Source organism: Rhinolophus hipposideros (assembly GCF_964194185.1).
Source record: "Rhinolophus hipposideros genome assembly, chromosome: 20".
Taxonomy (NCBI): Eukaryota; Metazoa; Chordata; class Mammalia; order Chiroptera; family Rhinolophidae; genus Rhinolophus; species Rhinolophus hipposideros.
The window spans coordinates 755,398-899,576 of record NC_138066.1 but is presented as its reverse complement, the minus strand read 5'-3'; the positions used below and the strand labels follow the sequence as shown (position 1 = coordinate 899,576).

The 144,179-nt window shown below is 46.9% G+C and overlaps 1 protein-coding gene and 1 pseudogene across 2 annotated transcripts; both read right to left on the bottom strand.

Moving 5' to 3' along the window:
- Positions 1-23,399: 23,399 nt before the first annotated feature.
- Positions 23,400-23,575, bottom strand: LOC308489268 (ATP synthase subunit epsilon-like protein, mitochondrial; annotated as a pseudogene). The gene has a single exon. The product of its transcript is annotated as an ATP synthase subunit epsilon-like protein, mitochondrial (transcript).
- Positions 23,576-86,886: 63,311 nt separating this feature from the next.
- On the bottom strand, positions 86,887-143,766 carry NT5M (5',3'-nucleotidase, mitochondrial; the record flags this gene model as incomplete). Its single annotated transcript, XM_081028944.1, has 5 exons — positions 86,887-101,465; positions 102,814-102,928; positions 128,859-128,919; positions 139,652-139,752; positions 143,497-143,766. The coding sequence occupies 5 exons, from the start codon at positions 143,764-143,766 to the stop codon at positions 101,323-101,325; spliced, it is 690 nt and encodes a 229-aa protein (XP_080885070.1). The 3' UTR covers positions 86,887-101,322.
- Positions 143,767-144,179: the final 413 nt, after the last annotated feature.

Genomic DNA, 144,179 nt, shown 5'->3' with positions numbered 1-144,179 from the left:
TCTGGGACATGGCTTGTCTTTGGGGCCACAGTTCGGCCCATTCCACCACCTTTGTTCAAGGTGCATTTTTACCTTGAACCTAGATTGGTTCAGGGCTCTCAATTGAAAAGTATGTTTTGACCTAGGTCTGGATTCCAGATTTGGCAACATATCCACTTCTGAATGGCCGTTCTTAGAGATGTCCTTCATTAAGCCAGGCCCAGAATTCTCCACCCCATGGTCGGCTTCTCATGGGTGGAGTGCAAAGGTGTGTGTGTGGTGGGGGAGGGGGCGCATTTTACATGCAGATTCTAATTGAGTAGGTCTGGGGTGGGGGTTACATTTCTAACGAGCTCTCAGGTGATGGCCACACTTGCAGTAGCGAGGGTCTGGTGAGCGTGAGAAACACCTGGACCCACCCCTCGCAATCCGGATTTAGGGATTCTCTCCGGGGATTCTCCCATTCTCTCCAGGTTGGTGCGGGCAGCCTTCAATCACAACTTGAGAACCTGGCCTGGCGGCCCTCCTCCATGCTCAGGAACAAGGGGGGACGGAGCCCAGCTGCTGAACCCCCAGAGAGGCCTTTGGAATCCTGAGGGCAAAGAATTCCAATAGAGCCAATGACCTTTCAGGAGAAATATGCACTCTCCCTGAGCCCTGCTGCCTACAGTTCTGCCTTCCAACCCCCTCTCTCAAATTAAGTTCACACTCCTGTACTCAGATGGGCCTTGACTCCACCCCCGCCCCAACTGCCTCCTCCCCCCCATGGTGGGCTCGGGCCAGATGAGGGCACATAGAGCCCACCTCCCTCCCGCCTGGGGACGCAGCAAGGTGACGAGCAGAGGGACAGTGAGACCATTAGAGAACTGAGGAGAGACTGTTGGATATGTTGAGTGACTCCCAGAAAATAGTGTAATTTCCTTGGCTGTGTACGCTGAGAGCCCTTGGCAGTGCAGCAAATGCAAGTCCTTCTCGGTGGGCACCACCTGAGGAACGTAAGGTAGAGACCCTGGGGGAGAGGAGGCTGAGGTGCTGTGGGAGCCTGGCTGGGGTCCAGGAGGTGGCGGGGAGAGGCTGATGTGAATGCAACTCAGGATACAATCGTCCCTGCTCGGGAAAGGGTGTGGCCCGCCTCCTCACCGGTGGCATAAGACGGGAACTGGCTAGGCCCGCAGACCAATGGACTCGACTGAGAATGAGGGCAGACACCTCAGAACTGTGCACCGCTTATCGCTGAATTTTGAGGTTTTTGATGCGATGGTGAGAAGGAAACTGAATGAATTCTCTTAAAAGAGCCACGCATCACATTTAATACGACCCCGACAGTGTCCAGCTGTCTATCAGCTTAATCTGACCTGAAATGGAAAGGCCGGCATGAATATCATCTACAAACAACAACAAATTCCTTTAGAAGAAAGCCATGCTCCACAGGATTCATTTATCCAGGACTTATTTATTTGTGGTTTACTGGCCCCTGTTTTGACTTTCTTCACCATTCTGTTTACACTGGGTTAATGGCCAACCGGAAGTGCTTTGCTTAATGTTTTGCTGATGTCAACATTGACTTTTCCAGGAACATTTCCAAACCAGGCATCTATGGATGGCTTCCCACACCCCTTTGTTGGCTCCCCACAACCCTACGTCCCCCAATAAGGAAGTGGCTATTTTAGGCAAAGGAAAATGAGACGGCAGAATTTTCCCCAAAGGCAGCTGGGTCTAGTTTGGAGTGAAGGAGCTGTGCCAGAAGGAGCCGTGCCACAAGGGCAGACCACAGACCCTCACCCCGATGATGGCCCTGTGTACCCAGCCCATCTGTTGGTGACTTATGAGCAAAAGAGAAGGAAGGGAGGGAGAAGAAACATAGTTATTGGTGATTGGTGCTCTTTGATATTAGGCAGAACTAGCCCAGGGGGTGACAGTCACAGAGAAACCAATTCCACAAAAGGAATTGCTTCTTGAAGTAATGAGCTCCCTGTCACAGAAGGTATGCAAGCAAAGACAGAATGAGGAGACCATTTCTATTTACTCTCTGCTATGAGAGCATAAGAAATGGACCGTGACCTTGAGGAGTCTAAGTCTCCCCTGGAGAGACAGGGTGGGATCTGACAGTAAAAGTGAATATCAAGGGTGTGTGGGTGGAAGTGGACTGTTGCTGTTTTTTAGATGAGTCTCCCTAGTGGTCCTACTTCCTTTGAGAAAGTGCCTTTCCCAACCCACGTGGCCCTGGGGGGTTGTCGGTCACATAGCCCTGTCCCATCTTACAGGACGGTTGTGTTCCACACTCCCAGGAAACCAGAGCCTAAAGGAGAAGATAGAGGGGGTCCTGAGAACCACCCCTGAGCCCAGAATCCGCCGGGTCACGTGAGCCTGTGTTCTGTGACTTGCAGAGTGCTGGCTGGTATGCTGAGCAAATATTAAATTGTGTGGCATTTCTTTCAGTGATTGGAGGCCTGCAATGGGAAAGAAGGGAGATGGAATAATTTGGAAAGTTTTCCAGCAGAGCTTGTGATGAATGATTATGTCTGGATTATCAGGAGGTGGAAAAGGATACACAAGTGACTGCACAGGAGCAGAAATGTGCCCGCAGGAGGCTCTCTGTGGGAGGGGCCCCGGCATTGATACCTAAGTGACCGAGGATTTGTAGGAGACCAAGGGAGACTCACCTGAAAAAGCAGGGCTGGGCTCAGATGACCAGGGGCTTGGAGAGCCAAGCAGGGGACGGGGCAGGAGGTGCTCTAGGATAGTCAGGTCATCAAGGTGGAGAGGGGCATCTGAGGAGTCTGCACAGGACCCACCTCCTGATGTAGCTTCCGTGATTCAAACAGCTCATGATGGAGACTCCTTGGACACTGGCTCACTTGCCAGGGCAGGCAAAGCTGCAGCCGGAAGCCCACCTGGAAGATTTTGTTGGGTTCAGAATCCAGGGACTCTTGCTGCATGTCACCAGTGGAATTGTACAGTTGTGTTGCAGTGGCCAAGACAGGAGCCACAGTTGCTCTTCACACAGGCGGCAAGTGGCAAATCTCTGAAGGCATCCTTCCTGTTTAAATCTGGACGCCTTCCCTGTCAGTACAGGAGGGAGAAGTACAAGTGTAAACATGACTTTTTTAAATCTACAAACTCACAGTGTTGAAATAGTTGGAGCAGCCCTGTAATATTAGCACGACTCCATTTGTGAAACTGAAATTTAAATTTTGTAAGAGTCACTAATGGGGTCATTGAGAAGGTCCAAGGAAGCTTTCCAAGTGACTCTGTCCCTGTGAAGTGAAGAGGAGACCATAACTTGCCTGTATCAGTTATCTACTGCTGAGTAACAAATTACCCCAAAACTTTGTGGCTTGAAACGACGATGAACACTTATTATTTCACACAGTTTTCTGTGGGTCAGGAAACCAGGAGAGGCTTACCTGGGGGGTTCTGGTTTGGGGTCTGTCATGAGAGTGGAGCTAGGGCTGCGTCACCTGAAGGCTGGGCTGAGGCTGGAGAGCCACTTCCTAGGTGGCCCACCACGTGCCTGGCTAATGGGTGCTGGTGGCGGTGGGCGGTCTTAGTTCCTCACCATTGGACTCCTCCACAGCACTGGCTTCCCCGGAGAATGATCCAAGAAGAGCAAGGTGGAAGCCACAGTGTCTCTTATGATCTCGCCTTGAAGTCACTTCTGCAATATCTTGTGGATTCCCAGGTCAGTCTCACTCGGCGGGGAGGGGATTCCACCAGGACATAAATGTCAGTCAGGAGACAAGGTTTGGAGATGCTACCGCAGTGCTGTATGGTTGGCCCCACTCAGGAGCACATAAACCTCACTCATGTGGTTTGCTTCAAGAATAGTTAGAAACTTCTCAGCTTGTCAGTGCGAGGAAGTCGGCTGGCCCTTCCAAGTATGCCAGGCCAGCCATTGTAAGCACAGTTGAGGGAAGGGCCAGGACAGGCTGCATGAGCTGCTCACCCCAGTGTTTGGAGGCTACTCCCACTTTCTACCTGCAGAGACTCACTGGTGCAGACAGTTTTTTCTGCTGCACATCCTCATCTATCTCACGTGGGTCCTGTGGGGTTGCTGGTCACACCATCCTCTGGCTTCAGGGACCCAGGTCTGGCCAGCTATGCTGCCCCATTTCCTTGCCTAGAATTATTGGTCCAAGGAGAAGGCAAGTGACCGAGCAAGGCCGTCAGAATCCCTCCATGAAATTCAGTACGTGGATTCTGGGAGAGAAAGGCTCTCTCATAATCTGAAATCAGGAGCTGAGGGTTTACTGTGTATGGCGGAAGCTGTCAGAGACTGAAGAAGGAAAGGAAAGGAGAGAAAGAGAGATTTGAACACCTGATTGGTAGATCCATTTTTGTTCTCTCCTATTACATGAGACAATAAATGATTAGTCCCCTTTTCGGGGGTTTTGCTTGCTGATCTTTGCTTCACTTCATTTGATGTGGCATTCCATCCCCGTAACTAGAAAATAACAAGTTTTGGAGCAATAACAAGCAAACGCAGAGCAGGTTTCACTTCTTTGATCTCTAGCCTATAGATACAGCCCTTCCTCCACCACTAAGGAAAGAAGCTAACAAAAGCTAAGAGCAAACAGACCTGAAAGTGAGCCACAGCTGCCTCCTGGTTTGCCCCAAATGTTCGAGCACCAAGCTGACCCTGCCCAGAATGCCTTTTGTGGGAGTCCCTTTAGTCCTGGAGCTCAGCAAGGGCAAAACTGTGTTTTCCGCTTTCACAGCCTGCGTCTGCATGGGCATTTACAAACAGACATTTGAAAATGGCTTCTTAAATGGACTAAACACATAAAGCTGTTCTTTTAATAATAGCCACTGTCGAATGAGTCCTAAGTATGCTGCCGGCCTCTGGCCAAGTGGTTTATCTGCAATATCTCATTTAATTATCACGCCAGGGGAAGTGAGGTTTCTATTATTATCCTCATTTTACAGGCAACACGACTGAGGTCCTAAGAGTTGGTAACTTCCCCAAAGGCATAGGCTGCTGGAAGGGGGACCTCCATCTCCACACCAACATGTTTTAATCCAGTTTCTTTACCCTGAAACATCATCACACCCTTCTCTCTTGCTGCTCTGGTGGTCTGGCACTCGCGAGGGCTGGAAACCAAAACACAATGTTCTCTCTGTGTTATTAGCCATTACCACCCGTAACGAACCAAGCGATGTTTCCTGAGAAAGCCTGGGGTTGATCTCTTGGAGAGCTGAAGTGGCCAGCGCCCAGCCTGGTATTTCACAGGCCACTTGTGCATGTCTAATTGTGTTTTCTGTGTCAAAAGGGCAGGCTGTCCTCGTCAGAAGCTCGTTAGGACCCTGGCCAAGGGGTTGTTTGTGATTTCAGGGCTGAGTGAGGAAAGTGCAGGGCGAGGATTTCGACTCCAGATGGGCCTCCTGCAGAGCAGTGAATCAAGGGCCCAGGTTAGCACCCACTGCCCAGAAATGGGTTGCATTTTTATACATCAATAATGAACTATCAGAAAGAGAAATTAAGAAAACAATCCCATTTACAATTGCATCAAAAAAATAATAAAATACCTAAGAGTAAATTGAACCAAGGAGGTAAAAAAAACCTGTACTCAGAAAATTATAAGAAATTGAAGAAAGAAACTGAAGAAGATATTACAAATAGAAGATAATACAAATAAATGGAAGCATATCCTGTGCTCATGGAAAGAAAGAATTAACATTGTTACAATGTCCATACTTAGTACGTACAGCTATCTGCAGATTTAATGCAATCCCTATCAAAAGACCAATGGCATTTTTCACAGAACTAGAACAAGTCATCCTAAAATTTATATGGAAACACAAAGACCCTGAATAACCGCAGCAATCTTGAGAAAGAAGAACAAGGCTGGAGGTATTACACTACCTGATAGCAAATTATACTACAAGGCCATAGTAATCAAAACAGCATAGTACTGGCATAAAAACAGACACATAGATCAATGGAACAGAATAGACAGCCCAGAAATAAACCCACATCTATATGGTCAATTCATCTATGACAAAAGAGGCAAGAATATACAATAGAAATAACTGGACAGAAACATGCAGAAAATGAAACTAGACCACTTTCTTATACTATATGCAAAAATAAACTCAAAATGGATTAAAAATTTAAATGTAAGACCTGAAACCATAAAACTCCTAGAAGAAAACATAGACAGTAAACTCTTTGACATTGTTCTTAGTAATATTTTGGGGGGATATATCTCCTCAGGCAAGGGTAACAAAAGAAAAAATAAACACATGGGACTATATCAAGCTAAAAAGTTTTTGCACAACAAAGAAAACCATTAACAAAACAGAAAGACAAATTACAGAGTGGGGGAAGATATTCTCCAATGATACATCTGATAAAGGGTTAATACCCAAAGTTTATAAAGAATTCATACAACTTAGCACCAAAAAATCCCCAAACAATCCAATGTAAAAATAGGCAGAGGACCTGAATAGACATTTCTCCAAAGAGGACATACACATGGTCAATAGACACATGAAAAGATGCTCAACATCACTAATCATCATAGAAATGCAAATAACAACACAATGAGATACCACCTCACACCTGTCAGAATAACCGTCATCAATAAATCAAGGAATATCAAATGTTGACCAGGATGTGGAGAAAAGGGAACCTTTGTGCACTTTTGGTGGGATTGCAAATTGGTGTCCCCACTATGGGAAAACTATGGAGGGTCCTCAAAAAATTAAAGATAGAATTACCATAGGACCCAGCAATTCCACTTCTAGGTATTTATCCAAAGAAATCCAAAATACTAATTCAAAAAGACATATGCATACCTATGTTCATTGCAGCATTATTTACAATAGCCAAGATATGGTAACAACCTAAGTATCCATTGATAAATGATTGGATAAAAAAGAGTGGTGCATACATACAATGGAATATTATTCAGTCATAAAAAAGAATGAAATCTTACCATTTGCAACAACATGGATGGACCTGGAGGGTATTGAACCTAAGTCAAACAAAAAAGACAAATACCATATGATTTCAGTTACCATGTGGGCTGTAAAAAACAAAATAAATGAAAAAACAAGACAGAAACAAACTCATAGATACAGAGAACAAACTGATGGTTGCCAGATGGGAGGGGAGTGGGGGTTGGGTAAAAACGGTAAATGGGTTAAGGAGTAAAAATTGGCAATTACAAAGTAGTCACAGGGATGTAAACTACAGAATAGGGGATATAGTCATTAATATTGTAATAACTAGGTATGGTGTCATCACTTGGTAAGTTATATAAATATCTACCACTATACTATACACCTGAAACTAAATATAATATTGAATGTCAATTATAATTGAAAACTTTTTTAAATAATAAAATTTTTTAAAAAGGAGTGGGATTGAAAGTCCCAACTTTCAAATCACAGGTTTGTTTCCCTGATAACCAGGCCCCATCCTTAGGTGGGGTACAAAAGTCATTCATTAACATAACAAAAGACACCTTTGTCTCTCTCACCACAAAGGAAATTCCTAGGGTTTTAGAAGATCTGGGTGAGACAGTAAAGGTGGAAGACCAAATGTAGATTTTTTATTATGAATCTCAATACCACAGGTATACACCCAGAAGTGGAATTGCTTGGTCACATGGCAATTCTGTTTTAGTTTTTGTAGAACCCAGCATACTATTGCCAGCTAAACTGAACATCAATCCAACAACCGTTTATTGAGCACGTGCTATGTGCCAGTTGAGACCGGGATGGGGGTGGGGCAGTGGGCGAGCTTCCGCGATGCTCGCCCTGTAGACAGAGATAACTGTAGATATGTGGGGAATGAAGGCATGTGAAAACTAGCAGCCACTTGCTCTACAACTGTAATAAAAACCGGGTCCCATAGGGCCCAGCTTCGCTGAGATCCTCATATAGAGATGGATGGCCAACGATGGGAAGTGATTCAAAAGGAATTCCTTTATTACCGTGGGTCTGAGCCTGATTTCCTCTGGGCCCCAACTGGATCACATTCTGGTCCTCTAGGGGGAGAGGGTGACTACTGAGAAGAGCAGGCCGGCCGCAGCCCATCTGACCACACCAGCTGCGTGGGAGGGCAGAGGACATGGAGCTCTGAAACAAAGCCTGAGAGAGGCTCTGGAAGGAGCTGCCACTGCCCCAGAGGGACGCTGCCACATTGTGTGATCAGACCGGGCCCTTATCCCGTGGAGGGAGGGGGATCGGCAGCCCTGAATGCTGCCGGGGGACAGGGCACGGTTGACAAGCCCTAAGCCGTGTCAGGCTCTGTCCTAACCACTCTAGACATCTTAGCTTACGGCTGTGACGGGACACAGAAGGGATGGCACGGAAAGCTTGCCTGAAACGTGGCGATACAGTTTTTTGCCCTCCACAGCCAGAACATTGCAGTAGGCCTGGGGCCACGACCACAGGCTGGAGTGGGCTCATGCAAACAGCCGTTCCTAAAAGGCGGCAGACGGAGGCCAGGCCGCAGGTGTTCTCTAGCCCTCTGAAAGTCAGAGGGACAGTTTGGTGCCATCTCTCAAGCGACTATGTTTAACCTGATGCCCGGTTATCCAGACTCCAGACGACCAATCTCCAATAACCAGAAGCCCCGCAAGATGTGATGCCCTGGCTGGTGGGGAGTTTTCATGACCAGAGTCGGTCCTACCAAAAACTCCAAACGTGCCCTCTGCTTTATGAAGAAAAAAATTAAATGACCTCTAGTTTCGTTTTAGTGCTTATTGTATTTTATTGTATTTCAGTATGTTGAATTTTCGGGACCTGTAATATGGCGTAGAAGCTGATACTCTGCTCACCCAAATGTGTTATCACCACAGTGCCCCATGTCCTGATTCTTATGAATGAAGGAGAGCAGCAGGAGGGTGGGTCCTAAGAAATTACAAGAACTGCAGACAAATGGAAAATGAGCCAGCGCCAAGTGCAGGGCCCAGCGATCGTATCTTCATTTCATGGTTTGTGGACAGCGTCATGGTTTATGGACAGCAGCCGAGACACAAACACAGAGCCTAGGCCGCCTCTTACACCACCTCAAAGGGGGAGAGGCACTGCTCGATGTGATAAGCACTTATTTACTAGTTGTGCCTGGAAGCCGAGCTGGTAACTTTGGTGTCACCAGTTCACAGCTCAGTGGCACCCTTGGGGAAGCGGGGGAATGGGCTTGTCCTCTAGACTAGTAGCTGCCTCTCATACAGCCGATGGGGGGAACTCACTCACACGTCCATTGAAGACTCTGGTGCCCCCAGGAGCAGTACACAGCCTGGCCTCTCCCATCCCCAGGCAGACTGCTTAGGAGACAGTCAGCCCTTCGCAGGCAAAATTTCCTTTCCTCCAAGTATGTCTGACAGGGTGACTCATTCTCCGTGCCCCAGGTTAACCCACATGCACACAGGCACAGGACTCCTGAGGATAAGCATAAGAAAGAAGAATGGGGGAAGGGTCGGGTCGGGTGTGATTCCTACTGTCAAGAGAAGAGACTCTAAGCCCGAGTGTGGGAGCGGAAAGTGGCATCTCAGTGTTATGTCACTTTCACACACAGAACTCAGATTTCCCAGGGAGGTTCCCAAGTCAGAATCCTTGTCTGCTGTAAGTGGACGATGGCTCTCAGGTGGTCCACTCATGCCACAGCCGCAACTGGTGACGGGGCTCTTCCTGTGTGCAGGGGCTGTGCTCGGTACTGTGCAGAACACAGGTGCTGGGATGGAGCCTCCGTCAGCAAGCCCACAGGTTAGCAAGGGAGACGAAACTGTAATGAAGGTGGAGAATGATCATTGTCCCAAGAGAGGTGCCTACTGAGTGTAACAGACACTGTGGCTACCTTCCCAGGTATGCGTCCCTTCCTTCTGAGAGAACCCTGACCTTACTCAGTGAGACAGCAGAGAGCTCTCGATTTTTGAGAAGCCAGTCCCTGTCTCGGGGTGAGCCTGTGACCCAGTTGTGCATGATGGCAACATGGCAGAGGGCTTCTGGGAAAGACTAACTGTGGCCATTCTTGCCTCCTGGATTTGAAGGTGGTATGATGGCTAGAGCCACAGCAACCATCTTGTAACAAAGAGGCAACAATCTTAACATCAACGGGCAATGCAATGAAGATGATGGCAGAGAAGGAAGGGAAGATTTACCTGGGTTTTTAATGGCTCCGTTTGAGTAGGTGAATCAGTGCCCGTAGCTCCAATCTCCCAGCTTCTCGATGTATGGGAAAAATAACCTCCAGAAAGTATAAGGCCATTGTTGGCTGGGTTTCCTGTTACGTGCAGCCAAAAGCTCTTCTGACTGGTACACTTGGAGATGGGGGACTATGGAAGAAAGAGAAATTAATTTTCAATTGAATAGATGAGGAAAAAATGGTGAATAGGCATGTAAGTTAAGCCTTGACAATGTGATTCGTCTGTGGGAGCTGGAGGAAGGGCATTCTGAAGGAAAGCGCCTTCTATGCAACACCAATAATAACAATTACATCATTTATTTATTATCTACTATGGTCCAGGCAGCGTTCCAAAGCCTCTTCGCATGTATTATCTCATTTAATCCCTGCAATAAACTAATGACAGAGAGTACCATCACGTGCATTTTGCAGAGAGGAAATAGCTCCAGAGAACATAAGTAACTTTCCTCTTAAGTGGAAAAGGTGAGCTACAAACTCCAAGCTGTCTGACTCCAGAGCTTTTGTTCTTAATACTCGCATATTTATCTTCATCTGAGAACGTTCCCCCAATAAAGTGATATCTAACCCAAAAGTTGAAGGAAGAACAGGGGTTGGACAGGTAAGAGCTTGGGGGAAAGGAGGGGCGGGGGAAGGATTGGTGGTAGAGGGGGCATGGGCAGTAGGTGGGTCAAGAGAAAGCACTGGAAATGACGCAAGCACATGTAGATGCAAACAACAGCGTTTTTCAAGAGGAGTGGTTAGAACCTCCGTGTCCATCAGTGAGAGAACGTTACGTTCCCTGTGGCCCGTCTGGGCACTGGACTATGCCAGCTGTGTTACAGAATGAAGACGTCACAATGCACTGATTAGAAAAGCCCTCCAAAACATAGCAGTGAGAGGCCAGGTGCAGAGCAGCGTGGTACCGTGCTACTTTTCATGTACAAAAGCCAACAGGGAAGGAGCGCTTCTATTTGCGTGTATCTGCCTAAAAACTCTGGAAGGAGAACAGAGAGGCTGAAGCAGTGAGGGCTTAGATGTGCAGGGGACAGGCACGGGAGGTGGGAGTCTTTGCCACGTACCACGCGTTTTTGAATGGTTACCTATTGGGGAAAATGATAAGCAAGGTTAGAGAGAAAAAGCACAGGTACTTGGGGGAAATTCCCTGAATCAGTCAGTGGAACTGGGAAGTAGGGAGCAGGTGGGTGGAGGGAGGTGGGACGTCTGTTGGGAGGGACCTGAGTGGGGATGTGAAGACTTTGGCCTTTATCCCACAAGGGGGGACACCTTGATGCCTTTTTTTTTTTTTTTAACTTTTTATTAAAGCTAAATGATTGGGCTCAGGCTCACTTTTTTTTTTCTCCTTTTTTTTTCTTTTGTATTGCTGCTTCATAGATGGTGCTGAGCCCTTCCTCCGGCGTGCCACCTGAGGGTGTATGATGTCTGTTGGTCTCTCTTTTCACAGTGCTGAGATCAGTCAGTGCTTTCCCATGTTGCCAGCACCAGCTGTAGGTAGAAGAGAACCGTGAGCTGACTTGGGTTGTGGCGGTCCCCTGTGGCTGCAATGTGGAGAGCTCATGTGTGACCTCATCCTCAGGATTTGGGGGAGGGAGTGAGGGAGACCTTTCTAGGTCTGGCGTGAGGTGCGGCTGTGAGGCAGAGACAAGGAGAAGGCTTTGCAATATTAAAGGGAGAGAATTGACGTCATTTGGCCAGTGATGGGCTGAGCAGCTGAGAGAGGGCTGGGGCTTGATCAGCAAGATGACTGACGACTGCCAGCCCTCTTTGAGGTCACTGAGATGGAAAACGTGAGGAGGATGACGGTTGAGAGGCAGATGGTAAGTTCCACCCTGGGCAGGTGTAACTTGAGAACCTGAGATACGGTCTAGGGGGACATGTAGTGGCAGCAGGCTAGCCAGAGCTGACCGCAGACAAGAGGCTGGGGGTTGACCTGCAGATCCGGGAGGCCTCGGAGTGGGTGAGGTCTCAGGGGGATCACGGAAGCAAACAGGACGGCCCACCTTTATGAGCCACCCTGATGACGCCAGCCCTTGATTGGAGCCGTGCATTGGGGATCCACCCACAAATAGACAGGTTATGGTCTTGGGGACGGTGAGCGACCTCGAGGACAGGGAGTTGAAAAATAAAGGGAAGGCGTCTACTTCCTCAGCTGCAAACCTGATTAAAACCCTTCCACATGCATTGGTACAACCACTCAGGAAAACTGGCGGTATAGACAGCAGCAGGATGTTTGTCGACCCTCGAGCCGGAGATTCTACCCCCAGGTGGACACCTGCAGACACACGCGCATGCACCAAGAACAGAAGAGTTGTAGTAGCTCCGTTCATAACAGCCCCACACTGGCAACAGCCCAATTTAGCCTTCGGTGCTAAAGCAAATAACTGCTGTGCACCGCACAGGGGCGTAGCACTCAGCCGTGAGAGGGGACAGGCCACACGCGCGCTCCACCACGCAGCTGAACAGACCTCGTGGACAGACCAGTGCTGACTGAAGGGAGCAAGACACAGAGGGCACCTCGTGAAACATTCTACTTGTAGGAAGGTTAAGAACAGGCAGAATCTGGGCCGGTGTTACAGGTCAGACAGTGGTGACTCATGGACGGAGGCCGAGGGGGTCTTGGGGAACTAGTGATGCTCTGTGTCTTGACCCGGGTGCTGGTGGCACAGACATATGCAGCATGTGGGCACCCCTCAAGCTGTGTGCGCCTCTGCATGCATGTCCGACTTCAGTAAAGCCTCCTAAAGAACTGTCAGACTTGGGAAGCACCCAGCGACCTCTGCGCTATGCTCCACACCCCGGGCAGGCATCGCCTGCTCTGACCTTGCTCCTGCCCTGTCTGTCACCTCCTGGCCGTCTGCCTGCTACGCTTCCTGAGGCCCAGCTGTGTCTGACTGGCAGGCTCCCACACATCCCGCAGGTCCCTCTCAGGCCTAACCGTGGTGGAGGGAGGCCCACGCCGCCGGCTTAGCAGACTCTACTTTAAGGGCCAGTGAGGGCAAAGGTAGACCCTCCTGCTCCTTCCACCCACTCTCCCACCCTCACAGTCTCGTGAGTGGAGGTGCCAGCCTCAGTGCTCACCCATGGAAATGTTTGTCACGCTTTGGCCACGTGTCAGCCTGGGCAATGTGGAAAGAACAGGGGCCTAGAATTTCTAGAAGACTGTGATTTCTAGGGAAAGGGGGCTGCAGCTCGGCCACGCCTCTGGGCCCTTCATCTCTCAGCATTTCCTTGGAGCCTTCTCTGACCCTCACTAGCGCAGGCTGTTTGGCTCCTGTGATGGGCAGGGCCCTGGGATCTGAGTTCAGGGCCCGCTCTGCCGCTCCGCTGCCGGCAGGCCTCAGGCCAGTCACATCACCTCTCAGAACCCCTTCGTCATCTGATAAAGGTGCCTTTCCATAGAGCTGTTGTGGGACTTAAAGGAGTTCACACATGACCAAAAGCTCGCCAGCTCAGTCTTCAGCACAGAGCCAGAATCTGAGTGCGGCTCACCTTCTCGCACGGGTCCCGCCCACCATCATCACACCCTGTGCCATCGCTGGTCTGCCCGCTTCCCCCTGTGCCCCCACAGGCCACACGCACAGCAGCCCGAGCGATCGGATGAGGCGCCTGCTCTGCTCAGAGCTCCCAGTGACTTCCCAGGTCCTCTGGGCAAAGCCAAAGTCTTTGCAGTCCCCAAAGGCCCTACCGGGACCAGATTCCTGCCACCTCCCATCTCCGTCCATCGTCTCCCCTCTCTCCACATTAGCCACCTGGCCCTCGTGCTAGTCTTTGAACCATTCTGGCACACTCTCGCACTCGCTGTCCCCTCTGCCTGGAATATTGTTCTCCAGATATATTTGGTGGCTCCACTCTCTCCACATCTTTGCTCAAATGTCACCTTTTCTGTGCACTTTTCCGAGTGGAACACCACCCCCAGCACTCACCCTTCCCTGAGCCGGCTTCGATTTCCTCTATGGCTCTGACCAACATCTGCCACTGCAGGTATGTCACTCACTGAGCGTTTATTGTGAGCTCCTTCCCACTAGAACAGCAGCTCACACGGCCAGGATTTGGGCTTTCCTTCACTGGCACATGCCCAGCACTTGGAACAGAGCTTGGCATAGAGTAGGTGTCCTGATTGGGGTCCATTCTGGTTACTCAGGGTCTGTGCCACACCAGTTACTGGTTGGGAAACCTCTGATTGGGTTTGCAGAGCATAGAGGAGCCGGCATAGTGATGGGACATGTGGGGTTGGAGGCAGAGAGGGTCTCCTGGCCCCTAAAACACCTTCTTATTTAGTTGCCATAAGGCTTCAAATTCCACTGAAGCTCCCATTCTTTGGGGTCCAGCCTATCCCCTCTGCTCCTCTTTTCAAATGGAAACATCCAGTGCCAGCACACAAGCCCCTGACGTGTGGTACAGGCTGCTCCTACCGGGCACCGTAATACTGCACAACAACCCACTCCAAACTCTGCGGCTTTGAAAATAGCCATTTATCGTGTTTGCGTCCACGGCTGGCAGATCTGAGCAGGGCAGCCCTGGTCCCAGATGGGCTCACTCACAGGTCTGTCTGCAGGCTGAGGACGGCAGCCTCCTCCACGAACCTCGTCATCCAGCAGGCTCATGGGCGTGTCCTGCTGGCAGCCTCAGCGGTTTGCGAGACAGGGAAGCTCTGAGGTCCCTCGAGGACTAGGCTGGAAATGAATACACTGCCACTTCCGCTGTCCTCTATCTGCCACAGACAAGCTGAGCCAGGGGGTGGGGAGATAGATTCCAATTTGTGATGAGAGAAGTTGCAAAGTCACCTTCAAAGGATGTGGGTACAGGGAGGGGTGGAGAATTAGAGCCAATTCTTGGTATCAAGCTTTTACACTGCTTCCAATCTTCCTTATAAACTCGGGATAAGGCAGAGGAAACAAGTAAGTAAATATGCAGATAGGTTTCCGTGACTAAGAGCCAATTTCGGAGTCCATTTCCTGTGTGTTGGAGCTCTGAGCTGCTGGGTCTGCAGTCCAGCTACCTGGCTGGACAGACCATTGGAGAGACCAAGCTGAGCGCAGCCTCCAGCCGCTTCCTCCAAGCTACAGGTGAAGGAAGCGCTCCTGGACCCTCCAGACCACACCAGTGGCCAGTTACGTCCTCTCACGCGACGCGCCCACATGCATGGATCATCCAATGGGGAGCCCTGCCGGAATCCCTGACTCAAACTGAGATCTAGTTCAATGGTGACCGTTTGAAGCCACCGCCTTTGGGAGACCACGAACACCTGGAGCAGAAAGTGGACCAGGCTTATCCAACTCCCAAGCCTCAGGCCCCAAGGAACTGACGCCGCCACGCTGAGAGGCTCAGTCTGACAGGAAGGGAGATGGCTCTCCAAAGGAAACTTTGAGACAGCCACAGCTTTTGAAAATGAGCATGCCAGTGGAAATGTGGGAACCAACCCTCAATAGCCTGTCTCGGGGCCCAGGGCTCCTCCAGGTGCACCCCGAGCCTTCCTGCCCCTGGTGTGGGACCAGGTATTGCAGACACCACCCGCCACCCTGCCTGAGGTCCTGCCTGCTTTTGCCCAGCGCAGGTCGGCCTGCGGAGCACGTTGCAATAACTCCGTGGGTTTCCTGCCTGTCAAAAAGGCAGTTTCTACCCAAGGCTTATTATTCAAGTCTTCCCCGGAGATGTCATGAATAGCATGAATGGCTCTTGCGGAGCGAGAATAAAAGTGAGGAGGTGGCAGGGTTATACCTGCAGTTACTATTAAATAATTACTACTGGTCTTTTGTCCTTGTTCCTTCATGTCCAGATTAAATCCATGGTTTATATAATAACTCATTTGTTTTTATATTCAAAGAAAAGGCGAACAAAGAACACAAAAGGAAGTGTGCCATGACTCAGGATGTTTGCTCCCCCGCCTACCTGCTGACAGCCCGAATGCTGGGGGCCTTTGTGCAGGACCCAGAACTTTTGTCTGAAGCCACACGGTGTAGAGCCACCCTGTGACCTCTCCGTGTGGTTTCTGTTCTTCATGTTGCAAAGCATCCTTGTATTCTCTCTCTTCAAGCCTCCCTGTGACTCAGCACTGTCCTTATTTTAACCAAAGCTGTTTTCAGACCACTGACACCTGAAAAGCTGTCCTGGGCAAGCTTTCCCACTAGGATTCCCCATGGCGCCAAGGCCACTGGCAGTGGGTCCAGCCTGCAGTGTGTTCAGTTTGTTCTATAAAGTCTGTCCTTCCTTCCTTCCTTCCTTCCTTCCTTCCTTCCTTCCTTCCTTCTTTCTTTCCTTCCTTCCTTCTTTCCTTCTTTCTTTCCTTCCTTCCTTCTTTCCTTCTTTCTTTCCTTCTTTCTTTCTTTCTTTCTTTCTTTCTTTCTTTCTTTCTTTCTTTCTTTCTTTCTTTCTTTCCTTCCTTCCTTCCTTCCTTCCTTCCTTCCTTCCTTCCTTCCTTCCTTCCTTCCTTTTTTCCTTCTTTCTTTCCTTCCTTCCTTCCTTCTTTCCTTCTTTCTTTCCTTCTTTCCTTCTTTCTTTCTTTCCTTCCTTCCTTCCTTCCTTCCTTCCTTCCTTCCTTCCTTCCTTCCTTCCTTCCTTCCTTCCTTCCTTCCTTTCTTTCTTTCTTAAAATGAGCCACCATTTAAAAATCAGGATTTCACTTAAAAACATTGGCAGACTGAGGGTTACCTGCTCAGTATGTATTTCCCTTGCTTCTTTCGTTATGAATCCTGATTTTAGACAGGGCAGCAATGTCCCAGCTAAAAGACTTTCCTAGTCTCTGTTGTAGCAAGGTGAGACCCTGTGACTCGGTTCTAGCCCACAAGAAGGAAGTGGACGTGGATGGTGGCCCGCTCTTACACTTGCTTCCTTTCTTCTTCCTGCTGTCTGGAACAAGGATGAGTGGCTGGTTCTCCAGCAGCCATCGTGAATTGACCTTGAGAATAATAGCCACATGCTGAGATGGTGCAGGAGAAGGAGAGAAGGAGCCTGTGTCTCTTGGGTGATTCTAAAACGCCCTGAACTATGTGCCTCTTGACTTCTTTACCATGAGTAAAAAATAAACTTTTTTCTTACTTAAGACCCTGCATTGTAGGGTTTCTATTATACGTAGCTAACCTAATCCGGAGACATTACTTCTGTTGAAAAATCAAAATACCTAGTAATCTAGGTATGTACTTGTGGGGACAGAGCCAGGAGTGCAGTTTCTAGGCTCTTGGCCTCACATGGAAAGGTGCTCACTCGGGTAGTAAATGGCCATCAACTGTAATTGATGGCCATCAGCTGTGGCTAGTTGGCCGTCAGCTGTAACCAGTGAGCCATTGGCCACTAACATAACTGTTGTGGCTACGCTAGCAGAAAATGGGGGTTAGCAAGAAGATGGTGGCTGAGCTAGCAAGCGCAAATTGCAGCTAGCGAGTGAGGTGGGTTGGCAAAGAGAAGTGGACGGCAGGTGGCGGATAGTGTGGCTCCTGCTTCCTGTGTCTCCAACCCAGCCACCAGTGAGAATATAGTGGTATGACCCCTATCTATGGCTCCATGGGTGTTCCTTTTTGGCCTCACCATATCCTGAGTTCTCATGTGGGGAGCGGGACCAGAGACCCCACATGACACCCTGCATGACAGTACTCTTAAAAAAACACACAAAATTCAACCAAATAAAACTGAAGATCCAATTGGTTTTATTAAGCAATTCATGAATCTCACATCCCATCTAGCAACTAGGAGGGTGCTCAGGGGTTGTACAAAATGGAAGGTTTCTATAGGAAGAAGGGTGGGGCAGGAGAGTTAGGAACAAAAGACAAAAGTTATTTCTGGGCCCCAACATCTTGTCGAACATCTTGTAGGAAAAGAATCGGAAGAGTTTTATCAGGCAGATTATTTCTTCTTTCTTTGGGAGATGGATAGAGGCCATGTAACAGATTACCTAACAGATTACCTTACTGGTCCTTGACTAGAAAATTCCACACTGGTCAATTAAGATTATGCTTCTGGGAGAGGTTGAAACTGCAATTAGATCAGGCATTAAATATAGGTTTGGTATCATGGGCTTTTAACACCAAATGATGCCATTTGAGGCTTCTGGTTTTTCTCTTTAATAATACTCTTTCTTGGTAGCTGCTTTACTGAGATATAAATTCATATACCATACCATTCACCCACTTACAGTGTCAAGGATGAGGAAACGTCCCTCTTTCCCTCTTATTTCTTCTAGCCAGTGGCATACAACAGATTAACCCTAAGAAAATCAAGTTTTAATATATGTGTACGGGGACTCATATGAGCATGAAAATTCCAAAGACAGTAAGACAAAATGAGGTATATCTGCCATTCATAACTAAAGAGGGGGAAGTAAGGTAATTGAAAGGGAGATGAAAGAAGTTAATGTTTAGTAAACAAATGTACATTGGGCCCTCTTGGAACAATGGGACACAGAGAGCACTTGGGTCAAATGGGCCTTGTTAGGTTCCTCCCTGTCTATCACACCCAGTTCATATTGAAATATAGTTATCTATGAAGATAACTCTGTTCCTGGAGCAAGTCCTTTGTCTAAATTCTTTTCTGCAGTAGGGAGGAAGGTCAAAGGTTCTTCCTGAGCCTCTGGGCCTTAGACTGTTTTCAGCCAAAATCATCTGCATGTCAAAGTGACACATACTGGGGTGACTACACAGAGCTCTGCATCCCTCAGACACTACCTACTTTTAGAACATTGTCACTCCCCCCCCTCAAGAAACTCCATACCCATTAGCAGCGTGGACAAAAAAGGGGGTATGTACAAGTTCATTGATCAAAAGTAACCTCACAGGGTGATCTGGTCATAAATCCCTAACTGGGCAGGTCATGGGTAGTCATGCCCCAGGCGTACCACTTCTTTAGTAAAGGGTTTTAAGCAAGCCCTGTCTGTTTTTCCTTGTGTATCTAAGGCTAACACACCTTTGACATGCCAGAAGTCACTCTCCCTTCCAGACCCTTGGGAGGCATAACCACCCCCAAGGGAACACATAATCTTGTTAACTATCCTGTACCTTGCTTTCTCTCCCATCTTCGTGCAATCTTCCTTACATTCCCTCTTTAATTCAGAAATGTATTTGAAACTGCCAAACTGTCATTCACTGGAGCGTTTGAGATCTTATTTCCCAGCAATGTCATCTGTTTGACTCAAATAAACTCATAAAAAGTCTCCACAGGTTTGGATATCTTTTACGTCAACAGCAGTCATCCCTCATTCCCCTGCCCCAGCCCTACCACTCACTTTCTGTCTCTACTGATTTGCCTATTCAGGACATTTCATATAAATGGAATCATACAGTACGTGGTTCTTTGCAATTGGCTTCTTTTACTCAGCAGTGTTTTCAAGGCTCATCCATGTGGTAGCGTGTATCAGGATTTCATTCCTTTCTGTGGTTGGACACCTCATGGGTATACCATGTTTTGTCGATCCATTCAAGTGATGGACACTCTTGATGGGCAGCTGCTGGCTGGAGTTGAGTCACAGCTCCCCCTACAGATGGGGTGCAGCTCTCCAGTCCCTCCCGCTGTCTTCTTTCCCTGAGGGCTGAGTGTGGATGGGCATTCATCATCACCTTTGCACACCTGTTTTCTTATAGAAGAAAAGTATTTCTTGGTTCCCAGTTCTGTAACAAAAGTAGGAAACCAAAAGGTCAACAGAAACAGTTTTAAACAAAACCTTCAAGGCCGAAAGCATTTCTGAAAGAAAGGTTTGTTGAGTCATGTGCTAGCCAGAAAAAGGACCAGGTCCTGAGACATGCAGTCTAAACCACCAGCAGCTGGGCTGGATGGAGAAGGCAGCATGTCAGCTGTCCTGAAAATGACAGGGCTCTTTCATATAATGAGTTTGGAGACGAAAGATGCACGTTTTTTTGAAAGAATTTACATTGGCTATAGATAAGGGGGTGGGAAAAGGTGAAGTGGAGAGAGTTCTGGGATAGGTGAATAGTTCCTAAGGCAGAAGCACTTGAAGCGTTTGGATCGCTTGTGTGCAACGGTCCAGAAAGTTCATGGGGAAGCAGGATGCATTGGCGTCTGGTGATTGGCTACTCTCTCTAGATAAGAGCTGAAACAGCTGCCTGAAAGTTGATTCGAAGTTTCAACATGCCTTCAGGAATGTGAGCAGCCTTCTGTTGGATTTGGCCTGCGGCTCTGTTAAGAGATTAACTCTCCTCGTCTCCTTCTCTCACCGTCTAGCCTGCTATAATTTAATTCAAAACATCTCAGAAATTTTCTCTTGTCAACACTCACAGCACTCCTTCTCCTCCTTCACCTTCTCCTTCCCCTTCTCCTTCCCCTTCTCCTTCTCCTTCTCTTCCCCCTTCCCCTTCTTTGGCTTAAACAACAGAAACTTATTTCTCACAGTTCTGGAGGCTGTAAGTCCAAGATCAAAGTGTCAGCAGGTTTGCAGACAGCCACCCTCTTGTCACCTCTGTCACAGCACTGTCCTTACATCCAACCTGCCTTGCCCAACCCCTGTGGCAATTTGAGTTTGCGGCTCCTGGTTTGGTTCAACTTGTCGTTTTAAACAAGACATGAGGGACATGATCAGCTCGCTCTCTGAATACTCTCCATCTGGTTAATGTTTCTCTTAAAGAGTAGTAAGGAGAGAAAGTGTGCAAGGAGGGAAGTGGCAGGAGGTGAAAGCGACCAAGTACCCATGTTAGACAATGGCACAGTCCAAGCTCTTCCTTGGGCAAAAAGGGGTGGTGTCTCAGGTTTCCCTTCCCTCTCCATCAGCCGGAAGTGAGAAGGGCCAGACCCTCATTCTGGAGCATGCACCCAGCACTTCCCACTTGGCTTTTGCAGAGGCCCAAGGCTTGGAATCCCAGGCACTACAGAGAATCCCTTTCCTGGAAGGGTGCCTGCGGAATGAGACTCGGTCCATCCTTCTTGCCTGGGCTTATTCCCAATCCCAGGGATTCCCAGCAAGTTGTCCTTGATGAGGGCTCATGGGCAAATAAGGACAATGTGGTCTGTACCATGCCTGGCTGTGTACATGTGTCATCATATAAGGCACCTCAGAGAGTTTGCCAGACCTTTATTCTGAGGCTTTATTCTGAGTCTTACAGTTTTGGGGATTTTTGAAGGGGTGTTCAAAAATAGCCTTTTCCCACCTATACTGATAGCCATGATAGATAGTAATTTGATTTTTGTTAATTGATGACACAAAAAGTTGGCAGACTTAAGGCAGTGCCCCTAATTTTAAAAATAATTTTTGTTTTTCAATTACAGTTGACATACAATCGATCTACTTATTTCAGGTGTACAAGGTAGTGATTAGACATTTCTATAACTTATGAAGTGATCACCATGATAAAGCTTGTACCCACCTGACACCATACATAGTTATTACAGTATTGTTGACTATATTCCCTGTGCTGTGCTTTACATCCCTCGATTATTTTCTGACTACCAATGTGTACTTCTTGATCCCTTCCCCTTTTTTATCCTGCCCCCAATCCCACTCCCATCTGGGGACAATAAAAATGTTCACCATATCTAGGGGTTTATTTTGGGGAGTTTTTGTTTATTTTGGGTTTTTAGACTCCACATATAAGTGAAATCATATGGTATATGTCTTTCACTGTCTGACTTATTTCACTTAGCATAATAACTTCTAGGTCCATCCATGTTGTTGCAGATGGCAAGATTTTATTCTTTTCTGTGGCTGAGTAATATTCCATCGTATGTATGTACCACTTCTTCTTTATCCATTTATTTATTGATGGACACTTAGGTTGCTTCCATATTTTGGCTATTGTGAATAATGCTGCAACGAACACATGAATGCATATGGCTATGGATGTCTTTTTTCTTTTTTATTTATAATTTTGTATTAGTTTCAAGTACACAAAACAATATAATGATTAGACGTTTACCCCCTCACAAAGTGATAACCCCAACAAGTCTGCTACCCATCCTATACTGTACATAGCTATTATAATACCATTGTCTATATTCCCTATGCTGTACTTTACATCCTGCCACTACACACACACACACACACACACACACACACACACACACACACTGAGTACCAAAAAATATATACACATTTTAAGATAACATCTCTTAAAATGTGTATACACGTTTTTGGCACCCCGGGTATATGAAGTGTGATCAAACAATATGGTGAATGTTTACATTAAAAAAAATTATTACAGTAAAAGACACATTGCCATTAATCCCCCTTAAAATACTCCCCCTTACTTTGAACACACTTATCCCATCGTTCTGGCCACTTTCTGAAGCAGTTCTGGAAGTCCTCTTTCGTGAGTGTCTTTAGTTGCGCTGTGGTGGCTGCCTCCATGTGCTGAATCGATTCAAAACGTTTACCTTTCATGGTCATTTTGACTTTGGGGAAGAGCCAGAAGTCACACAGTGCCGGATCCAATGAATAAGGTGGATGAGGACACACTGTGATGTTTTCATTTGACAGAAATTGCTGTACCAGAAGTGATGTGTGACACGGAGACTTTGTGTTGTGATCATGAAATATGGTGACTGCTGCTGCCGAGTGCCATCCAACAGAAAAGCAGGGATCCTCAATATGGGAAGTGGTGCATTTAACCTTATCGTGTTTCCCCGAGAATAAGACCTAACTGGAAAGTAAGCCCTAGCATGATTTTTCAGGATGACATCCCCTGAACATAAGCCCTAATGTGTCTTTTGGAGCACAACTTAATAGAAGACCTGGTCTTATTTTCGGGGAAACATGATAGTAACAGTGTGTGACAAGTTTCAGCTAGTTCGGTGCAGTCAGTCTGGTATGAGCTATGGTTGAGAGAAGGTGTGTTTTAAAGTGTGCCGTAAATCTACTTCCATCGTGACAACACTCCTTGCCACACATTGCTCCTGGTAGGGCATTTTCTGTCAAATAAAAACATTATGGTGTGTCCTCATCCACCTTATTCACTGGACCTGGCACCGTGTGACTTCTGGCTCTTCCCCAAAGTCAAAATGACCATGAAAGGTAAACATTTTGAATTTATTCAGAACATCGAGGCAGCCATGACAGCGCAACTAAAGACACTCACAAAAGAGAACTTCCAGAACCGCTTCAGAAAGTGGCATGAAAAATGGGACAAGTGTGTTCCAAGTGGAGCGGAGTATTTTGAGGGGGATTAATGGCAATGTGTCTTTTACTGTAATACAATTTCTTTTTGAGTGAACCATACTTTAATTTTTTGGCATTGTCAATCTACAAACAAGACAGACATTTGTTCCCCTGAAGTGAGATTGTTTTCGATGTGCCATAACATGTGCCCACATATCTTCACCTTGAAAATGTAGCATTTCAAGCTTTAGTCACGGTAGAGTATTCCTTTCTTACTTTCACAATTTTTGCGCTGCTGCCAGAAGTCTTTTTGGCATTTGCTTTGAATTCTGTTTTCAGAGCATCTCTCATTGTTTTTGCACAGATCTGGGAGTATTGGATGTAGCTGAGTCCAGCCTTCACCAGTATGCCATCATGATGTCACGAGACTGGGCTTGTCGGGCCAAATCACAAGGACAAGTCAATGTTGGCTCATTGTGCGACCCAGCAGCCAGAAGATCAGGCCTGAGAAGCGGAAGGGGTGGGGTTTCAGACGTGCCAATTTTTTTGACCCTAAATTTTTTTAATTTAAAAATTCACTGCATTTTTTTAATCACATCATATATATACATATACATGTATATATATATATATCACATCATATAAATATATATATTATATTGATATTGATACTGATATATTTATATACAATTATAGTTGCTATTCAATATCATTCTATATTAGTTTCAGATGTATAGCACACTGGTTAGGTATTTGTATAATCTATGAATTGATCCACCTGATAAGTCCAGTACCCATCTGACACCCTACATATTCTTTACAACATTATTACTATATTCCCCAGAGTGTATTTCACATCCCCGTGACTATTTTGTAACTACCAAGTTGTACTTCCTAATCTCTTCACCTTTCTCATCCATCCCACAACTAGCATCACCCCTCCCATCTAGCAACCATCAGTTTGTTCTCTGTATCTATAAGTCAATCTTTGCTTTATTTGTTCATTAATTCTGTTCTTTAGATTGCACATATAAGAGAGATCATTCGGAGTTTGTCTTTTGCAGTCTGACTTATTTTACTTAATATCATATCCTCTAGGTCCATCAACGTTGTTGCAAATGGTTAAGATTTCATTCTTCTTTATAGCAGAGTAATACTCCGTTATATAAATGTATCAGTTTCTTTATCCAATCATCTATTGAAGGGCATTATCGTTGTTTCCATATCTTGGTTATTGTGAATAGTGCAGTAAACATAGGGGTGCATATATATTTTTGAATTAGTGTTTTGGATTTCTTTGGATAACTACCCAGAAGTACATCGCAAGGTCATAAGGTAGTTCTATTTTTAATATTTTGAGGAACTTCCATATTCTTTTCCATAGTGGCTGCACCAATTTGCAATCCCACCGACAGTACATGAGGGTTTCCTTTTCTCCACATCCTTGCCAACTCTCACTGTTTGTTGATTTACTGATGATCGCCATTCTGACAAGGGTGAGGGGGTGTCTCATTGTGGTTTTTACTTGCATTTCGCTGATGATTAGTGATGCTGATCAAGTTTTCATGTCTATTGGCCATCTGTATGTCCTCTTTGGAAAAATGTCTCTGCAGGTCCTCTGCCCATTTTTTAAATGGATTTATTTTTCTGGTGTTGAGTTGTACGAGTTTTGAAAATAAATTTTAGATATCAACCCTTTATCAGATGTATCATTGACAAATATCTTCTCCCATTCAGTAGGATGTCTTTTTGTTTTGCTGATCGTTTGCTTTGCCATGAAAAACAAACAAACAAAAAAAAACTTTTTGGTTTGGTGGAGTCCCATTTGTTTATTTTTTTCTTTTGTTTCTCTTGTCCAAGGAGATATATCAGTAAAAATATTATTAAAGGTAATGTCTGAGAGTTTCCTTCCTGTATTTTCTTCTAGGAGCTTTATGATTTTGGGTCTTCCACTTAAGTCTTTAATCTATTTTGAGTTTATTCTTGTATGTGGCATAAGAAGATGGTCCAATTTCACTTTTTTCTTTCATGTATCTGTCCAGCTTTCCCGGCACCATTTATTGAATAAACTGTCTTTACCCCAATGTAAATTCTTGCTTTCTTTGTCATAGATTAAATGATTATATAGGCATGGATATCTTTCTGGACTCTATTCTGTTCCATTGATCTATGTGTCTGTTCTTATGCCAATACCATGTTGTTTTGATTACTATGGCCTTGTAGTATAATTTCATATCAGGTAGCATGATACTTAAAGCTTTGTTCTTCTTTCTTAGGATTGCCATGGCTATTTGGGGTCTTTTGTGGTTCTATATAAATTTTAGGATTATTTGTTCTAGTTCTGTGAAAAATGCCATTGATATTTTGATAAGGATTGTATTGAATCAATAGATTGCTTTGGGTAATATGAATATTTTAACTCTATTAATTCTTCCTGTCCATGAGCATGGTATATGTTTCCATTTATTTGTGTCTTCCTTAATTTCTCTCTTCAATGTCTTATACTTTTCTGAGTACAGGTCTTTTACTCCTCTGGTTAAATTTATTCCTAAGTATTTTATTTTATTGATGCAATTGTAAATGGGATTGTTTTCTTAATTTCTCTTTCTGACAGTTTGCTATTGGTGTATAAAAATGCAACCAATTTCTGAATATTAATTTTGTATCCCACTACTTTACTAAATTCATTGATCAGTTATAATAGTTTTTTTGGTGGAATCTTTTGGGGTTCTCTATATACAGTATCATGTTATCTGCAAATAACGACAATTTTACTTCTTCCTTTCCCATTTGGATGTCTTTTTTTCTTTTTCTTGTCTGATGGCTATGACTAGAAATTCCAGTACTATGTTGAATAAAAGTGGTGAAAGTGGGCATCTTTGTCTTGTTCCTGATCTTAAGGAGAATGTGTTTAGCTTTTCCTCATTAAGTATGACAAAATATTAGCTGGAGTTTTGTCATATCTGGCCTTTATTATATTGAGATATGTTCCCTCTATTCCCACTTTGCTAAGAGTTTTAATCACAAATGGATGCTGGATTTTGTCAAATGCTTTTCTTGCATCTATTGATATGACCATAAGATTTTTATTTTCCATTTGGTTTATGCGGTGTATCTCGTAAATTGATTTGTAGATATTGAATGAATCTTGTATACCAGGAATGAATCCCACTTAATTGTGGTGTATGATCATTTTAATGTATTGATGAATTCAGTTTGCTAATATGTTGCTGAGGATTTTTGCATCTATGTTCATTGGGGATATTGGCCTATAGTTTTCTTTTTTTGCAATGTCTTTGTCTGGTTTTGAAATCAAGGTAATGTTGGCCTCATAAAATAAGCATGGGAGCCTGCCTTCCTCTTGTATTTTTTGGAATAGTTTGAGAATAGGTGTTAATTTTTTTTTTTTGAATGTTTAGTAAAATTCACCTGTAAAGCCAGGTGGTCCAGGACTTCTGTTTGTTGGGAGCTTGTTGATTACTGATTCAATTTCATTGGTAGTAATAGGTCTGTTCAGATTTTCTCTTTCTTTTTGATTCAGCCTTGGAAGATTGTATGCTTCTAGGAACTTATCCATTTCTTCCAGATTGTCCAATTTGTTGGCGTATAGTTGCTCATAGTATTTTCTTAATTTTTTTTGTGTTTCTGTGGTGTCGGTTGTCACGTCTTTTCTTTCATTTCTAATTTTATTAATTTGGGTCGTCTCTTTTTTTTTCTTGATGAGGCTAGCTAAAGGTTTGTCAATTTTGTTTATCTTTTCAAAAAACCAGGTCTTAGTTTCATTGATTTTTTGTATTGTGTTTTGTTCTCTTTTGTTTTGTTTTTTAGTCTCTATTTCATTTATTTCCAATCTCATCTTTATTATTTCCTTTCTTCTCCTCACTTTGGGTTTTGTTTGCTGTTCTTTTTCCAGTTCTCTTAGGTATAAAGTAGACTTTTTATTTGAGATTATTCATGTTACTTGAGGGAAGCCTGTATTGTCATGAATTCTCTCCTAGGACTGCTTTCATTGTGTCCCATAGATTTTGGGTCATTGTGTTTCATTTTCATTTGTCTGAAGGTATCGTTTGATTTCTTCCTTGAGCTCATTGTTAAACCATTCATTATTTAGTAGCATGTTATTTAGTTTCCATGTGTTTGCATGTTTTTCCATTTTCCCCCTGTAATTGATGTCTACTTTATACCATTGTGGTTAGGGGAGATGCTTGATATGATTTCAATCTTCTTATGTTTATTGAGACTAGTTTTGTGGCCTCACATGTGGTCTATCTTGAAAAATGTTCCATGTGCACTTAAAAAGAATGTATATTTTGCTGTTTTGGGTTGAAATGCTCTAAAAAATATCAATGAAATCCACGTGGTCTAGTGTGTCATTTAAGGCTAATGTTTCTGTGTTGATTTTCTGTCTGGAAGATCTGTCCATTGCTGTGAGTGAGGTGTTAAAGTCCTCTACCATGATTGTTACTGTTGATCTCTGCCTTTGTATCAGACAATATTTGTTTTATATATATTTAGGTGCTCCTATGTTGGGTGCATAAATGTTTAGTAGGATGATGTCTTTTTATTGGATTGGTCCCTTTATTATTATGTAATGTCTTTCTTTGTCTATTATTATAGTCTTCATTTTAAAGTTTATTTTGTTCTATATAAATATTGCTACCTCAGTTTTTTCTTATTTCCATTTACATGAAATATCTTTTTCCATCCCTTTACTTTCAGTCTATGCGTCCTTTGATCTGAGGTGGGTCTCTTATAAACAGCCTATGCATGGGTCTTGTTTTCGTATTCACTCAGCCACCCTATGTCTTTTCATTGGAGCATTTAATCCATTTACATTTAAAGTGATTATTGATAGGTACATAGTTATTGTCAGTTTATTTTTCGTATTTTTTATCTTCATTTGTTTGTTTTCTCCTTTCTTCTGCTTAAAGGAACCCTCTTAACATTTCTTGTAATACTGGCTTGGTGCTAAATAATTCTGTTAACTTTCTCTTGTCTTTCAATTTTAAATAATAGCTTTGCTGGGTGGAGTAGTCTTGGTTGTAAGCCCTTATTTTTCATTACCTTTAATATTTCCTGCCACTCCTTTCTGGCCTGCAAATTTTTTGTTGAAAAATCAGCTGATAGTCTTATAAGCGTTCCCTTATAAGTAACTAGTTGTCTTTCTCTTGCTGCTTTTAGGATTCTCTCTTTGTTTTTAAGCTTTGCCATTTTAATTATGATATGTCTTGGTGTGGGCCTGTTTGGGAGTCTCTGTACTTCCTGGGCTTGTATATCTATTTGCTTTGCACAGTTAGGAAAGTTTTCAGTCATTAGTTCTTCAAATAGGTTCTCGATCTCTTGTTCCCTCTCTTCTCCTTCTGGTATTCCTATGATGCAAATATTGTTACTCTTGATACTGCCCCACAGGTCCTGTAAACTACATTTTATATCTTCTAAATCGCTGATTTGATCCTCTGCTTCATCTAATCTGTAGTTGATTCCTTCTAGTGTGTTCTTCATTTCAGTTATTGCATTCTTTATTTCTGACTGGTTCTTTTTTATGGTTTCTATGTCTTTTTTTTATGCTTGCTATCTCTTTGTCAAAATTCTCACTAAGTTACTTAAGCATTCTTATAACTAATGTTTTAAACTCTGTCTCTGGTAGGTTGGTTGCCTCCATTTAACTTAGTTCTATTTCTGGAGGTTGCTCTTGTTCTTTCATTTGGGATATGTTTCTTTGTTTCCTCATTCTGGCTGCTTCTCTGTATTTGCTCCTATGTATTACATGCATATGTCTTTTTTAATAAGTGTTCTGAGTTTCTTTGGATAAATACCCAGAAGTGGAATTACTGGGTCCTTCTTTGTCTCTTGTTATAGACTTTGTTTTAAAGTCTATTTTGTCAGGTGTAAGTATTGTGTGTTTGTTTTCCTTTCCATTTGCATGAGATATCTTTTTTCATCCCTTTGCTTTCCATTGATGAGTGTCTTTCGATCTGAAGTGATTCTCTTCTAGACAGCATATGTAAGGGTCTTGTTTTCTTATCCGTTCAGCCACCCTATGTTTTTTTTTTAAAAAAAACACACATTTTTTTACAGGACTTTATTGGGGAACAGTGTGTACTTCCAGGACTTTTTTCCAAGTCAATTTGTTGTCCTTTCAATCTTAGTTGTGGAGGGCGCAGCTCAGCTCCTGGTCCAGTTGCCATTGATAGTTGCAGGGGGCGCAGCCCATCATCCCCTGCAAGAGTCGAACTGGCAACCTTGTGGTTGAGGCCCATGTGAGAATCGAACCGGCAGCCTTCAGAGTTAGGAGCATGGAGCTCTAACCTCCTGAGCCACCAGGCCGGTCCACCCTACGTCTTTTGATTGCAGCATTTAATCCATTTACATTTAAAGTAATTGTTGATAGATATGTAGTTACTGCCATTTTATTATTCATAATTTTGATCTTCCTTTTTTCTTCTTTTTAAAGAAGTCTCTTTAACATTTCTTGTAATACTGTTGGTGGTGATGAACTCCAGCTTTTTCTTGTCTGGGGAGCTCTTTAACTGTCATTCGATTCTAAATGACAGCTTTGCTGGGTAGAGTAATGTTAGTTGTAGGTCCTTGCTTCTCATCACTTTAAATATGTTGTGCAAATCCCTTCTGGCCTGCATAGTTTCTGTTGAGAAATCAGCTGACAGTCTTATGGGAGCTCCCTTGTATGTAACTAATTGCCTTTCTCTTGCTTCTTTTAAGATTCTCTCTTTGTCTTTAAGCTTTGGCATTTTAATCATAATGTGTCTTGGTATGGGCCTCTTTGGGTTCATCTTGTCTGGGACTCTCTGCAGTTCCTAGACTTATATGTCTATCTCCTTTGCCATGGTTAGGGAAGTTTTCAGTCATTATGTCTTAAAAATAATTTTTGAATTTCTTGCTCTCTCTCTTCTTCTAATCCCCTATAATGTGACTATTGGTATGTTTGATATTATCCCAAAGACCTCTTAAATTATCCTTATTTTGGGGGGGCAGGGATTCTTTTTGCTGTTCTGATTGCTTACCTTATCTTCCAAATTGCTGATTTGATCTTCTGCTTCATGTAATATACTGTTGATTCCCTTTAATGTATTCTTCATTTCAGTTATTGTATTCTTTATTTCTGACTGTTTTTTTAAATGTATTCTATCTCTTTTTTTATGTTTCCTTTCTCTTTGTTGAAATACTCCCTGAGATCACTGAGCATTTTTATAACCAGTGTTTTGAACTCTGCACCTGATAGTTTTCTTGCCTCCATTTTGCTTAGTTCTTTTTCTGGAGTTTTGTTCTGTTCTTTCATTTGTAGCACGTTTCTGTGTCTCCCCATTTTGGCTGTTTCCCTGTGTTTGTTTCTATGTATTAGGTAGGGCTGCTATGCCTTCCAGTCTTAGTAGAGCGGCCTCATGTAGCAGGTGTCCTCTGGGACCCAGTGGTTGCTGTTGACATATCAATGGGAGGGATTGACCCTCAGGCTCATTGGTTGTGAGGACTGGTTTTCACTACAGTGGAGAAGCTACTATGCAGGGGCCCACCTTATGGAGCAATATTTGCTTTAGCAAGGCTCTGGTACTTATCTAGTCCTCTGTTTGGATGTATCATTTGTGGAAGTGGTTGGGTGGTGCTCTGAAGTTGGCCATTGTGTCTATTGGTACTGGGGCCTCTTGGGAGGGGCTGTGGTGAAGCTGCTGCCTGTGCCCTGTCTAGGGCCCCTTGGTATGGGCTACTTTTGTGCTTGTCTTTTGTGCTGGGCTTGATCGTGCCCGGGAGAGGTGAAGCTGTGACTGAGGCTGGCTGTTGCTAGTGCTGAGCTTGGGGCTGCTTAGCAAGAAGTACAGGGCATATAAAGGCCAGATGCTGCTTTCTTGGAGTTTGTGAACCTTTGAGAGATTTTAGGAAAGTCTTCAGCATGAACTAAGACAGGCCATTTATATGGAAAATCCACTGTAAGTGGCTTGGGTGAGTTGGCAAGTTGGGTGGGGCAGGATATCATGGAATCACCAGGTCAGGGCGAATGGTGTCAGCCTTGTTGTTGGAGACTCAGATATGGTGATAGCCTAAATCTGCACCCTGGGAGGGAGGGACGGTGCAAAAAAAATAATGGCTTTTGCCAGTCCTCTGTCTGAGAGAAAGCTGCCCTTCCACCTCTCAGCCTGCAGTCAGACAATTCAGTTCCTCCTCGTATGTCCCTGGCACCCTTTGAGCTACTGCCCCAGCACTGGGGCTCAGAGTGAGTGAGTCTGTCAGTGAATAAGCCCATGAAGGGGCCATTTAAGAGGAGTGCCTGGGACTCCAGCAGCCATCTGTCTCACTCAATCCCAATCCCTGGTAGTTTTCACAGCCAGAAGTTATGGGGACTTCTCTCCTTGACACTGGAAACCTGGGTAAGGGATCCTGGTGTGGGGCTGGGACCCCTCACTCCTCAGGAGGGACCTTTGCAGCTAAGATATCCCTCCTGATTTTTAACCGCCACATGCATGTGTGGGAGCAGCCTGTTCCACGTCTGTGTCCCTCCTACCAGTCTCGACATGGTGGCTTCTGTATATCCTTAGTTATAGAACTCCTGTTCAGCTAGATTTCAGGCAATTTTCAATGATGGTTATTCTGTAGTTTACTGTAATTTTTATGTGGTAGTGGGAGGAGGCGAGCACAGTATTTACCTACTCCAACATCTTGAGGACAAATCCTTCCCAATTTTTTTCTTTGTTTATATGATTCAAGAAACCCCAAGACAGAGATATCACAGAGTAGTTTAATCTTCTGTTTCATTTTGATCCTCAGAACAAAAAGTGAAAAATAGAAATGGCAGGTGTCTTAATCTCCACTTTTCAAATGAGAAACAGGCACTGCTCAATTGAATAATTTGCCTAATGTCTTATAGTGGGCTCTTAAGACCCCTCACCTCCCTACCTTGCTGCCTCAGAAATGTCTGCTGCACAGAATAATTGGAAATTACCATTTAATCAAAATCTTCAAGGTCTAGGAACTTCTAGATCAGTGACAAATTGGCAGATGAGAGAACTTAAACCTCGTCTTGTATCACTCTTCAAGTGGCTGAGCCCTGCCCTCCCCTCCACTGTCCATGTGACGGATGCAGAAAGGGCCAAGGGAGGCAGGGAGTCATGTACACACCTGCAGATAACAGCTTGCAATCTAGTTCATGCTGGTCTGTTTGGGAGCTGTGCCTCATTCTTTCTTTCTTTGTAATTCATGCGAGGGAAAAAAAAAAGAAAATCTTGGTTCAGTTTGAGGTTTGCAAATTAGCATGCATTATTCCAGAGCATTCAGTTCCATTTAAAACTCTGGAGCATAGAAGTAGGTAACCCCTCAGGCGCCCAGGACAGCTGTGTCTCATGGTGGAATAATCTTTCATTGGTAGAGGTACAGCCTATTCTGCCTTTCCCTGATTCCTGGTTTTTCACAGGCGTATGAACACCAGCACTGAGTGAGAGCCAATGACCAATCACCCAGCCACTTCTAAGGCAATTCGTGAGCCAGGTTGGGGTGGAGATGACCAGGCATAAAAAGCTGAGATATTCCTCCTACTGGGGTGCTCCCAGGACAAACCAATGGATGTGTATTTCCATCCTTCTTTACAACAAGCCCAGAAAATGTACAAAGATCACCCTTTGTTCTTTCTTTTTGTGAGCGGTGGAAAGCTCTTGCCAGTGGATTTTTCTGGCAGGTCGCTGTCTGGCTGGGGATGGGGTGGAGCATTAGGCAGTTGATTTCTATTGATAGTTTAATCCATAATTGTTCCCTTCTTTGTTGTGACTGACATGGCATAAACCCAAAGTGGGGAAGAGGAAAATAATTCCTTCTGAGTCTATTGTGTGAGAAGCCAGCTGATCAGCAGGGCAGTGATGGGAAGGAGAGAAAAGATGGTTAGGACTTGGTCCCCAAGTGAACTGTCAGAGCCCAACAGGGAAATATGGCAGTCTGGGAAGACTACAAATGCACAGAGTGCAAAGGCTGACTGAGGAGGAGTTGTCCCATATAGAAGAATGAAGGAAGGGTTCCTGGAGGAGAAGCCGTCATGGCCCCATACGGAAGGGTGGGAAGAAGGTAGAGGCATTCCATAAAAAAGGAAATCTTAAACCAGAACAAGCAGCTGAATTCTACTTGAGAAAGAACAGTAGGCGAGAAATCAGGAAGAAAGAACTTCTTGGGAAACATGAGTGGTGAATAAATTAGGGAGATGCAAATGAAGACCAGAGGGAGCTATCTTCTTATGCCGACTAAATTGGCAAAACATGAAAAATCTGTCAACGCCACGACTGGGCAAAGATTTGGAACAATAGCAATGCTCCCCCACAGTTGGTGGGTGTGTAAATTATTACGGGCATGTTGGAGAACAATGTAGCCTCATTTTGTCAGGTGGAATGTTCACATTCCCGCTAACTCACGGTTCCAATCCCCAGTGTACACATGCTTTGGGCAATGTATGCAAGAGCGGTCTTAGCAGCACCAATCACAGTGACAGTCTGGCAACAACACACTTGTGCACTGACAGGTTGGAGGGGTGTATAAATCCAGGTATAGTCACACCTGGGAGTCTATGCAGCAGTGAAAATGAGCCAGATCTTTTCTCCCCGAACAGACCCTGGGCTGACTCCCATTGACAGAAATGCTGTGGGCTCAACCCTAAATCGATCATTTTGACCAGGGGGATAGAATATGCTTATTGCTTCAGGGTTCCCTCAGAAGGCAGGGTTCCCTTCTGAGGCCCCACCTAAACTAAAATGACTCAGTGTGGGGAACGAGTGGGTCCCCAAATGAAATGGGGATGCAATAGGGGACACTGTGGTGCCCTTAGATCTCCCACATTGCTGTGGACTCGCCTCTGTGCCCCTGAGGGCTCCCCTCTGGCCTCCTGGAACTCACTCTGTCCTAGGGGAGAGCCCAGGGAGTTTAGGTCCCTGTGTCCCCTCCCCAGGGCAGTCTGTGCCGGTGACTGACCAGTGAGGGAAGAGGAAGCCTCCAAACAGGACAAACTGGGAGGTGAGGTTTCCACCTGGACAGGAGGAGGCCTGGGAGAGGACTTCCCCTAAAATCTCATCCTTGGTTTCCTCTGCTTCCTTCACTCCCGGGCCAGTTTCTCCCAGGAGCCATTGAAACTTTGACTCAGCATCCGTTTCCGGGGGAGTCTCACCTAAGACAGGTACCATTTTATCAAAAGAGAAGTGAAGAGACACTGAGCTACAAGCATGTGGCAAGAGGAATGGTGGGGAGAACTGGATTTTATAAACTGGGATGAACCGCCAAACCTCTCTGGACTTCAGCTTCCTCATGTGACAACAAAAGATACGACCAGGCAGTTTACAGAAGAAACAACTATGAATGGCCAGGAAACAAGAGAATAGTCAAAGAAATGAAAACATTTTTCATCTGCCAGGTGGCAGGAATCAGAGAATATTCCCCCCAGGGTCATGCAGAGAGGGCCCTCCTCTATTTACTGATGGGAATATAAATTCACCTTGGGGAGGGGACAGTATCTATAAAAGTGTGAAATGGAAAACCCTTTGACCCAGCACTTCTATGAATTTATGCCAAGCAGTACTTGCACAAGAATGCAAAGAAATGTGTACAAATATGTTAATTCAGCACTGTTTATGTGAGCAACAACTTGTAAACAACTTAAATATCCTTTTATTGGGGACTGGTTAAAAATGACAGAACATTCTCGAATGGAATACTAGACAGCCGTTAAGAGGAATGTGGTCTGGCTCTGAATCCTGGTGAGGAAACGTACCCGTGATACATGACTAAATGAAAAAAGCAAATTGCAAAGCAGGAGGTACAATGAAATTCCATGTTTGTAAAAAGTATTTCTAAACATAAATAGTATAAGTTTGCAAATGCATGGAACAGAGTCTAGAAGAATATATACTAAGCTGTTTAATGTAGTCACTCTTGAGAGCGAGGCTGGGAATTTTCTAGGTAGTTTTTGATTCTTTTGTCGTATCTGAATGTTTTTAAGAACATGAATCACTTTTGTCATTTTTTGGTTTAGAAATGTAAAATAGGGGTAACTCTGCCTGGTAAGAGCTTAACTACACATTATGCTATCTAGTCCTCCCAAAGCCCTCTGAAGCAGGAATTACTGCTGTCTCCTGTTTCACAGACAGGAACACATCTGGAGAGTCACAGAAGTCATAGGTTGCAGAGCCACGATCCAGCCCCATGTCTGAGCCCGGTTCTGGGCTCTACCCCATGATGCTAACTGACCTCCGGAAAGAAAAATGAAGGGTACCTAACTTTGGTTTTCAGCACCAGAACACTTTTTTCAAATAAAACGCTGATTGGAAGCCCAGTGTGTAAAACAGATAAGAGGAGAATTGCTCTGGTAGAGCAGTGAGGCTAAGAGGCCACTCTGTTCTCTCTGACCCTTCCTGACTCCCCCCCTCCACCGACACACCAAGGGATTCCTAGGACCCCAATCTGAAAATCTCTGAGCCAGATGCCTTGGAAGTCCCCTTTTCTTTTTTTGACACGACAGGATTCTAATAATACTGCTTCCATTGAAAAAGACTGAAAGGGAAGAAGATAAAAATGTGTCATTGGGTCATTCAAAACCGAATGAAGAGTCAGTGCGCTGTAAAGAAAGAGGAAGTCTCAAGGTGCCCCTGATTTCCCTCGACCACGGCCCCCTGCAGAAAGCTTTCATGTGCCAGACACTCTGGGCTTGGTGACTGCTGTTCCGATAAAAAAATCTAGACCCTCATCATCACCAGCCTGGAATGGCACCTCCCCCTACACGCACACTTTAGTTTCTGTTTGTCTCTCCTCATTAGAACAGGCGGCAATTTCTGCCTGTTTTGCTCACCGCGGCGCCTCCAGCTGTGCTGATACATAGCAGATGCTCAATAAGTGCTCGTTCAGTGAATGAATGAACGAATGAATGAATGAACACAGGTTTGATTGGTTGACCTTTATGCACGCAGGCACCAACAATGAGGCCTGAGCCACAACGGCTCTGAGACCTGAGCCACAAATCAAGATAAATAGCGTTGGATTTTAACTCACCAAATAAGATAAACACCCATGAGTCCATACTGATATAAATAAACTATTGCATAAATAAATGGGGAAAAGAAGGGAAAACTTCTCCCTCCGGAGCATTCTACTTAATAAATGTAGAAGGAACGAGGGAGACAGCAAGTCACGATGAGAACGCTGCAGTAATAACTGTCACAGTCAAGATCCACTCACGGCTACTAAAATTAGTGGGAGAATGTTTCAGGAGAAACAAGATTTGCACAGTTGCAAATATTTATTAATCACAAAGGACAAACTAACGACGGCCATGCGGAGCTGGCAGACACCACTGTAAGTAGGTGTCGGGCCCCCCAGAGCGGGACACACTGACATCACAGCACGTACCTCCTGATAGGGGGCACCCACGACACGCCATCGCTTCTGTGGTCACTTTTCCGATAAAGCATAGCCTAATCACGAGAAAACATCAGACAAGCCCAACTTGATAAAATACCTGACCAGTGCTCTTCAAAAGGGTCAACGTCACGAAAGATAAGGAAAGACTGAGGAACTTTCACAATTAGAAGAGACCAGGGAGATGTGACAATGAAAGGCAGTGTGAGCCCTGGAACAGCAAAAGAAGGTGGCCCAGGGCTCAGCAGAGCCCCGTCTGCATGCTGGCCCTGGCCCTCTGCCTGCTCTTGTTGGAAAATTCTGTTGGCTCACAGCCAGACCCATTCACCTATGCCTTGTTTATGGCTGCTTTTGTGCTACACAGCAGAGTTGAGTGATTACAACAGAGAACATTGGCTGGCAAAGCTGAAAATATTTACTACTATTTGGTCCTTTACAGAAAGAGTTTGCTGACTTTTGCATTACAGGACAAACTGGTGAAATCCGAATAAAGTCTGTAGTTTCGTTAATAGTATTTTAACAGTGTTTTCTTAGTTTTGCACATTGACCTGTTGTTCTATAAGATGTAAACATTAGGTGAAACTGGCTAAAGGGTATATGGAAATTCTGTACTACCTTTGCAACTCTTCTGTAAATCTAAAATTATTTTATATTTTTAAACATAATAATAATAATAATAATAATAATAATAATAAAAGCCCAGATGTTTGGGCAGGAGAGACGTGTGGGCATGTGGGCAAAGGAAGCCAGGCACAAAGCCCTCCACGGGGAGTCACTGTGGGTGCTGGGACAGTAAGTTCTCTCACTTGTTTGAGTTGCAGGAAACACAAACCCACTCCAGGCGACTGGGGCCAAAGGGGGAAGTCATTCAAAGCTGAGGGTGCAGGTGCACCAGGACCCTGAAACTAGGATGGTCACTGTATGAGTGTGAGTGAGTGTGTGAGGGTGAGTGGGTGTGTGAGGGTGAGTGTGTGAGGGCGAGTGTGTGAGGCGAGTGCGTGTGAGTGCGTGAGTCAGTGTGAGGGTAAGTGTGTGAGTGTGTGAGTGTGTGAGTGTAAGTGTGAGTGTGCGTGAGAGTGCAATGCACTTCTCTCAGTATCTTTCTCCGTGTGTCTCTTTGTACCTCCCTCTACATCTTGATGTCTATTTCTCTGTGTCTTTTTCCTTCTTTCCTACCTGTTCTGGTTCTCTGTGTATCTCTTTTTCCTTGTGTGTCTCTTATGGTCTTTCTATGTGTCTGTCTCTCAGTTTATCCCTCTGTCTTTCAGTGCATTCCGTGTCTCCATCTCTCCCTCCCTCTCTGTTGCTTTCTTTGTCTCCCTGTATGTCTTCTTGTGTGTTTTGTGTTTCTTCCCTTCCCTCCCAGTCTGTTTCTTCTTGTGTCTTGCTGTCCCTGTGACTCTCTCATCTCACAAGGCCCCTCAGCTCTCTGCCTCCTTCTTGATACCCACAGCATCCTCCCACGTGCTACCCATGGCACCCAGGGTGACGGAGTCCCAGTAGCACCACTGGGCCCACCTCCATATTCCCCAAAGACAAAATCTGGCTGCCCATCGCAGGCCAGAGTTCATCCCTGGCCCAACCCGTGATGACTGGGGGCAGGGTCATGGGGCACAGCCTGACCTCTGGGCCCTGCACCTGGAAGAGGGATTATTAAAGCAGAGAACGCCAGGGCTGGCCCGGCCAACACTGTGGTGTGGAAATGATCAATCCAGCAGCAGAGGACAGGATTGTCTGAGGGCTGCGGGAGAGGGGGAAACAGATACTTGCTGATCACACCAGTTTCCTACTGGTGCTATAACTAGTCACCACACACAGTGGGTTAAGACAGCAAAAATCTGTTCTCTTACATGTTGAAGGTCAGAGCCCAACGTGAGGAGGCAGGTCTGCATTCCTTCTGGAGGCTCTAGGATGAGAAGCCATTTCCTTGCCTTTCCAGCTTGGAGAGGCTGCCTGCATTCCTTGGCTCATGGCCCTTTCTCCATCTTCAGGGCCAGCAGGGTATCATCTCTCTCTCTCTCTCTCTCTCTCTCTCTCTCTCTCTCTCTCTCTCTCTCTCTCTCTCTCTCAGACCTCTGCTTCCATCCTCACAGCTCCTTCTCTCACTTTCTCTTGCCTCCCTCTTATAAGGACCTTTGTGATGACATTGGGCCTACCTAGATAATCCAGGAGAAGCTCCCCATCTCAAGATGCTCACCTTAATCACACCTGCAGAGTCGCCGTGGCCGCATAAGGTAACATAGTCCTAGGTTCCAGGGTTTAGGACGTGGATGTCTTTGGGGACGAGGGGCTGTGGGTCAGCCTCCCACACTGATCATCCATTTTGCACACACAACGCCTGCCCCCACTCTGGCCTCACATGCCCATTCCAGAAAGAAAGATGAAGAAAGAAGAGGCAGCACCTCTGTTAGAAAAGGAAAACCTTTCCCACAAACCCTTATCAGGTGTCCGCTTGGGTCTCATTGGCCAGAGCTCTGTCCAGTGGTATTGAATGTTGTTGGTGCTTTCTCTGCATCCGTTGAGATGAGCATGTGACTTCCCCCTTCCTCCTATTAATGTGGTACATCACGCTGATTGGTTTTCAGGCGATGAAACATCCTACATCCCAGGGATAAATCCAAATTGGTCATGGTGTATAATCCTTTAAATATGCTGCTGGATTTGTTTTGCTAGTATTTTGTTGAGAATTTTTGCATCAGTGTTCACAGGGGATATTGGTCTATAGCTTTCTTTTCTTGTAGTGTTTTTCCCGGGCTTTGGTATCAGAGTAATGCTGGCTTCTTGGAATGAATTAGGAAGTGTTCCCTCCTCTTCAATTTTTTCACAGAGTTTAAGAAGGATTGATTTTCTTTAAATGTTGGGTAGAATTCACCAGGGAAGCCACCTGGTTTAGGGCTTTTCTTTGTTGGGAGATTTCTTATTACTGATTTGATCTCCTTCCTAGTTAAAGATGTATGGGACCAGAATTTGAACCCAGGCTTGTATACCTCCACCATCTGTGGTTCCCACCGTGAGAGGTTTTATGAGTATGCTTACTGTGTGTGTGTGTGTGTGTGTGTGTGTGCGAGCGCGGCCACAGATAATAAGGTGAGGAGATGGTACTTTCTGCTTTGGACAAAACTCCATTAGACTGTGTGTAACATGAGTGTAGAGACTCTTATTCATTGTTTTACTCCCAGTAATTAGCACTCAATAACTATTTGCCCTTGAAGAAAGCCAGTGTTCCCAACACTTTATACTAAATTATACCTCCTCCCCCAATACTCATGGGACCTCCTTTACCATATGTCTTAGTTTAGGTTCCGCCAAAAGCAGAGCCTGCAACAAGGCCCTGGGTGCAGATAGTCTATTTGAAAGAAAGGTGATCCCAGGAAAGGAATGGGGAAGTGAGGTAAGCCTTAACCACGCGTTAATGAGCAGGCAAGAGCTGTGAGCCCCGCAATCCTGCAGGGACACTCTGAGAACTGTGTCTGTCCACCTGGGGAGGCGGACATCCACCACTCCTAATTCCCAAAGATGAGGGTCGCCCTCAAGGGCATTAATTGCTCTCTACTTCAGAGTTGTACATGTGGGGGGTAGGGGTGGGGTGGGGTGGGGTAGGGGAGTGGTTGCTGAAGAAAAGAAGAGAGACCCAGGCACTTGACTCGGGCTTTGGTTATATGTTGCTGCAGAGAAACCACCCCTATCACAGTAGCATAAAACACCAAGTCATTTTATTGTTATGTCTTCTGGCTCTTGTGGTTGGTTGGGCTCAGCTGGGCGGTTCTCCCTTGGGGTCTCTCCTGTGGTTACAGTCAGGTGGAGGCTGGCGCTGGGGGTGTCTCGCAGGCTTCCTCAGTGCCACGTCTGGCGGTTGCTGCTGGCTATCAGCCAGAACACCTCCTTATGGTCTCTCCATGTGGCTTGGGCTTCCTTGAAACATGGCAGCCAGGTTCCAATAGTGAGTGTCCCGGGAGAGCCAGACAGAGCTGCCTTGTGACCTAGCCTCAGAAGTCCCACAGCATCACTTCTGCCCAGGTCACTGTGCACCCAGATTCAAGGGAGGGAACACAGATCCCGCTTCTTTGTGGAAGGAGTGCCGAAGGTGCATTGTGAGGAAGGCATACTGAATGGGACATATTATGTGGCTGTTTTGGAAGATACAAGCAGCACATGCAGGCAGCTGACCACCAGCTGGGTACTAGAGCAGTGGGTGCCTCAGATAGACTGAGGGTTAAAGTCAGGGGGCTGGCAACTGTCTCCTCTGGCGCACCTCATGTGCGTTCTCCATGTTTCTGAGTTCCTGAGCAGCTCTGTTGCTCCATATATGCCGTATGTCTTGGTGTCAATACCCACATATTTGCCAAACATGTAAATGAACATGGGTGTGGTTGGGTTATTCCTTTAATTGGCATAACAAAGACATCAGGGGGCAGCAGAACTGGGGGTGCTTGTTATGTTCTGGACATTTTTCCAGAATATGAGGGATGGGATGCAAATGAAAAACCAAGAGAACACAAGGCGACACAGGGGAAGGGTCCAGACCATAGAGCAGACCTGAGTTCTAGCCCTGGTACTGATGTGGGCACACCCTCGACCATTCTGGGCCCCCCAAATGGACTTGAGGCCAGAAACCCCTTCTTAGGTCTAACATCTTCATGCTTCTTTAACGACTGGGAGATACGTGGCCCCAGCAAGTCTGATGAGCTCATACTGGGGTCACGTTAGCCTTTGGGGGGCCTTGGTGGTCATGAAGCTTGCACCCCTATTTATAGATGAGGAAACTGAGGCTCCCTTAGCCCCTTGCTGGTGATATCGCATACAGCGGGGAGGAAGGAGACATTCCTCCACGTGCCAGACACCGTGCTTGGAAACTAATAGAGATCAACTGTTTAACCCTCATTGGAGCCCAGTGAGTCAGATGAAATATGCCCATTTTACAGATGATGAAACCAAGTCTTGGAGAGTTGAAGTGCTGTTGTCCAAAATTACGCAGCAAGTAAGTGTGGAACTGATTTCTGAAGTCCTTCAGGCTTTTTTCATGACAATGTGTCCAAGTTAATTAACTTCCTTGAAGTTCCCTCTAAACACAAGGCCCTCCCAATTTGCTAAAGATCCACGGCTAAGGTGATTTTTTTCCCTACAAGCCCACAGAAATCTGGGATGGGGATGGGAAGGCATTTTCTCCTGGGGACAGGTGAGGGTGTCCCCCAAACCTTGGGATTTTCTCCTGGGGACAGGTGAGGGTGTCCCCCTCAAACCTTGGGATTTTCCACTGGAAACTGTGACCTGGCTATTTCAGAAACAGCTTCTACATCAGGGCAGTGGGGACTGGACGTGGCTCTGTTTGTTTTGCTTTTTCTCTCTTCTTCCCCAAGATGTGTTTGGCAACAGCATATGAGCCCTGTAATCCTGCCTCAGCCCTGCCCCAGCACAGCATGTCCCCAAGGACACCAAAGGTCACCAGATAAACATGGGGCAGGGTTAGCTCTGAGCTGGCTGGACACAAAACTCCCATGACACTGCCCAGCGTTACGTCGCATGGACACACAGATGCCTCAGGCAGCAGCAGGCGTCAGGAAGCCCAAGTGTGCTGGGGCTGTGCTGCACTCCTCCAGCCCCGGGGCTCCATGGAGAAGGCTGCAGCTCTGTACACACCGTCTACCTGCAACGGGCCTCTGCAGCCCCTTAGCTCGAATGCTGAGGTTCTGAGCAAGGTTCTGTTTGAAGAGACAGGTCTGGGGGAGAAGGGGGTACAAACCGTCCAGTCTCCATCCAGTCCCTCCCCTGGACTGGATAGGAAGCAGCCCAGAGAGGGGACAGGGTGGCCCAAGGTCACCAGGAGGTGGGCCGTGCCTCGGGTGCTCTGCCTGTCGTGGCATTCGGCCACTCTGCACATGCAGATGCACCTGGGGACTGCCCCGCCGAGCTCGTCTTGTTCCTGTCTGACTATTTGGAACTGACGTTGGTTTAGGTCAATTTGCACTTTGTGGAGCATTTCATTGAGAAATGAATGTAGGTGAGGGGCGAGGCCAGACTGCAGTGTCTAGTATCTGTGGGAGCCCAGTTGTGCTTCGTGGGCCCACCCCCGAAGTAGATCCCCCAGCCCATCCTTCCTGTGCATCTCCTGGGCTTTCCAGAGTCCAGATCTCCTGGCTCCTAATCCCCCTTCCCCCACGTTCTGGAGAAATGGCCAGAACATAACAATCACCCCCAATTCTGCTGCCTCTGCTGCGCTCGCCGTGTGGAAAAAGGGACTACTCAGCCCCACACAGAAGTCCCGCTGGTGTTGGGGTTTCATTTCCCACCATCTCTGAGGTGGTGACTTAAACACAGTCTTTACAATGTTTTGCATTTTCTGGACGCTGCCAGCTAAGTTCCAGAGCCCTTTCCGGTAGGCAGTCTTGTGGACCCTCAAAGAAGCAGGAGGCAGGAGGGAGGTAGCGCAGGTGGGATGAAAGCCATCGTTGAGTAAATGCTTACCACATTGCAGACACTCAACTCTGCACCCATTATCTCTGCTTTACCCTCACAACACCCCCGAGGGGGCTCTACCAGCCCCGTTTTCTGGTTGAGGAACCGAAGCTCGCAGAGGTGAGTGAGACACTTCCCATGCTGCTCGTGGACGTGCAGGAACAGAGCCTGTGTCGTGCCATCGCCAGCACCTCTGGACTTCCTCGGGGGCAGCTGGGGCAACAGCCAGATACTTGGGGTTTGAAGATGGATATGTGGGTACAAGCCCTGCCCCAGCGCTGCCCACCTTCCAGAAGTTGGGCAAGTCTCTCAGACCCTCTGTCTCTTCTTCTAGAAAATGGGAATAGGTAGTTGGGAAAAATAAGCCCAGGTGCATAATGTGCCAGATGCCCAGCAGGTCCTTGACCAGTTGTCGAGATTAGTCGTTGTCACCCCCTGGAAGACTGTGAGCCTGATGAGGGGTTGGCTTGGCATTGCCCAGACGACCCTGGCAGTAGGGCACGGAAGTAGCCACTCTCCTTAGGTAGCCAGTCCTTACCCACCCTGACACTCATGTAGGGCAGCAGTCAGGATCCTGGTGGGAAACAGGGAACTCACACACAGAGGAACGGAGGAGAGGTTAATGGGGGCGGCTGCGTTGGTGAGCGCCATCATGGGAAATGGACAAGCCCCAGGGCTGGCAACGGGGCGGCTGTCACCACCCCTAGGCCTGAAGGGCAAGAGGAGGGAGCAGATACTGTAATGTGGGACGAGCTGCAGCTGCAGAAGGGAGGCGGTCTTCAGCAGACAACACAGGCACCGCCAGCCCTCAGCCTGGCAGGGAGAAGGCAACAGATAAGCACCCCAACTTCAAAGCATTCCGCCTTCATTCCTCCCACTGCTCAAACCCCATGGGCAGCCAGAGAGCGATGGAGTCCATGCAAGCCAGCCTTCTGGGGCAGGGATGGGAGCAGAACACAGGCCGGAAGTGCAGAGGGGGAGGGGGAGTATGGGCAGCCTGCCCTCACCCTGCTCCTGGCTCTGGGAGTCCTTTAATTTCACTGCCCGGTGAAGCACGTGGCTTCACCCAGCTGCCAACTTGTCCAGTTTGTTTTTCTCCTCTGCCCACCCTCCCCAGCAGCTTCCAAATCACCCTCAGAACCAGCACAGAGGGAGGAATAAGTGTGTGTGTGTGCTGCCTGTGGATTGACAAGAGAGTGTTCAGGAGGCACTCACTGGCCACTCAGCCACTGAGTGGCGGGGACTTGGTCTCTGGAGCCACAGAGATGACCCAGCCAGCGGCAGACGTCCTCCAGGCCTCTCTGGGCCAGGCAGGCTTCTGTGATTTCCCCCTGAATACACCTGAGGTTGAATGTGGACACAAGGAAGTGATTTCTCCTGTGCACGTTTTTAAAACTGTTTGGATGGCCTATTGGTATGCTGGGCCCTCAAGCCTCTTTTGTAGCTGCTTCTGACACTTAACTAAGGACAGGCCGACCACACCTGCTCCGGGCCCAGGCTCCTCATGGTTTCTCATTTCACCCTTCTGCTGGGTGGGAATCACTGACTCCCTTTATCCGCCGAGGAAATGGAGGCTTAAGAAGCTATAAGACCTGTTCGATCAGCTAGCAGGTGGAAGAGCCGAGACCTGCTCCTGGGCCCAGCTGGAACCAGAGCTCAGCCACCTGCTTGCTTTTTGGACCTGCAGGACCCTGCTGTCCCTCGGGCCTCCCTCGGGCCCAGAGGCTATCCAGGAGCCTGCCTTGACTGGCACACATCCAGGGCAGGGAGACAGTACTGGAGTATGTTCATTCATAGGCTGGCCTTCAACCTGCCACACGCCTCTTCGTCCAAGACCTCCGGCCTCCCACAGCCGTCACCTCGGTACTCTTGTGCTGCCAGTTGGAGAACAGTTTGAACGCTGCCCCTGCCTCGGTCTGTAACGCGCTCGGTAGGCTGCTGGGGTCACTGGTCACCTGCTTTCTTGACATTTTTTTAAATGGAGGTAAAATTCACACATCATAAAATTAACCGTTTTAAGGTGTACAATTTGGTGGCATTCAGCACATTCACAACGTTGGGCGACCAGCACCTCTGTGTAGTTCTATGGACTTACCTGTTCTGGACATTTCACCTAAACAGAATCAGACAGTATTGTTCTTTGCCGACTGCCTTCTCTCACGCAGCATAACGTTTCCAGGTGCATTCACGTCGCAACGTGTCACTACTTCATGCCTCGTCATGCCGGAATGATATTCCCCTGGGGCTGGACCACAGTTTGTTTAATTTGCATTCGCTGTCAGACACTTGGGTTGTTCCCACCTTTTGGTGATTGTGAGTAAAGCTGCTGTGAACATTCATGTGCAAGGTTTTGTTCCAATGCTTGGCAGTTTTTTCGGGGCGACAGATACTTGAGTAGGATCGCTGGGTCACAGGGTAGCTCTATGTGTAACTTTTTGAGGAACGTGAGCAGGTGCCTCATATTTTCTCTTTAAATAGAGGGCAGGGCTCTCTTGTCTTTGGCCCTATGTCTGGTTTCCCTCACAGTGTCCACTCCCAGCTCAGCATGCACATCTGAGGCTCCTGGACTGTGGTGGCCCCACGGGCACGAGTGTGTGGACCTCCCCTTCAGGGGCTGGGGTGTTGACCTGTGTCTTACCAGGTACACGTGACCACCGCCGTGACTCTGCACTTCTCGGGCCTTTCCAAGATGCTCCCCAGCATCGTCGGCCCCCAGGTCTCCCCAGCTTCCACATTCACGCCAGAGCTGACCTTGCTCTGTGTGTCTCCGTGAGCTTCCCCACCGCGGGGGCTGCCAGGCATAGCTGTGCAGGTAGTACCCTGCCCAAGGGCATCCACCAACGGGAGAGTGGTGGTCGGAATTGCGCCCACACTCTGCCTTCCAAGCTGCACGCTCACAGTGGCATCTGCCTTCAGGGGACACGCTTTCTACTTTACACAGGGCATCTTGTGGGCTAATGGTGCCCCAAGCCCTCGGTATACCTGGCTCTCGCGTGCTTTGCCCCACACTCACTCCCCTGGCGTGAAGGCAGCTCCGCCGTTCTCCATTCACCTGTGACCTTTCTCTCACCTGTGGATATCCACCCCCAGACGTAGGCTCCACATGTTATCACACCACCAGAGGTCATCGGTCACCCCCTTGCCTGCTGGTGCACTAGCAGCCCACTCGAAACGACTCCAGGCTCTGCCCCAGGGCCTCTGGCCTTACCGTCCCCCACCGTCCCTCACCCACACACACACCTCCCAGGAGTTTTAGCCCCAAGCTAAAGCTTGTCTGGAGCATGAGCTCCTTCCACTGGCTCCTGGGAACTCCCTTCTCCTTTCCAGACCCAGGATTTTGAGCTCAGATCCCCAACCAGGACCTCTACCGAACCCCCTGCTCCTCACAGGGTGCTGTTTGCCTGGGGTGAGGGGGCCCTGTGTCCTCCCTGACACACTCAGTACACACACATCTGCCCTGTCCCAGAGCGGAGGTTCCTGTGTAAACACTCCCATCTGGACCTCAGACACAGGCTTCCACACGCACACACGTGTGCTCGCACAGGTGCATGGCTCATACATGCACACGTGTGCCTAGTCTTTCCTTCCCCTCACCCCTGGAGATGGGGTGTCTGTGGTTACATATGACTACAAGACAGACCCCACAAGCATAATTATTCGTGTAAACCAGCCGGGAGACTTGGGCAATGCAGGCTTATCTCTCTTGTGGACACAGAACTTTGGAAATTGGGAGCCTCTTAAAGCCAGTTCACACTTGACAGGTGGGAGCCAGGAGCTTAGCGACTCTGGGTCCTGGGAAGGGTGGGGAAACCCAAGGGCAAGTAGGAGACGGGATGGGGGATGGGCGGCAAGGGAAAAAAGGCCCCTGGGAGGCCCTCCACATCCGATTTCATGGAAAAGGAAAAGAAACGTTATGTACCCAGCTCTGGGTACTGCGGAGCTCACTATCTCCCGTGAGAAGTGTGTTCTGGCTAGTCTCCCAGGGGCCAGGGGCCCTCAGGGCTGCTCCAACGTGCACTCATGGCCAGAGGAGGAGAACAGGGATCCCAGTGGTGGTCCCATGCTAGCTGCCTCTCTTCCTGCCCTGGGGGACATTTCCTGTGTCTCTTCCCAACAGGGCAGTCAGGAAAGGCTCCCTGCAAGGGTGACATTGAAATAAAGTCTGAAGGAAGTGAAGGGGGCAAGCTCTGTTGGTGTCTGATGGGAAAGCACTGTAGGGGATGAAGGAAGAGCCAGTGCAAAGGCCCTGAGGCAGGACCATGATCGCCACGGGCAGAGCAAGTGAGCAAGAGGATTCTGGCTGCAGCCAGGGAGGTGGGAGCCCTGGGAGGACTTTGTACAAGGGATGGATGACTCCACTTTTACCAGGACCCCTTTGGCTTCTGGCATGAGAGCAGGCTGTGGAGGCAGGAAGCCCAGTGAGGTGTTGTTACTCCATGATCCACGATCCCACAGGTTTAGAATCTGCAGTCAGGTTCCCAAGGAGAATAGAGGGCAGGGAAGAAAGGGTGAGTCAAGATGGCAGGGTGGAACGTGAGCAGGAGCGGTGAGCGGTCGGTTCCAGTGTCAGACCACCTGGGTCCAAGTGCCACGGCGTCCCCGACCCAGTTGTGATCTGTGGGCAAGCTCACTCATCTTTCTGCGTCTCTGTTTTCCCATCCTTAAAAAGTAAATAATGATAGATAAGATATGGTATCAGCCCCACCCCCCCCCCCAGGAGCAGGTGGGCAGACATCTACACATCTGATTCTAATTTTTTTTTCCGCTTTATTTTGGTATCATGTAATGGACAGATACAATTGTCTGACGTGAAAGTGTACATTGTGAGCATTTGATTGTAAGTCTGATTCTTATCCAAGGTAAATGTGCTAAAGGTCGGGAAGTCAGGGCCAGGGCAAGTTCTCACTCTCAGGGCTGTGCAAGTCCAGGGTGGGCACAGGCCCTGGTGTTCTCTGCTCCTGGCTGCAAGCCTTTGCTCTCTGAGCAATTCCTCAAAATCCTCACTTCAAGTGTTCAGGCATTTTTGTTCTACATGAAAGCTCCTCTCTTGAAGCTCCAGGGACTATAATAAAAATAGCTTATTTGTCCCCACACATTATATTCCCAATTTGAACCCTGCTTGCTTGTTTTTCTTAAAGGCAGCATTATTTTGCTGACTGGAATTTATCTTGTGGTCCACTGTGACACTCGGATTTTTTTCCACTTCCAATTAAACAGCCTGGATTTACCTCTTCTAATGTGCTTTTTGGAAAATGTGTCTTATGTTCCCATTTTGACAGGTTGCTCACCCTACAGCAGGAGAGGCCATGAGCTGTGCCTGATAGCCTCCTAACCACTTGGAGTGACAGGGGAGACATTCCCCGAAGGACGGGAGTAGACAGGTGGTGCTAGTACCAGAGCCTGGACAGAGAGGGGAACCCCATCCACACACGACTGGGTACTGAGTGTGGAGGGGTGGAGAGTAAGAGCGACGTCCATCTCGCATGCACACTGGGCTCACTCCCTGTCTCTCCCACAGAAGTCCAGTGTGACCTTGGGCTGGGGTAGGGGACTCAATTAGCCTCTGTGAACCTCTGTTCCTTCTGGAAAAAGAGTAAGCAGAACACTGATCCCCGCCTCTCTGAAAGACTTTATACCAACTCAGCCTGTCAAGTGTCCAAGCAGTTCAGAGTACGGCAGAACACTAAATGCCAAATGAGGCCATACTATTAATTATTTATTATTATTATTATTATTATTATTATTACCCAAGGGGGTAATCACTGTGACCTCCCTAGGGGAGCTCTTGTAACAAACGGTCTTGGAGGGCTGTGAAGATAGCAAGTGGGTGGGAGGCAGCGGTCCTCTCTGGGCAGGGAGCCTGCATGTGTGTGGATCAGCCTCTTGTGTCCTTTCCTGTATCTTGGTTAAAGGCTTTAGGAGCGTTTCTGGGAGGGGGAGCACCCCAAATGCCCCCGGCTCCTCCTGGGTATCTGGTCTGAGCTTGGCAAAAGGGTTAGTAGTAGAAACCCACTCACTCCGGTGAAGGAAAACAGGATGTTTTAAGATACATGAGGTTGGGGGCCGGCCCGGTGGCTCAGGCGGTTGGAGCTCCGTGCTCCTAAGGCCAAAGGCTGCCAGTTCGATTCCCACATGGGCCAGTGGGCTCTCAACCACAAGGTTGCTGGTTGGACTCCTGACCGGGATGGTGGGCAGCGCCCCCTGCAACTAGCAATGACAACTGGACCTGGAGCTGAGCTGCGCCCTCCACGACTAAGACTGAAAGGACAACAACTTGACTTGGAAAAAAAAAAAAAAGGCCTGGAAGTACACATTGTTCCCCAATATAGTCCTGTTCTACTTCCCCAATAAATTTTTTTATTTAAAAAAAAATACATGAGGTCATGTGGTTCTGAACACAAGGGCAGGAATGAGGCCAGGCTCTTTCTGGAAAGCCCTGAAACCAGTGCCTGAAATGCTATCAGGAGGCCCCAGGCCCTTTTGTACGTTAAATTACTCATTTTTTTGGTGTGTATTATTAAATTCAACAAACATGCAGCCAAGAATAGAAAATAATATGACACACACAGTCTTCTGTTCATATTTACTTCAATTTTTCATAAAGAAATAAAATACAGAGGAAACCCCTCTGTGTGCCCCCGTCCCTCCCCACCTCCCTCTGTGTGCACAAGTGGCCATTAGCATGATTCTGGCATTTTTTATTACCGTGAGTCCTTTGGGCTTTTACTACTATGTGTGTATGTGTCCGTAAACATAACCTCATATCACTTTGTATGTCTATAAAGTTTTGCTCAAGAGTTTCCCATGGATTTCTCCCTCTGCAGCGTGCTGTTTTCCCCTCCCAGTAGGTTTGGAGGACCTCTCCAAGTCAATTGAGATGGGTATAGTGCTCACTGCTATAGTGGATTCAAAGGAATGATGGTACCACAATGTTTCCAGTCTACTGTCAAGGGACATTCAGTTGTCTCTAAGTTTTCACTGTCCGACTTGTCTCGGTGTGGGTTTCCCCGAAAGCAGAGCTGAGACGAGGGCGTGGGTGCAGGCTGCTGACTTGAGAGGAGCTGTCAGGAAGAGGGAGTGAGGATGTGGGAAGAGTGAAACAGTCTCACTTTTATCTACTGCTGTGTAACAAATTACCCCAAAACTTGGTGGCTGAAACATCAAAACTCAGAGACCTAGAGAGCCCAGAAATAGATCCACATAAATATAGACCACGGATCTTTGACGAAGAAGCAAAGGCAATACAACGGAGCAAAGAATCTTCTCAACAAATGGTGTTGAAACAACTGTACATTCACATGCAAAACAAGGAATCTAGACACGGCAGTACACACTTCACAAAAGTCACTCAGATGGATCACAGACCTAAGTATAAAATGTAAAGCAAGGAAGTTTCTAGAAGATAAACAGGGGAAAGCGCGATGACTTTGCGTGTGGCATGCCTCTGGCTACAAGACCGAAGGCCCGACCCATGAGAGAAGTAAGTGATCGGCTGGACTTCATCAGAATGCAAACTTCCGCTCCCTGCGATCAAAGATAATGTCAAGAGAAAGAGAAGACCAGCCACAGACTAGGAGAAAATATTTTCAGGAAACATATGTGATAAAGGTCTTTCTCTTAGTCCTTGTGGGCTGTTACCATAAACACCACGGACGGGATGATTTATAAACAGCAGAAGTGTATTGCTCCCCGCCCTGGGGGCTGGCAGTCTGAGCCCGGGGGCCAGCATGTCAGATGTGGCCTTCTACCAGGCCACAGATGTCTCCCTGTGTCTTCCCATGGCAGAGGGGGCTAGGGAGCTGTATGCACTGTCTTCTTTAAGGGCCCTAAACCAATTCGTGAAGGGTCACCTTCATGATCTAATCACCATCCAAAGGCCCCCCCTGCTAAAACCATCACCCTTGAAGGATGTGATTTCAAGCAGGGGACACAAACGTCCATACCCTAGCAGACTGTTATCCAAAATATACAAGGGCTCTTAAAACTCAACAATAAGGAAACAAGCTAAAACAATGGACCAGAGATGTTAACAGGCACCTCACCAAAGAAGATAACAGATGGCAAATAAGCATGTGAAAGGGTCCTCTATATCATAGGTCATCAGGGAAATGCAAATTAAAACAACACCTACTAGAACGGCCAAACTGCAGCACACTGACAACACCAAATGCTGGTGTGTATGTGGAGCAACATGCACCCTCAGCCTTTGCTGGTGGGGATGCAGAATGGTCACTTGGGAGGACAGTTTGGTGGTTTCTTACAAAACCTAACATTCTCTCACCATACGATCCAGAAATCACAATCCTTGATACTTACCCAAAGGAGTTGGAAACTTATATCAACACATTGTCCAAAATGACTCCTCTGTCACAGACAAGAAAGCTAAAGCTCAGTGTAGGTGGCTTCCCAAGGTCGCACGGTGGACCAGCGTCCAGAGTCAGCTTCCTAGGACCGTGACTTACTAGGAAAAGGCTTGGTGACGCAGAAACCCTGGGATCGAATCTCCGACTCTGACAGAAACTTCACAGCAGCCCCACTCCTAGGGTTTCCAGGCGGGAATTCCCTCCCGTTCTCAGGAACTTTTTTCGCTTTCCCGTTTCCAAATCCCAAGATACAAACTGTTTTCTGTTCTCCATGATGAATCATTTCCACAAAGTGACGGCAGCTACTGCCAACCACCTGGGTTCAAGGAGCCGATTTTCCCAATTTCCCGACCAACTTTCCTCAGGATATTGGAAAGGAAAAGTGAAAAAAATTCACAAGAACGGGCAGGAATTCCCGCTCGGAAACCCTACCCACTCTACCTCTGCCCCACCTCCGATCTCTGGCGGGCTGCCTGAGGCTTCCCAGACACAGGGAGGTTGGTGTCCACAGGCTTGCAACACCTTCTACCTGAAATACCCCCACCCCACCTTGCGTCAGCACCAGGCCTGCCTGGAAACATAAGAGGCACCCTCCCCCAGGATGGTTACACTCCATCATCCCTCAAAGCCTGGGAGCTCCCTGACCAATATTTACCACGTCCCCCGTTATCCTGCTCAGTCAGCATGCAGTAGGAGCATAACAGTGTTGAATAAGGGAATGAAATAGGATTCGAAAGTCACTGTTAGCAGCAGTGATCCAAGAGGGCAGTGTGGAGAAGCTGGCCTTCTAGCGAGGTTCTGAATCATAGGGAGGATTTCAGGAGCTGGGAGCAGGGAGGCGGGATGCCAGGTGGCAGAATAAGGTGAGCAAAGCCCCAGACTGGGAAAGCAGAGGTGCTGGTGGGGAGAGCAGTGGTCCCCAGTGGGGAGCACTTGAGATGGATGGTGATGCCAGGCTCTTTAATTAATAAATATCTTCATGAAGAGGCACTTTGAGATGATGTAAATATTCCATTGCTCATCAAACTTTCCATGCACTCACTCGTTTTTACTACTGTCTATGAGGACTTATGTTTTTTGTTCATTCTGGGGGTCATAATCTGTGATTGTTTATTTTGATATTCATTATCCCTGATTTGGGCTAGTGGGAGCCCCTTTCAAGATGGTACCTGTATCTTTTTGACAACTTCAGCCAAAGCATGTGCAGAGAAGAGAACTTGGACTTCCAGCTGCACTCAGAACCAGTCTCCCCCCCCCAACCCCCCACACACAGAACTAAAGGACCAGGACATAACTGGAACTTGAACACCAGAACGCTTGCAGAAGTCAAGGTCCGGGAAGATCCGGTGTTGACGCCCCTTTACCATAAATGGCCAAGTTCCGGGGTCCTCCAGTGAACACTTAACCTCAGCAGCACTTCCGCACACCTGGTTCCCCGGCCCCTTAAAAACCGTTGGTCTAGTCAGCGAGCAAGACGGATTTGAGGTGCCACCAGGGCTCCCACCTTCTCGGTGGTGCCCTTTCAATCAATAAACCTTTCCTTACTCCAAACTCTGACATTTTGTGTTTTGACCTTTCGAAGCGTTGGGCACACAGATTTGGGGTGTGACAAACGTACGTATATTGAAAACCATGAGTTCATACGGAAGCTTCCAACTCCAAGTGTATGTAGTAGGATAAAATAATCAGTCTTCCTGACTCCATCTTGTTCAAGCCTGCCCGGTTCCCATAACATGTCGGTTAGCAACTTCTCTTCGTCCTGCATAGAGCTGCTAACCATTAAAGAGATCTCACCTGTAGCCTAGACATTATGGAAACAACCTGCCTCCCCAAAACTACTTCCCTGAGGAGATAAGGAAAGTACGTACAAAAGTAATGATTGCGTATCAAAATACTTATAGGAGCACTGTGACCAGGACGACTGCAACCAGAGTTTGTTGATGGAGAGCAAAGAAGTTTCACCATCCTCTTCGGACCCTTGCTGGTTCCAGACGTCTGTTCTCATCAATCACCCCCGACATTAAATCCCTCCAGTTTCCCCTTTCCTGACATAAAAGAAGCCTGAATGTTATTGTTTGTCAAGATGGTTCTTTAGGACTCCAGTCCTCCACCTTTTCAGCTTGCTGACTTTCTCAAGGAAGTCACTTCTCCTTGCCCCAACACCTTGTCACTAGATTTACTGACTGTTGTCTGGCGAGCGGGATGAGCTTTGACTTGGTTACATGTAGGGGAGGAAAATTGTAACCTTTCTTTCCTGTATCTCCTGTGTTTTCCAGCTGGGGCCCTATAAGTTGGAATGACAAAAGACGTACTAAGAAGAGAAAAACAAACAGGAGTTAGTTAGCATGTGCCTGTGCGTACGTGTGCAAGCACCCAGTAACGGAAGGGCTGGTTCAAACCTGGGCTCATACAGCATTTTAACGCAAGAACAATACATTTCCAGAGAAGTAAGAAGGCAAAGGGAAAGGACTGAACTTCTAGTGCAGCAAAATGCAGGAAGGTAAATGTGTGGAGGGACTTAAGAGAACTAAGGGCTGGTGAGTAAGGTTGCCATGCCGGTTCCCCTGGGCCTGCTCTGGGCTGATCAGAGTCTGGAGTTGTCTCTGATGATTAATGTCTCTCCTTCCTGATAGACAGGGGAGGGAGCCACTTTCACAAATTTGTGTCCTGCTTTTAAGCAAATAGGGGGGAGGGCAGAGGCCTGCTTTGTATCTGCTTCTTCTCAATTACCTTCAGCTCAAAGTAATCCTTCTGCCAAAGTGACATATTTGGGGTGACATGTTCTGCTATCCTTCACAAGCCAGCATCTCAGGGTTCACCTGGTTTTCTCCCTTCCCATATTTGTAACTTCTCTGCTAATGAGACACCTGTCTCCTAGGACCTTCTCGCTTTACTTATTATTCAGCCACCTGCATGGAACCACGTCCCTGGCTCAGCAGCCCTCTCTTGCTTGCCAGTCCGACTGCCCGCTGCCTTTGGCCGTGTCCTTGGGCTAGAAACCATCTCTGTGTCTAGGACTCCACAAAGGCACATGACCAGATTCCTGAGGAGCAGGTAGTATTCCTTTTCTCCAGCTGCTGTGACTTTGGGCAATAAAAGATGCCTCAGGGAAGTCAGCTTTGGGCAGTGAATTTGGTATTCGAAGCAGGATTTTCATGCATTCTCCCCACCTTCCTGACCAAACGAGTGTTTACTGGGGAGGGGTGTCTTTAGCTAATGCCTGTGTTTGCCACACACAATCTATGCAGATGAATCTACACACTTCTGTTACCAGTCAGATGCTGAAAGGCTATCCTTAGAGAACCTGTCTGGGTTCCCTATTGCAATGCAACTGATCCTCTGAAAAGGTAATTCTTTAAATGAAGGGAGGAAACGAGGAGAGCAAGGGAGCGGCAGGGCTCCTTCACCTCCTGGGCTGTAGGCTCACTATTAGCTCCTGAGAAAAGTTAATTCTAAACTGACTCCCGTTGAGGGAGGAGGAGGAGAATGAAGCCTTAGGTGCAGATGTGGGGTGTGGAGGGAGGAGAGAGGCCTTCGGGAGCCCCCAAGACCACCCCTGTAGTCCAGCAGCCCCTACCTGCCCAGCTCTGCTAATGCTATGGGAAGACCAAGGGCACCACACGCCTTCACCTTTCCCATCTGTAAAATGGGGGCGCTAGACCCTTTGAGCTCCGATGTGATATTGCTTGTATCATTGGGACCCAAAGATGATTCATACTCCTCAAAGTGTACACCCTTTCCCTGAACTGGCCAGGCCACTGTCAAGATAAAGTGGGTGTGGAGATGGAGATGTCATTAGCAAGTCTTTGATCTATTTTCTATATAGCAATATCAAGATACAATTCACACAAAGTACAATTCACCCACTTAAAGTGTACCATTCGATAACTTCAGTGTACTAGTCACAAAGCTGTGCAATCATCACCACAGTAAGTCTTAGAGCATTTTTGTTACCTCAGAAGAAACCCTGCCCCTTTAGCTATCACCCCCAACCCCCATTTCCCCAGGTCCTGGCAACCACTAATTTACTTTCCGCCTCTATGGATTTACCTAATCTGTACATTTCCTATGAATGGTATCTTACAATATATGGTTTTCATGGCTGACTTCTGTCACTCGGCATAATGTCAGGGTTCACCCTTCTTGTAGCATGTGTCATATTTCCCTTCCTTTTTAAGGATATTTCAAAATATTCCATTGTGTGTATTTACCACATTTTGCTTATCCTTTTATACGCTGATGGACATTTGGGTTGTTTCCACTTTTTGGCTATTTTATGATGAATAAAGCTGCTACGAACATTTGTGTACAAGTTTCTATGTGGTCTTTGGCTGATGTTTAAAATAGTTAATTGTTGACTAGGTACTGCAGTTTGTACAAAATCCAAGGTGTCTTCTCCTGGGCAGTCCTGGCCCAGGGTGAGGGACGCTGTCCTTTTGCCCCGTTCCCTCCCTCCTCTCCAGGAGCCATGTCCTGAGTCCCTCTTGGGCTTATCCCCTCAGACGGTCCTTCACATCACAGCAGAAGCCAGTCCCTGACTCTCCCTCCACTGGAGGGTTCTATACGGGCTTCTCTTCCCTGAGGGATTCATGGCTGTGTCTGCCCACGCAGCTGGGGCAGGGACAGAGGCCTTGTATTCCAGTGCGGACACCCCGTGGGCCATGCTGCCCCTTTGCTCACAAAGCATCTGTAGGTCCAGCAGAGCCTTGGGCCCCGTGAGGACCCCGAGGAGCACTGAGGGATGGTTCTTGGCACTATTTTAGACAAAGAAGCTAACACTTTATCTCTGAAAGGTGGGGGGCTGGGAGTGGAATCCTGGAGAGTGGGCTTCAGAGTGGGCAGACCTGGCCTTGACTGCCAGCCCTACCTCTGGCCATCTGAACAGCTCCTCCCATGCCCGCCTCTCTCCCCTGTCAGATGTGTCTGCCCTCGGGTTGTCAGAGGATGAAACGAGACAAGGCAGGTAAGAGTATCCAGTGTACAGCTGAGATGGGGATTATCCGTCCTGCCAGATCATTGGAAACCAAGCAGATCCTGGGGATTCCATTGGTATGAGATGTCCAGAAGAGGCAAATCCGTGGGCACAGAGCACAGATGGGTGGTTTCCAGGGGCCAGAGGAAGAGGTGGGGAGACGGATGATGGGTATGGGGTATCCTTTTGAGGTGGCAAAAATATTTTGGGAGTAAATAGAGATGCTGGTTGCATACTACTGTGAAAATAGTAAATGTCACCGAAAGGTTCACTTTAAAATGTGTAAAATGATACATCTCATGTGTGCGTTTTACCTCAATTAAAAGAAATATTCAGCCAAAAACAGAACTGCATGGCCCCAAGGAACCCATCTTTGTGGGCTTAGAAGACGCTCGTCGGTCAGTGTTAGGTCAGCTGTTTATAAGAGTGTGTGTAACAAAGTGTTGGGCTGCTGTCCCAGCCAGCTGGGACGTGCATTGTGGCCTCTGCCTCATTGTACTGGGAGGGCCAGTTTGGTGGTTTCTTCCCAGCCACTGTCCATTCAGGGGCGGGGGTCTGCCCACCCAGGCTCTGCCGGAAGAAGCAACTTGGCTCACTCCAGAACCCCACTTTGCACAGTTCACACCCTCTCCAAAGGGAGCTGAGCTGAGCTGTGGCACTGGTCCTGGCACCTCTGGGCTCCAGGCAGCACTCCTACAAGAAGTCACCACCCTGCGTGACCCTAGGCAGGTCGCCAGGCCCTCTCTCAGCCACTGTCTCTCCGGCTCTACAGGAGGAAATGACCTGTGTCTTCTAAGTGTCTTCTCACCCCATAGGCTCGCGTTGTCTCCAGGCCAGAGCCCCCGAGCCCGCGGGTGGTCCTGGCTCAGGCCTCAGGCCCCTGTGGCCCGTGCCATACGTAGTGGTGGTGGTGCTTGTGGAGCGCGTGCTGCCTGAGGCAGGGACCAGAACGAGGCATGGGCCTGGGGCCTGTGCACTTAGAAAGGCCCCTGCTGGCCCTGTCTTGAAATTCTTCATAATTTCTGAGCAGGGGGCCCACCAGTGATGCAGAACCCAACCTGTTTCGCTCGGTACTGAATCCCCGATACGCGGGGCGGACCCTTGGGTACAGTCAGTGGTCTGTGATTGTTGAGTGAAATGCTGAACTTTCAGGCTCTCGGCCTGAGGCCCCTCCCTGGCCTTTTTCCTCTAGCTGTGCCTTGTGAAGTCCACTGGTTCAGCTGCATTCCCAGGCCTGACAGTGGAAGGGAGGTATGGTGGGGTGGGGTGTGGAACTGTCAGGGGACCCCTGAGATCCTTGGTGTGGCAGAGAAGGTAGGGGTCTGGGGACTCAGGAGTCCCCTTGCCCTCTTCCAAACACCCTGACCTGGCTGTGTGGGACTTGGCCAGAAGGGGTGCTGACATCCTCACCCCACCCCTGGAGGGGACCCTACAGGGTCAGGCCCCTGAGACCCGCTCTGCCAGGAGGAAGATATTCGCTGGAGGTCAGGGGTGGAAGGGGAGGGAGGCTTGGGAAAGGGCCTGGCTGGCTCCAACATGTGGGAAGTAACCTGGCAGGGAGATGATTGTGAAAGTTTAGTGACTTTGTTTTACTGTGTTCCCACTCGATACAATGCCCATGGCATTGCAAAACCATCACTCCATCATCCACATCTTCAGCTACAACCCCAGGAGTGTTCAGAAACAGCTCACAGTTTGGCTGTTCCTCAAGAAGGTAAACACAGAATTACCACATGACCCAGAAATTCCACTCCTGGGTATACACTCCGGAGAACTCAAAACAGGTGTTCAAACAAAACCTTGTACACAGATGTTCAGAGCAGCACTAATCACCATGGCCCAAAGGGAAACAACCCAAATGTCCACCAACAGCTGAATGGATAGACACAATGCGTCCGTCCACAGAACGCAATATTATCCAACCACAAGTGCATACGTACGCAAGCTGCAATGTGGGTGAAGCTGGAAGACATTATGCTGAGGGAAATAAGCCAGATACAAAAGGTCCCCTGTTGCGTGCTTTCATTTACATGGAAATATCCAGAAGAAGCAAATCCACTGAGATTTGCACACTGATTGGGTTCAAATCCTGGCTCCGCCATTTCCTTGCTATGTGACTTTGGACAAATCACTGAATCTTTCTGTGTCTGTAAAATGGGCATGATGATTAATGAGCAGCTTTATGGTGTTAATGGGAGAACTAAATGAGCTAATATTGCAAAACACTTAGAGTCACATGGTTCCTGGTATTCTAGGAGTGTTGGCACTTTTTACTTCTATCTAGATTTTTCAGAAAGTCTTCACCAAGAAGACACTGGACCTTGAAACAGAAATAATGTTCACCAGAGGGGGCGCCGAGGGGCTGATGTTAGCCATCACGTGCGGGGCCAAGTCCTGGGTGGGCATTTCACAGCCCTACTCCTGGTTCCCCAAGCCTACGCTGACTGCTGTTATTGTCCCCAGGTTACAGAAGAGGAACTAAGGCTTGGAGAGGTTAAAAACTCGCCTGAGATCACACAGTTTACAAGTGGTGGAGCCAGGATTTGAACCAGGTCTGCCTTCTGGCCAAGCCTTCCTGCACTGCCTCAGAGCACAGTCCTGGGAGCAGCTGCTTTGACAAGGGGTGCTGACCGTACAGAGTTTCTGCAAGCTGGTGACCTGTTACGCTTTTTCTTTCTTTTTTCTTCTTGTTTTCAATTGATCATATACAAGGAAGACCAGTAAGTCTACTGCTAGGTACACGAGATAAATGCAAACATAGGTCACACAAGACTCCTACACAGATGTTCACAATAACTTTATTCATAATTGCCCCAAACTGGGAACAAGTCAAAGGATAAGCAGATGAATGGGTGAAATAACGGGATACATCCTACGGGGTAGTTCTACTCAGCAATAAAAAGGCAGGACCCACGAATACACACAATAACACGGATAGATCTCAAAATAAATATGATGAGAAAAAGAGGGCGGAGGCCAGGGCCGGGGCCCACCCTCAAAACCCCACATACTGTACGACTCCATTCATATGAATTTCTAAACAGGCAAAACTCAGCGATGGTGGAAAAGATCAGAACAGCAGTTGTTTTCTAAGTTGGGGGTGGGGAGGATACCTGGAAGGAGCAAGGGTAAAGCTCTACGTACTGAAGGGATTTCAGCTACCAAAGTGTGTGCCTTGGTCAAGACTCACTGATTGCTACACTTAAAATCTATCCATTTCTCTGTATACAAATTTTACCTTAAAAAATAAAACAACTGCGAACAAATATTGGCCTCCAGTTAAAGACAGGCATGTCCAGGGCTGAAGTGTTCTGATGTCTGTAACTTCCTCTGAACTACATGCAAAAATCAGACAGATGGATGGAGGGTTGGAGCGCGGCGTCCCTGTGTAATAAACAGGTACAGTGCTAACCATTGCAGGTGGGGGGTATATAGCTTTTCTCTGAAATTCTTTCCACTTTTTATGTTTGAAAATGTTAAAGTGTTAGGAAGACGGAAGTGAGAGTGACTCGTGTCTGGTCTCCTCTGTAGGGTCCTGAAACCTTTCCTCAAACCCCTGTATGGGTCCCCGCCGTGTTCCGTAGAATCAATCATTGGCCCTAGAGCTCCAGGTGGAACTGATTCACCTACCTGAGCGGGGCAGGGGCCTGAGGAAGGGACCCCATAGGCTTTTCTGGTGGGAGCAACACACCCTGGCCAATCTGTTCCTGTCCCCGTCTGCTCTTCCTCTCCACCTAGCTCTCCCCACTTGAAATGTGACCTTGGGCCTGGCATCCTGAGGGCAGCCAGGCTGTGCTGGCGCCGCCACACCTGCAAACATGCCTGACACACGTTCTGGGTAGAGCAGAGCTGGGCTCACCCGCAACAGTAGCCGCAGCTCCTAGAATGAGTCTCCCCACTTAAGGAGGCCAAGTCTCCCCCCACAGGCGTCCGGCATGGGGCAGAAGCTACACGCTAGAGTCTGGCTTCCCCGGTTGCCATGCACCTTCTCTCCCCATCACCTAGGGTGGTACACAGCTGGCAGCCCAGACACCTGGCTCCCTCCATCTCTGGTCTTCAAGTAGCATTAACCTAAAGCTGGAAGCAGAACAGCTGACTTCTGAAAAGCCTTCCCTTTACCCTACTCCCTATGCCTCCCTCACCCCCCATCCTTAGGACAGAGCCAGGGACTGTGAGGGCTGGAGTCACCTTGCAAGGTCTCCTCTTTTTACCCAACCTCTGTATTCTGCAGATGGGGAAACTGAGGTCCAGAATGGGGCCTCAGCTCTCTGAACCTCAGTCTCCTCTTCTGATAAATGGAGATAACAGAAGTGTCTGTGGGCGAGGAACAAACTTTCCTCTACCCTCAAGTTTCTTCTGGCTGGTCTAACAATCAAGTAGACATGAGACAGATTAACAAGAGAAAAAAAACCAAGTTTCATACATACACATGTCTGGGAACCCTGCATACATGAAAGTCAGAGACAGGAGAGGTTCAGAGACAGGAAGGGTTTATAAGACATTCTCTGTTTTTTACCCCCTTCTTCTGCCTCCCCTCCCCTTCGGTTCAAGCCGTTGTTTCTCAGTCTAGTTGCGTACGGCATTGGGAGCACAGCGCTCCAACCGCCTGAGCCACCAGCCGGCCCTATAAGACATTCTGAGCCAGGGGATGAGGTAAGGTGCTTTGGAGTCTTCAAAGGATTTTTGCAGGATGATAAAAAGAGATGTTTAGTACATAAAAATTTGCCCTGCCATATAGGTGGGTAAAAAGATTATCTCTGATAATCTCCCATCATGGAGCAAGGCCCCTAATTCAAGTTCTTCCACATAGTCAAGGGACGGGCAGAAGTTTCTCTGCAGCCTGAAGCTAAAATTGCCTTTAGCTCAAAATAATTTGTATACCACTGAGGCCCATCTTGGGGTGGCTCCTTCTGAACCCCCCTTCCCCTATGTCCCCCATAGTGTCGCTGGGAGGGTTAGATAGGCCTGACGGTGGCAGAAGCTCACCGTGACCCAGGTGAGTGTGTGTTGCCCGTTTTATAGATGAGGCTGAGACGGTGAGGCACCCGCTTGCCGGAAGGCGTTCATTAAGCAGCAGAAGCAGGGTCTGAACTGATCTTCTCTACACCCCAAGCTGAGGTAACCTGAAGGGGTTGAGATGCAGTGGTGACCTATGGGCTGTGCAGCGCCCAGTCAGCTGTGGAGCCTGGCCCAGCAGCCCAGGGCAGGGAGGGTGACGAGGAGAGGGCTGTGGCTGGCAGGCAGGCAGCGGGCAGCCTGTGCCTGCACGCTTGGTCTCTTGACAAGCCATTAGCCTCTGACATTTATAACGGTGCCTAATGCTCCAGCTGTACCTGAGGGAGGCTTTCCCTCTCATGTGCCTGGCATGACCCAGCCTTGAAATGATGGCAATTACCCCGGGGCTGCCGTAAAGTCTGTGGGAGGAGGTGAGAAAATTCAGGCTCCGATTCAGAGGCAGCCGCCCCACCCAGACAGGAAGGATGCCTGGCCCCTTCCCCCCTCTCTCCTTTCTGTCTCTCTCTCCACAGTGAAAGCCCCAACTACGACTGTTCTCAGCCTCTCTGGCCCCTGATCCAGAAACTCCATCTCAGCCAACATGCTGAGTACCTCAGACACATGGACAATGTTTTTCCCGTTTTCATCCCCTCGTCTGTACACAGCTCTCATAGACTCATCATTTGTCTCCTGGGAAAATTGAGGCTCAGACTGAAGGGTGCTGCCCAAGGTCCCCAAGACTCAGATCCAGGAGCCCTGACTCCAAGGCCCCCACTCCTTCCCCAGAAACAAGCATGCCCCCTTTTACCTCCTGTGTTGCTGCCACCTGGGCCACTGCGATGGGTGGCAAGGAGCAGAGTTGGCGACCTTGCCGAGGTTGCTTGGTCTCTCGGCCTCAGTGTCCTCATCTGTAAAACGGAAACACTTATACATGAACGTTCAGAGCAGCACTAGCCATTATATCCCCAAAATGGAAACAACCCAAGTGTCCATCAACAGAAGAATGGGTAAAGAAAATGGTCTATCCAACAATGGAATATTATCCAGCCACAGAAAGAAGTGAAGTACTGATACACACTACCACTTGCGTGAACCCCGAAAACATTATGCTGTGGATGGGAAAAGGGGGTTCTACGGTGATCTGGTCATAAATTCCGAACTGGATAGGTCATGGTGGGTAGTCCCACCCCAGGCATATAACTGCTTCAGGGAAAGCTTTGAAGCCAACCCTGCCCACTGTTCTTGTGCGGCTAAGTTAGCACACCTTTGAAATGCCAAAAGCAATCCCCCTGAAGAAGGCATTAACCCTCAAAAGAGCACATAGTCTTGATAATTATCCTGTAATCCAATCTCCTCCTTTTTCTCCAGTCCCTTAATTTCAAATGCATAGCAGAAGCTGCAAAACTGTTATTCTTGGGAGCATTTGAGGTCTTGCTCCCCAGAATATGTCATCAGCTTGGCTCATATAAACTTATAAAAATTATCTGCAGGTGTGGACATTTCTTTCAATGCTGAGAAAAAAGAGCCAGTCACAGAGGCCACATATTATGTGATTTCCTTTTATATGACACGTCCATAATAAGCAAACCTATTTATAGAGAAAGTAGGTTGCCTCGGGCTGTGGGTCAGGGCCAGGGAGAGCGATGGCTTCAAGGAACAGGGTTTCCTTTGAGGACGATGAAAATGTTCTAAAATTGATTGTGGTGATGGCTTCACAGCTCGGTAAATATACAAAAAGCCATTGAATTGTATACTTCAAATGGGTGAATTGGATGGCATGGGAATTATTTCTCAACAAAGCTGTTAAGAAAAGGAAATGCTAATAACAATACCTACCTCTAAATGTTTCCGGGACAATGAAATGAGATGATACAAGTAAGGCTTTAGTACGTGCCTTGCACACAGTAAGCACTCAATAAATGTATCTGCTACCTTGCTGCTCAATGTGGTCCACCCACCAGCAGCTGCCTGGGACCTTGTTAGAAATGCAATCTGGTCCCTCCCAGGGCTGCCAGAAACTGCATTTGAATGCGACTCCCAGGTGAGTCCCATACACATTGGAGTTTGAAAATTTGAGAGCTCATCAGAATCCCCTGGAGGGCTTGTTCCACAGATTCCTGGGCCCCACCCAGAGTTTCCTAAGAATCTACATTTCCTTTTTTGTTGGGGAATATTGGGGAACAGTGTGTTTCTCCAGAGCCCATCAGCTCCAAGTCGTTGTCCTTCAACCTAGTTGTGGAGGGCGCAGCTCACTGGCCCATGTGGGAATCGAACCAGCAACCTTGTTGTTCAGAGCTCGCGCTCTAACCAACTGAGCCATCCGGCCACCCCAAGAATCTACATTTCTAATGCATTCCCGGGTGATGCTGATCCTGCTGGTGGGCGACCCCACTCTGAAAACCGCTGCTCTAGAGTCTAATCGGGTGCACCTGCCTGTCTCCCAGGACTGCGGGGTGGCTGACCACAAGAGAGAGCAGGAATAGGACAGGCCTCGGGTGCCAGTGGGTCTCAGCCCTGGCTGCATATGGAAGCACGAGCTTTTACAGTCCCCAGCTCGCTGGGCCCCTCTCCAGACACATTGACCAGAATCTCGGGATGAGATGTCAGCATTTGGAAAGCTCGCCTGGTGATTCCTCCTCGGTGCTGCCAGGAGTGAGGGCTCAGGGGCTGCTGAGAGGAGAGGCCTTGTTAGCAGCACCGCGGAGGGGGAGAGCGAAGTGAAAGGAACAGAGGCAAAGGGGTGTGGCCAGGGCATGACTCAGGCAGGATCCAGGCCTGGACCCCAAGGGCCCCTCTTCTGGTCCTGAGGGCCTACTTCCCGTCTCTTACAGATCCGATTGTCCTGGACAGAAGAGAGGCAGGCCACCGCTACTAGACCCCGTCTGGATTCTGCTAAAAAAACAAAAATTCAATGGAGTAAATTTAACGATTTTATCTGCTTTATTGAATCATTCATGAATCGGAGAGCATCCTATCTAGCAAATATTATAGAAAGGTACTCTGAGGAGTTGTACGAAATGGAAGGTTTTTATAGGCAGAAAAAGGGTGGGGACAAGGAACTTAAAAGAATGCATTACTTCAGGAAGGCTACCATCCTCTAGGGGAAGACAAGGGTCTTATCAGGCAGATCACCTCACTAGGGGTGACCAGGGCTTTCCAAACTGACTGGTGTAAAGAAAGTTCCACTCCTGGGACATGCTGGAGCTACAATCAGGTAGGTGTTAAGTCTTGGTGGGGCTTAGCCTGGGTGACTTGTTTGGGGCTTGTTGTTTCTTTTTAACACTTCCAAATATAAAAGAGACTGGGGGGCAGGTGGAGGCCCTGGAACAAAGAGAAACAGAACAGACTGAACTGAAATGACCACCTCCACTTCTCTACCTACAGAGCATTTCAATAGCGCTGGGCTGCCTCTCCAGCCCACTTAGAAAAACTCCTGCTGACAATTGTTCTTTTGCCTGGGTTGCTGGGACTTTTTCCCTCTTTACGGAACCATTTATATTAAGCCAGCTCTAGATAGAGCTCTTTAAAACAGGATTTGGTTAAAGCAGTCCTGTGTTTAATGGGCTGGGGGCTGGAGGAGGGCGGAGGACACCGTGGTGCTAATTGACTCTCCACACTGCAGCCGGGGCCATTCTTTTTGTAGCCGTCCAGTTGCCTGGGACCTTGAAGATCCTGTCCTCTTCGGTTTCTGCAGGCCTCTCTCAAGTCACAGCATTTTCTTCAGGACCTTCTGGCTTCCTGAAAGGCGGAGAGGAACTAATGAAAAGGAAGGTGCCCTGGGGGCTGGGGACTTAAAACACAGGCAGGAGGGTGGAGTCTCCTGTGTAAATGAATAAAAACCAGGTTCGGGAATAGAGACCCAAGGAACCACTTTGAGCAAATTAGGAAAGATATCTCTTCCTCCAGGATCAGGATTTGGTGGGAAGAGCACAGGCTGATCTGTGCTTCCCTTGTTCCCTGGGCTGTTCAACTTTTGCAGTGCACAACCTGAACAACTGCACAAGGGGTCCTGTGGGTACTCCTGCCTGTTCTCCTCCTGGCACCACAACAGTATTATTGCACACAGGCAAATGGAACCATTTGTCTCCATGCAAGAAAGAATTCAAGAGTGAGACAGATGCAGAAAAACGAAAGTGATTTATTGAAAATGATAGTACACACTTGAGAGGAAAGTGCAGGCAAACTCAGAGAACGACTTGTCCCAAGGAAATCATGACCAGTGTTTATTTTTTTTTCTGTCCGGGGGCAGGCACCGGTGACGTCCTATTGACGTAATTCATTCTCCTCCTTTCCCTGGGCGGGGTTCTCCATTTCCCACTTTGTCTTCTTGGTTCCTTTAGAACTGTCTTGGCATTATAGGCATGGTGAAAGTCGTAGTCATTGCAATGCAAATGACATTATAATGACATTATAATTAGCTAAAGTTCAGCCCCTGGTCATAGGCATTAGCCTTGCTGGATGGAGACGGTTCTTGTTTTTCTCCAGCTGCAGTTACTGAATACAATCACTTGTTATTTGTGTAACCACTGAGGCCCCTCACGTTGTACCCTGGAAGGGGTTGTCATTTCCTAGGCTACCTATCCAGCCTCAAAGAGAGCACATGATCTTAACTGTATCTATTTTGTAATGCAGTCTCCACCTTGCTTTCTCCCACCCTCAGGTAATCTTCCTTACTTCCCTCCAAATCTCCACAGTATTTGAGTTCTTGCTTCCCGGCATATGTCGTCAGTTTGGCTCAAGTAAACTAGTAAAAATTCTCTACAGGTTTGGACATTTCTAATGTCAATAGAACTCACACTGAGTGGTTTAAGCCCAGGAGAGATTTATGGAAGGAGAAAGCGAGCTCACAGGAAAGGGCCAGAAGCTCTCTCCAAATTGCAGCTCAGGGGAGCACAGACCACACTGCCCTGCAATTTGCACTGTGTGCTGCCGCTGGGACCATGGACCCTGGAAATCCTGGCCGCCCGCCTCGCCAGAGAGGATCCTGCAGTTTCTGGGGCATCTCATGCAAGGTTGTGGAAGTGGCCGAGCCCAGTAACTGTGCATATGCCTAGTTGCAAGGGGCTCTGGGAAGCACCTTTCTGTCTTAGAACATGGGAAATTCCCCACACTTAGGAAGGATGTTCAAAAGTGCTAGTCATCTAAAAAGCATGACCAGTGTTGACCAGGCAGGGGAAGATGTGAGTTCTGTTTGGATCATGTTGAGACAGAGGGGCCTGTGCGACATTCAATGGAGAGAGATACCCAGGAGATCTAGGTGCAAATACAGACCGCGGCTCGCGGGAGGCCTGGGCCATGTCATTCAAATCATTTTTCCTAAGAGATTGTAAGCAAATCTTGAAGTTTTGTTTATGAATTATGTGAGGACTTCTAACCCTCACTCAGATCGTTGTTACAAAGTGTTGTGATGCTCGGGTTCCATGGATTTAAGGAATTATGTGTTCAGTTGTGGTCTGATTGGTATATTGAGGCATCTACTTACAAAAATGTTAAGATTTGCTAATGTTTGGGTTTGGGTTGAGCCAGACAAATTCAAATCTCGAATTTGGGAGACATAAATTTTTTCATCTGCAAAGAATCTTAGGGCGCCCCATTCCTAGGCACAGGTTCCAGTGAACGGGGCACAGCTGAGCAGAAAGCCCAGCCTCAGCCTGGCGCCACCTCCGATCTTCAGTGTGCAGTGAGGAAAGACTCCTCTCTGCGTGCTGCCGAGCAGAGAATGGGATAATAGGCACAGTGCTTAGCTCAGAGCCTGCCTGCACGTACCAGGCAATCAATGCGTGAGCAGCCCTCTGCTCCGCATAAGAGCCCTTCAGATTTTTGAAGACAAGTATCCAAATAAAAACGTCTTAGCTATGTCATTTATAATAGCCCCAAAAACAAAAACCCCTTCTGAATAAGTCTAATGAAACATATGGAAGATCTCTACACTAAAAATCATGAAGCATTATTAAGAAAAAAATTGGAAAGACTAAATGAATAGAGAGATATGCCCTGTTCTTGGAGTGAAAGAGTCGATGTTGTAAAAATGTCAGTTCCACCCAAACTGATGTGGAGACTCAGCACAAACCCAATGAAAATCTCAGCAGGTTGGTTTGGTCGTTTGTTGTAGAAATTGTCAGGCTGATTCTAAGTTAACACAAAAATATAACACAAAGGGCCAAGAACAGGCAACGCAATATTGAGAAAGAAGAACAGAACCGGAGGGCATGCGCAGCCTGAGAGCAAAGATGGCTTTGTAGCTCTGCAGAGTGAGACGCTGTGGATGGGTTGACCAAATAGACTAGAAGAATGGAACCGAGTCCAGAAACACACATGTGTACCGGTCACGTAATTCACGATAAAGTGCAATGGCAGAAGGATGGGCTTTTTAATAAACGGTGCTAAGTCAGTAGGCCATCCATACGAAAGAGATACACGTCTTGACCCTGAGCTCACACCATACACAAAATCAACTTCCGAATGGACTATAGATTATGCAGAAAGGTAAAACATTAAAGCTTTAAAAAGAAATCATGGGAAATGCATGTCCCCACAGAAACTTGTACCTGAATGTTCTTAACAGCACTGTTCATAATAGCAAAAGGTGGAAACAACCCAAATGTCCATTAAAGGACGAATGGATAAATAAAATGTGGTCTATCCAAGCAATGGGATATTATTTGGCAGTGAAAAGGAATGAAGCTCTGATTCAATGTTACAACGTGGATGAACCTTGAAAACACTATGCTAAGGGAAAGCAGCCAGTCCCCAAAGGCCACAGCTTCTATGATTTCATCTGTATGAAAAGTGCACAGGGGGAAATCTACAGAGACATAAAGTAGATTAACGGTCACTTCAGTGTGGGGTGGGGAGGTGGTGGGGTGGGGGTGTGAAAGCTAAAGGGTATGGGATTTCTTTTTGAGGTAAAGAGGGTGTTCTCAAATTGACTGTGGTGATGGTTGCACAACTCTGAGCATTCTACAAACCACTGAATTGTACACTGTAAATGGGTGGATTAGGTAGTATATGAATTATTTCTCAATAAAGTTTCTTTTTAAAAAGAGATGGAATATCTTCATGACCTTGGAGAAGGTCATGGTTTCTGAGGACCCTAAAAGTGCTAACCATAAAGAGGAAAATGACAAACTGAGCTAAACTGAAAATGTTTGTTCATCAAACACACCAGTAACAGAGTAAGAAGGCAGTCCAGGAATGGGAATGCATAACAAGTCTCCTGTCTTTTAGGCGAGGCTTTAGTCCCTTCACCCAGTTCTGATGTGTCTTGATTTCAGACCCCTTCACCATCCTGACTGCTTGTAGTAGACACTGTTGATGGCTGCCCCAAACCGCCACCAGCTCCCCACCTTTGCAACGGCCTCCAGTAAGGACTGTCCTGGTCTTAGCACCAAACGTCCTTCACCCCAGGATCTCCCTCAGTCTCAGGCAAACTGAGATGGTTGGTCAACCTACCTGCAAGTACCAGGGGCCATAGGACCCAGTTCGAGGCCAAGACCTGAACGAAAGTCTCTTCAGAAGCTCTGGAACAACCCCAGAATTCCACTAAGAGTGATCAGTAGGGAGGTAGACTGCAGGTTCAGTTGTGTCCCCCGTTCTCCCTGCCTTGTGATATTATTCCCGGGGCCACGGGCCTCATCTTGCAACTAAAAGAGCACAAGTGAGCGCCCAGGAGGGAAGGAGCTAAAGTGCAGAAGGAGCCTGGCCCCCGGGGGCACAGGGCAGTTCGCTCATTGCCAGCCGCTGTGGAGCCCCAGGCTTCCGATGTTTTGATGTTTTCTTCACCGTTGGTTGTGTTTTCTGCTGTTTGCAGCGCAAAGCATTTCAAACATCGACACCCTTCTGTTTCATTTGTTGTGATCTCTCCTGTATCAATTCAGCACTCGGAATTGATCTCAACGTTCATTTCCCTCCTCTTCTCTGCGTCCAGCCCGACACCTGGATCCTGGGGAAAGCGAATTACAGTCTCTGCTAATCAGACATTCCTGCCCGGCCACAGTGCCAAGCCACTTGAAGCCACTCTTTCCTGGGGACACTGGATGAAAGGCACCTCTTCCCCCCGTCTGAGCCTGAGTATGGGGCACGGAGCCCTGGGAGCTGCCAGCTCATCTCAGGGCCGTAGGTGACGTGTCCCTTGCAGAAGACGGAGCAGGGCCTCAGAGGCCTCAGTGCACCTGGAGCAGGCCCTACCGGAAACAACACCGTCCGGGGACTTTTTCAGCTATTTGAGCCAATGAATTCCCTTTCTTGTTACTTGCAAGGAACGTATCTGACACAGCAACTCCACCAACCTCTGCTATTGATAAAATAACTTTAGTAACGAGCTACAGTCACATTAGAGCTGTAGCAGCAATGGTTCCTTACTGATTGTCTCCCACACCTCACTGCTCTGGACTTGTGTCTGTTCCGTGTGAAATGTGAGCGCTGGATTACTGGCCCCAAAGGCGTGTTCCAGCAACAGCATTCCAGGAGTCAAGGTGCTTGGCCCCGTCCCCTCCAGTAAGCGGCTCAGGGAGGCCCACCAGGGCCCGGCCCCTCGGAGTGCAGTGAGCAGGGCAGCCTGAGCAGAGTGGGCTGATTAGAGCTCGGAGTCCTGCCTTCGCCTGGGATTGCCCCCCTCCTGGGCCCTGCCTCTTCCTGAGGGACTTCCCTGCTCCCTAGTGCCAGTGGCATTTCTGCAGCCAGGCTGCCATGACTAAGCTACTGGTAACCTGTCCAGAGGTGGCCCGACTTTCCTCAAGCATTATCTCCCGTGCTCCTAGTCACACCAGATCACCCCCTGTTAGCCCTCACCTCCCTCCAGGCTTTGCCTGTAAAACCACCTCTGCCGCTGTCCTGGGAGGTTCAGTTGCAGGGAAGCTTCCAGCCCCTCTGTGTGTGAGCATTTACTCCCCTCGCTGGCTTCCCATGGCATTTGGTTCAACCATTCCTAAGGTCTCATTCATTGACGCCTTATACAAGTATTATAAAGTTGTCACAGGTGTAAGATTTTTTGCAACACCATGGGCTCATATCTCACACCTCTTTATTTTTATTTTATGTATACATTTGTATTATGATAAAATATACATAACAAAATTTTATCATCTTAACCATTACAAAAATTTTTTTTCAATTACAGTTGACATTCAATATTATATTAGTTTCAGGTGTACAGCACAGCAGTTAGACATTTATATGACTTACCAAGTGATCCCCCTGGGAAGTCTTGCACTCACCTGGTATCATATATAGTTATTACAAGCTGTACTTTAACATTCCATGACAATTTTGTAACTGTCAATTTGTACTTCTTAATTCCTTCACCTTTTTCACCCCGTCCTCCAACCCCTGTCCCATCTGGCAACCATCAGTTTGTTCTCTGTATATATGAGTCTGTTTCTGTTTTGTTTGTTCATTTATTTGTTCTTTGGAGTTCACGTATAAGTGAGGTCCTATGTTATTTGTCTTTCTCCGTTTGACTTATTTCCCGTAGCAAAATACCTTCAAAGTCCAACCATGTTGTCGCAAATGGTAAGATTTCGTTCTTTTTCATGGCCAAGTAATATTCCACTGTATATATGCACCACCATTTCTTTATCCAATTGACTATAGATGGGCGCTTAGGTTGCCCATCTTAGCTATTGTAAATAATGCTGCAGTGAACATAGGGGTGCGTACAGCTTTTCGAATTAGTGCTTTGGATTGCTTCGGGTAAATACCCAGAAGTGGAATTGCTGGGTCATACAGTAGTTCTATTTTCAATTATCTGGGAAACCTCCACACTGTTTTCCACAGTGGCTGCACCAATTTACAATACCACTAACAGTGCACAAGGGTTTGCTTTTCTCCTCATCCTGACCAACACTTGTTGCTTGTTGATTTATTAATGATGGCCATTCTGACTGGTGTGAGACGATATCTCACTGTAGTTTCAATTTGCATTTGTCTGATAATTCGTGATGTTGAGCATTTTTTCATATGTCTATTGGCCGTCTGTATGTCTTCTTTGGAGAAATGTCTATTCAGGTCCTCTGCCCCTTTTTAAATTGGATTGTTAGGTTTTTTGGTGTTGTGTGAGTTTTTTATAAATTTTGGATATTAACCCCTTATTGGATGTATCATTGTTGAATATTTTCTCCCATTCAGTAGGATGTGTTTTTGTTTTGTTAATGGTTTCCTTTGCTGTGAAAAAACTTTTTAGTTTGATGTAGTCTCATCTATTGTTTTATTTGTATCCCTTGCCCAAGACAACATATCAGAAAAAACACTACTAAGGGCAATATCAAAGAGTCTACTGCCTGTATTTTCTTCTAGAAGTATTATGGTTTGGGGTCTTTCATTAAAGTCTTTAATCCATTTTGAGTTTATTTTTTTACATGGCATAAGAAAGCAGTCTCATTTCACTTTTTTTGCATGTATCTGTCCACTTTCCCCAGCACCATTTATTAAATAGACTGTCAATGTAAATTCTTACTTCCTTTGTCATAGATTAAATGACCATATAGGTGTGGATTTATTTCTGGGCTCTATTCTGTTCCATTGATCGATGTGTCTGTTTTTATGCCAGTACCATGCTGTTTCGATTACTATAGCTTTGTAGTATAGTTTGATATCAGGTAGCATGATACCTCCAGCTTTGTTCTTCTTTCTCAGGATTGTCATGGCTATTTGGGGTCTTTTATGGTTCCATATAAATTTTAGGAGTATTTGTTCTAGTTGTGTGAAAAATACCATTGGTATTTGGATAGGAATTGCATTGAATCTATAGAATGCTCTGGGTAGTTTGGACATTTTACCTCTATTGATTCTTCCTATGCATGAGCACTGTATGGAACGCTTTTGGTAAGGGGAATGCTTTTAGCTTTTCCCCATTGAGTATAATCTTAGCTGTGGGTTTGTCATGTCTGACCTTTATTATGTTGAGATATGTTCCCTGTATTCCCACTTTGCTGAGAGTTTTTATCAAAAATGAATACTGGATTTTGTCAAATGCTTTTTCTGCATATGTTTCCACTTATTAGTATATTCTTTAATTTCTCTCTTCAATGTCTTATTATTTTCTGAGTACAAGTCTTTTACTTCCTTGGTTAAATTTATTCCTAAGTATTTTATTTTATTTTTCCCTCTTTCTTTTGCCTCCCTCCTCCCCCCACTCTGGTTCAAGCCATTGTTTCTCAGTCTAGTTGTGTAGGACACAGCTCCCTGGCCCATGCTGGTATTATGAGCCTTGCGCTCCCCCAGGCTGAGGCAGTCGGTCGCTAGTTGTTGGTCGGCCACTCATGGCAGCTCATGGCAGCTCTCGCCAGCCACGGGCCACTCATGGCAGCACATAGCCGCCCACGGCAGCTCACACCAACCTCTGGCTGTTCACAGCAGCCCAGCTCCAGGGAGAGCCTGGAGCAATCTTCACAATCTTAGCTGTAGAGGGCGCAGCTCACTGGCCCATGTGGGAATCAAACCAGCAGCCTTCGGCATTAGGAGCACGGCGCTCCGACCGCCTGGGCCACCGGGGCAGCCCCTAAGTATTTTATTGATGCAATTGTAAATGGGATTGTTTTTTTAATTTCTCTTTCTGACAGTTCATTATTGGTGTATGAAAATGCAACCAATTTCTGAATATTAATTTTGTATCCTGCTACTTTACTAAATTCATTTATCAGTTCTAATAATTTTTTGGTGGAATCTTTGGGGTTCTCTATATGTAGTATCATGTCACCTACAAATAATGACAGTTTTACTTCTTCTTTTCCCTTTTGGATGACTTTTTTGTTCTTCTCTGATTCCTGTGGCTGGAACTTCCAGTACTATGTATGAGAATAAAAGTGGCAAAAGTGGGCATCTTTGTCTTGTTTCTGATCTTAAGGAGAATGCTTTTAGCTTTCCCTCACTGAGTATGATATAATATTACCTGTGGGTTTGTCATATGTGACCTTTATTATGCTGAAATATGTTCCCTCTATTCCCACTTTGCTGAGAGTTTTTATCACAAATGCATGCTGGATTTTGTCACTACTTTTCCTGCATCTATTGATATGACCATATGATTTTTATTTTTCATTTTGTTTATGTGGTGTATCATGTTAATTGATTTGTGGATATTGAACCACCCTTGCACACCAGGAATAAATCCCACTTGATCGTGGTGTATGATCTTTTTAATGTATTGCTGAATTCGGTTTGCTAATATTTGGTTGAGGATTTTTGCATCTACGTTCATTGTTTTCGTTTTTTGTAATGTGTTTGACTGTCTTTGGAATCAAGGTAATGGAGCCTTCCCTCCTCTTGGATTTTTTGGAACAGATTGAGGAGAATAAGTGTTCATTCTTTTTTGAATGTTTGGTAAAATTCACCTATGAAGCCATCTGGTCCAGGACTTTTGTTTGTTGATTACTGATTCCATTTCATTGGTTAATCTTCTGCTTAAAGGAGTCCTTTTAACACTTCTTGTAATATCGGTTTGGTGCTAATGAATTTCTTTAGCTTTTCCTTGTCTGGGAAGCTCTTTATCTCTCCTTCAATTTTAAATGACAGCCTTGCCAGGTAGAGCAGTCTTGGTTGTAGGCCTTTTTTTTTTTTCCATTGGTTAATCAATCTGTCAATCTGTTCTATTTCTTCTGGGTTCAGCCTTGGAAGATTGTACGCCTCTAGGAATTTATTCATTTCTTCCATATTGTCTAATTTGTTGGCATATAGTCCCTTGTAGTATTTATTTAAAACTTTTTATATTTCCGTAGTGTCTGTGGTCACTTCTCTTTCACTTCTGATTTTATTTAATTGGGTCCTCTCTCTTTTTTTTTCTTGTGAGTCTGGTTAAAGGTTGTTAATTTTGTTTATTTTTTTAAAAAAGTTCTTGGTTTTATTGATCTTTTGTATTTTTGTTTAATCTATTTTGTATATTTCTGCTCTGATCTTTATTGTTTCCTTCCTTGTACTCACTTTGGGCTTTGTTTGCTGCTCTTTTCTCAGTTCCCTTAGGTGTAAATTTAGACTTTTTGTTTGAGATTTTTGTTTCTTTGTTTCTTGAGGAAGGCCTGCATTGTTATGAATTTCCCTCTAAAAACTGCTTTCACTGTGTCCCACAAATTTGGGGTTGTTGAGTTTTCACTTTGGTTTGTCTCAAGGTATCTTTTGATTGCTTCCTTGATCTCACTGTTGATCCTTTCATTATTTACTAGGCTGTTATTTAGACTCCGTGTGTTTGTGTGCTTTTCAGGGTTTTTTTTTTCTTGTAATTGATTTCTAGTTTTACACCATTGTGGTCAGAGAAGACACTTGATAAGATTTCAATCTTCTTAAATTTATTGAGACTTTTTTTGTGGCCTAACAGGTGGTCTACTTTGGAAAATGTTCCATGTGCACTTGAAAAGAATGTATATTTTGCTACTTTGGGGTGAAATGCTCTAAAAATATCAATAAATCCATCAAGTCTAGTGTGTCATTTAAGGCCACTGTTTCCGTGTTGATTTTCTGCCTGGAACATCTGTCCATTGTTGTCAGAAGGGTGGTAAAGTCCCCTATTATGATTGTGTTACCATTGATCTCTGCTTTTATGTTGGTCAATATTTCTTTTGTATATATAGGAGCTCCTACATTGGGTGCATAGATGTTTAATAGGGTGATGTCTTCTTGTTGGATTGATCCCTTTATTGTTATGTAATGTCCTTCTTTGTCTCTTATTATAGTCTTCATGTTAAAGTCTGTTTTTTCCAATATAAGTATGCTATCCCAGCATTTTTCTCATTTCTATTTGCATGATATATCTTTTTCCATCCCTTTACTTTCAGTCTATGTGTGTCTTTCAAACTGTGGTAGGTCTCTTGTAGACAGCATATGTATGGATCTTGTTTTCTTACCCATTCACCTACCCTGTGTCTTCTGTTTGGTGCATTTTATCCATTTACATTTAAAGTGATTATTCATAGGTACATAGTTTTTGCCATGTTATTATTCATATATTTTGTCTTCATTTTCTGGTTTATTCTCTCCTTTCTTCTGCGTAAAGGAGTCCTTTTAACACTTCTTGTAATACCGGGTTGGTGCTAATGAATTTCTTTAGCTTTTTCTTGTCTGGGAAGCTCTTTATCTCTCCTTCAATTTTAAATGACAGCCTTGCCAGGTAGAGCAGTCTTGGTTGTAGGCCTTTTTTTTTTTTTTTCATTTCTTTGACTACTTCCTGCCACTCCCTTCTGGCCTGCAAAGTTTCTGTTGAGAAATCAGATGACAGTTTTATGGGAGCTCCCTTATAAGGAACTAGCTGTCTTTCTCTTGCCGCTTTTAGGATTCTCTGTGTGTCTCTGACCTTTGCCATTTTAATTATGTGTTTTGCTGTGGGCCTGTTTAGGTCATCCTGTTTGGGACTCTGCACTTCCTGGACTTGTATGTCTTTTTCGTTTGCCAGGTTATGGAAGATTTCAGTCATTATTTCTTCAAACAGGTTCTTTTTTTTTTTTTCAAAATTTTTTTTTAAATTGGAGAATATTGGGGAACAGTGTGTTTATCCAACAGCTCCAAGTGGTTGTCCTTCAATCTAGTTGTGGAGGACGCAGCTCATCTCTAAGTCCAGTCGCCGTTTTCAATCTTTAGTTTCAGGGGGCACAGCCCACCATCCCATGCGGAAATCGAACCGGCAACCCTGTTGTTCAGAGCTCGCACTCTAACCAACTGAGCCATCCAGCCACCCCTCTTGAAACAGGTTCTTGATCCGTTGCTCCCTCTCTTTTCCTTCTGGTACCCCTATGATGGGAATATTGTTACACTTGATGTTGTCCCACATATTCCTTACGCCATCTTTTGTTTATTTATTTTGTTGTTGTTGTTGTTCTGATTGGGTGTTTTCTGCTACGTTGTCTTCTAAATTGCTGATTCGATCCTCTTCTTCACCTAATCTGCTGCTAATTCCCTCTTGTGTATTCTTCATTTCAGTTATTGTAGTCTTTATTTCTGACTGGTTCTTTTTTATGGTTTCTATGTCCTTCTATATGTTTACTAACTCTCTGTTGAAATTCTCACTAAGTTCCTTAAGCATTCTTATAACCAGTGTTTTGAACTCTGTCTCTGGTAGGTTGGTTTCCTCCATTTCATTTAGTTCTATTTTGGGAGGTTTTTCCTGTTATTTTTATTTGGGACATGTTTGTTTCCTCATTCTGGCTGCCACTCTGTTTGCTTCTCTGTATTAGGTAGATCTCCTATGTCTCTCTGACTTTTCTGAGTTGTCTTATGTAGTATGTGTCCTGTGTGCCCCAATGGCTCAGTCTCCCTGATCTCCTGTGTGCATGTGTTCTAGGAGTGTCCCTAAGTGTGTTGTGTGTGTTCTCCTGCTGTAATTGAGCCTTGATTGATTTTTGTGGGTTAGTGGAGGGGATTGACTCCCAGACTGAGCGACTGTGAGGATTGGCTGTGCCCACAGTGTATAAGCTGCTGTGTGGGGGCTGACCCCTCAGACGAGGCTTCACCGCAGTGGGCTCTTGTGCTTGTTAAGACCACTGTTTGTGTGTGACACTTGCGCAGCTAGCCAGGTAGTGCTCTAGTGTGGTCTGGAGCTGGTCTCTGGGTGTATTGTTTCTTGTGTCTCTTAGGAGAGGCTTCCTTGCAGGCCAATTTCAGCCTACCTGTGAGCAGGCCATAGCTACCTGGTAGGAGCTACAAAGCTACATGTGGTTGGCTGCTGCCTGTGCTGGACCTAGAGGCATGTGGGGGTGGCCTCGCTGTGAACTCAGGCTGGCTATCACTAATATTGGACCTGGGGCACCTTAGCAAAAGACATGGGGCCCCCTCAGCCTGGTGCCACCTGCTGGCTGTGCAAAAGGCTCAGCCGTTGAAAGAGCCTCCCTAAGTATTCGGGCTGGGCTGGTGGAGCCAGTGTTGAGAGTGCATTTGGTAATGCAGCACCAGGTGGGCAGGGCAGGGTCCCGTGGAGCCACGAGGCACAGCCAGTGGTTTTTCCAAGGGTAATGCAGAATCAGTTCTTGCGCCAGCTTGTGGGGCGGAGCTGGCCTCCCAGGAGCTGAGCGTGCCCTGGCAATGCAGCTGCAGGTGGGCGTGGCAGGGTTCCAGGGAACTACGGGTGCAGGTGGTGATTTTTATAAAGTTCATGCAGTTTTGGTTCTTGCACCAGTTCTGGGCCCATCAGCACTTTGCTAAAACACCCTGGAACACCACAGCCAGCTTGCCTTAGGCCCACAGGTCCTCGATAGCCGCTCAAGAGAGGCTGTGGTGCTGGTTGTGGTTCACTGCCCACCACCAACATTTCCCTGGGCCACGGAGGGTCATCTGCTTCTGTAAAAGTCTTCCGCAGCGTGTGGGGCAGCGCCGGCTGCCCAGTAGCTGACAGTGCACTGGGCAATGCAGCACTAGCTTTGTAGGGCAGGGACTCAGGGAGTCACCAAGGCGGTGTGCACTGGTGGATTTTACCAGACCAATGCAGTCTGAGATTTGGCCCTTTGAGGAGGGGTTCAACATAGAAAAGATGGTGCCTTCCTGTAGGCTACACGTGAGGCAGGCTCCACACAGGGATCATGGCTGCTGTCCCTATAGCCCTCGACCCGAGAGCCACACAACTCAGTCTGTCCCCACATATCTCTGGTACCTTTCAAATTGCCACCCCTCCACAGAGACCAGATGAGTGTTTGCAAGTGAGTGAGTCTTTATGCGGACTCTTTAAGAGGATATCTGGGTTTCCAGACACCTTCTGTCTCCCTGGGATGGGCAGAGAGAGTCCTCACTGATTTTCACTGTCAGATGTTGCGGGGACCCCTCTTCCTGGGCTCTGTATTAGGCAGATCTCCTGTATTAGGAGAGCCTCTTCCGGGGGGCACCTCTGCCACTGAGGTGTCTCTCCCAGTGTTCAACCGCTATCTGCGGGCTTGGAGTGAAGGTGTTTTGAGTCTCTGCCCCTCCTACCAGTCTGGATGTGGCCTCTTCTTTATATCCTTAGTTGTATAAATAAGCCCTTAGTTAGGGCTTCTGTTCATCTAGACTTTGGATGGTTCTCTAGTTTGGTTGTACAATAATTTAATTGCTACTTTAATGTCATCATAGGAGAAGGCAAGCATGGTGTTAACCTACCCTGCCATCTTGACCAGAACTTTGTCCACTGCTTTTTTTTTTTTAAGATCTTATTAGGGAATATTGGGGAACAGTGTGTTTCTCCAGGCCATCAGCTCCAAGTCATTGTCCTTCAATCTGGTTGTGGAAGGCGCAGCTCAGCTCCAAGTCCAGTCACTGGTTTCAATCTTTAGTTGCAGGGGGTGAAGCCCACTATCCCATGTGGGAATTGAACCAGTAACCATGTTGTCAAGAGCTCACACTCTCACCAACTGAGCCATCTGGCCGCCCCTCCACTGCTTTTTTATGTGTTTGCCTTTGTCAGTGAAAATATTTTTCTTCGTGATTTTTTTTTTCCTTCTTAAAGAAGTCCCTTTAATATTTCTTGTAATACTGGTTTGGTGGTAATGAACTCCTTCAGCTTTTTCTTATCTGGGAACATTTTAACAAATTTGACATGCTCCATTTCTGACCTGAGCCAGTTCACCCCACCTTAGGCAACCTGATGATCCTGGGCTCAAGTAATCCTTGCCTCAGTCTTCCAAATTGCCGGGACAACAGATGGGCTCCACCACACCTGGCTTAACCATTTTTAAGTGTACAGTTCAGTGGCATTCAATGAATTCATTTTTGTGCAACTGTCCTCACTATCCTTTCACAGAACTTTTCATCTTCCCAAACCGAAACTCTCCTCATTAAACACTAACTCCCCATTCCCTGTCTCCCCCCCTCCTGGCAGCTATTATTCTACTTTTTGTTTCTATGAATTTGACTACTTTAGGTACCTCATATAAATGGAATCGTGTGATTGGATTAGTTCACTTGGCAGAATGTCATCAATTTCATCCATGTTTTAATATGTGTCAGAATTCTTGTTCTTATTAAGGCTGAATAATATTCCATTGTATGCATAAACCACATTTTGTTTATCCATTTATCCATCAGTGGACACATGGGTTGTTCCCACCATTTGGCTATTGTGAATAATGCTGCTACAAACAGAGGTGTACATATCTATTTGAGTCTCTGTTTTCAATTCTTGTGTGTTTTTTTATTTATTTTTCTTCACTCCATTAATGTGGCACATTACATTAATAGATTTTTGTGTGTTAAACCATCCTTGCATTGCAGGAATATATCCTCCCCCCCCCAGTCATGGTGTATAATCCTTTTACTATGCAGCTGAATGCAGTTTGCTAGTATTTTGCTGAGGATTTTTGTATCAAAGTTCATAAAGGATAGCTCTGTAGCTTTCTTTTCTTGTAGTGTCTTTGTCTGGTTTTGATATCAGGGTAATTCTGGCCTCATTGAATGAGTCAGAAAGTGTTCCTTCTTCAATTGTTTAGAAAAATTTGAGAAATATTGCTGTTAGTTCTTTAGATGTTTGATAGAATTCATAAGTGAGGTCATCTTTGATTACTGATTCAATCACCCATTCAGATTTTCTATTTCTTCATGATCCAGTCTTGGGAGGTTGTGTTTTTCTAGGAATTTGTCCATTTCACGTAGGTTATATAATATCTAATTTGTTGGTATAAAGTTGTTCATTGTTCATAATGCTATTATACAATGATTTTTGTTTCTGTAGAATCATTTTTCCCCCCAGATTTTATTGGGAAAGGGAACAGGACTTTATTGAGGAACAGTGTGTACTTCCAGGACTTTTTCCAAGTCAAGTTGTTGTCCTTTCAGTCTTAGTTGTGGAGGGCACAGCTCAGCTCCAGGTTCAGTTGCCGTTGCTGGTTGCAGGGGGCGCAGCCCACCATCCCTTGTGGGAATGAACCGGCAACCTTGTGGTTGAGAGGATGCGCTCCAACCAACTGAGCCATCCGGGAGGCAGTTCAGCTCAAGGTGCCGTGTTCAATCTTAGTTGCAGGGGGCGCTGCCCACCATCCCTTGCGGGACTCGAGGAATTCAACTGACAACCTTGTGGTTGAGAGCCCAAAAGCCCATGTGGGAATCGAACCGGCAGCCTTCGGAGTTAGGAGCACGTTGCTCTAACTGCCTGAGCCACTGGGCCGGCCCCTGAACTTTCATTTCTGATTTTAATAATGAGTCTTTTTCTTTCTCTTTTAAAGTCCATCTAGCTAATGGTTTGTCAATGTTATCTGTTTAAGAACTAAGAACTAATTTTTTGTTTCATTGATTTTTTTCTATTGTTTTTCTATTCTCTATTTTATTTATCCCTGCTCTAATCTTTATTATTTCCTTCCTTCTGTTAACTTCAGGCTTAGCTATTCTTCTTTTCCTTGAGTTGTAAAGTTAGGTTGATGATTTGAGAACGTCCTTTTTTCCCCCCACTTCTTTTGCCTCTCCCCCACCCCCGGCCCCGCCACTCCAGTTCAAGCCATTGTTTCTCAGTCTAGTTGTGTAGGACACAGCTCCTGGACTGATCCATGCTGGTAATATGAGCAGGTCCTCGGTCAGCAGCTCACGGCAGCTCTTGCCGGCAGCTGGCCACTCACACTGGCCACCGACAGCTCCTGGCAGCCCACGGCAGCTCAAGCTAACTTCCAGCTGCTCACGCAGCCCAGCTCCAGGGAGAGCTGTTGTTCACAATCTTAGCTGTAGAGGGCGCAGCTCCCTGGCCCACGTGGGAATCCAACCGGCGACCTCTGCGTTAGGAGCACGGGGCTCCAACCACCTGAGCCACCGGGCCGGCCCCACATCTTTCCTTTTTAATGTAAACATGTACAGCTATAAATTTCCCTCTTAGCACTGCTTTTGCTGCATCCCATAGTTTGAGTATGTTGTGTTTTTGTTTTCATTCACATCTTTATTTTTTAAAAGTCATTTTAAATCTCATTTGAGCAGCCACTTCACAATGATGGGGGAGAAGTCAGAATACATTAATGTTGGGATCTCCTCCCTCCCCAGACCTCCAGAACAAATGAGAACTTGGCCACTCCAGGACTACATGGCCAAATCCTGACCCTCAGGTAAAGGGAATCACCCCTGCCCCTTGCTCAACCACGCTAAATGGCTGGTGCCTCCAGCTCTCCCAGTCTCTGAGGGTCCAAATGGCCCTGTCTGGTTCAGCCTTGGAGACCTCAGACCTCCATTCCTGCCCCCTCTCAAACTTCCCAGTCAGAGGCTTTTTGGTGATGTGCCTGGCAGCCTTACCCTTTCTTTTCCAGCCCTAAAGCCCTAAAACATTTTCCTGCCTGCCCCTGGGGTTTGGGAGGGAACAGACTCTTGTCCCAGGCCTTTCCTCTCCTTTTGGAGGCCTTCACAACATCACACAATGCATGAGCAATTTCTCAGTGTGACACTGCTCTCTATAAGTTTCAATGAATCTCTGGGTCTTGAGTTATTTGGTTATATACTTTTCACCTCAGTTCAATTATATGTTCCCTTGAAGCCTTGCCTTGAATGCTCCTGTCCCAGAGACACTAAATATGTCCAAAGGATGGATGAACAAATGGAATTTGCCTGGAATTGGTGTTTAAAAGTCAGATATGGGAGTAGAGGTAGGGGAGAGGCAGTACAGGGATAGAGGACAGACAAGAGTGTTCCCCACACACCAGGTTGGGGTCTGTTGTCTTCATTGCCAATCCTTCCTATGGATTATAATGCTCACGGCTAATCCCTGTTCTTTCTTCGTCTGCCCTAATCCCTCACATCCTACCCAGCATCTCATCTGTCTGTGCAAAAATCTGCACAAAGCGGGGTCACATATTATTACCAGGGCCCAGAGAGGTCCTGTGTTTTTCCAGGGTCACACAGCAAGAGTGGAATTGCCAAGACCTTCCCAGTCAGCCATGACACCGAGAATACCGGATTGCAGAGTACCAGGCCCTGCGCCAGACCCGTCAGCATGTCTGATCTCTTCTTCCTCAGAACAGAAAAGGAAAGTGGGGCTTAGGGAAGGGAAATCTCCTGCCCAAGATCACGCAGTCAGCAAGCACCAGTACCAGGATTTGAACCACGGTCCAACTGACTCCTAAGTCAGTCCCTTACAGGAGATTCTCCTGACTCAGTGTAACCCAAACATTCTAGTTTTAAAGATGAGAACTTTAAAACCAGATAGGCAAAGTGTCCTGCCTAAGGTCACACAGCTAAGGAAGGCAGAACCAGGGATAGAAGTTGCCTGACCCCTAATCCAGGGCAATTTCTGGCTCATGCTTCAGTTATGTTACTGAATCCCAATAATTAAGTTTGTCTGCCTGTGCGATCTGGCCACAAAATACATGAGCAGGGGTTTGCAGTAAAGGAAGGAATTGGTTTATTAGAATTGGCCAGTCCCGAGACATATAGGTTACAGATTACATAGGGCAAAATCACAAGACATCCTGGGTTAGGAGTTTGGGGTCGTGTTAGGAGCTGATTGGTCAGAGGTGCGATAAGGGTAATAAGTCATTTCTTCAGGTCTTGAGGACAGCTCAGGTCAACTCCAGCATCCAGAACTAGTTTCAGGGAGAGGCATCCAAGGGGAGGGGGTCATCTCCCCCCTTTCCCCGTTAGGGCTCAGGAGCTGAAACATAACTTAGACTAAGATTTCTCCTCAGCCTGCGGGCGTAAACCTTACAAGCACTAGTCAGAACCAGGCTATTGTCTTCTTTTTTTTTTTAACACGTTCCCAAACTTTATTAAAGAAAAAGCAATGATGAGAAATCTCTAGAACATAGTCAATTTTCTGGGATTCTTCCCTTGAAAACGTGACATTTTATTTCCAAACGCATGCTGCTGCCTCAGGACTCAATGATCTGTCTAGGTGAGAGACTAAGGTCAGACCAGTGGGGTGTGCTCAGAGAAAGAAGGAAAAACTGATTTATTTAAAACTACAGTTTAAATCAAACCAGAGTTACGAGGACGCCTCGGGTTCAGTCACGGACATCCCACAACGGTTAGGGTAAGTTTCTTCTTCAGTTTCCTGAACAGCCTAAATGGGGCCACAGAGTGCCAGGTTGAAAAGCCACACTTCTCACCCCCCCTCGAGCCCGTCGCCCTCTGAAGCCTCCTGCTCTCTCCGGGCAGCTTGCAGAGGCAGCAGGAAGGACAGCGCAGCCTGGGCCTGGCACAGTGGCCCCTGTGGGCATTGCAGATGCTGGGGGAGGAGCTACGCCTCAGGTCCCCCTGTCAAACTGGAGCTGGCTTCCAGCTGGTGTGAAAGTGGCTCACTTAGCGCTTCCTGGGTCTCAGGCACTGCCCTGCGGTGTGTTTGCACAGATGTCCAGCTGCTGGTCAAAGCAAAAGAGACACAGTCTCTTCCCACCAAGATCTTAGACTCAGGACTGGAGGTTCTGTTCCTGGTGTTTACACTTTTCCCATCAGGAACATCCAGATTCAGAATGCAGCCTGGGAGTTAGATGGGCCAGGGGTCGACCCCCAGCTCTGCCACCTACCCAATTCTGTGAAATGAGATGTGTCCCTCGCACTCCCATCCCTTCTCACTGACAGCTCCTCAGCACAAGCCCCGAGGTCTCTGCCTGAGGACTTCCTCTGACCCAAGACATGTGCGCAGGGCAGGCCAGGCCAGGCCAGGGGCCAGGCACCTCCAGGAGCAGCCCTCAACTAGTGACTTGTGGGGGAGGAACAAACTTCAAGGTTCTGGCTGGTCTAATAATCAAATAGACATGAGACAGATAAGCACGAGAAAATAACCCAATTTCATACATACCTATGTGTGGAAACCCCACGTACATGAGTGAGCCAGAGACCCCCCCCTGCACAGGAGGTCCAGAACTAGAAAGAGAGCTCTAGGTATAAAAGACATCCTGAACTAGGGATGAGGCCATGCACCTCGGGCGCTTCAAAGGGTCATTGCCAAAGATAAGAAGAGCAGATGCGGAGTAAATAGACGGTTGTCCTGCCATAAAGATAGGTCAAAAAATGTTGTCTCTGATGGTCGCTTATTATGGGCAAGGACCCTAATTCAAGTTCTTCTAGGTACTCAGTTAAGGGAGGGGCAGAATTTTCTCTTGAGCCCTTAGAGAAAGTTGCCTTTAGCTCAGAACAATCTGCATACCACTGAGGCGCATCTTGGGGTGGCTCCTTCTGAACCCCCACTGACTGATGGGAGCTGATGGCAAATCCTTAGCTTCCTGACCTTCTGGGTTGAGACGACCTGAAGTACGTTGAGCACAGTCACCCAGACGTCCCCCGCAGGACTGAAGCCCGGCTGCCCACAGTGGGAACTGACTCACCCCTACCCCGTAAGTGGACCCCTTCTCCTTCCCTGTCTCACTTCCCTACGCCCCTATCCAGACTTTTTGGGATCACTTTCCAAGTAAATGGCTTGCATTCAAATCTTCATGTCAGATCTGCTTTGGCAGAAAACACACCTAAGACATAAGAACGAAAATTACAATAAGAGCTAGCACTTAACTGAGTGCCCGCGATGACCCAGGCTCTCAGCAATGAAATGAGGAATCTTTAGTTCTCATTAGTTGTTGTTGTTGTTGTTTAAAGATTTTACTGAGGAAGGGGAACAGGACTTTATTGGGGAACAGTGTGTACTTCCAGGATTCTTTTCCAAGTTGTTGTCCTTTCATTGAACCAGTCAAGACAGTTATTTTAGGATGTGAGGGTGATCTGGCTGAGACATCTGTCACCCACTGATGGCCAGGGTTGACTTGGCTTCTCTGGCTGGCTGGGCGGGTGGCCCCTCTCCCCCCACAGCGTCCTGTGCGTCCCTCCCAAAGCTGCAGGCTCAGTCAAAGAGCATGACCTTCCGGGATAGAGGAGAGGACCATTCTTCATCAAAGGTAGACGAGTAGCTGCGCTGCCCTGCTAGAACCTCCAAAGAAGCTCTCAGGATAGCTATTTTATGCTGCAGTAACAACAACAAAGAGCCCCAAATCACAGTGCCACCAAGGTTTGGCTTAGTGGGAGGGGCCTCTCTCTCTGCAGACGTGCAGGGACGCAGACTAAGCAATGTGCGGCTGTCTTATGACACCATCTCAGAACGAGGCCTCAGGGTTTGCCCAGGCAGAGACAAGAACACAGAGAACCACACGTGGGCGCTTCCTCCAGGAAGTGGCGCCTATCGCTTCTGCTCTCATTTCGTTGCCCAACAAGTCATGTGGCCACACCTGGCTTTAGGGAGTGGAGAGGTGGAGTGCGGACCTCCTGTGTGCCCAGGAGGGGAGGACCGGAACTATTGGTGAGCACCAGTAAAGCTGATCACAACCATTATCCCCCCATCACTGCATTTGACAGAAGAGACACGGAGGCCCGGAGAGGCCAGCTTAGCGAAAGGTCCACAGCGACCCAGGCCAAAGCGACCACTGCAACTCTGGACCATGGTCCTTCCCATGATCTCAGAAGGAGCATTTTCTCTCCACTCTGCACTCACAGTCTGAACCAGCTATTATTGTTACATCACAATGCACCCCAAAACTTAATGGCTAAGATAACAACACTTTGTGTCTTACAGTTTCTGTGGGTCAGGAATTCTGGGAGGGCTCAACTGTGCCGACTTTTCTGCAGTGTGGGCCCTGAGCCTCTGGGGCAGGCCAGGCACCTCTCTCTCCTGGTGTCACCTGCAGGCTTCACCACAGGGACTAGCTGGGCTTCCTCACAGCATTGTGGCTTCAGACAGTGGCACTGCTTACACTGTTCTGGCAAAGAAGCAGAAACCCCATTGCCCTTTCTGTCCTGGCCTCATGTAGCTTTGCACTTCCCATGGCTCCAAAGTGGGTTACACATCCACCCAGAGTAGAGGGAAGAGGGAAAGTCACGTTGCAGAGAACATGTGGGACAGAGATATTTCGTGTGGTCACCACACCCTGCAGAGGGGGTCATATGGGTGAACCCCAGCACATCCTGGAGAACTGGGGGCACTGTGGCCCTTTGCCGGGCATTTCAGAAGTCACCTCACCCAGGTAGCTGCCCCACTCCATGTGTTTTCTGACACCCTGAGTGCTTTCAGTTAATATCTGGACTGGGGAACATGAAACATGGTGGCACTGAGGGACACTGAAGGGACTTCCAGTACCGGGAACTACATGCACTTATCCTGACTGTGTGAGGGTAGTAAGGTGGTCATTACCCCCCCTAACAGACACGCACATTGAGACCCAAAAGGTTACGTGTGTTGCCCAGCATTACACTGAGTGCACACGAGCTGCAGCGTCACGACGAGGACTCAGCACTGATAAACCCCAGCCCCACGCCTCCCAACCCTCCAGGGTTCTGGTGGGACCTTCCTTTGGGACAAACAGTGGAACTGCTTTAGGGGAATTGGTCACAGGCATGAGAAACAGGAGCGGCTGCTTCCCCACCACACCCAGCCCCTACACGTTCTCCAATCACCCGGAGTCCAATGAGAATCAACTTGTCCAAACTTCTTTTTCACATAGTGGAAACTAAGGCACAAGGACAGGAAAGGAGCTTGGCCAAAGTCACATAGGCAGTAAGCAGCAAAGGGGGGCCAGTTCTGGGGGGAAAAGGGCAGGGGCAGATCAATGAGACAGAACGCAGATGTCATCTTGCTTTCCGAACGAAACAGCTGGCACCAAGCCTTTATTTTTATTTTTTTATTTTATTTGTGTGTGTGTGTCTTTTTACACGTTTTCACCAGTCATCCCCAGGGCTATAAAAATAGAGCTGCACAGACGCAGGCAGGGATGAACCAGGAGTTGGCCTGAATATTCCGCGGACGGTGCAGAGCTTGGGAAAGAGGCAAAGCCTGATGAATTCATGAGCCAGTGTCCCTGAGCAAGGTCAGCTGCCTCGGGCCCCACTTCCTGTGGCTTGCTCCCACGCTTGAGGACCAGGGGAGGAGAGTCCCTGCTGGAAGGGGAATGGGCTGGGTCTCTGGGTTCCAGGAGAAATAGGTCAGAAGCCCCCACTGGAGTGGGACCAGCCAGCTACCTTGCATTTGCCTCTTCCAGGAAGCCCTCCAAGTTTTCAAGAGGGTGCTTTACCTCCCAGGAGAGTCATGGATACCTAGTTTCTCTTTCTTCCTGTCTGGCCCCTTTAAGTACATTCTTTGCCTTCTGGAAGCCCCACTCAGGGGCCTGCCTTACCCCTCCTGGGAGTTCGCTAAAGCAGGGCTGTACACAGGTCCGCAGACCTCCCTTAACCCTGGTTGTTGTGGCTCTGTGAGACTGGTTGGTTGATTTGCACATCTATTTATTTACCCATCCTGCAGACACTCACTGGGTGCCAACCAATCCTTATGCCGGGTACAGATGAAGCTGAGAAAGGCAGGCTGTGACCTTATAGACACTTAGTCACCCAGGGGACCAGGGTATGCGCAGGTCACTGTGACAGCAGGCTGATGGCCCCTGGTGCCGTAACAAGCTGAGGCCTCCTCTGTCTCCTCCCACAGCTGCTCCGCGTCCCTGCCTACACTTGCAGCCACAGCGACTCACCAGCCGTCCAAGGCCATCTCCCCCCTCCCTGGGGGACTTCACACCCTGTTCCTATTCCCACCACCCCTACCACCTCACTGCCTAGCTAATTCCTACTCTTCCTTCTTGTCCCAGTTTAAATGTCTCTCCCTCCCAGGGTTCACAGAACACTGGCTACTCAGCAAGGTCTTCACCATTAGAGACCTGATCTTCAGCTTCGTGAACCCAGAAATTGTCTTCTAGAGGCCCCAGTTGGGAAGGGGCTCAGGGGCAGGAACCAGGAGACCAGTGTACCCACAAGGACAGCCAAAGCCCCCAACAGCTGACCTGCTCAGGTGGGAGTCGGGGCATCCATTCTTTGCTGGCCTGAGGCGCCGAGGGCCTGAGAGTTGGTGCAGCCGACTTGGAATCCACGCAGGAAAGAGAGTGGGGGTCCTCACAGCCTGTGACCACCTGCTTTTTGGCTTGTGTGGCCCCTGATCAGGAAGGCAGGGACGGGGCCTGCCCTCCCAGCACGGCCATGCACCTGGAGTGTCCTGGCTCACCGATGACCCGTCTGCCTTCTGCCCTCCGAGATCAGCTCGAACCAGAGGCAAAGAGGCACTGCAAGGCCTCGCTTGGCCCTAATGCAGCTGCAGGGGACACCAGGCTTCCTGCCAGGCCTTGCTTGAGGAGGAGGGCGTGCAGCCCACAGGGTTCTGGCTAGGGCAGGAGGCCGTCCAAGGGGCTGTCTCTGCCCTGGGGGCACAGGAGCCATCCTTGCTGGCCCCTGGAGCCTGGTTCATGTCAGGAGAGGGGCTTGTGGAATAGCCACCTGCCGGGGTGCTGTGGCACATGGGCTTATGGGCTCTGCCCACCGCCAGGAGGTACAATCAAGCTGCAGATTATACCCCGGGCCTGGGTGCACCCCTCTGCTCCCAGCCTGCCAATCCCAAACCACGTCACTAAGAAATTGCATGTATGCATTCAAGTTGATGAACAGCATGAGAACACCACCATAATCTCTGAGCCATCCTTCCGCTCCAAAGTGCTTCCTGCACCAGCGGCTGTCTGTCAACTCCCCCAGGCTCAGCAGGCCCTCAGAAGACAGGAAATGCAGGATCAGACCACTACCACCCTCGAAGGGACCTTCAGCCTGACATCACCTCTGAGAGAGTCGCTTGTCCTGAGAGCCACTGTCTGTTCTAGAGCCCAAGTCCTAACCCCTGACCTTCTTTTCTCAAAGGGGTGGGGGGTGGGGGGGGTTTGTTGTTCCCAGGAGCCCAAGGATATGTCTTAACCCCCAAGCAGGCTGTTTCAAACCTTCTCTCTACCGGTCACTAGCTGTGTGGTCTTGGGAAAATCAATGAACCTCTCTGAGCCACTGTTTCCACATCCAAAAAATGGGGACAATATTAGTAACTGCCTCTTGGGCTTGCTATGAGGATTAAATGGGATAATACGTGTAAGGTCATATGCCGCTTAAGGACAGGGATATGTTCTGAAAAATGCATCGTTAGGCGATTTCATCCTTGGGTGAGCGTCATGATGTGCACTTAGCAAACTTACATGGTGCAGCCTCTTGCTCCCAGGTTACAGCCTGTACAGCATGTCACTGTACAAAACAATACGAAATTTAGATTTAGAAATTTAGAGAAAATAATGCCATCAAGAGGCGTGGTGAACACATGTCGGAGGCTGCTGCTGGCATAACTTGGCATACTGCTTTGCAGCAAACTTTTTCTAAGTAGAAAAAGCACACTCTAAAACAGTAACAGTACCTTATAGTAAATACATAAACCGGTAACAAAGAGGTTCGTTATCATTGTCTTATGCACTGTACCTAACTGCACGTGCTGTGCTTTTGTATGACAGGCAGTGCGACACCAGCATCACCACACACACGAGTAGTGCGTTGTGCCGTCACATTACAATGGCTACGATGGCACTAGGCAATAGGACTCTTCAGCTCCATGATAATCTTATGGGACCATTGTATATGCAGTCTGTCACTGAAATGTCGTTACACAGCACACGACTGTAGTTAGACCAGCAACACACAGTAGGTGTATCACCCTCACCCTCGTGACCGTGGCCCAGGTGCCAGCCTGAGGTGGAGGCTCATCATCTGCTGGGACCCACACTGCAGCCTCTGAGTGGAGGCATGTCAGTGTCAGAGAGCAGGGGCGGGCACAGTGGCATGGCTGGAGAAACAGAGACTGCGTCGGGAGGCCCCAAGGGTCACACAGGTGCGGCTGTAGGTCTGGAACTCAGGACAGCAGGTGGGACTGCAGTAACGATCTGGGTGCAGCTGGAGAGGGTGACGTCTGGGGGGCTGTGCTCCATGCAGACAGGAAGGGCCAATAAAACCTGCTCTGTGCTGTGGAAAGCAGTTTGGCAGCTCCTCACGTTAAACACAGAATTACCCTGTCTCAGCAATTCTGCTCCTAAGTATACACCCGAAAAGACAGAAAGCAGGTGTTCAGATAGAAAGCTGTATACCGCTGTTCATAGCAGCCCTATTCCCAACAGCCAAAAGGTGCAAATGACCCAGATATCCATCAACAGACGGATGGGAAACCACTAAAATGTCGTCTCTCCACACAATGGAGTATTATTTGGCCATAAAAAGGAATGAAGTCCTGCTACATGCTACAGCAGGGATGAACCTTGGCGACATCATGCTAAGTGAAAAAGGAACAGACACAGAAGGCAAGTGTCTGATTCTATTCATATGAAATATCCAGAACAGGCAAATCCAGAGATGGAAAGTAAATTGGTGGTTTCCAGGGGCTGGGGGAGGGGAGAATGGAGAATGACTGCAAATGGGTTTGCGGTGGTGAAGAAGGTCGGGAACTACATAGTGGTGACAGTCACTCAATACTGTGAATGTACTTAACACCACTGGATTGTACATTTAGAAGTGGTTAAAATGGTAATATGTTCTGTGTATTTTACCGTAACTGAAAAAAAAAATCCACCCAAGTCACACCATCTAGCCATAGGCTGAAAGTTTCTGGTCCCGTTGCCTCAAAGGCTCCCGGGAGCGGGAGAACCGGGCTCTTCCTTCAGCCCTGGGAGTCGCGCTGTGGACAGAGAGGCTGGGCCATTTCAAGAGGGTGTTGGCTGCTCCACGTCTCCGGTCGTCAGCCACCAACCAGCTGTAGGACCATGGGTGACTTGGACAACCTCTCTGGGTTTCAGAGGTCTTTTCTGTTAAACAGCAGGGTTGGACCAGAGAGATGATCTAAGGACAGTCTGTCTCTTCTTTTTCTGAGAGCTTGAGTGAAACCAGATGTCCTGTCCTGACTCGTGGGAGCATTGGAATGGCCAGCTCAGTCTATCCCAGGACCTCTCACCCGGGCTTCCAATGGCTCCAGGGACTGCGGAGCCAGCACCTCCCCCATTTCAGGCTTCCAGAGTCCCTCATTTCCAATCATGGAAAGTATGCCAACATTTGAGTCAGGGATTCTTAATATTCTCTGGATCATGGACGTCTTTGAGAATTGGATACAACTGATAAGACTGTCCCTAGAAGGGACCCAGAGCAGGTGATTTACATTCTCTACCTTGTTTAGAGGTGAATGGCAGTGCTGGCATCAAATGGACTCAAGTCCAAATCCTGGCCCTGCTAGAATGCTCTAGGCCTGTGTACATCTCAGGGCTTTCATCTGTGAAATAGGTGTATTAATAGCACCCACCTCAAGGATTAGATAATATATACACCAGGGGTGTATGCAAGTGGACACTTTCATCAACGTTGCTCAAGCAGTAGTTCGCCATGATCAGAAGTGTCTGGACACTGATGGTAACCACTCTGAGCACCTCTTGTAACTGCAGAAGTCAAATGTGACTTGTATTCATCTTTTGTTATCGGTATATATTAAGTATAACAATTTTAATAGTTTTCCTTTCTTAAAATGTGTATACATTTTTTTGGCACAGTGTGTGTCTTATTTTTGCCTCTTTGTCAATTTCTGGAAAAAATTGTCTATTTCTTTTTATAATTTAGTTTGGGTGTTTAACCATTTTGAAACTATGTTGTTAGGGGCATAAAATTTCATAACTTTTATTTTGCTGGTAGATTTTCTCTTTTAGCAACAATGTATCTTTCCCCATTCTTCTATTTAGAGCCTTCTGAGGATCACTTATAGGTCTCTTAAAGACAGGATTTTATTTTTCGTTTGTGGAGATTTTCTCCTGAATAGGTGAATTTAACCCATTCACATTTATTGCAATTATTGAAATGTTTGAACTTATTCCTGATATGTTACTTTTGTTTTCTATTCCCTATACTTTTTTTCTTCTCTACTAGAAAGAAAAGTTGGATTTGTTTTGGTTTTATTTCTTCCATTTCAGTTTTTCCTTCTAATAGTTCACAGTATACATTCTACTGCTGTGTATGGAGATTTCCCTTAACATTTTCACACACATACTTAGTCTTATTCTATCAATACTAAAATTAATCAGAATCTATATTCCCCTCCCACAAGACAAGAGCTTCAGCACACTTTTACTCTCCTCTGTTCCACAAACTCCTAACTCCTTTGTTAATATCTAAGATTTTAGTTCCAGATAGTTATTCTTAAGCAATCAGCACTTACTTGGATTTAATGTTTCATTGGTTCTTTGCTCACCACTGTTTCTTGTATTCCATTTCTTGGATTAAATTTTCTTCTTGTTAGAACATGCCAGTTAGTATTTCCAAAACAGATTTTTTTTCAATGCTAAACATTCTGAGACACAACATACCTTCGGGATATGGTTTTATCCTTACATTTGGCTAGGTATAGAATTCTGAGTTTAAAATCATTTTCCCTCAGAATTTGAAGTACTTCATTTTCTTCCTACGTCTAGTATCACATTCTTTTGCAAGTAGTCTGGATTTTGTCTGTAATATTTCAAACTTTCTACCCCCCGTGTTCTGAAATCTCAACACTGTACAATAGTGCATCTCTTTTCATGCATCGTGGCTGGCACTGGGGTCTCTTTTAATCAGAGCTCTGGGATGTTTTCAATCTCCGCTCGGAAAACTCTCTCCCCTGCATTCTTTCTCCTCTTAGACTAGGAAACAAACTGTTGTCCTCCACGCCCCTTTGGATTTTGTACTTCCCGTCTCTTTGTCCTTTTGTGCTGCATTTGATGAGTCATCAGCTGAATCTTCCAAATCGTTTATTTGCTCTTCAGCTATGTCTGTTCTGCTATTCAGCCCTTTTATTATTTTTCCCCCAAGGGCCAGATTTTGATTTTCCAAATTCTCTAGTTGCTCTTTTTGAGGACCCAATATTCTATCACATCTAAGGATATTGATCAAACATGTTCTAAATTCTTGCTCTGATTACATTAACTCCCTCTCCTTGGGTGTCAATTCTCTTCTTTAGGAGTTTGACGTCCATCATTCATGGGCTCCTCTTGGTATCTGAGGTTCATTTGGCTGCAAGTATCAAATCTGTTTCCCACAGCCTGCCTCCCCTCATTATGGGGGAGTAGATGGCACCAGTAGACAAGCCCGTGTTCTGTGCTTGGGGCTCTCCATTCTCCATGGGTGTCACTAGCCTTCTTGGACACGACAGCTCTAGCACCCTCACTCATCCCTCCCCACATCCCGAAACACAGAAGCCTGTGTTCTCTGCTCGGCCCGGGTGTGTTTGTGTGTGTGTGTGTGCTCACGCACATGTGTGTGCACACGAGGATGTGGTATGGAAGAGGGTTCAACTCACCTGGCAGCTCCTTATTGAGGTACCCTGAACAATTACCCACGCTGAGTCCCTGGCCCCACCCCTCCAGGCCTCGGTTCCCTCTCACGTTTCGCAAGAGCTACTGCCTCCCACAACTCTCTCCTTCCATCCTGCCCAGCTGCCTTCCACCTTTAAGGCACAGTCCCTGGTCACGAGCAGCACCATTTTTGTCAGTGTGGTTGGGCCTGGGGGCAGTGAGGGAGGCTTCAATGAGAGTCAGCTTCCCACCCACCACCCCATTTTTGTGTGCCTCTGGGCTTCATTTCTGCAGCCTCACAGCGGCTTTGAAGAACAAAAAAGCCTTTGGATTCAAATAGAACCCAGGCTCCACTTTCTCAGTTTCAATTTTCACAAAATTAAAATGAGCTTATCTTTACCTCACCTCATAGTCACATGGGAATATCATGACATAATCAAGGGTCAGGCACACGCTCAATAAATGTAGGGTCCTTCCCCTTTTCTCCCATTCTCCTTCCATTCATTTAGCTGGGAAGAGCCTGCCCTGGAAGTCTGAGCGTGGAGTTAGCAGGACAGGCAGTTAATGCTGAGGAGGTTGGGAAGGGAGATGGCCTGGGGATGGGGCAACCTGGGAGAACTCTCTGGAAGACAGAGGGAAGCAGGCGTGAGCTATGTGGAGAGGAAACGGGGGACCGCCGGCTGGGGTGGGCTGGGCCGAGGAACACGCAAGTGGAGTGTGGGGACTGTTGAAGCAAACAATAAATAGTACAATAGCATGTCTTGTTTAAGGTCGGAGGTCGGGGACTAAAACATCACCAGGGGCCAGGAAGTAACACGAACGCGTGAATAGGCCTGCGCCATGGAGGGGGTGTGCCAGTAGGCACATGGGACATTGATCCAAAGGCTCCGCTCAGCACTGCCCAAGCAGAACAGCCGTCAGCTGTCTCCCGGCCAGACTCCTGGGCGTTTGCAGTGGGAGGATATAAAAGTCCCCCTGAAAAAACACTGTCACCCAATAAAATCTGTCTGAGGGCTCCAGTTTGCACCTCTGGTTTGTATGGAGTCCCCTGTGAAGGAGGGGAGACAGGAAGCATGGATGGGACCCCACAGCAATGGTATCTCCGTGAGAACAGGGACCCACAGGGCTTTCAGTGCCTGCTTTCTCCCCTAGCTAGGCCCACCGACTACAGCCCCTCTGGATCTGTCCCTGGAGCCCGAAGTGCCCACACACATTCTATCGTTTAGCTGGGGGTTAAGGCTAATGTGGTTCACCCATTAACTCAGCAGTGAGTAGCCGTGGCCCAAGCCCTGCCCACAGGACTTTCCAGAACGTACAGGGGTCAGAAAGAGATGCTAGCGGTTGGGAACACCAGTGTGGGACCAGAACACAAGGCCGGTCTGGTCCAGGAGGGTGACTATGGGCTCCAGGGCCCCAGGGAGGAGGCGAGCAGCCTGAACTGGTCCTCTGCTGTCATCCTGTGGCCATACGTGTGAACTGCAGCTCCCACCGGGCAGCCTGCATCGCCCGTTAAGGGTCTTTTCACCAAGGAGTGCGGCCTGGGAGGGTCAGAACAACGTTTGCATCACAGGCTGCGTCTCAGCCCCACTTCTCTCCCAGCTTCTACATTTTGAACTCCCTGATCACTTCTGGCCCCCTTTAGGTTTCATCCTGTGCACCCAAGCCAGCTTTGCTGAATCTAATCAAAGATTTAAAAATTTTGTTTCATCCAAATTGCCAACGGGGCCTAGGTGGTCACTAGATGGGTAATTTGGCTCCTATTTCTATCCTTCAGAGTCATTTCATGACAACCCCAGCCTAGCCTTTGTGATTCAGGCCAGCCTCTCCCTCTGCAAGGCCCAGCCCCAAAGACTGGGCAGCTCCGGACCAAAAAACCCTGCAAATGCAGTTGCTGCCACAGACCAGCCCTGATTCCGGGGATGGCACAGGGCTTGGGGAGGCAGCAGCCTGACTCCGCACCAGGAGTTGGGGTTGGTGCAGAAAGAACGCCCTCTGGCAATGGAAGCAAACAGCATGTGCTGACACAGGTACTACGCATTCAAGGAACTGCAAGGAGAGCAGGGCGTCTGAGGGCTGGGAGCGGGACAGATTGTGAAGGACCGTCCTGAGTGCTGAGAAATCTCCACATCATCTTCAGTGCAACAGGGAACCAGGTACAGGCCAGCGCCAGCCTGGGACCTGCACAAGCTCCCAACTCAGAAGTAAAATGACCTCTCCTCAGGACAACTTCAGATCTTGAGGCTGGTGGGTGTTTGAGGTTTGTGGCTGGAGGCAAGGTGTTGTGCTGGCCAGGCAGGCTGGATGCACCTCATCAGCCTGGCTGACACCCAGGGTCCAACCTGCCACAGCAGCCTGGGAAGCGGGGCAGAAAGCTGGTGCAGGAGGCCCAGAAGGGAGCGTAGGGAACGCCGCCTTCCCTCCTTCCCCACCTTGCCTGTGCCCTCACCAATCACTAGCACAGCCCCTCCCGTCCCTCGTCCCTCTTCCTCTATCCGCAGCACTGCCTTTCCAGTGGGCTGTGCTGCCACTTGGCGGCCAGACCTGGAAGGAGCCCCTGGCTCCCATCAGACCTTGCAAAGCCCACCGCTCCTCCCCTACGCAGTGCTGAGGAGACCACCACCATGTCTCACAGAGCAAGTCAGTTTCTTCCCCTGCGTAGCAAGGTTCTGAACTAAATAAACGTCTTCATTTCCTGCAGTCCTTTCTCATGGAAGCTGATCAATTCTGGAAACAGGCAAGGTCACGCAGCAAGCCGCAGCAAACGCGGGCCCCTCTCTCCAAGCTCCCTGTTCTGAGTCTCTCCCCACTGCCCAGCTGCCTTCTGGATCTTCCCTACAGGCTTTGGGAGCTGAGTTCCAGGCCCAGCCCTGCTTGCTGGGTGGCCTGGGGCTTGTCAATGTACCTCTCTGAGCCTTGCTTTCTGCAGAATGTAGGAAAGACCAGGTATGTGTTTATTAACCAGAACTGGTCACTAATAACTTATCACTACAGTATTTTTTTAAATTTCCAATTAAAACTGAGTCTCTTTCCACCTCAAATGGTCATCTTCGGTCTCTAACTCAGGCTCTATTAAGTTGGTGCAAAAGTAAGTGCGGTTTCTGCAATTATTTTTAACTTTTTCAACCGCAATTACTTTTGCACCAACCTAGTAGACTCACTGAGCTCAGTCTCCACTCCCTGGAGGGGCTGATATCCCCTCACTCTCCCTCGTTTTGGTCCCTGCCAAGGGGACATCTGCACCTAGGAGGCGGATTCTGCTTGGTGCACTGGTCACATGGCCCAGTTTGGGGGGGGGCGGGCGGGAGCAGCCTCTGCCCTACCTGCTTTCACTGTTGAGCTTCTGCAGCAGGGGTAACGGACGAGGTCTGCTCTCAGCCCAGCACGATTGGGCCGTCCCCTGCAGCCCTCAGCCCTAGGGTCGTTCTGCCCCTCCTTGGTGGCCACCTCCTGAGCTCCTGGCCAGTGTCCTCACCCATCTCCACAGGCTGCAGGGCCTCTGAATCCTTTCCTTTCGGTGCCAGCGGGAGAGGCATACCCCCCTCGTGCTCACAGCTCCCCTGCTGTGGAGTGGCCTCCTCCTGGGGACCTACCCACGCCATTCTCTTCTTCCTCAGCCCACAGGCTTCCTGTTCTAGGTCGCATCGGCCCTATACCGTTCCTTGGCGGTGGTGAAACTTATTGTCTGAATGGCAGGAGTGCAGGGGGGGATAGTGGCAAATTGGGGGGAACAGGGAGCATTTACAAAGCATCGTGGTCTCCATGACACACGTCCTCCCTACACCTGGCCCACAGGGAATCAGCCAGCTTCCCTCCTCCCCCTCCCTCCTAGGGGGGCCATGCCAGCCAGACCTCTGGTTTCTAGGAATCACCCAGCTCTGGCCTGACAGTTTCCTACCTTTGCCTGTTTCTGCTGGAGGCTGCGAGCCTGAATACCCACTTTCAGATGGAGGCCCAGCCCAGCCGAGCGAGGCTGCTTTCCCCGTGGACACCTGAGTGGTCAGGATTGTGTGGAGGTCACAAGCGTAAGCCCCGGGGTGTGGATATCCAGCTCAAATCCTGGCACCACTGACCTGCATGCCCTCGGTCAGGTCCCGACCCTGCCAGGCAGACAGACTCACTGCTTAAGTGGGAGCGACCACAAGAGGGTGGTGATGAGGCCTGTAAATTGCTCATCGGCGTCCCGAACACTGTAAGTGAGAAGAAAATGGTTGTTATTGTTGTGATATTGGAATGGATCTCAACTGGGAAACCATAAGCTGGAAAAGTGAAGAAGCTACACGAAGTCTTTCTGCCTAAAACCCCTGGCTAAGCTGGAGGCCACCACCAATCCTTCCAGGGGCTCCAGTCCTGAAGCTCTGAATGTTTCTAGTATTTTCACAGGGTAAGTCTTCACTTTTGACAAGAGCTAAGGCATTTTGACGCCAGCCAGTGAAGACGACGAGGGACCAAGCTGACATGTCACTTCATCTTGGGGCAGGATAAGCCGGCTCTCCTACTGGGAGGTGACTTCCTTTTCTGTGGTGCATTAAATGGTTCTGAAGCAAAACATATGCTTCTCAAGTTTTGAAGAAAGTCACCTTCATTTCAACTGGGTGTACCCTGTTTGACAAAAAGAAAGTCAAAGATCTGTGGCCCGGCCAGCAGCGGCCAGCAGCCAGTGTCATCGTCATCGGCAATTTCAGGCGTCCCTCCCTTCCCAGCATGAGGGCAGTACGGCCCTGGGGCAGTGCCCTGGGGCAGAACTCACCTCCCACCTCCCGCCTTTCCTCTGGCTGCCAGCCCTGCTGCCTTCTTCCCTCCTAGCTCCTCAGCAGCCCCGTCCTGCCCCAGGGCCCCTGCACGACCTTCCCTCAGCCAGGAGGGCTCTTCCTCCTTCCCCCAGGCCTCAGTCCAGGCCACCCACGGGGGAGCCATCCCGGACCCACTCCACCTGCTCTCAGTCCCTGGACGTCCTGTGGCTTTCAGCATAATCAGTGATTGACTGTGATTGTGTGCCTGCTGTGGCCCCATTCTGAAGCACCTTTACCCCTGCAATTATTTTTTTCTCCTTTAAATTATACGCAGCTGATCAAATATATGGTGATGGAAGGAGAACTGACTCTGGGTGGTGAACACACAATGGGATTTATAGATGATGTAATACAGAATTGTACACCTGAAATCTATGTAATTTTACTAACGACTGTCACCCCAATAAATTTTTAAAAAATTATACACAGCTGAAGTGGCTGCTACCTCAGGGTGACATCATACCGTTTCCCCGAAATTAAGACCTGGCCTGACAATCAGCTCTAACGCGTCTTTTGGAGCAAAAAATAATATAAGACCTGCTCTTATTTCACTATAAGACCAGGTATATAATATAATGTAATGTAATGTAACATAATATAACATAATATAATAAATATAATACCGGGTCTTCTACTAATTTTTGCTCCAAAAGACGCAGTAGAGCTGATTGGCTAGGTCTTATTTTCGGGGAAACAGGGAAGCATCAGAGTTTCTAGACTGGCTTATAAAACTTACAGCAGCAATCCGTTTCAAGGTTTCAGCGGCATCAGCCCATTGAGGACCTAGGGCAGAACAGCCTTGCTCTAGCTTTGTTAGAGCACACCTAGAGTCAGGCCTTCCATGGGCTGGGAGCTGGCAGCCAGAGTTGGCAGATGTGAAGCGGGACTGTCCCCGAGTGGGGCTCTGTGCCCTGGCCTCCTGCCCCACCCTGCTCATGCCCAAGGCCCTAGAGCCCCCTGATTTCACGAGGGGCCAGGTGGGCAGGGAGGAATGACTGCAGGAGATGAGCAGGCGGAGGGATGTCACCGCCCCCTTTGGAGCAGCTGTCTCCCGTGGATGGGTTGAGGGGGCAATCCACCGGATGTGGGGTCCCAAAGCTGACCGCAGGGGAACAGGCTGTCCCACTGGTCCGGAGACACCAGTGTGAGGATAAGGACCACGGGAGACCAGATGCCTTCACCACTGACATCCCTGCACGAAGGAAGTCAGCCCCCCAGCTTGGGATACTCCCTGGGGAGCAGAGGAGGGAGACCCAGAGGGGACCAGGTGGGATTACGTTTGTCATCAGCAGAATGAGGCCCCCGCATAGAAATGAACTACGGTGTTTTCTGCTCCCCTATATTTAGCTCTGCAAAGTCTACACTGTTCTGAGGGCAAGGCCGGTGGGCCCGGTTCGCGGTGTGGCCTGGGGCTAGCACAAATCCTGCACGTGGCGGGCACTGGCGCGTCCTCTTCCTGCCCCGGGAGGCTAACTCCACTGGGCCAGAGGCTGCAGGGCCCCGGACAGTCCAGAACCGGGCTCTCGGAAGAGCTGGGGAAGTCTAGACCTGACAACTCTAAGCCTGGGAGGCTCTTTGAAGAGGGTGTGTTAGACCACAAGGGCGGGCCCTGCTGGTGACAGGGAGGAAGAGGGCAGCGTGAACGAGCTGCATGAAAGGGCAGGACTGCATCGTGCCTGTGACACAGTCTCCTGGCCTTAGACTGTGTCCTCTTGTGAGTAGTGCAGAGGATCTCGGGGAGCAGCCAGGAAGCCAGCACACCTGGGTCTGCTTCCTTCCAGGGCCTCCGATCAGGACGGCTGGGACCTGGACCCTCCCCTGCTTGGGCCAGGTGGCCTCTGGGTCACGTGATGCAATCCCAAATACACTCCTCGTCAGGAGTGCAGAGCCCACTACTCTGCCAGCCTTTGGCCAAGCCGAGTCCTTCCTTCCTAATCTGGGGTGACCAAGCCCAGGCTCCAGAGGCCCAGAGCCAGAACGGCAGGTCGCGAACCCCAGCCCTGAGACTCAGGCACCTGCCCTCATCTTTTCTCCCAGCTGACTTATCCCCGGGTAGCGCAGCAGTGCCTGCCACAGGGGGCTGAAAGGTCTGCCAGGCCCCAAATTAGGGGGTTCCTTGCAAGGGCAATGATGGGGAGGGCAGCGGGGGAGCAGGAAGAGTGAGGGACCTCTTGAGAAACACAGGGAGGTGGTTGTTCAAGCTGCCACTTCCCAGTGGGTCAAAAGGAACAAATGCTGAGACTATAACATCACCTGCTACCTCCACACGGCTCCTGGGGTCCTATAGAAACTGAGAGGGTGGGGATGCTGCGGAACCGCGTGGGCCAGGAGGGGCTGGAGAACCAGGGGCGGGCGTGGGGGGGAGCACCTGAGTGGCGAGCACTTGCCCAACTTCACCGTCAGTGTGGGCTGTGGGGTGGGGGCCAGCCTGGCGCGCCCCCACCAGGGCCCGGTGTTTGGGGCGGGCAAAGCTCTCCTCAGCTTCTCATCAGTGCAGGGGCGTTGGGCCAGGTACTTACAAGATGTGCAGCTGGTGCTCAGGGTGGGGGCTAGAGGAGGCCACAGCCTGAGGTGACACGTAAACAGCATTTATTTTCCATGCCTTCCATCAACGTTCAAGCCTGATGACTCCGCTGGGCCCTGAGCGGGGCCGAGCACAAGGTACAAGAACCGTGTGCGTGGGGCAGAGGCAGGGCTGTGTGCGGCACCCGCCCAGCACAGCCTGGTACACCCTGGAACTCAGTGAGTGAGGGCCAACGAGCGGCAGGACACTGGGGACACCGGGCTGGGAACGGACGGGCTCACCCCACCTGGGCCAGCTCATCACCCTCTCACACTGGGAGCACCTCAGCCATCTTGCTGCTGCCTCCTCCTGGGTGGGCCTCGAGCCGGGGAAGGGGACTTCCTGAGGGGGGGACCACGCCCTTGCTCCTCCCGTGTCCCCCGACTGGAGCCTGGGCCTGAGGTCAGCCTCCACTGCCTGGCTGCATGGGCCCAGTCCAGGGCCCAAGGCCAGTCCTGCCCCGAGATCAGTGTAAGGCCTGGCAGGGCTGGGGAAAGGGAGAAGACACGCAGTGGGCCTGGGGTACCTGAGAGGAAGCCCTCAGGCCAGAGCACCAGCCCCCCAGACCCTGGGCTGGGAGCCCTGAGGTCAGGGGCCCCGCAGAGGAGCCCAGAGCACAGTCCAGCTCAGCGGGGCCTCTTGCTGTCCAGAATGGCCTTCCAGTCGTCCGCCCAGGAGTGCAGCCTGCGGCTGGGGGGCTGCAGCTGTACGTGCCGATTGTGGCAGGCTGTGAAGAGGACGTGTTCCCAGCTGGGGTTGGGCTCAGCCCCTGTGGGCGGGAAAGCAGCAGTTAGTCCAGAGTCAGGAGCCTGGAGAGGCCACCTGGGACCAATTCCCGAGCGTCCTCAGTCAAGCAACTCACCTCGGTTTCCCCTTCAGTAAAGCGGGGACCGCCCCAGCACCTGTCTCACGGGCCCCCGTGAAGCAGTGGCCCAGCATGCAGTGGTGCTCAGCAAGCAGTGACTGCGGAGGCTGTGAGCAGCCCGGTCACAGTGGAGCCGTGCGGTGCCCACGCCCTGCCCCTCCTCACTCCCACGCCAGGCCTCCTGCATGGGCTGGCATCAGCTCTGCAGCCCACAGGATGTTGGCCCGGGGCCAACACGCCCCCTCGTGTGCACATGTCCATACCGGCACTGGCCCTCGGGTTACGGTCGGCCCCGCTCCTCCTGCAGCAGCCTCTTCCCTGGCTGGAGATGGAAGCCGAGTGGATCTCTGGGACCCTCAGGGTCACAGTCCCCCCTGGCACTGAGCCCTAACTCTCTTTGAGAAACTGCATGGTTTGGGAGGCCGGGGTGAGCACACCACGCACTCTACCCTTTGGACAGTGACTAGTATACAGATGGGCATGTTTCCCAAACCACCTGTCGTGAGTGAGGAAATATTCTGTATTGTGCCACTGAGGGGTCCAGAAGAATAGGATTTAACCCTGAAACTACAGGAGCTTACCAGGAGGAAAGAGGCTGCCTAAGTATAAAAGCAAACCAGAGCAGAACAAGGAGATGAAACTGAATTTTGACTGCCATTATTTGGACTCCTCGATTCAGCCATGCCTGAAGGCCTCTTGTCCTGCCTTTTCAGTAGGTGCACCAATGAATTTCCCCTCTCCTTTAAAGCCAGTTCAAGGGTTTGGGGGGATTTTTGTTGTTTGTTTGGGGGAGGAGGCATCCATTAGAAAAAGGGACAAATACAGCTCCTAAACCACCTTCAACTGGAGAAATTATGCTTCACTTTTCTATTTTATATATTAGGTTCAATTCAAACTGCTTTTAGGGGGAAAAAAAGGAGGTCTTTCTGCTAAAAACAAACACTGTGAAGCCATAGTTGGGGCCTCCTTTCACATGAGGAAGGCAAAGCTTCCAGGTGTAAGGGACTCACCCAAGGTCACCCTGCAAGTTCTGCCCGGAGCTGGGAGCCACTTCTCCGGGCTCCCAGGTGAATGCTGAGAAGAGCCTTGTCTTCCCAACAGGGAAGAGGCTCAGCGCCGGTCGCCTGACACGTATCAGGTGGTTGAGTGGGAGCCACACAGGACGGGGCGGGTGAGGCCAAGCCCCACGAGCTGTCTGTCCAGCAGCACTGGGCCGTCTGCACTCGCTCCTCACCTGCCGCAGGCCACTTGCCTGTGATGTCTGGCCGGTCGTCTATGAGAAGGTCGCCGGAGACCACGGTCTTGTCTCTGGTCAGCACGACCTGCTCCAGGAAGTCAGGGCCAAAGTGCTTCTCCACCCAGGCGTACTGCACGGTGAGCAGGCAGAGGGGAGAAAGTGCCGTCAGGCCTGGGCACAGACCCCGCCGGGGCCCCACGAGGGAGCGTGATCATCCCACTGGCCGCGGAGGAAACCGACTCTCAGGGAGACAGTGTGACCTGTCCGCGTCACAGTGCTAGGAAGCAGCAGATGCTCCCCAGCTCCGATCCTGCACAGCACCCCCTGGACACACGACCGATGACCTCCTCCTCCATGCAGCCCTCGCACGTGTGCATGCATAGACTGGGGACACAGGAACGGTGGGCGGGGACAAAGCTCAGACCCACTGAAACATGTCTGTAACTTGGGAAACTTGGGAAGTGCCCCCAGGAACTGTCTGCAGGCCCCTGATCTAGCCAGCCCACCTACCCTGCCAGGGTGAGCCAAGGATGGCTTTCTTCAGAAGTCGCTTGTAAACTGATTCTATAAGGCCACAGCATCTAAGGGACAGCATCTAAAGCAGATGGCAGGCGTGTGTCGTTGCTAAGGCCTAAAGGGGCAGGTGTGTCTCGGGAGCTGACAAAAAGTAGGTGACCTGGGGCGTAGTGACCTGAGGGGCGCAGTGACCAGTGGGGCACAGGGAGCCGGCTCGGCTGCTGCTGTCAGGGCTGTCCACATCCTGTCGCTTTCCCTGTGGGGTGTGGTCTTGATGGGGGGATGACCTCCCATAACAGAAGCAGAAAGGAATCCTGGCTGCTTCCTGCGGCCCTCCACCTCTCACCACGTCACTGCAGCCAAGCAGAGGGCAAGCTGCCTGAGCCCCACCACCAGGCTTTGTGGGTCAGCGGACACCATGAGGGGGCCTCGAGGACAGAGACAAGCACCCGCCCCGCCAGCCCGCAGTAGGGAGCTCCCCAGCAGGAACTTCAAGCTCCCGTTAGGACTATGGGTTTTCACCAGAGACCGATTTCAAGCAGTGGAGGGAAGAGATGCTTTTTTTCAAAATCCCCCTCTTGTTCTGCCTGGAGAACAACTAGAAACCACAGCACAGCTGGAAGGGGACCCCGGGCTTCAGAGGGAGCCATAAGGGCGGGGCAAGGCCTCCGTGGGCCCCCCCATGTGTGAAGTGAGGGATAAGGCCACAACTCTAGGCACTGCCTCTTTCTGCTGTAAGGGTGACTGTGCTAAGCCCCACAACAGCCCTATAAAGTCTCCTTCAAAGAGGGTCCAGCTACTGGGGGCAAAGTGGAGACACAGGCGGGCAGGCGGGCACACAGTGCCACAGAGCCCCTGCCATGCCTGCCGGGGGCAGCAGAGCTCAGAGTGGCCCTGCCTGCTGTTCCAGCTCCAACTTCCTGTCACCCCCTCCCTTTCTAGGTGCCCTCCTTTTGATTTCTCGACTGTTATGCTTTTTCCCGCCTAGCAGCTTCACACAGGATATTCCCTCTGACTGGAACACTGCCTGCCACATGTACACGTGCGCACATACACACACACGCACACACGTGCACACACACTCGTTCTCCCAGGCAAGTGAGCTCTTACTCCTTCTAACGCTGCCCCTTCTTCAGCCCTCCCTGACTTACCATCCTCTCACTGCTCTTCCTAGCAGGGGTTGCAGCTGTAGCTATGTATTTGTGTAATTATTTGTTTCACACCTATCTGCCTCACTTGAGTGTGAATTCCTTGAGGTCGGTCAGGGACATTGTCTCAATGAATACTAGCTGAATGACCAAACAAACCAAAAAACAGGCACCTGATAGGGAGGAATGGGTGAGTTCCCGCCAGCCCTGCCCAAGGGAGAGGATGCTCTGATTCTGAAGTCCTCGTGGCCACGTTTGCAGAGTGGCCCCTCGGCCACCTGCTGGCTACCAGGTGTGCCCCCTCTGCCTCTCTACGGCCCACTTCTGAGTTCCCCAAACATCCTTCTCCTCAATGACTCACCCAGCAGACAAAGGACCCAATGCTAGCCATCCTCTCAGGAAGACCATCAGGATGTCAGCAGTTATTATAAAATAATGGGGTTTCATCAGTGCACAAAACAGCTTAGTGAGGCTCAAGTCACTGTGCCCCAATTGGGTGGACAGTGGACAAGCTGCTCATCTGCACTGTCCACCAGGCAAGGTCAAGGACCTTCCCAGGTAGCATTCCAGGAGGAAGGGCACTGGAGGACCAGGCCAGGCACGCGGGATGGGCGTGCGTTATGGTGCGGAGGCTGGAACGGCCTAGGGCTAACGTTTCCAGCATGGCTGCTCCCTGGGCACTCATCTGCCATCAGCTCATTTAAGCGTCACAACAGTCTATTCTTTCCGTTATTCAACAAATATTTACAGAGCACCCACTGTGTGAGGTTCAGTTCTAGGAAGTGGAGAGAGAGATGATGGTACGTACGAGAGATGGAATCCATATTTCAGTGGGAGAAGACACACCACAGACAGACAAGCAATTTCCTGTGGAACAAGGGCTCAGAGGTAATAAAACAAAGAGCTAAGACAGAGGATGGCAAGAAAAGGCCTCTCTGAGAAGACACGCCTGTGACTGGAGCTGCGTGACACGGCAGAGCCTGGCGTTAAAGGTCTGAGAGAAGAACGTCGCATGCAGAGGGAACAACAAATCCCAGGGTGCTGCGACGCAGGAACAGGCTTTGGTGTCTGTGTGTGTGGCTGGAGCAGAGAGCAGGGGAGGAGGAGGGAGGGCGGAGGGAAGCGCTGGGCCGTTAAGAGTGAGGTTTCACACACCGTCTATGGAGAAGGACCACTTGTTTTCTTGTTTCAAGTTTCCAATTGATCGTGGACTGATATTTCTGTAAGATCTCAAACCCAGCCATGTGGTTGGATGCTGCACCCGTGTGAAACGGCCCCCAAAGTTTCCAATCACATACACCCAGTTTCTGCATCTCTGTTGGGCCAGCACCTGTCTGTAGACAAGTGGAGCAGCTCCAAACAACTGGTTTTGTTCAGGGAATGACACAACTAGACTTACATCTTTAAAGGGTCACGGGCGAAGAGATTCCGAACAGATAAAACAGCCGAGACAGAGAGGTTCAGCGAGGGGCAGAGCCTCCGTAAACACTGGCTTTGTGCCTCCAGCCACTGCCCAGGCCCCGTCTCACAGCCCCCCGTCTCATAGCCCCCCGTGACCCTACTTCCCCAGCCTCGCTGACCCCCAAGCCCCGCCCCCCCACAGGCTACAACCTAGTATGCCACTTCTAAGGCAGTGCTGGCTTTTCATCTTCGAATCTCTTCTTCAGCAAGTAGCCAGGCCTCAGCATAACAGAGCTCGCTCATGGGACTTCTGTAGGGATTAAGTGGGTAAATGTTCGTACAAGTCTTGGCGCGGCGCCTGGCGTGCAGAAAGCACTCAGGAAAGTGCTGGACAAAGAGTTCTAGCTTTCGGTTTTATGCTCCTCTCCTGCGGGTCTGCTGCATCTGAGCTGCAGGACCTCGGACGAGCCATTTAGCTCTCTAAGACTCAGCCTCCTCACAGTGCTGTGGGTCTCATTAAATGTGACACTCGGCGTAATGCCAGGCACGTAGTAAGTACTCAATAAATACTATAGCTAAACTTCCATAGCTTCAAACAACATAGAAAAGCTACTTGAACTAATAAATTTACAAAGTAGCAGGATACAAGGTCAATATACAAAACTCACTAGTGTTTCTATACAGTTGGATATTGAAATGAAACAAACAATACATTTATAATAGTGTCAAAAATATGAAACGGGCTGACTGTACCCTTAGAAATGGTTAAGATGGTAAATTTTGCTATGTGTACTTTACTATAATCTTTAAACATTTAGAAATAATTTTAAAATAAGCTCTATCTATGCAAAAACACATGAACTAGGAATAAATTCAACAAAATATGTGCCAGACCTGTATACTAAAAACTACAAATAATTGCTGAGAGGAAATTTTTAAAACCTAAATAAACAAAAATGTAACATGTTCATGGATCAGAAGATTTAGTTGTTAGGCTCTGCAGTTACGACGCAATCCCAATCAAATTCCAACCAGGCTTTTGTAGAAATTGACAAGCTGATTCTAAAATTTATATAGAAATACAAAGGACCTAGAATAGCCAAAACAATTTTTTAAATGAAGACTAACATTGGGAGAACTCAAATGAATTTCTATAAAAACTATGTTAAAAAGACTTACTATAAAATTTCAGTAACCAAGACAATGTGGTATTCGCATAAGGATATTTAGATCAAAGGAACAGAATATACTTAAGAAACAGACACAAGGTGCCAAGGTAATCTCAATAGCAGAAGGATGGGCTTTCCAACAGAAGAACAACTGGACATCCATGGGGGCAGGGGAACAGAAAAACCTCTGTTTTTAACTCCTACCATATATAAAGATGAACTCAAATAGGATAATAACCTAAATACAAAAATTAAAACTAACTGCTGCTCTCCAAAACACACTGTTAAGAAAATGAAAAGACAAGCCACAGACTGGGAGAAAATATTTGCAAAACACATTATCTAATAAAGAACTTGTACCTAGAATATATAAAGAACTCTCACAACTCAATACTAAGACAAACAACCCAATGAAAAATTATTCCGAAAATGTGAGTACTTCAATCAAAGAAGGTATATAGAGGGCAAATAAGCACATATGAGATGTTTAACATCATCAGTCATTAGGAAAATGCAAATCAAAACTACAGTTAGACGTAACTAGGTACCTACCAGAAGAGCTAAAATGAAAAAGACTGACAACATCAGAGGCAGAGAAGAGTGTGAAGCAAATAAACAGCTCATACACTGTTCGTGGGAACGCAAGGTGGGATCTCCGCTTTTAAAAAGTTTTCCAGTGGCTTATAACTTGACAAGTTAAATACACACTTACTACACAACCCAGCCATCCCACTCTAGGTAGTTACCCTAGAGAAGTGAGAAAGCCTATGTCCACCTAAACACATAGACATGAATGTTTATAGGAACTTTTTCACAAAAGCCAAAAGCTAGAAACAACCCAAATGTCCATCAACTGGCAAATGGATGAACAAATTGTGTCCATACAGCCATATGGCAGAATGCTACTCAGTAGTGACAAGGAATACACTACTGACACATGCAACAACAAGGATGAACCTCAAAAGTATTATGCTCAGTGAAGGCTGCATACTGTGTGCTTCCATTTGTACATTCTGGAAAAGACAGAACTATAGGAACGGAGATGGTATCAGTAGTTCACCCATACCAACCACACCCTGCAAGGGCGGGGAGGGAAGGACCTGACTGCAAAGAGACACAAAAGAGTGCTTTTTAAAAAACGACTTCATTTTTCAGAACAGTTTTAGGTTCACAGCAAAAGCACAGAGAGTTCCCAGAGGCCTCCCACCCCCAAACATGCACAACCTCCCCCATTGCTGACATCCTGAAACAATGGGGCATTTGCTACGTTCAATGAACCTGCAATGACATAGCATCATCACCCCAAGTCTATAGTTCACTTTAGGGTTCACTCTTGGTGTTGTACACTCTAAGGGTATGGACAAATGTATCCAGGCAGACTTCACTGCACTTCACAGATGTTGTGTTCATTACAAATTGAAGGCGAGACCCTCCACCAGCAGAAAGATTACAACTCGCTTTATTGTGGGTGGCCTGGAACTGCACCCGCAATGTCCCTGCGGTCTGCCTGTAATGACACGTACCACCATTATAGTCTCACAGAGAACAGTTTCACTGCCCTAAAAGGCCTGTGCTTTGCCTATTCAGCCCTGACACCATGGAACTTTTTCCTGTCTCCACAATTCTGCCTTTTCCAGAATGCCATACAGTTGGAATTATACAGCACGTGGCCTTTTCAGATTGGCTTCTTTCACTTAGAAATAGGCATCGAAGTTTCCTCCATTTCTTTTGGTGGCTTGATGGCTCACTTCTTCTTACGGCTTGATGGCTCATTTCTTTTCAGTGCTGAATAATAGTCCACTGTCTAGATGGACCAGTTTACTTATCCATCACCTACTGAAAGACGTCTAGTTGTTTCCAAGTTCTGCCAATCATGAATAAAGCTACAAACATCCTTGTGCAGGTTTTTGTGTGAACGTAAGTTTTCAACTCGTTTGGATAAATGCCAAAGAGCGTAATTGCTGGACCCTATGATAAGAGTATGTTTAGGTTTGTAAGAAACTGCCAAACTATATTCCCGAGTATATTCCCGAAAATGGCTGCACCATTTTGCATCCCCACCAGCAGTTAAATAAGGGTTCCTGTTACTCCACATCCTCGCCAACATTTGGTGCCATGAGTGTCCTGGATTTGGGCCATTCTAATAGGTATATAGTAGAATTTCACTGTTGTTTTAATTCGCATTTCCCTAATGACATATGATGCTGAGCATCCTTTCATATACTTATTTGCCATCTGTATATCTTCTTTGGTGAGGTGTCTGTTCAGATCTTTGGCCCATTTTTTAATCAAGCTGTCCATTTTCTTACTGCTGTGTTCTAAGAATTCTTTGTAAATCTTGGATAACAGTCCTCTATCAGTTGTGTCTTTTGCAAATACTTTCTCCCAATCTGTGGCTTGTCTTCACATTCTCTTGACAATGTCTTTTTCAGAGCAAAAGATTTTCATTTTAAAGAAGTTCAGTTTATGAATTCTTTCATGGATTGTGCCTTTGGTATTCTATCTAAAAAATCATCACTAGGCCATCTAGGTTTTCTCCTATGGTATCTTGGAGGAGCTTTGTTTTGTGTTTTACATTTAGGTCTATCTATGATCTCTTTTGAGTTGGTTTTTGTGAAAGGTATAAGATGTGTAAGGTTTGTGTCTGGATTCTTTTTTGCATATGGATGTACAGTTGTTCCAGCCCCATTTGTTGAAGTGTCTATCTTTGCTTCGTTGTATTGCTTTCAATCCTTATGAAAGACCCGGTGACTATATTTGTGTTGTTCTTTATCTGTACTCTATTCTGTTCCATTGATCTATTTGCCTCTTTCACTAATACCAACTGTCTTGATTACTGTAGCTTTACAGGAAGTCAAAGGCAGGGAGCGTCAGTCCTCCAACTTTGCTCGTCTCAGTCAATATTGTGTGGGCTATTCTGGGTTTTTTGCCTTTCCATATAAACTTTATAATCAGTTTTGTCAATATCCACAAAATAACTCACTGGAATTTTGACTGAATTGGATCAGGTTGGGAAGAACTGACATCTTGACAATATGGTCTTCCTATCCATGGAAAATCTCTCCATTTATTTGGTTATTATTTGATTTCCTTAATCAGAGTTTTGTAGTTTTGCTCATAAAGATCTTGTACAGACTTTCTTAGGTTTATATGTATTTCATTTTTGGGATGCTAATGTACATGGCATCGTTTTTAACTTCAAATCCGCTTGTTCATTGATGGTATATAGGAAAAGTGATCGACTTACATGTTGGCCTTGTATCCTGCAACCTTGCTATAATCGCCAATTAATTCTAGAAGAGATCTTTTTTCTTTCTTTCTTTCTTTTAGGTAAATTCTCTCAGATTTCTGCATAGATGATCATGTCATCTACAAACGAAGTTTTATGTCTTTCAGAATCAGTGTATTTTTCACTTCCTTTTCTTGTCTTATTTCAATAGCCAGGACTTCCAATATAGTGCTGAAAAGGAGTGGTGAGAGGCGACATCCTTGCGTCATTGCTGATCTTAGCAGAAAAGCTTCTATTAAGTTACGATGTTAGCCATAGGTTGTTTGTAGATATCCTTTATCAAATTGAGAAAATTCCTCTCTATTCCTAGTTTGCTGATAGTCTTATCATGATGGGTATTGAATTTCATCAAATGCTTTTCTGCATCTATTCACAAGATCATGTGATTTTTTTCATCTTCAGCATGATGATTACATTAATTGATTTTCAAATGTTCTTACATGCCTGGGATAAATCTCACTTGGTCATGGTGTATAATTATTTTTTATACCATATTTCCCCGAAATAAGACCTAATCTGAAAATAAGCCCTAGCATGATTTTTCAGAATGTGCATAATAAGCCCTACCCCAAAAATAAGCCCGTTAAGATCGTCAGCCAGACAGATGCATTTAGTACATCCGTTGCAACACACGACGGACGTACTGAATTATAAAATAATAATATTAATATATAATGAAACATAAATAAATATTGACATTAATACTTAAACAATGATACAAATTATAATTCAGTATTTGTAAATACCCAAGCAGACGCCTTTGGATGAGAGATAAACACCTATGTAAACAGATGAACTCGAGACTTATCGCCAAATGACCAATCAGAATACAGACACAACACACAATAATGAACAGACGTGGTTGTGTCTAATATGAATCTTCATAATTAATACATCGTGTGTTGTGATGGACATACTTAATGCACTTGTGTGAAATAAAGAAACATTTCCTGAATTTTGGTGTCTGCAATTTTTTGTCACTTTTGTGTGGACCGTCATTCTTAACTGGCATCATTTTTGTTGCCACTCCTGTCTCATAAGTCTTCAATTAACACTTGATCTACCGGTAGATTTCAAGGGAATAATATTTTGACCCCCAGACAAGATGAGTGCAAAAAGAAAGAGCTATTCCATCGAGTACAAGAAAGGAATCATGGCGGACTCTCGGGGCAAGAATCTTATGGCTTTCTGCAAAGAGAAGTTGGATTTCCAAATGGTCCGAAAATGGCGAGCAGAGTACGATAACGTCAGTCAAAAGACGGATGAGGGAAATGCTAAGAAGCGCAAGTGTGGATCACGTCAGCAACCATTATTTCCTGAGCTGGAAGACATCATCTGTGAATGGATTGCAAAGGCGCTCCTGGTTGGTTGTGTGCAGGGTTGATATTCAAGCATTTGCCCTTGCAATGGCACCACAGTTAGAAATATCCCCAGAAGAATTCAAAGCATCACAACACTAGCTGGATGGCTTCCTTCAGCGATATGAACTGCCTCTAAGATCGACAACACTGTTCAAGCTGGAAGATACTGAAGTTATTAAACGTGCACTTGCATTCAAGTCCTTTGTTGATGGCATCGACTTTTCTAAATACCAACTCTCCAACATGATTGCTGTGGATGAAACTGCAGTGTTTATGGGCCAAGAATCTCAAACGACAATTGATCAAACGACAAATCATCAATCTACATTCCCTCCACTGGTTATGAAAGTGCACGTGTTACCTGTATTTTGGCAATTCATCTGGATGGAAAGAAAGCCCCACCTCTAATCATCACTAAGGGCAAGAAAGATAAGGTTGAAATTGTTCAGGCCATTTATGTTCTTGAAAACGAAAAAGCCTGGTACACACAAGCAGTTATAAGGAAGTGGGTTGATTTAATGCTGCCACTTGTTTTGCAAGGTGGCCAAAGAGGTCTGCTAGTCTGGGATTCAGCCAGCACTCAATGCGCTGAAGACATGAAGAACTTCCTGGTGGAGAGAAGAACAGATCAAATAATAATTCCCGCAGGATTGACTGCCTATCTCCAGACTCTTGATATTGCAATACAATCCATTCAAGGACCACTTGTGCAAGGAAATCAATGACTACACTAAAAATAGAATGGAGAGAAATCAGCGTGGAAACTTTGTGAAGCCTTGCCTGCAAGAGGTCGTGACTTGGGTGAAGAATTCATGGGATAAAATCACGGACAGCTGTGTTGCCAGTGCACTATGGGCAGGCTACATGGACAAGAAGTGCTCATTTAAGGAGAGCTCTATTGCTGGACATGAGAGATTGGGGTCAATGGTTGTATAGGAAATGGAGTCGCAAGAAATTCAAGCCGGAATTCGGGGTTTGGAGAGTTATGACAATGTTCCAGAAGAAGATGACATGACTATTTGAATAAATGTAGATTGTTGTACATGAATAAATGAATAAATATAGAAAGCTGGACGTGAGAAAAATAAGACATCCCCTAAAAATAAGCCCTAATGCACCTTTTGGAGCAAAAATTAACATAAGACCTGGTACTATTTTCGAGGAAATACAGTACATTGTTGGATTCAACTTGCTAATATTTTGTTGAGGATTTTTACATCTATGACAGATAAGTTGGGAAGTTTTCCCTCTACATCTATCTTCTGGAAGAGATTGTAGAAAATTGGTATAATTTATTTGTTAAAAGTTTGGTGGAATTCACCAGTAAATCCATCTAGGCCTGATGCTTTGTTTTGGAAAGTTATTAATTACTGATCTCTTTAATAGATACAAATACTCCTTATCATGGGGTTATGTCTAGATAAACCCATTTTAAGTTGAAAATCTTAAGTACATTCTTAAGTCAAAATGCATCTAATACTACAAAAATACATTTAAGGTGTAGAGTAGTGATTGTTTACTCTTGTGATCACATAGCTGAGAACTCCACTGCCCAGAGAGTATCATACCACAGACTGCTAGCCCGGGGAAAATATCAAAATTTGAAGTACAGTTCCTACTAAATATGTATTGCTTTACCATCATAAAGTCAAAAAAATCGTAAGTCAAACCACTGTAAGCCAGGAACCATCTGTATAGGCCTAGTGATATTGTCCATTTATTCTTGTGTGAATTTTAGCTGATGGTGTCTTTCAAGGAATTGGTAGATTTCATCTAGGTTATCAAATTTGGGGGCACAGAGTTCATAGTATTCCTTTATTATTCTTTTAATATCCACAGGATCTATAGTGATGTCTCTTCTTTCATTTCTGATATTAGCAGTTTGTGTCTTTTTTTTCTTAGTCTGGCTAGAGGCTTACTGATTTTATTGCTCTTTTCAAAGAACCAGCTTTTGCTTTTGTTGTTTTTCTCTATTGATTTCTTGTTTTCAATTTAAATGATTTTTGCTCTAAGTTGTAGTATTTCCTTTCTTCTGCTCACATTAGATTTAATTTACTCTTCTCTTTCTAGTTTCCTAATGTGGAAGCTTAGAGCATTGATTTTAGATCTTTCTTATTTTTTAATACATGCATTCAATGCTATAAGTTGCCCTCAAAGCACTACTTTTGTTGCATCCCATGTGTTGATAAGTTGTATTTTCATTTTTATTTACTTCTAGGTGTTTTACATTTCCTGCTGGGATGCTTCTTTGACCCATGTGTTATTTAGAAGTGTGTTGTTTAATTACCAAGTAATTTTTGGATTTTCCAGATATCTTTCTATTATTGATGTATACATCAATTCTGTTGTGGTATGAGAACATATATTGTATGATTTCTATTATTTTAATTTTTGTGTTTTATGGCCCAGAAAATGGTCACTCTTAGTGAATGTTCCATGCGAGCATAAGAGGAATTTGTGTTCTGCTGTTGTTGAATAGTCTTTAGATGTCAATTATGCCCAGATGGTACTGTTCACTTCAACCATGTCCTTATTTTTAAGTCTGTCCATTTCTGATAGAGGAGTGTTGAAGTCTCCAACTGTAATAGTGGCTTCATCTATTTCTCTTTGCAGTTCTAACAGTTTTGTGTTTGTGTGTGTGTGTGTGTGTGTGTGTGTGTGTGGTTTTTTTAAAGATTTTATTGGGGAAGGGGAACAGGACTTTATTGGGGAACAGTGGGTATTTCCAGGACTTTTTCCAAGTCAAGTTGTTGACCCTTCAACAGTTGTGGAGGGCGCAGCTCAGCTCCAGGTCCAGTTGCCGTTGTTAGTTGCAGGGGGCACAGCCCACCATCCCTTGCAGGAGTCGAACTGGCAACCTTGTGGTTGAGAGGACACGCTCCAACCAACTGAGCCATCCGGGAGCTCAGTGACAGCTTAGCTCAAGGTGCCGTGTTCAATCTTAGTTACAGGGGGCAGAGCCCACCATCCCTTGCGGGACTCGAGGAGTTGAACTGGCAACCTTGTGGTTGAGAGCCCACTGGCCCACGTGGGACTCGAACTGACAGCCTTCAGAGTTAGGAGCACGGAGTTCCAACCACCTGAGTTCTAACAGTTTTTGCCTCATGTTATTTTTGTGTTCTGTTGTTAGGCACATACACATTAAGGACTGTCACGTCTTCTTGGAAAACTGATCCCTTTATCATTTTATATAATGTCCTTCTTTATCCCTGATAATTTTCCTTGGTCTGAAGTCTGTTCAGAAATTAATATGGCTACTCTCACTTTCTTTTGACCATTGTTAGCATAGTATATCTTTTTCCCATCCTTTATTTTTAATCCGTATGTGTCTTTATATGTAAAGTGTGTTTCTTACAGACAACACATATTTGGTCTTGTTTTTTGATCCATACCAACAATCTCTATCTTTTACTTGGTGTATCTGGACCATTCACATCAAAGTGATTATTGATATAGTTAGATTAATATCTACCATATTTGTTACTGATTTCTATTTGTTGCCCTTGTTATCTGTTCCTATTTTTGTCTTCCACTCTTTTTCTACCTTTTGTGGTTTTAATTAAGCATTTTACATGATTCCACTTTCTATCCTTTCTTAGCATATCATGAAGCATTTGCTTTTTAAAAACTCTTTTTAGTGGTTGCCCTAGAGTTTACAATATACATGTACAATTAATCCAAGTCCACTTTCAAATTACAGTACACTGCTTCGCAAGTAATGCAAGTACCTTATAATAACAAAATATTCCTAATTTCTCCCTCCCATCCCTTGTATCACTGAGGTCACTCATTTCACTTACATAGAAGTTTTAACCATCAAATATATTGTTGCTAATATTCTGAGCAAACTGTTAGATCAATTAAAAATAAGAAAAATAAAAGTTTTTATTTTACCTTCACTTATTTATTCTCTAATGTTCTTTCTGTTTTGCTTTAGATCTGAGTTTCTGACTTGTATCTTTCTCCCTCCCTCTGAAGAACTTTTTTTTTTTTTTTTACGTTTCTTTCAAGGCAGGTCTACTGGCAACAGATGCTTTCAATTTCTGTTTGTCTGAGAAAGTCCATGTTGAAGAATAATTCCACAGGATACAGAATTGTAGATAGGTGGAATTTTCTCTCAACATTTTAAATATTTCACTCCACTTTCTTGCTTGCATGGTTTCTGAGAAGTCAGATGTAACTCTTATCTTTGTTATTGGTAAGGTGTTTTTTTACTTGGTGTTCTCTGAGCTTCCTGGACTTGTGATTTGGTGTCTGACATTAATTTGGGGGAAATCCTCAGTCATTGCTTCAGGAATTTCTCTGTTTCTTTTTTTTTTTTAAGCCTTCTGGTATTCATATTACATATATGTTATGTCTTTTGTAGTTGTTTGTTTTTCAGTCTTCTTTTCTTTTTGCCTTTCAGTTTTGGAGGTTTTTATTGTGATATCTTCAAGCTCAGAGATTCTTTCCTCAACCATGTCCAATCTACTTAATGAACCCATCAAAGGCATTCTTCATTTCTGTTATAGTGTTTTAGATCTCTAGCATTTCTTCTTGATTCTTTCTTAGAATTTCTATCTCTCTACTACATTATCCATCTGTTCTTGTAAGCTGTATACTTTTTCCATTAGAATTCTCAGCATATTAATTATTATCTAATTATATTATAGTCTAATGATTAATTAATTATAGTCTAATAATTCCAACTTTGCCATGTCTGGTTCTGATGCTTGTCTCTTCAAACTGTGTTTTTTGCCTTTTGGTTTGTCCTGTAATTTTTTCTTGATACTTATACACAATGTACCAGGTAAAAGTAATGTGATGGTGAGGTGTGTGAAGAGGGCATGTGTTCTATAAGCCTATGATTAGGTCTCAGTCTTTTTTTCTCATTTTGGTCTGATATTGAAGTGTCTCTATATTTCTCAAGACTAATGTTTTACTGGATGAAAGCTTGGATTGAAAAAAAAGTGAAATGGACTTATTCTATAGAATCAAAATTTAGATTTTTAAATTATTAGTAGTAATTATGTGAATGGGCATGTTTTTTATTTCAAAATCAGAAAGTTGAAGAAAACACTTTTGTATGACATGAAACTGCACAAGAGAATATTTGAGCTCTGGAATGGGAGAGGTTTTGGTTTCTGAAATAGGGAAAAAGATAAAGTCTAATACATTATAACATAACTATATGAAAATGTACATTTCACAGGTCAAAACTATAGAGGCTGTATGAAGGGAAGCCATCTCTGAAACCTCACTTACCTAAAGTGTATGACCATCCTGACTACAACAATGCAGTGTTGGGCCTGGTGACCTCTCCAACCAAGGATCTGTTTCAAAAGGCAGTAATATGAGATGACGTGGAAACCTTATTCGTAAAATGCAGGTATTCACCCTTTTGGGGTTTTCATGAGGATTAAATGAATGAATTAATATGATACGTTTAAAATAGTACCTGGCTCATAGTAATTAACTCTTTTAAGTGTTAGTTCTTACTTTATTTTTATTGCTGAGGAACTTGTTCTGGCAAATATTTTTCCATGACATAAAAAGGTTGGCATTATACAGAATATCTCGAAGATATTGCACATTCAGATCCAGACCACAACAATAAAACAATTATTGCAATAAAACGAGTTGCAATGTTTTTTGTTAGTGGAGGGTCTTGCCTTCAGTTTGTAAAAAAAAAAAAAATGCAACATCTGTGACACACAATAAAGTGAAGCACAATAAAATGAGTTATGGCTGTACTCACAAACATCAAAGTCCTCCTTATGGCCTGTCTCAAGTCATATCTTGACGTATGTCAAAAACAGCAAGGGCTTTAGTGAAATAAAAATAAATATGCCATTACTCATTTCACTGTTTATTAATTATATTATTTTGGACAATTTACTTGTTGCCTAAGACTTTTTCTTTTTTACCATCTATCTATATGTACTACTATTTTTTCTACTTAGGTATAATTGACATACAACATTATAGTTTCAAGCGTCCAACATTATGATTGAATATTTGTATATATTGAGAAATGATCACCGCAATAAGTCTAATTAACATACATCACTATATATGAGTATAGTACAAATTTTTTTCTCGTGATGAAAACTTTTAAGATCTACTCTCTCTTGCACAATACAGTATTATTAACTATAGTCACCAAATCGTACATTACATCCCCAGGACTTATTTATTTTATGACTGTAAGTTTGTACCTTTTGACCCCCTTCACTCATCCCTACCCCCAACCCCCACCTCTGGTAATCACCAATCTTTTCTCTGTATCCACGAGTTAAAGGGTTGTTGTTTTTGGTCTGTCTCTTTGTTTAGATTGCACATATAAGTGAGATCATACGATATTTGTCTTTCTCTGTCTGACTTATTTCAATAATGCGCTCACAGTCCATCCATGTTGTTGCAAATGTTAAGATTTCCTTCTTTTTTATGGCTGGATAATATTTCTGTGCGTGTGTGCGCACATGTGTGTGCACGCATGTATACATTTTGTATGTATGCAGTGCACATAGGGGAGCATATATCTTCTCAAGTTAGTGCTTTTCTTTGGATAAATACTCAGAAGTGGAATTGCTGGATCATAAGGTAGTTCTATTTTTAATATTTTTGAGGAACCTCCATACTGTTTTCCACAGTGGCTGCACCAAGTCACCACCCCACCAACAGTGCACAAGGTTCCCTTTTCTCCACATCCTCACCAGCACTTGTGAGTTCTTGTCTTTTTGATAAGCCATTCAAAAGGTGTGAGGTGGTATCTCACCGTGGTTTTGATTTGCATTCCCCCTAATTATTAGTGATGTTGAGCACCTTTTCACGTACCTGTTGGTCATTTGTATGTCTTTGTTGGCAAAATGTCTATTCAGAACGTCTGCCCATTTTTTAAATTGGATTATTTGATCTTTTTGATTTTTTTTTTTTTTTTTGCTATTGAGTTGTATAAATTCTTTATGTATTTTGGGTAATGACCCCTTACCAGATATGCGATTTACAAATCCCTTCTCCCATTGTATTTGTTGCCTTTTCATTTGTTGATGGTCCCCTTTGCTGTGCAGGTCTGTTTCTTAGTGAGTCAACGCTTCTGGTCTGTGAACTTCCCCAGTGCTTCCCGGTTGATTTCCCCGCGTCAGGTGGGACAGGATGGCTAGAGGGGCTAGAGCTGGGCATTTCCTTCCCCTAGATCACTTAGCCTCTGAAAAAACTCTAGCAAGTTAGGCTCTGATACAACTACTTCTCTGGAAGGCGGGCCTTGTTAAGAAGAATAGACTATTCTGGCATATTTCAAAATAGTTACTTTTTTCCTCTTGCTGCTAGAAGCACAATTTGATTCTTTTCCTAAACTTTACTGTGAGAACCTGATAGAGCTCCTGAAAGTAAAACTCATAAAAAGTGTGGGGGACCCATAACTGGGCCCACAGAAGAGTGCTTTGGGGTGTGGGAATGTTCTGCCTTGATTAGTGGTGCTTAGCCTTTAAGGAGCTCAGCTTCATTGAGTTTCATTACATCTTCATAAACCTGATACCAAAAAGTAATAAGGGCACTTTTTAAGGCTTTTGAGTGTTCTGCCAAATTGCTAACCAGAAAGGTTGTATCAGTTTATTTATTTCCATTTATTTATACTGGTTTCTCCAAATCTTTACTGACACTAGTTATATAATTTTAAAATGGTTATCATTCTAATAGGTAAAATCATTTCTTTTTTTTCAAGAAAGAAAATCAAGTCTCATTTCTTTACTAACAAAGTTAAGTAATCTGTGCATATGTTCACTGTCTGTGGTTTTGTACTTTCAGGGGACTTTCTATTCACATCCATGCCCCTTTCTCTAAGGCATGTTCACCGTTTCCCATTGGTGTAAGGAGTCGTCCCCATGATGAGTGCTCAGCCCATTTGGGCCTGTCTTGGCTTAGGTCCTCACTATATTCCACCTGGATCACTGAAGGAGGCTCCATGTGGCCTGCGGGCTGGGGTGGAGTCCGCCACGTGACCCCCCACAAGGCTGCAGGGAGTTTTCCGAAACACCAGTGGAGTAACACAGCTTTGCTTAAAAACCTGGCAAAGGCTTCTCAGTACCTGTAGCTTGGACTGCAAACTCCTGATTACAAAAGGCCCTGCCTGCTTATCCAGCTCATCTCTAGCCTCTGCCACCTCTTGCCACCCCCACCTCAAAAGGTCTCCCTTAGGCCTCTTTGTGTTTGCACATGCTATTTCCAACATCCAGAACTCAGTCTCCCCACTTCTTTGCCTACTCATTCCCATAAACTGATTCATGTCTTACTTTCCCCAAGACGTCTGCCTGGCTTCCTCCTCCTGTGACCACAGAGCCTGTGACACAGTGACAACCAGCTGACTACCACACTGTCATCAGCTCCTGAAAGCAGAAATGAAGTGTTTTTTAATTATAGCAGGTGATCAGTAAACGTTTGCTAAATGAATAAATTTATTAGCTCCTTAAATTTTAAAAAAAATGGCCTATGTTTTTTATTTGAGGTTAAACGAAGGGGTTCAATTCTGGGGTAGAAAGAAACACATCCAAATTTTAACAGTGTTTCTATCGCTAGGTGGTAGGATCAGAGAAGTGGGGTTTTGTTGCTTTTTTCTTTCGTTTATTTATTTATTTATTTATTTATTTATTTATTTATTGGGGTGACAATTGTTAATGAAATTACATAATTTCAGGTGTACAATTCTGTATTACATCATCTATAAATCCCATTGTGTGTTCACCACCCAGAGTCAGTTCTCTTTCCATCACCATATATTTAAGCCCCCCTGACCCTCAGCTCCCACCCCCACAACCCTTACCCTCTGGTAACCACTATTGTCTGTGTCTATGAGTTTTTGTTTCTCATTTGTTTGTCTTGTTCTTTTGTTGTTTTTGGTTTATATACCATATATCAGTGAAATCATAGGGTTCTCTGCTTTTTCTGTCTGATTTATTTCGCTTAGCATTATACTCTCAAGATCCATCCATGTTGTCACAAATGTTCCTGTATCACCTTTCCTTAACGCCAAATAGTATTCCATTGTGTATATATACCACAACTTCTTTATCCATTCATCTATCGAAGGACATTTTGGTTGTTTCCATGTCTTGGCCACCGTAAACAAAGCTGCAATGAACATTGGAACACACGTGTCTTTATGTATAAATGATTTCAAATTTTTTGGGTAGATACCCAGGAGAGAGATTGCTGGGTCATATGGTAATTCTAGTTGTTAATTTTTTGAGGAACCTCTACACTGCCTTCCATAGCGGTTGCACCAGTCTGCATTCCCACCAACAGTGTATGAGGGTTCCTTTTTCTCCACAGCCTCTCCAACACTTGTTACTATTTGTCTTGTTGATGATAGCCATTCTGACTGGGGTGAGGTGATATCTCATTGTGGTTTTTATTTGCATTTCTCTGATGATTAATGATGTTGAGCATTTTTTCATACGTCTATTTGCTATTTGTAAGTCCTCTTTGGAGAAATGTCTCTTCAGGTCCTCTGCCCATTTTTCAATTGGGTTGTTTGTTTTTTTGTTGTTGAGTTTCATGAGCTCCTTGTATATTTTGGATATTAGCCCCTTATCAGAGGAACTGTTTGCAAAAATCTTCTCCCATTCAGTCAGTTGCCTCTTTATTTTGTCCATGGTTTCTTTTGCTGTGCAGAAACTTTTAAGTTTCATATAGTCCCATTTGTTTATTTTAGCTTTTACTTCCATTGCCTTTGGAGTCAAATTCATAAAATGCTCTTTGAACCCAAGTTCCATAAGTTTAGTACCTATGTTTTCTTCTATGCAGTTTATTGTGTCAGGTCTTATGCTTAAGTCTTTGATGCATTTTGAATTAATTTTGGTACATGGTGACAGATAACAGTCCAGTTTCATTCTTTTGCACGTGGCTATCCAATTCTCCCAGCACCATTTATTGAAGAGGCTGTCTTTCCTCCATTGTATGTTTTTAGCTGTTTTGTCAAAAATTATCTGTCCATATTTATGTGGTTTTATTTCTGGGTTCTCAATTCTATTCCATTGGTCTATGTGTCTGTTTTTCTGCCAATACCATGCTGTTTTGATTATTGTAGCCCTGTAGTACAAGCTAAAGTCAGGCAATGTGATACCTCCAGCATTGTTCTTTTTTCTTAAGATTGCTTTGGCTATTCGGAGTCTTTTGTGATTCCAAACAAATCTGATGATTTTTTGTTCTATTTCTTTAAAAAATGCCATTGGGATTTTGATGGGGATTGCATTAAATCTGTATATTGCTTTCGGTAATATGGCCATTTTAACTATGTTGATTCTTCCAATCCATAAGCATGGAATGTCTTTCCATCTCTTTGTGTCTTCTTAAATTTCTTTCAAAAATGTCTTATAGTTTTCAGCATATAAATCCTTCACATCCTTGGTTAAGTTTATTCCTAGGCATTTTATTCTTTTTGCTGCAACTGCAAAGGGAATTGTTTTTTGTATTTCTTTTTCTGAGATTTCATTGTTAGTATATAGGAATGCAATGGACTTTTGTACGTTGATTTTGTAGCCAGCAACTTTACTGTGTTCGTTGATTGTTTCTAACAGCTTTTTGGTGGAGTCTTGAGGGTTTTCTATATATAGCACCATGTCATCTGCAAAGAGTGACAGTTTAACTTCTTCATTCCCAATTTGGATGCCTTTTATTTCTTTCTCTTGCCTGAAGGCTCTGGCAAGGACTTCCAACACTATGTTGAAAAGCAGAGGTGATAGGGGACAGCCCTGTCGTGTTCCTGAACGTAGAGCAAAGGGCTTCAGTTTTTCACCATTAATTATGAGATTAGCTGAGGGCTTGTCATAGATGGCCTTTATTATGTTAAGGTATTTTCCTTCTATACCTATTTTATTAAGTGTTTTAATCATAAATGGATGTTGTATCTTGTCAAATGCTTTTTCTGCATCAATTGATATAATCATATGATTTTTCTCCTTTATTTTGTTTATGTGATGTATCACATTAATGGATTTGCGGATGTTGAACCATCCTTGTGCCCCTGGGATGAATCCCACTTAGTCATGATAAATAATCTTTTTAATGCATTATTGTATTCGATTTGCTAAAATTTTGTTTAGGATTTTTGCATCAGTATTCATCAGAGATATAGGTCTGTAGTTTTCTTTTTTTGTGTTGTCCTTACCAGGTTTTGGTATCAGGGTAATGTTGGCCTCATAAAATGAGTTAGGGAGTACTGACTCTTCTTCAATTTTTTGGAAGAGTTTGAGCAGGATTGGTATTAGATCCTGTTTGAAGGTTTCGTAGAATTCACTAGTGAAGCCATCTGGTCCTGGACTTTTGCTTTTGGGAAGGTTTTGGATGACTGATTCAATTTCTTTACTGGTGATCGGTCTGTTTAGATTTTCCAATTCCTCATGGTTCAGCCTTGGAAGGCTATATGTTCCTAAGAACTTGTCCATTTCTTCTAGGTTATTGAATTTGGTGGTATATAGTCCTTCACAGTATTCTTGCATGATCCTTTGTATTTCTGTGGTGTCCGTGATAACTTCCCCTTTTTCATTTCTGATTTTGTTAATTAGTGTCTTCTCTCTTTTTATCTTAGTGAGTCTAGCCAAGGGTTTGTCGCTTTTATTAATTTTTTCAATGAACCAGCTCTTTGTCACATTAATTTTTTCTATTGTCTTTTTGTTCTCTATTTCATTGAGCTCTGCTCTGATTTTTGTTATTTCCTTTCTTCTGCTGACCTTGGGTTTCACTTGTTCTTCTTTTTCTAGTTCGTTAAGGTGTAACATGAGCTTATTTATTTGGGATTTTTCTTGTTTCCTGAGATAAGCCTGTAATGATACACATTTCCCTCTTAAAACTGCTTTTACTGAATTCCAAAAATTTTGGTAGGATGTATTTTCATTGTCATTTGTTTCTATGTATCTTTTGATTTCTCCTCTAATTTCTTCTTTGACGCAGTCGTTCTTTAAAAGTATGGTTTTTAATCTCCATGTAGTTGTGTTTTCTCCTGCTTTCTTTTCGCAGTTGATATCCAATTTCAAAGCCTTGTGATCAGAGAATATGGTTGATATGATTTCAATCTTCTTAAATTTGCTGAGGCTGCTTTTATGTCCCAATATATGGTCTATCCTTGAGAATGTTCCATGTACACTCGAAAAGAATGTATAGTCTGATGTTTTAGGATGAAGTGCTCTATATATGTCAATGATATCCATTTCATCTAATGTGTCATTTAGGGCTGCTATTTCGTTATTTATTTTCTGTTTGGATGATCTATCCATAGCTGTCAATGATGTATTTAAGTTCCCTAGTATAATTGTGTTTTGGTCAATTTCTTCCTTTAGTTCTGTTAGTAGTTGCTTGGTATATTTCGGTGCTCCCTGATTGGGGACATAAATACTGATGACTGTTATGTCTTCTTGTTGTATAGTCCCCCTTTACCATTATGAAATGTCCATCTTTGTCTCTTGTTATCTTTTTCACCCTGAAGTCTGTTTCATCTGATATCATTATGGCTACACCTGATTTTCTCTGGGTACCATTTGCTTGGAGTGTCAATTTCCACCCTTTCACTTTGAGTCTATGCTTGTCCTTGTAGCTGAGATGTGTCTCTTGGAGACAACATATGATTGGGTTTAGTTTTTTGATCCAATCTGCTACTCTGTGCCTTTTTATTGGTGAGTTCAGTCCATTTACATTTAGGGTGATTATTGATACCTGAGAATTTCCTGTCATTCTATCTTTAGTTTTCTGGTAAGGTTGTGTCTCCATTGTTTCTTTGCCTTTTTGTTGTTGTCTATTATTTCTATGTGGTGGTATTCTATGATGTTTCCCTCTGTTTCTTCTTTTATTACAGTATATATTTCAGTTCTGGATTTTTTTTTGAGTGGTTACCCTTAAGTTTATGTAAAAGAAAGTTTGATATTTAGAGTATTCCATTTTCTTCAGCACGCTTACTTTCTCCATTCCCATATTCCAGTTCAGGCCTTTACTCTCCCCCTTTTCATGTTTCAGTTGCCACAAATTGTCCCTGTTGATGGCAGTCGAATAGCCTCCTTTAGTATTTCTTGTAGTGCAGGTCGTGTATTAGAAAATTCCCTCAGCTTCTGTATGTCTGGAAAGGTCTTTATCCCTCCTTCATATCTAAAGGATATCTTTGCTGGATATATTATTCTTGGCTCATGATTTCTCTCTTTCAATAGTTTGAATATTTGGTTCCACTCCCTCCTGGCTTATAGAGTTTCTGCTGAAAAATCTGATGATAATCTAATGGGCTTTCCTTTGTAGGTTACCGTCCTCTTTTCCCTGGCTGCCTTGAGGATTCTTTCTTTGGTGTTAATTTTAGACAGCTTCAATACAATGTGCCTTGGAGAAGGCCTGTTGGGATTGAGGTAATTAGGTGTTCTATTTGCTTCTTGGATTCAAGGATCCAGTTCTGTCCACAAATTTGGGAAGTTCTCATCAACAATTTATTTGAGTATATTCTCTGTTCCCTTCTCTCTTTCTTCTCTTTCTGGTATGCCCATTATTCTCATATTGCTCTTTCTGATAGAGTCAGAAAGTACTTGTAGAGTTCTTTCATTTCTTTTAAGTCTCAAGTCTCTTTCTTCTTCCATCTGTGTAATTTCCAGGTTTCTATCTTCGATGTCACTGATTCTTTCCTCCATCTGGTCAACTCTACTACCTAAGCTGGTTATTTCATTCTTAACTTCTTCTATTGAGTTCTTAATCTCCAGAAATTCCATTTGGTTCTTTTTTAAAATTTCAATCTCTTTCGTAAAATGCTCATGTTGTTCTTTGATTGCGTTTCTGAGTTCATTAAATTGCCTTTCTGTGTTTTCTTGCATCTCGTTGAGTTTTTTCAGAACTGCAATCTTGAATTCTCTATCATTTAAGTCACATATTTCCATATCTTTAAGTTCCTTTTCTGGAGACTTTTCACTTTCTTTCTGAGCTGTCTTGTTGCCTTAGTTATTCATAGGAATTACTGATTTATTATTTCTCTTCCTAGACATCTACAGGAGTGGCTTCTACAACAGGTTGATAGGAAGAGGTCTTTCTTTTGTTTGCCAATACTTGTTGGTAGAATGTTTTATTTTCTCTCTGACTACAGCCTTTTTTTCCTCTCTCTCTCTCTCTCACAGTAGTGCTATGTTTTCTCTGCACTATTCCAGCTTCTCACTCAATGGGGGGATTCCCTGGGAGGCAGGCCTCTCCTCTGTTAACAGTTCACCTGGTTTATAGGGCGCCATACGTCCTTCGTTTATTTTAATCAAAGCATCCACCATCACTCGCCCCTTCCTCTGGTATGAGTACCTCAGCTGTTTTCTGGGGAGCCACCTCATCCTTAACAGGACAACCAGGATGCCCACCTTCCCCTGGCCAAGGGCAAGTACGTGACCTGAGCTCAGCTGGTTCCCTCTCTCTCCTGCGAACATGAAATCTTGGGCAAAGAAATCCAGGCTGGAGAATGCAGTGCTGTGCAAGCAAACCAATAAAAGACCAGCTGCAGCTCTGGCTCCCAAGCTGCTGATCGAAGGCCCACTTCTTCAGATTCTCTGAGAAAAGCAACATCCTTCTAATAAATTCTAGTTTTGTTGTAAGTTATCTAGATGCTGTTGATGTTGCTTATGACTCAAGAGTCTTAACTATCACCCTCTTCTTACACAGTCACTGTATTCCGAACCCTCAACAGCTGAGGGGGCACCTCCCCGTAGGAGCGGCTGAAGGCGTGGGCTCCAGGACACACAGACCCACTGCCTGTGTGATCATTAGACCAAGTGGATGAGCTGCCTCACTTCACTCCGCCTCTTTCTTCATCTGAAGAGGACAGCTGAAACTTGAACAACCTGGGTTTGAATGGCCTGGTTCCACTTACACATGGACTTTTTCAATAAAAATCTGTACTGTTTTTGTTCCATGGTTCAAAGTCCATGGATATGGAGGGCTGACTGTATGTATTGATCTACGCCATTTAGTATAGGGGAACTTGAGCATTTGTGGATTTGGGTGTCCGCAGGGGGTCTTGGAACCAACCCCTTGCAGATGCCAAAGGACAACTTAAGTTTTGGGGGAGTCAAAAGTTATACGCAAGAGAGAGATCTAAGGTGGCAGAGTAGATAAACACTGTGCTTGCCTGCTCCCATGAACACATTAAAATTACAACTAAATTATAGAACAGTCAACCTGGAAAAGCATCTGAAGTCTGGCTGAACAGAAGTTTTATAACTAAGGATATAAAGAAGAAGCCATGTAGAAACTGGCAGGAGGGGTGGAGACGTGAAACGGGCTGGCCCCAGACCTCCATGTGGCTGTTGAGGATCAGGAAGAATATCTCAGCCACGGAGATTCCCCCTGGAGGAGTGAGGGACCCTAGCGCCACACCAGGCTCCCCAGCCCAGAGCACTGGTGCTGGGAAGAAGAGCCCTTACAACATCTGGCTGTGAAAAACAGTGGGGATTCAACCATCCAGGTGGGACAAAAGGCTGCGGGAAACCCAAGCGATCTCTTAAAGGGCCTGCACACAGAGTCACTCACTCACAGGAACTCACAGAGCTCTGGTGGAGGGACAGTAACTTGGGGGGTGGTTCACTGAAGGCACATAGTGGGCAGACTAAAGTGTGTGGCGTTAGGACAAGGGCTGAAAGACAATCGCCATTTTCCCTGTGTGGGGACCTGCTCACATGCAGCCAGCAGGCAGGCACCATCTTTCCTGTGTTGAGCCCTCCCCCACAGGCCAAATCTGAATCTGATTGGTCTGGTGAGCTCCACAGCTCCACCCTGCTGACTCCCTAGGACCCCTCCCCACCCAACTTCCCCATAAAGTGCCAGAGGCAGTTTCTCAGTGAGCAGCCAGCCCCGCCCACACTGCACTCTTTCTTGGAAAACTATAGGAGTTTGAGGGCCAGAGGTGGGTGGTGACTGGCCTCAGTGCACTCTGAGACTTTTGCTGAGTAGCTCCAGGCTCAGCACTGGCACTAAACCAGAATCTATATTAACCTGGTGACCACACCTCTTCCCAGTCTAGTGACTCTCTGATATCCTGCCTCACCTAACTTGCATACCACACAAGGTTTTATCCGTGGCTGAACTTTAAGGGAACTGGCAGGTCACAGCAGGCCTCGGAGTGTCCTAGCTTTTTGCAGAGGTACCCCAGGTCTGGTACTGGTGACAGCCATTCTCAGTTCACAGTGTGGCCTCTCCCACCCACCTCCAGAGTTAGCACAGGCAGCGAACATCTGTGGACCACTTTGTATCTCCTACCCTGTTGTCTCCAGCTGGACACAGGCAGTTGGTGACCTGGGCCTGCACTGGAGCTCCTCCCAAGAGGACCCAGAACCAACATACATGAAGGTTGGCTTCAGACCAGTGGAGTATGCCCAATTAGCCCCACAAGTGATACACGCAATGGGTAGTCTCAACAGGCACCAGACCCCACTGGGGCAAATCCCACTCAGTAGAGTAAGCCGCCCACACAGTAGCCCATATGCTGTGGATGTGGCTAAACCCCACAGCCAGTTTGCTTGAGGACCAATCATGTGCCACTAGCAATCGAGGCTCAAATATAACAGGAGGACACATAAATCCCACACAAGGGACACTCCTGGAGTACCCAGCTCAAGTGACCAGGGAGACTGTGCCACTGGGCCCCACAGGGCACCTATACATAAGGCCACCTAGCAAGAGAGGTAGCAGAGCTACTGAACACATAGAAACAAACAGAGAGGCATCAAAAATGAAGAAACAAATATGTCCCAAATGAAAGAACAAGAGAAAACTCCAGAAAGAAAAACTCAGCAAAATGGAGGCATAAATTCATGTGCTCAAATATTTGAATTTGGGTTGCCTCCAGCCCCTCTGCAGACACATTTCCTCTCCTTGTCCCATCTTTCACAAATACCACTTCCCTGAAATGTGATGGTCACCCTTCCCAGATGACCTGGCATCTTCACCAGGCCCCATCCAGAGAAGGTGACGGGTTTCAGACCGGTGCTGGAGAAGGTGTTCAGGAGAGGAGACCATGGCACAAGACGGGGATTGTTGGGAAAAGGTGCAGAAATGAGGCCACCCAGCCGGCGGCAGCTGCACTATGACGGTCCGTGTTCTTTCCGCTGGGCGTGCCGAGAGCAACACCCCTTACCTGCGACTCAAGGGGTAAAGGGGGGAGAGGTAAAGCACCAGGCCGCTCGGAGCAAGCTGCACGTCTTACCTTCTCGTAGGGACAGTACTTGTACTTCTTGATGGGACTCGTGCAGATGAAGACAGCAGTACTGCGAGAGAGGAAGGAGGGTGAGCCACATCCGGTCGTCATCCGCTCTCCCTCTCAGAGCCTGAGCCCATCACCTGGCATGGGCTGCCCCGCGTTGCTCTCCATACCACAGATGTCTGCCCTGTGCCACTGCCCTGCCCACCCCCGGCCCAGGCAACCAGCTCAGGGGTGGGCACCTGACTTATGGCAATTCTGCATGACTGGACTCAAAGGGTTACCTGGGCTACTCAGATGCCCAGTCTGGGATATAAACGGGAAATACTGAGGCAGAAGCACTTAAAACGAGAGGCATTAAAAGGATGGGGGCAAGTTATTGAGGGAGACTAGGGGCCTTGTACAATGCAAAGTAAAGAAACCCTGAGGACAAGACTTCAGGTAAAGTGCCCAGCCAAGCCTTCCTGCAGGGGGAGCAGCGAGGAGGAGCCCCGATCCGCCCAGCTAAGCTCCCTGGCACTGGGCGTCCCCTCAGACCGACGAGGCTTTGCTGAGGCGCGCTCCTTCCCCAATCTGTATTTCTGTGCTGAGTCAATGTGCAGCGGACCTGGAAGGGCCTCCCAGGAGCCAGCTTCTCCCCACGGCTCCAAGAGCCCCTATTCACTCAACGACAGAGCCATTTGGGCCCAAACCTCCTCATAAAGCCAGCATCTACCCCGGAACCGACAACTGGCTCATCAAACCAGCCTTTGGAGACAGGAGTTTCCTGCTCCTTTTCTCCTTGGCAAAGGAGTTCCCTGAGAATGCCACGTGAGGCTGCCCGGTGCCTGGGCAGAAAGCATGTGCCTTCCGGTTACCCGTCTCTCTCCTTCTCACTCTCACCTCCTGCCTGCACTGAAACCTGGCCTCACAGGGAAGCCCACCGTCCCCACGCCTCTGAGTGACAGTCCTTTTGTCCTCCTACCCCACACGCCTCAGAGACGCTAGGTGAGGACAGTGTCCCTTGGTCTCCATTGCTCCTCCCAAATCCCTGCCTCCATGAAGCCCATGCCTACGGCCATACCCCTGCCACCCTTCCTGCTGCTGTCACCTACCACCTGCCCGTTACTGCCCTGCTGCCTCTGCCATCATCACCGTCGCCACTCCATGCCCACTCCTCTCACCATCCTCACGACCATACACGGACACAAATACTGCACACACGTGTGGACCCAGCCCCTGGGCTCTCAGGTCCTATGCCTGCTCACCTCCAAAGCAGCTTCCTCCACTCCGTCTCCAACACCTCTTCCCGCCGCACCCTGAGCTTACAGTCACTTCTGCCAAAGTCTCAATTCCATGCTTTGCCTCTGACCACCACCTGCTATCCTCCCAGTACACTCATTCTTACATTTCCCAGTCAACCCTTCAACCGCATCAGGACAGACAACCCACCGCAGCCCTCGACCAGCTGCCCAGCCTAGTCTCCCAGCCTCTGGGGGTTCTGGCCCCTGTGGTGCCCCGTCTACGCTCCCTGCTCGATGGTGTCACCCAGGCCGAGGTCTTTAAACGCTGGCCAGAGGCTGGTTCCCTCCCGCCCCCCACTCTGCCTTCACGATCCAGCTGTCTCCTGTGTAAGAAAACCACCCAGCTTTTCCCTCATGTCTTTCTATGCTGTGTGTCTCCTACACGCTCACACTCGTACCACTCACAACACTTCTGATGCCAGACGTGGGGGGGGGTCCCCCACACCAAGCAATGCTCTGAGACACCAGCTGGCTGTCCTAGAATCTGACTCAGTTCTGACACTGCCGACGACCTGGAGAGTGTCAGTCGCACAGGCTCAGGGCTTAGCCCGCCCCCTTGGGACGCCAGCTGAAAGGCCAGGTTGTCAAACCTGTGCATCTGACCAACTGGCTATAGATTCAAGGTTCCCATGACCCTCTCCTAGGGTTCCCTTAATTTGCTAGAGCAGCTCCGGGAACTCAGGGAAATACTTACTATTACCAGAGGGTTATAAAGGCTGTGATAAAGGACACAGATGAACAGCCAGATGAAGAGATACACGGGGTGACATCTGGGGAGGGTCCCGAGCTCAGGGGCTTCTGTCCCCGTGGAGTTGGGGTTCCAGGCCCTACCCCATCTGTGGAGAAGTGGGGGATGGAGCTGACAATTCCAGCTTCTCATCATGGCTTGCTCTCCTGGTGAGCAGCCTCCCCCCCGCCCCAGGAGCCACCCAGGGGCCCACCCAGAGTCTCCTCACAGGAACAACAGACGCTCCTAGTGCTCTTATCACTTAGGAAATCACAAGGGTTTTACGAGCTCTGTGCCAGGAGCCAGGGGCAGAGACCAACATCTATATTTTGTTGCCTCGCATATCTCTGAACACCGGGCTTCATCCTTACAGCCTATTGAATATCTCCACTTGGACATTACACTGGTATCCCAGACTCAGCATTGCCAAAATGGAACACATGATTCTCCCTACCACCCCCCAAACCTGTCTTCCCCAGTTAATGGCACTATTAGATGTACCTAACTGCTCTAGCAAGAAAAACTGAAAATTACCCTTTTTCCTAACTTTTCTCCACCCCCAGTATCCATCACCAGGTCCTATGGTTCTCCCCCAAAGCAGGTTTCAACCCTGTCATCTGCTGTCCCTGGTCGTCAAGCCGCCCAGAACAGAGCCACCTCTTACGGTAAACACCCACTGGTTCCTCTGCCCCGAAGCCATTCCCCACCCAGCATCTACACTGATTATTTTCAAATAGCTTTACTGAGGTATAACTGACAAGCAGTAAACTACACATGCTTAAAAGGGCACGATATGGTAAATTTTGACATGTGTGAAAGAGACACAGACCACCACAACCAAGATAATAAACATGTCCACCAACCCCAAAAGTTTCCCGGCACCTCTCGGCCATCTCTCCCTGTCCCTGCCCCTCCTCCTGGGCCCCAGGCATCCACTGATCTGCTTTCTGTCACCAAAGATCGGACTATATTTTCTAGAATTTTAAATTAATGGAATCATAGAGTATGTACTCTTTTTTGGACTGGCTTCTTTCATTCCAGTAACATTATTGTGAGGATTCATTCACGTTCTTAAATGTATCAATAGTTTGTTCCTTTTCTTAATTGAGTAGACTGATTTTATAAAACAGTTTCATTGAGATATTCCCATACCACGAGAGCAACCCATTTTAAGAGTATAATTCAATGAATGTTAGCGTGTTTATCATGCTTTACAATAATCACCAATCTCAGAACACGTTCATGTCCCCAAAGAGAAACCCTGTATTCAACAGCAGTTATTGTCTTTGTGGACTTGCCTACTCTGGAAATTTCATATAAATGGAATCCTATGATATATGGTCTTTTGTAAGGGGCTTCTTTCCTTCAAAATAATGTTTTCAAGGGCCATCCCCGTTGCAACGTGTCAGTACTTCACGCCTTTTTATTGCTCAGTAATACCCCATTGTAAGGATACACCACACTCTGTTTACGCACTTATCATTGATGGACATTTGGGTCGTTTCTACCTGTGAATAGTGCTGCTAGGAACACGTTTCTGTGTGGACACGTGTGTTTATTTCTCGAGTACATTCCCAGGAGAGCAGTTGCTGGGTCCTATGGTAACTCCATATTTAACATTTTGAGGAGATATTTTCCAGAGTGTTTTCCACAGTAGCTGTACCATTTTACAATCCCACCAGCAATGATGAGGGTTCCAAAATTCTCTACATCCTCTCCAACACTTATAATCTCCCATATTTTATCTATTATAGTCATTCGAGTGGGTGTGGTTTCTCATAGTGGTTTTGGTTTGCATTTTCCTAATGACTAGCAATGTCAAGGCAAATTTTCATGTACTTATTGGCCATCTGTACATCTTTTTTGGAGAAATATCTGTCCAAATTCATCGCCCTGAGCCTAGAATTTTCAAACGTACGTCAGATCACATGACTCTCTCTTCAGCCCCATCGCTACCACCCCACCATCCCGTCCCCCCACACTGACCTAATTCTAGCCACACTGGTCTCCTTTATGTCGTTCAAACAAGCCACGTCTTTGTCCGTCTCAGGGCCTTTGTACTTGCTCTTCTCTCAGCCAGGAGGACCCCAGCCTGGTACTTCACTAGCGGGTCATTCTTACCCTTCAGGCCTGAGGTCTAATGTCACCTCCTTGGAGACACCTTTCCACCCCTGCTGAAGTAGACCCTTCCCCAATTACTCCTGAGCACGTCACCCTATTTCCTTCACAAAGCTTATTACAATCTGAAATTATTTTGTTTATGTGTTTTCATCTTCCCCCTTGTAAGGCCTTCCCCTGAGGCCTGAGCCCTGATTGTCTCATTTATAAGTACATTCCCAGTGCTAGCACAGTGCCAGGCACATAAGTGATCAAAATATATCTGTTCAGTAAATGAATGAACCAATTGCCTCATTCTAGGTGCTACAACAGAGCAATGAGAGCCATGTTTAAACACAGGTTTAAGCACATCTGGACTTATCCTTCTAAACGAGGTGTTTCCTTCAAAAGTAGTCCCCTAGGAGGTCAAAGGCTTATTTTGACAAATACTGCTACTGCTTAATACATGTTTGGAGTTATATACAATATGACAACAACTATGGAAAAAGAGATAGGAAAGAAAACTCAAGCATAAACACCAAAATGTAAGAAAGTGGTGGTTTCAAAGTGATATTATAAGTGACTTTTTATCCTGTATTTCAGTTTTCCAAAATTAAACATATGCTATATACTTTTTTTCTTTTTACTTTTATTTATTCAAGTGTGTTTTTCCAGGACCCATCAGCTCCAAGCCAAGTGCTTGTTTCACACTAGTTGTGGAGGGCGCAGCTCACAGTGGCCCGGGTGGGGATCGAACCGGCAACCTTGTTGTGAAGAACACCGCGCTCTAACCAGCTGAGCTAACCAGCCGCCCCTGCTATATACTTTTTAAGCAAGGATTTTTCAACCTTAAGGACTAACCTCGGGAACCAGTTACAATCACATCAGAAAGTACTTATTGCTTTAGACATCATGAATATCTTTTATTCAACACACACTGAAATCCATTCTATTCTAAACAATAGGGAGATTCGGATATAACGCATTTATTTGCTGGCACTGACTCCAAATAAGTTTAAAGGACAATTCACATTCACTGAGGGCATTTTATGTGGAATATACTATGTTAGTTGTTATGGGGGGTATCTGCTATAAAAGGATAAAATGTGTCTCCGGGTATCTATCAAAATTTTAAATGCACATGGCTTTTTCCAGCTTGTCCACTACTCTACAGAAATACTTGCTGTGTACACCAAGACTCTCACTGTAGCCCTGATATGCAAAAACAAGTGAGAAATGACTTAACTGTCGATGTGGAAATCATTAAATAAATTATGGTGTATGTGTATGATAAAATTATGGTATATGTGTGCAGTAGTTCAAAAGAGTAAGATAGTTCTGTAGTGTTGATGTGGAAAGATATCCAACATATTGTTAAGTAAAAAAGAGAAACCTACAGAATAATATAGATGATCTCATTTCTGCTTTAAAAAAAATACTAGTATGTGGCTATTCATTCAAAAAGATGAAAAATGAGAGTGTGTCCCATGTGCGAGGTATCACTCTAAGGACTGAGAATACAGCCGTAACTAAGACACTCCCTGACCTCAGGGAGCACACACTCAAGAGAGAAACGGACAAACACAGACACACAATTTCAGCTTGGACACCGCACCCAGGGTAATGGGGCTGAGTGACTGACGGGACAGTAGCCGATCAGCTGCAGTGGTCAGGGATGGCCTCTTTAAGGAGGTGATATTCAAGGTGCATAGAATTGAAGAACAAAAATAATGTGGCCGTGCAAAGAACTTGGGGCAAAACATTCCAAGATGATATAATCAGAACAAAGGCTGTGAGACCAGAAACAAGCTCCGCAGTCCACAGGGCAGGAAGTAAGCCAGTGTGCCTGGGGCAGGTATAAAGGGGTCAGAGTGCAGGAGGGCCAAGTGTCACTGCCTTGGGCGTGGCTAAATTAGGGTTTTATTTTAGTGCAATAGGAAGCCGAGAGAGTTTTAAGAGAGGATCCACATCACCGGAATTTGGCTTAAACATATCACTGGCTGCTGGGTGGAACATATGAATTCACAAATCTATGTACAAATACGTATGTGAATGCATTTTAAAAGATCTGGAAACACACACCTCAAATTATTAACTCGGGCAAAATGAGTGGGATTGAGGGGGATGTATGGTGGGGGGGGGAATAGGCAACTCACGTTTTTCCCCCGTATTTCACAATATACAATATACTTGTATATTACTGAATAATTCTTTAAAAAATTAGTCGCTGCAGAAGATATTCCCAGCAAGTTCTTCGGGATGTGAGGCGATGCCTGGGGGTCTCCCGCCCTCGCCAAGGAGGCTGTTTGAGACCAGTCCCTTGGTTGAGCAGATAAGGGCTTGGCTCACAGTGTTCCCCTCCTCCCTGAAACCCCCTTGCCTTCTCCACCTGGCAGATTCCTTTTCATTCTTCAAGACACAGCACAATGTCACCACCGTCCTTGGGGAGTGAGCTGCTGCCTGGTGCACTCCCGCCCTCCACACACATATCTGCTACAGCACTTTCACAACTATGCTCTGGTCACTTGCTTACTAGTGAACTCTGTGAAGGCAAGAACTGTCTTATCCTACGGTTCAAGGCCTAACATGGAGCAGACACATCTTCATTAAGTTACGTTTGCAACCTTGGCCCCTGCTTTAGCACTAGACACACAGCTGTCCACTTAGTTACTGACTAGAGGCTTCTCTTTGTCCAAACTTTGGGCACTGACTGACTGTAGAAATCTTCTCCCCAGGGAAGAGCCAAACTGGAGGTAAAGGACCACTGTAGTCTAGACTTGCATTTCTCAGACCAGAATTTCTGCAGAAGTCTTAATAGAGAAGCTATGAAGTGTTCCAGGCTAGAAAACATTTGAAGAAAGCTGCATTCTCTGTAATGAAGAGTCACAAGGCACATGAGCACATGAAAAGCTCTGAAGAGTCCTACAGTAAAGAAACCTTAATTCAGCATTTACCCCCAGTTCCGGTTAAAGAATGCTTTTCTTTTTGCATTCCGAGTAAATCTTGCAGAAGGATAACAGCAGCAGCTAACATTTACTGAGCATCTACTCATGTCAGGCACTAAACTGAGGACTTGCTCATTACCCTCATTCTACAGATAAAGAAACTGAGACCCAGAAAGTTTAAAAACTTGCCCAACATTTGACAGAGTCTAGAGCAGCCCAGATCTGAGCCTGGGCAGCCTAACTGCAGTTAAGACTTAATCTTTACCACCATTTCACTCGCTCCCCAGAATACAGCCAGGTGAATGTGGGCCAGGAAACGCTGCTCCAGACAAGAATACAGTTTTGAAAAGCATCAGTGCAGTACACATTTTCTTTGCCTCTCCCGGCTCTTGCGACAGATGGAAGAAGTTATACAACACTACTTTACCATAAGTCAAGTTCCGATGGTGAACCAGCATAAGGGATACTCTGCAGGACCCCGGACTCAAATCCAAAGGCAAATTATTGACCAAACAACTCTACGATACAACTCAAACTCTAAGCCGTTTGTTTCTCTGAGACTATTTATCCTGTTAGAACTTTGAAAGTGGGTAATTTTTGGAGGTTTTTATATGGTACAATGAAGGCCAATCATACTTATGCTTGATTTGTCATTCAGGTTGCTAAATTCAAGCAAACCTGTGACCAATAAAAGTTATACAAGTCTAGAAATAAATCCTAACATCATCATCAACTGATTTTTTCCCCCTTCTTCCGCCACACCCCCCACCCCTCCGGTTCAAGCCGTTGTTTCTCAGTCTAGTTGTGTAGGACACAGCTCCCTGGGCCCTGCTGGTATTATGAGCCTTGTGCTCCCCCAGCTGAGGCAGTTGGTCGCCGGTCATTGCCAACCTCCGGCTGCTCACGCAGCCCAGCTCCAGGGAGAGCTGTTGTTCACAGTCTTAGCTGTAGAGGGCGCAGCTCCCTGGCCCATGTGGGAATCGAACCCGCGACCTCCGCGTTAGGAGCACGGTGCTCCAACCACCTGAGCCACCGGGCGGCCCTTCAACTGATTTTTGACAAGGATGCCAGGACAATTCAATAAAGGAAGGAAAAGTCTTTTCAACAAATGGTTCTAGGACAACGGGATTTCCATAAGCAAAATAATGAAGTTGGACCTTTTCCTTACACCATGTGCAAAAATTAAGTCAAAATGGATCAATGACCTTAATGTAAAAGCTAAAGCTATAAAACTCTTAGAAGAAAACATAGGAGCAAATCTTAGTGACCATCGACTAGGCCAAGTATTCTTAGATACAACACCAAAAACACAACTGACGAAAGAAAAAGGTAGATAAATTAAACTACATCAAAATAAAAACTTTTGTGTTTCAAAGGACGCCATCAAGAAAGTAAAACAAGGGATGGCCAGTTAGCTTAGTTGGTTAGAGCTTGGTGCTGATAACACCAAGGGTGCCGGTTCGATCCCCGCATGGGCCACTGAGAGCTGTGCCCTCCTTAAAAAAAAAGAAAGTAAAACAACAATCCACAGAATGAGAGAATATATTTGCAAATCATATCTCTGATAAGGGAGTTGTTATCTAGACTATATATGGAATTCTAACAAGTTAATAAAAAAAGATAGCCCAGGTGAGAAACTTAGCGAAGGACTTGGATAAACATTTCTCCAAAAAAGATATACAATGGATAATAAGCACACAAGAAGCTCAGCGACCTTAGCTATCAGAGAAATGCAAATCAAAACCACAATGAAATACCCTTTCACACCCATGAGAATGCTTAGAATATAAATGACACTAACAAGTGCAAACAAGGATGTGGAAAAACTGGAACCCTCAAACATTGCTAGTGGTGAGCCGGCCCGGTGGCTCAGGCAGTTAGAGCTCCGTGCTCCTAACTCCGAAGGCTGCCGGTTCGATTCCCACATGGGCCAGTGGACTCAACCATAAGGTTGCCAGTTCGACTCCTCAAGTCCGGCAAGGGATGGTGGGCTCTGCCCACTGCAGCTAAGATTGAACACGGCACCTTGAGCTGAGCTGCCTCCCGGATGGCTCGGTTGGAGCGCATCCTCTCAACCACAAGGTTGCTGGTTAGACTCCCGAAAGGGAAGGTGGGCTGAGCCCCCTGCAACTAGTAACCTGGAGCAGAGCTGCACCCTCCACAACTAAGATTGAAAGGACAACAACTTAACTTGGAAAAAAGGCCTGGAAGTATACACTGTTTCCCAATAAAGTCCTGTTCCCCTTCCCCAATAAAATGTTTAAAAAACAAAATAACCTTGCTAGTAGTAATGTAAGATGGAGTAGTCACTTTGGAAAATAGTCTGGCAGTTCTCAAGCTGTTAAACATGGATTCTCCATACGACCCAGCAATTCCACTCCTGGGCAAACACCTAGGAGAAGTGATAATATACAACTACAACATAACTTACACATGAATGTTCACAGCATTATTTTCCTTAGTATCTAAAAAGTAGAAACAACCCAAATTTCTATCAACTGATGAATGGATGAACAAAATGTGGCATATGCATACAATGGAATATTATTTAGCAATGAAAAGGAATGATCACACTATACACGAATATCAAATGATGATATACACCTGAAACAAATATGTTATGTGTCAATTATACCTCAATTTTTAAAAACAAGTTACATAGGGGATGCAAATCAGAAAATTATGTCTCAGCAGAGGAGAGAATTGTTTGGAAATGCCGCAGTTCTCAATCTAAACGCCTCATTAAATACAGATTCCATTTTTAAAAACAAAAAGAATGAAGTAGTCATTTGTGCTACACCATGGATGAAGCCTGGGGACACGATGCTGAGTGACAGAAGCCAGACACAGAAGACCACACATTGTCTGAAATGTGTATGAACTGTCCCGAACAGGCAAATCTGCAGAGACATAAAGTAGATGCCCAGGGCTGCAGAGGGCGGGCAGGGACCGGGTGTGACTGCGGGCAGGTACAGCGCTCCTTCTGAGGCGATAAAAATGTGCTGAAATTGACTATGACAGTGACACAACTGTAAACATACTCGAACCATAGAACTGTATGCTCTAAATGGGGTATGGCACGTGAATGACAGCTCCATCAGGCTGTTTTTAAAAAAAGTTCTCAGGAAAGCACATCGTCTGTGACTTCTAATGGATTTCAGTGGATGGTGTGCGCTGGCTGTGGACCAGTGGCTTTAGTCCAGAGAAGTAGTCACTTCACCAGAACAAAACAGTAATGCCTCACACAACGCTCCTCCTGCTTCCTGACCGCCCTTCTCATCAGGTCTCCTGTAACACCGCTTCACACACCTTACTCTTTCTTTTCAGCACTTACCACAATCTGTGATTATCTTTATTTGCGTGATTCTTTGTTTAATGTCTGCTCTCTGGCTGGACTGTAAGCTCCATGAGGGCAAGGACCGTGTTTTGCTCATTTCTGTATCACTGGTGCCCAGCGGTATCTGAAGGTCAGTTCTCAGATATGGGCGGAATAAATGAGCTTTCCACACCCAGTGAACCATGTCACATTAGACTCGGTATTTTCTCAAGTTACTGAATCAAAACATCTTAATAGCCTACAAGCAGAGTCTGTTTTATTCAGTTAGGGTTTTACCGGGTCCAGTGAGGATGGAATGGGCATACCTTGGGCAGGGGGCGAGGACAGAGACGGGAGGGCCGAAAGGGAGTGGGCAGAAGCGAGAGGGACGGCAAGAAGGTGCAGGCACTGGGGCAGAAAGACAAACTTACTTTTCCAGGCTGGCCATCTGCTTCACAGCTTCCACAGCTCCTGGTAGAGGCTCAAGGTCAAAAAAGAAATTTTCTGACTCCCATATGCTGATGGCCTTCTCCTGAGAAGAGGAGAGAAGCAGGTGACTTCCAGGGTCCTCAGCACCCTGCCGCATGGCAGGGCGGCTGTCACAGCTTTTGGAAAAGGCTACTGATAAGAAGAGGGTGGGGCTTCCACATTCCCCTCACCCCCTTCCCACACAGCCAAGGACATATTTCAGAGCAGGAGAGGATGTCTGTGTTGCAGCCCCTCTCCACGAGGGATCTGACTTCTGCAAGGATCCAGCAGAGACCAGCTAAGGTGGCAGGGGCTGTGAACTCTGAGGCCTGGTCTGCTGGAGGCACAGCTGGCCCTGCCTGGGACCAATCTTCAGGAACCACGTTTGCTTGATTCTATGGCCAGGAGCATGCTGGAGGCTCTGAAGGTAGACCAGGTCTTGTCATGGCACCAGAGTCCATACATTCCAGAACTGGACGAACTCAGAGATCCTTAAGAGCACTGCTTTCCAGGGGTGGGAGGGGGGGCACTGGGCAGAGCTCCAGGCTCCTTACCCACATCAACCAGAGCAGCTCTTTTATCTGTGTTATGCGATGGGATGCCTTTGTTTCTAACAAAGAAGTCTGCTGCTTTTAAAGTTTGAAAGTCAAAAATTCAGACTTTTGTTTTACGTAGGAGAAAACTAAGCTCAGAGGGGAAGGGATTCACCTGATGTCACACAGGAGAATGGTGAGCAAGCGGCAGAACCCCATCTCCCAAACCCCAGGCTAGGAGTTCCCACCTCCTGTTGCTGAGCCAAAACCAAGTGTACAGAGTGCCACACCTCTCCAGGGCCAGGCCACGGGGAAAGTGACACTGGGAGGAGAGACAACCCGCCTCTGAGAAGTACTGTGCAGGAAGGGCCTCCGCCAGGTCAGAAGCCACACACTCCAGATAGAGCCACCAACACACACGAACGGGTGCGAGGCACTGAGATCACACTGGCAATACTCTTGTGAAGTACTCGGGGTTAAGCAAACAGGGCTTCTGCTAACGTATATTCCCTCTTTGACCCTCACATCCCACACGGAGTAAAAATTGCTATCCCTGATTTATAGATGAGGAAACTGAGGCTCACGGATTTTTTCCACACCACTTATGAGTGATACTGTCAGAACTTAAACTTGGGGCTTCCCCTCACACAGAGGCGTGTAGTGGGGGAAACATGCCCACTGTGGGCATCAGAAGTCCTGGCTCTTGCTGTGACCCTGGGCTAACCATCTCAGCTCAGTGATCAGCGTCCCAGCGTCCCTTCCCCACCTCCTTCATTAACTTGCTGTGAAACCCTGGTCAAGGCACTTCCTCTCCCTGGGCTCAATTCCTCAACTGTCCTAACTGTGTGAGATTCTAAGTCAGTTCAAATGAACTCTGCCTTCCACCTCTGCCATGCTTACCTCTCAGGGAACTGTGAAGCTCAGAGGGAATATGGATAGAGTGTTATTTTGTAAAGAAGTGCCTACATATGTAAGCTGGGTTGGTGAGTTGGTTGGTTGTTTTTAACCAGACGCTGGGTTAGCTGGCTCAAGGGGAGTCTCACGGATGTTGTGCTGTGAGCTGTGCTGGTGATAAAGCGCATGTGTTCATCTATTTAAAACAAATCCCAGGGGCAGCCAGTTAGCTCAGTTAGAGTGCGGTGCTCTTAACAATAAGCTTGCCGGTTCAATGCCCACATGGGCCACTGTGAGCTGCGCCCTCCACAACTAGACTGAAACAACTACTTGACTTGGAGCTGATGGGTCCTGGAAAAACACACTTAAATAAATAAAAGGTTTTTTTAAAAAATCCCATTTTCTGCAATGTTCCCAGAAGCAGAAATCAGATCATTCCCAAAGCACCCCCTCCTTAGTGCCCCGGAATCTCTATTCTTTGCTTTGTACTTGGAAAATGGCAACTGTCTCCTTAGACCTGGAGTCTGCACATCTGTACATGAGACTGGAAAAGCCAGTTTCCTTTTCAGAGTTGGGGGTGGGCTTAGTTTCATCACCCTAATACACTTCTGGGAGGAAAAAGGGTTCCCAGATTGCCAGTGCTGCGCACTGTCTATAAACGAGCACACACAGAGCAGGGGCGCATATTACTGAGGTCGCAAAAATTACTAGGGTATTTCCTCCGCTTTCAAGTTTTTAGTTAGGCATCAGGACTGGGAGAAGTCAGCACACTGGGCTCTAGGAAAGTCACCTTCTGAAGTGCCTGACGTTACTGACAAGAAATAGCACTTAATTTCCTTTTTAACAGCTGCCCCTCAACAAACCAAACCATTGTTGAGGTTCCTATTGTAGGTCAAAAGGAATGTCCGAGAGCAGCACTTTGGGATGGGGACAGCTAAACGTGCTGGTGCTCCGGAGGCAAACAGACGGGTCTGAATCCTCCATCACTTGGGACAAGCTTCTTCACTTGCGTACTGGACATAACGTCCGCCTCACCGAGGCGGTCATGCAGCCAAGCTGTGGTTACCGAACAGGCGTGGATACAGTCATCGTCACCGTCATCAAATCCTCTGGTCGTGGCCCCGGGGGGCGGACCAGGGGATGGCAGGAACGCAATGGTTTCAATTTACAAGCTAAGCTCTCCGTCCGTCCGCAAAGCTGCTCGGATCCGTCCTCCGGGCCCTGGCGTGGACTCAGAGAGCGGAGCACAGCGAGGGCTGCGCACTGCGCGGTCCCGCGGGGCCCACGGGGCAAGGAGGGAAACCAGGCGCTGGTCAGCATCTCATCCCGCGTTGACCACGGACTCACTGATGTCCAGCAAGTCCCCCAGTCTCTCCCGGTTTCAAACACCACTGGGAGCTACGCTTTTACGGAAAAGGGGGAGAGCACGGTACAGACACTCAAACTCCTGAGGCTGAACAAACGGAAATGTGACTGCGGCGGACGTCGAAGGGGACTTTAATTGTAATGGTCTTTTATTTTTAAAAAGAAGATTTGAGGCCAAGTATACTGAAAGTTTTAAAGTTAGCTGAAGATAGAGGCACGCCACGGCCTCCATTCCCCGGAACTGTGAGGCGCCCCCGAGGACGCCCCCGGTTACTGGGCGCAGGGCAGCTCCTCGTGCTCCCCGCGCTCTCGGTGCGCCCGATGCTCCCCGCGCTCCCGGTGCTCCCCGTGCTCCCCACGCTCTCAGTGCTCCCCGCGCTCCCGGTGCGCCCCGCGCTCCCGGTGCGCCCCGTGCTCCCCGCGCTCTCAGTGCTCCCCGCGCTCCCGGTGCGCCCAGTGCTCCTCGTGCTCCCCACGCTCTTAGTGCTCCCCACGCTCTTAGTGCTCCCCACGCTCCCAGTGCTCCCGGTGCTCCTCGTGCTCCCCACGCTCTCAGTGCTCCCCGCGCTCTCGATGCTCCTCGTGCTCCCCGCGCTCTCAATGCTCCCCGCGCTCCCGGTGCGCCCAGTGCTCCCCGTGCTCCCCACGTTCTTAGTGCTCCCCGCGCTGCCGGTGCTCCCCGCGCTCCCGATGCTCCCCACGCTCTCAATGCTCCCCGCCCTCTCGATGCTCCTCGTGCTCCCCGCGCTCTCAATGCTCCCCGCGCTCCCAGTGCGCCCCGTGCTCCCCGTGCTCCCCGCGCTGCCAGTGCTCCCCGTGCTCCCCGCGCTCCCCGTGCTCCCTGCGCTCTCAGTGCTCCCCGCGCTGCCGGTGCCCCCCGCGCGCCCCGTGCGCCCCGGCCCTGGTTTGTCGGAGGCCCCCGAGCTCGGGGCGGTGACCCACCCAAGGTCACGACTGCTGCCCAGGCGGGCGCGGGAGCCGGGGCGGGGACGGCGGCCGGGGCGGGGGATGCTCACGCTCAGCCCGGGCTGGAGGCGGCCGTACTGCTCCGACACCCAGAAGCCACGCCGATCCTCCAGCGCGATGAAAGGCTGGTCGGGGAAGCGCGCGCGGAACTTCCTGAGGAAGCCGCCCTCGAAGTCGGCCAGCACGCCGTCCATGTCCACCAGCACCCGCAGGGCCCGGCCGCCCAGCGCGCCGGCCGGCCCGCCAGCCGCCCCGCGCCGCCCCGCCGGGGCCGCCGAGCCGCGGGGCCGCGGGGCACACCAGCCGCGCAGCCGGATCATGGCTCCTCACGCTTGCTCGCCGCGGACGCGGGGCGGACGGACATGACGGCCGGCAGGAGCGAGCCCCGCGGCGGAGCGCGCCGGGGTCGCGGGGAGACGGGCGCGAGCGCGCAGGCTCCGGCCCAGAGCGAGGCTGCGGCGCGCGCCCCGCGCAGCCGCGTGGCCGCGTCGCCCTTAAAGGGCCACGCGCCCGCTCAGAGGCGGGGCCGAAGGGCGTGGCTCTGGAGCTGCCCCTGTGCGGGGCTGGGGCCTCCGCGCTCGCGGCGCTGCGTTCCCACGTTCCCCGCACCCTGGTCCAGGCACCCTCCTCACCCTGCAGCCACTGACACGTTCATTGAGCGCTTTCTGTGTGAACAGATAGACAAGGCCCCTGCCATCCTAAAGCTTCCAGTTTATGAGGGAAGACAGACAAA